Raw genomic sequence first — 144,179 nt, forward strand, 5'->3', positions numbered from 1 at the left:
CAGAGTTAGATCCAGCTGTCGCCTCAGGGAAAGTTTGTCTATCAGTGTTGTGTAAAGTTTTACAGTGTGTGGCATACGCTTACAATCAGGAGACACAGATAGAGGCACAGGGGGGGCACACTTTTTACGTGGCCGCATACCCCTATGAAATTAAGTAGTTGCATCCCTGTGTGTGGATGGTGTCAAACCTATGAGTTGAAGCAGCAGCAAGTAAAACCTCTTACGGGGCTACATTAGGTAGACAAAGAAATGTGGCACAAAAATAAAGTCCCAAAAAGTCTACAATACATGTTAAAATGTAAGAAAAGGCATGATGTGAAAGGACAGCTGAACATAGAAGAATGGAAAGGAGCCGCTGATGGCTCCATCTGACAAACAGCATAAACTTTATATCCCAAAAACCTTTTGATTAACTGTTTTGACATTTCAGCACAGTACCACTGAGATAATGCAGCTGCACGTGCCCAAGTGAAGCTCTGCTGTCGCAGTAGGCGCATAGACAGTGTGTGCGTGTGTGACCATGAAAAGAGGAAAAAGTGACAGTAATTGTATATTCAATAATTAATTTCAACTTTAACTGCACCTTAGACATTCAGGGCCCCTTGGTGGGGAGGGTGATGGGACATCACTGTGAGTAATCAGGAGATGTCTCCTCAGTGCCCTACCCGCCAATTTTAACTGCACCCCCTTTGTACACACACCCTTCCCCCCTCAAAATATACATTCCAACATAAACACACACACATGCACACACACACCCTCACTTACATACACGCACACAGTCATTTCACAAGGAAGGTGGGACCTTGGACCATCTGTCCCTTACCCCATCCCTGGTGGGGCGTGCGGGGCCCTTGGCAATGGCGGCCGTGTCCCCTGGGTGCAGGTTTCCTGGGCCCGGCGGTGCTCTCCCCACGCAGGGAGAGGGATCCCTGAGCTTTCTGGCAAGCCCAGAAGCCGGGGATCACATCACACCTGAGCCGGGGGTGTCTGTGTCCCTGTGGGGTGGGTTCTGGTCCTTGCCGCCGAGTGCTGGGCCTCGCCAATTTCCATCTGTGGCCGAGCCTGGTCGGGCCATGTCTACAACAACCCTTGTGGGCCCCCTTCTCCATGGGGTGCCCCCCTCCTGGGCGGGGGCAGCTGGCCCCTGTCTTGCACCTTTCTGGACCATGTGTGGGCCTGGTGGGTGGCTGCCTGGAGCGCGGAGCGGGTCTCCCTTGGTGGGTCCTGGCTCGTACCTGGGGTTGGGGCGGGGGGATGCCCGGATCCCCCTGGGTGATGATGGGTTGCTCGCCCCACCCGAGAGGGGTGCCCACAGCCCTGGCCTGGGTGGCGGGTGTGATCGCCCGGGGGGCGGTTGTTCTCTGCCTGCTGCCGAGTGGCGTTGGGGGCTGCTGCGGCGGGGGGCTGGGTGTGGCTGGTTGCTCCCCCTCCTTCTTTTTTGACATTCCAAGAGTTTACGTGAATGAATGAAATATCTCACACTAGTTGGCTTGAAGGCATGAGTATGCATGTGTGAACAATATCTGTATTGTGTACATGTTGACATGTGGACATTTTTGCAGCTAACAGGTGTGTTTATAACATTTGAGTGTGTGTGGACAGGCCCTTTGAGATTCGTATTCTATCTGTACCTTACCATAATGATAAACATCCAGTAACTTGTTGCTTTATGCTGCTTCATGGTTTTACCCCCCTCCCCCCTCCTATGATCACCCTCCTATCCCCCCCTTTCTAACATCCCTCTCTCTTCTTCCCTTCTTTCCTTTTCCGTCCGGTCCAACACAAAAGATTTTCAAAAACAATTAAAATGAATAAAGTTTTGCCCCAATTACAAAAGGGGTTTATTCAGATATACCTCTGGTTTGTCAGAAGATTCATAGGGACACTCTACCCACCGAGAGATGGCAAACTACCTTTCTTCGGTTAAGAACCATGGCCTCAGATTTAGCGGTGCTGACCCTCATCCCAGCCGCTTCACACTCTACCACAAACCACCCCAATGCATGCTGGAGGTCCCGGCTTAATGAAGCCAACAGGACAACATCATCTGCATAGAGCAGAGAAGAAATCCCGTGGTCCCCAAACCAGACCCCCTCCACCTGTGCCCTAGAAATTCTGTCCATAAAAACTATGAGCAGAACTATGATAAAAAGCATCCCTGCCAGAGTCCAACACATGCACCGGGAACAGGTTTGACTTACTGCCGGCTATGCAAACCAGCTCTTGCTCCGGTCATGCAGAGACCGGACAGCCCTAAGTAAGGCTCCCCGGACCCCATAATCCCACAGCACCCTCCAAAGGATACGGGGGACGTGGTCAAACACCTTCTCCAAATCCACAAAACACATATAGACTGGATGAGCGAACTCCCGCAATCCCTCCAGCACCCTAGATAGGGTATAGAGCTGGTCCACTGTTCCACAACCAGGACGGAAACCTAAATGTTGTTCTTGGATCTGAGGTTCGACTATTGGACGGAATCTCTTTTCCAGTACTCTGGTATAGACTTTCCCAGGGAGGCTGAGGAATGTGATTCCACGGTAGTTGGAACACAACTAGATCGAAAACAGTTTGTCCAAAATGTTATCAATGTACTGTGAAAAGTACAGGATTGGACACCAGTATTCACAAACTTTGGGGTCATCTTGATAGGCAGGGCGCCCTGGTAGCACAGGTGTAAACGTGTTATGATGGTTGTTTAAAAAACACAAACAAATCGAGTTAATTATAAAAACAAGTTATTTTTTCCTGAACCTCATCCTTTTCATCATCCGAAAGCTCCAAATCTGAATCTTCTCCGACTATCTGGTACAGAATCCTCTATGCTTCACTTTTTTCTCCAAAAATCATGTGCAGTCATTAAATACATTAAAATGGTCCCGGTGTGCATTTTGATTTATATTTTCATATTTCAGATGTTTTTATATTTTAATTTTTCTATTTATTACTTCTCCTCTTTAAGCGTTTTTTTTAATCATTTCTCTTGTATCTGTGTTTATTTCCGTGTACCATATTTTCACGAGCATAAGGCGCACTTAGAGGTGTTACATTTTCTCCAAACTGTAGGGGGCTCCCTATGAGGCGGTACGCCTAATGTGTTGTTGTGGTACGTAGAAGAAAAAGGAATGAGAACGGGGAGGGTGTGAACAACATTGTTTACAACATCTCTGAAGCACAGTTTAAACTACAAGCTATCAGCTACACAGAGGAAAATAGGAGCAGTTCTCAGAGAATTCAAGATGAATGAATCCATAGTTCACAAGTGGAGGAAGCTGGAAAACAAACTCGGAGAAGTCAAGATGACGCAGCTGAGTTTCTGCGGAAAAAAGGCGACTCGAATGATGGATTAACGATCAGCCATCAGGTTGGAAAAGCTTCTCTGCAGTCACCTTTCGAGTGAGGGCTGTAACGCTTACAGATGAAACTTTTGTTTTGGTTTTATGAAATGCCGTCATCTTTTCATCTGGGCAAGGGTTACGGTGGTGCAGCATCTTCCAGCGAAAAACTGGAAAAGTTGTTCATCTTCTGCTCATACTGCAGTAAAAAGATCGCCGACAAACACATCCATCCCAGCCACATCACCAACATGGACAAGGCGCAGCTGACATTCGAGGTTGGTCCTGAATGGTGTTTGTGCAGGAACTCAGTTATGGAGAAATATAAATAAAAAAAGGACGGAGAACTGGAGGCTCTGATACGGAGCCCTCCAGGGGCCAATGGTTAAAAAAAGTTCTTCTATGGTGTGACGTAATCATTAGTCTCAGGCCACAGTGGCCTAATGATGACGTCACAACATAGAAAAATAACTTGGAGGACCACTTGTAAACAAAGCCCCGATATAGAGCAAGATGATCTTCTAAACAGGCTTTGATTATTGTTATAATTATTACTATGTGCCTGTTTGCTTATCGTTTTTTAAAATCTGTGCAGCCAGTGCTTCATACTTGGCCGAACTGACCCAAAAGAAGGGTTAGGATTAGGTAATACGTGCGAACAACATTTAGCGGTGGAAGAATTTACACTGGATTAACATCAGGCTGCATTTTGTCTGGACCTCTCAGCCCTTAAATAAACATTTATTTTCTTTTGTTTATGGATCTACATAATTGATTGGAGTCTTCCACACAGAAGGAACCGGATTAATTTCAGTCAATCAACCAGTCAATATGCAGAAAAAGAGTTCTTCACTTCACTTTGCGGTCTGACCCCTTGGAGACTGTACGAATAGCTGGAGCCATCAAACCCTCTGCATCTTACCTGGTGGTTCTGACAGAACAAGGCCTCCCATTGGCAGCATCAGCAGTCACAGTTTTAATAGAACTTCTGTTTGAACAGCAGATATGGTAACACGAACTCAGGGATTTATTTGGAAACAGAAACTGACAAGATCTTAAAACAGGTTTGCAACATCTTAGAATATTTAATTTTGTTAACAGCGTAGTGACAACCCTGTGTCACTGTTGTTGATCAGCCAATTACCCAGGTCCAATGACAAGTCCAGTCAAAGGTGCTGCCCAGTTTGGGTGCCTTGTCTTTTCGGTGTCGCAACACTTATTCTGAAAGAACACAGGATGCGATTTTTCTGCATGCTGGGGTAATCCTTATATTTAGATCTAAGACCAAAATCTAATTCCCATATTTTAATTCAGAACAAATTGAGCTCTGAAGCTAAGTCACAACAAAACCATCACAAATAAAGATCTACACCCAGATTGAGACACAAGTGTAGATTTAGATCCTGTTCCAGACCTAGCATTTTTCCAAAATTTTATTGGAGATGGTGAAAGAAACTCCTTGTTAACTTGGTTAACTAAAACTAATTTAATTACAGTCTTACTACAACTACTACATGCCGGAGGCTTGAAGAAGGTTGGTGCATCTTTGGGACTTGCTCATCTACCGGTCTTTGCCCGAGCGCAGGTTGGTAGTAATCGGGTCGTGCTGGATGGTCTGGTGAAGCATCAAAGCCAACAAACCTGCTCGATTGGTCATGGCTGTCCTCAGATTTCTCTCCTGCTCAAAGAGCTCATCCAGCTTATACCACTGACAGAAAGACAGACAGACAGTTAGGCTTGTGTTCTACAGCTGCTCTGAAGGATGCAGACTCAGACTCAGTTACCACTCTGACTCTCTCAAGGTCCACTTCAGCCCGCCGCAGTTTCTCCCAGCAGTAATGCTTGTTGCACTTCCTTTTAGAAACCCGGCAGAACTCTCCAGTGGGCTCAAACACGTCTTTGACCAAAGGAAAGCCACATACTTCATCTAATTGGATCTGGTGGACAGTAAACTGTGACTCCAGAGGTTTTCACTTAAATCAGGGGTGAAATTACCTAATAGAGGACCTACCTTTGGATCTCTGGAATGTTCTGGACAAAGGACCTGCAGCCGTTTACAATACGTTTTACTTTGAGGGTTGTAGACATCACAAAACAACCTGGTGGCACTAAGACAGAGATGCAGAATTTAAAAACCAGCATAAATCACAAAGAATGGAGACTTGAAAGACTAAAGTACAGTCTTACCCCTCAATGCGGGTAGGATACATGGAACCAAAGGAAGTCTGGCTCTCGAACTGTCGGGCACAGATGCACGTGTGATCAGTGTCATTATTCTTTTTTTTAACTTTAATTTTTATTATGGTTTCCATTCATTATAATGTACTTACATAGAGCAAAACAAACAAAAAAACAAAAATACACAGTTACAGTGCTGTTTTTTGTTTCATACAAAGCTTTAGATGTACAAATATTCTTAGTAGGTTTCAATATTTGGCACAAAGTTTCCCAATTTTTTGTTGATAGTGTTTCTTTTTTATTTTAAATGAAATGTCAATTATTCCATATTTTGAGTAAATGGTCCTTAGTGATCTCCACCCATTCATCCTTTCCAAGATGGTCCACTTTGTGCTATTTCTTCGTCACAGTCTTTTTGGTTGCCAAAAGTAAAATCCTTGATTTTCAGGTGAGCATTGCAACACATGGAGAAGACAGCTCCCACAAACCAGCTCCAAAAAAAGAGTAAACCTCGCCGAAAACTCGAGGAGCACAACAGAATAAGACGTAGAAAGCAAGAATATGAGCGGGGGTCTTTCAAAAAAGAAAAAGAACCCAATCTCACAGTAGAGAGGGGAAAAGGACAACGAGAAGGAGGTCATGCTAGAACCCGAAGCTAACATGGCTAACTTAGAGTAGCCTAGATGTCATCAGCAAACAAATCCAGAGTTTGCATAACAAAATGAAGGCTGACTTGAAAACATTTAAAGATGACATCATGGCTCAAATGAGTGACAAGTTATCTGAATTCAGGGAGGATATCTATCCGAATTTTTACATGATACAAACAGAGAAGGGAGAGCCGCTGCAGTGCAGCGCGGAAGAGATGGAAGTGCGGAGCCATGAAGCGAATAGTGTGCTGTGTGATATAATGAAAGATCGGAAAAAGATGGAGAAAAAGTTGGATGACCTGAAACAGAGGTCAAGACGGAGTAACCTGCAAATCTAAGGTATCTAAGAGGAAGCAGAGGCAAGGGACGGATGCTTTTATTGACAAATGGCTTAAAGAGGAGTTTTCATCTTCAGATTCAGAGAGCCCATCGAGCCTTAGCACCAAAGTTAAAGGCAAGTCATCCTCCATGGTCTATTGTACTATGCTTTCAACAATTCACCGTAAAAGATATGATACTTCACAAAGCGTGGGACAAAAAGGTTGTCATGAATGGAGAAAAAAAGGATATTTTTTGACCATGACTACGTGGAGAGGATTTTTTATACAACGGAAAGCATACATAAACATCAAAAAGGTGTTAAAGAGAGAAGGAATCTTCTCCCAAACTCCCTTCAATAAAATGCGCGTGCACTGGCCAGCCGGAGTTGTAACATATGTGGATGCCGACCACGCAACCGAGAACCTGAGGAAGAGAGGATATGAGGTGGAAGACCCAGTGGGTCACTACAAGGAGTTTGCTCAGGCAGAGAAACTACTGTCAACTTTATTCACGATGTGGAAACCGAGCAGGAAAGACAGACCAGGGCAAGCGGCCAGACAAGCACAAAAGAGGAGTAAGAAACAAACTTAAGCGAATAATTATAGTAGTCATCCTAATTAGAATCAGACTTGTTAATGTCCTCTGCCTTGATGGGTATCAAACTCGGGAAATGTTGGATATCAGTCTATTTAGACTAAATAGGTTTAGATTAAAATAAATAAATAAATTAAAGCCGCAAGCGGCGTTGTATGGCCCGCAGACGCAACCCGCCTTCCACGCCCAACTCTACGCAACACCGCCGCCCTCTCCGCCCTCATCGCCCAAAAACTAAAAGCTAGTCAAGGCTGGATTTGCTAATTATGCTAACTATGGTAGCTATGCTAGTGTGGCTAAAAGTGCTAGCATTGCGATCAGCATCTTGAACTAACTCAGAAAAAAACATAATTTAAAATGCTAATTAAGCTAACTATGCTAATTATGCTAACATAGCTGAAAGTGCTAGCATAGCGATCAGCATCATCAACTGACTCAGAAAAACACATTACCTAAAATGGTATATATGCTAACTATGCTAGCTACGCTAATGTGGCTAAAAGTGCTAGCATAGCGATCAGCATCATCAACTGACTCAGAAAAACACATTACCTAAAATGCTAATTATGGTAACTATGCTAGTTATGCTAACATAGCTAAAAGTGCTAGCATAGCGATCAGCATCATCAACTGACTCAGAAAAACACATTCCTCCATTGGTGAGAGCTATATGTCATAAGTTGATAAAAAACCCACTTTTTCCAAAATGGCGGCTTTTCTGTTGATTTTATCTCCATAGCAACCATTTTATGTTTTGGTCCCCTCGGGAGGACGAACAGATTGACGTCAGTTTCGGACAAATCGGTAAAAGTAAACTTTTTGTTGTCCTTAGCAACAGTGGTTTTATGCTAACCACGCCCACATTCCTTATATGACCATATCCAGTGTTTTTCAATGTATTCAGTTTCAGGCATTAATGCATGCATTAAATCTTCATTGTATTGTATTGAAATGCATGGGAGTTATAACACTGCGCCACTTTGCTAGCTTGCCACGCGCACTCCATTCAAAATCTACAACTTCTAATTCCAACATTTTTTCCACAGTAGCTTGCCATTGATGCCCAAAAAGTTTCGAGACGATCGATGAAAATTCCAACGACAAGTTTACGTTTGAATCTGGTGGTAAAGGTGTTTTTTATAGAAAATTCAAGATGGCCGCCTTTTCCCGAGGTCAAAGGTCGACGAAACTCCAGAGGCTATTGTAGACTTATGCTATGGACATGCGCGTCAAATTTCGTGTTAAATCGCTCGAAAAAAAGTTTATTTTTCCATATTGTGTAAAACGCGAAAAACTCAAAATGGCAGATTTTGGCACAAAATGGCCGCCAAACCGTAGGTCGTGTCGCCATCACGTAATGATTTCAAAACTTTGTTTGGATATACCCTACAAAGTTATTTGGGTTTCGTTAGCCGATTCTTAAAAATAAAATCCGAAAAAATTTTTTTTTGCCGAGTCAGCACTTTTTTTTGCGACCGTTTTTTGTTTACCACGGCCACATTCCTTTACCGATTTTGTCGTATGTGACATCGTTTTGTTCAGTGTGGGCCAGGGTATCGCATATTTCAGTTTCAGGCTATTCCGATAAAATATGTGCGAGCTAGCTAAAATGGCGACGGTTGCGAATTCGCCACGCGCACGCGTTTCAAATTCTACAACTTCTAATTCCAACATTTTGTCCACAGTAGCTTGCCATTGATGCCCGAGAAGTTTCAAAAAGATTAATAAAAATCCCTAGGACGAGTTTTCGTTTGTATCCGTTACTAAAAGTGCTTTATTATGAAAATTCAAGATGGCCGCCCCTTGCCAAGGTCAAAGGTCAACAAAACTTCTTTGGTTATTGTAGAATCGTGTTTGTGGCATGTGTATGCAATTTCGTGAAAATTGCTCATACAAAAGTGTCGTTTTCCAATATTGTGAAAAAACACGAAAATCGCCATTTCTCTGAGTTCGCCACAGAATGGCCGCCAAGCCGTAGGTCGTGTGGCCATCCCATAATGATTTCATAACTTCTTTGGGATATCTCCAACACGCGTGTTTTGGTTTCGTAACTGTATTTCGAAATATTTTTTTTTGGCCCCATAAGCGATTTTCGGCCCATTCATTTTTTTGACGGGAACGCTCGCCGTGATGTCATCATTGTGGGGGGGGTGATGTTCTCTTTGCCGAAAATTCATTTTCAATTTATCCTAGGTGTGTGCCATTTTTGGTGAGTTTTCGGCTATGTGGCGGGGGTCAAATTTGAGCTCAAAGTGGAAGAAAGAAAGTAGAAGAAAAATAGTGAAACAAAGCAGAAACAATATAGAAGTTTTTGCAGTCAGGTGGCCTATGTATTTCAATGCGGCCTGTCTTTTACTATAGGCTGGGCATGTCTTTTTGGCTTTAAACCCATCTTTTGAGGGCTTTTTTGGGTTTTTGTCGTCATTTTTGCGACTACAATTTTAACGTTTGTGCGGTGGTGTTGTGCGTGTGTGTGTGTATTTTTGTTGCGTTACACAATTGTCGTGTCGTTTTGTGCTTTGGGCGACTTTTGACCCCATTTTTTGGCGTTCTGACGCGTTTTTTTGACGTTTTGGACCTTTTTGAGTGTTCGACCCTCGTAGCAGTTACAATATGGTCCTTGCAGTCTATGACTGCTGCGGGCCATAATAAATAAGTTTAGATGCCGAATAGGCATTCGATAGAGTCAATTGGGCAATCTCACCTTCCCTTTCTGATGCCCAATGAACAATGGTGGTCAAGGCCTTCAATTCCTGTTTAAGAGTGTTAGGTATAGGAAGTGTAAAAGATTTGGATTTGTTTGCTACAGTCGAACTTGGAGACCAGTTAGTTGTTCCTCAGAGTTGAGGCCTACAATCCTCAAACTAAGTCATTCAATTCTCTGGGCAAGGCACTTACGACAAATGAAAATGTTCTCACGTACAGTTCCATGTTTTTACTGGCCAAATCAGTATGCAGATACAGTGAAGATGTGTCAGTCTCAGTCTTGTCCTGAATGTCAGTTGACGGCACCATTTGGAAAGGAGGAAAGAGCGCCACTTATTCCTATGCTCTTCATAGATGTACCTTTTTCTCATATGGCTATGGACGTTGTAGGCCCGCTTGTAGTGGGGGTCATAAATACATCCTAGTAGTGTGTGACTATGCCACAAGGTACCCAGAAGCTTTCCCTTTGAAAAGGATTAAAGCCCGCCAAATAGTCAACTGCCTCATTCAACTGTTTTCCAGAGTTGGAATTCCACATCAGACCATAACAGATCAGGGCACCAACTTCCCCTCAAATCTGTTAAAGGATGTCTACAGGCTGCTCTGAAATCGAGGAGTTAAGACTAGTCCCCAGACTATCCCCACGGCCTTGTGGTGCGGTTCAAAAAGACACTGAAGTCTATGTTAAGATGGTTTGCCAATGACACTGGCTTGGACTGGGGTCAATGGCTTCCATTTTTGATGTTTGCCTACAGAGCGGTTCCTCAGGCATCCACAGGTTTTTCACCCTTTCAGCTGATGTATGGACATGCAGTGCGAGGGCCCTTTGTTCTAAAGGAACCTGGGAGGGTCCTGTCCCACAGCAAAAGAGTGGTGAGCTGTCCTATGTTCTGAACATGAAAGACAAACTTGACAAGTTTCAAGCATTAGCCACTGCCCACGTAACACAAGTTCTACAGAAGCAGAAACGTCACTTTGACAAAGCTTCCAGGAGGAGAGTTTTCCCAGGAAGGCTAAAAGGTTCTGTTGATGTTACATACATACGAAAGCAGCTTTCTGGTGGCAAGGTCCCTACAAGGCGACAAAGAAAACAAAAAAGAAAACGGGCCCTGTAACCTATGAACTCGTCCTTCCAGTAAATCTCAGGTTTTGTGTTAACTTTTCAAAGTTGAACGCTGTTTCTGCTTTTGACTCCTATCCTATGCCTTGGGTGGATGAACTAATTGAATGCCTGGGAAATGCAACATTTCTCACAACTTTGGACCTTTGTAACTTTGTAACTTTGGACCTTTGTAAAGGGTACTGGCAAGTACCTCTTGGGTACTTCTCACAACTTTGGACAAAGGTCCAAAGTTGTGAGAAATGTTGCATTTCCCAGAATGGGAAGACTCAAAAGATTTGACCACATTCTGAGTACCTAGTGGCCTTTTCAGGTTCAGAGTAATGCTATTTGGTCTGCACGGAGCACCAGCAACATTTCAGAGGTTGGTGGATGAAGTGTTGAGAGGAGCAGAGGACTATGCAGCTTCCTACATTGATGACATTGCTGTCTTCAGCTGTTCTTGCGATGAACACGTCCGGCACTTATCAGACATATTCCAGGGGATTCAGAATGCGGGGCTGGTAATAAATGCAAGAAAATTTCATATAGCTAAAACTCAAGTTGAATTTTTGGGCTATGTAATAGGAGGAGGTAGGATTCGCCCTCAGATGGGTAAGGTAGATGCAGTTTTAGCTGCACCTCTACCTAACACAAAGAGAAGGCTTAGATTAGGGGTGTCAAACTCATTTTGGTTTGAGGGCCACATTCAACCCGTCTGATCTCAAGTGGGCCGGACCAGTAGCGTAGAGGCAAAATAAAGCTTTACTCTTGTTTTTTTACCCAATTGGAAAACATGCCTCAACCAACATGGTAGCCTAATCATTTCTTATTACACATTCATTCACAGAGGCCAATGGATCTTAAATGAAATTAATTTCACTTTAAAAAATATTGGTTTGTTCAATTTTATACAGCCTGAATATTTTAATTCTGACACTGAAGCAATCCTGATAATAAATTCAACAGGGGCAATAGAAAAAAATGAAACATCTTCCTAAAATGTAAACGTCCAAACGATGACAAAATTACACTAAAATAAACTTGCAAACATTTGTGAACATAAGAGTTTGGAGTTTATTTATTTATTTATTTGTTTATTTAACAGGGACAGTGCACATTAAAAGCATAGCTGCAATGCGCCAGAATTAGCCCAAAGGCTATTTTTCATCTGTCGTCCCCGGACAGGTGTTAAAATCGTCAACCTAAAAAGTGCGAGGCATGAATTAAATACATTAATAGAAAATACACATGTACAATAGACAGTCATTTAAAATACATGAAACATGCTCATTGTGAGAAACATAAAAAACAAATATAAGACACAAAGGTGACAGATCAGACAAGGAGGGGCAAGCATTAAAATAGTTCAATGTAGACATTTTTGTTGTGATATGAACCAGTTTTTTAGGTGCTTTTTAAACAGAGTGAATGTGGTGAGGTCTCTAATATTGTGAGGAACTGAGTTCCACTCTTGTGCTGCTGTTACAGAGAAGGCGCTCTGGCTAAAGGCACTTCTCCGCCGAGGAACTATACAGTCTTGACGAACCGACCCTCTTGTCACTCTTTGGGAAAATGTTCTTATTTTAACAAACTGGCTGAGTGGAGGGGATGACAGTCCATTGATGATTTTAAAAAACAGGCATAATTTTGTATACTTAGTGATGTTTTCCCAACTTAACAGTTTGTGTTTTTGTTAAATGTCACAGTGATGATGTCTTAATGGTTTTTTATCCAGTATTTTAATTGTTTGTAAAGTGACTCCAGAGGTTTTAATGCAAATTTGTTTGCCTGCGACCAGGTAGTGAGGCAGTATGTCATGTGGGATAAGATCATTGCATTCATGAACATTGTAGCAGCTTGCAGTGATAGATTTAATAAATCTAAAATTAGACACGTTAAACTTAACACGGTTACATACTTTCTGGATTTGCGATTTAAAATTGAATGTTGCATCTATTAAAATGCCAAGATATTCAAATTTTTCAACAACTTCTATTTTCTTTCCTACCACAAAAACATCAGCCAGAATATTTTTCCGGTTTGTCTTGGAAAAGAACATTGCAACGTTTTGTTTACATTGAGACTTAAACTCGACTGTTCCAACCATTTTGCAACATGTCCCATCGTTCTGGTGAAATTCTCTTCCACCTCAGATGTGTTTTTGCCATGTGCATAAATGACAGTATCATCAGCATACATCTGAATGAAGACATTTGAACAAACAGAAGGGAGGTCATTAATGTAGAGAGAGAAAAGTAGAGGCCATAGAATGGAACCTTGCGGAACACCTGTAGAGATATGGAGAGGAGGGGAATGATGATGATTTATCCTGACTGACTGAGATCTATTTGATAAATATGATTCTATCCATTTTATAGTTTTCAATGAGAAATAGAATTTGGTTAGTTTAGTCAGTAGTTTTTATGATTTATTGTGTCAAAAGCTTTTTTCAGGTCGAGAAACACAGCCCCAACTACACCACCCTTATCTAATAGAGATTTTATATTTTCTATGAAAAAGCAGTTAGCTGTCTCTGTTGAGTGCTGAGCTCTGAAACCAAACTGCATTGGATGAAGAGAAAAAGGAAGAACTGTTGAGATGTGAAATAATTTGTTGGGCAATAAGTTTTTCCGCGATCTTGGACACTGTGGGCATGATACTGATTGGCCTCTAATTTGAAAGTTACATGGAGTCTCCTTTTTTGTAGATGGGAATCACCGCTGATGACTCCCATGCACTTGGAAATATTGATTCAGAGATGGATTGATTGATAATAATGGTTAAGGGAGATGTTAAAGTTGAGCTGAGTTCTTTGAGCAAAAAAGTATCCATCCCAAATACATCTTTTGTTCTGCTTGATCTAAGTGACCTGATTGTTTGTGAGACTTCAGTTTCAGTGACAGTCATTAAGTTAAATATAGGCTCTGTTGTATTTATGTGACAAGCATGCAAATCATTAGATTTGAAATGATTGGCGATTAAGGAAACCGATTCAATGAAAAATCTATTAAAGGCGTCTGCTACTGTGACTGGATCCTTAGTAATTCGCCATTTACTTTTATTTCTAAAGCTTTTTTGTGTTTTGTGTCCTTTCCTTCAAGTTTTTTCAATTGGCTCCAAGTTTTTTGGAATCCCCTTTGGCATTTTCAATTCTTGTAAAGAAAAAATCTGCCTTGGCCTTCCGTATGCTTTTTACAACTTTATTTCTTAATGTTATAAATTGATATCTTAAACTCTGAGATTTATTTTTTATTGGTATTTATTGCATTTTTCAGTGCTCGGTCCCTCTGTTTCATTAATTGTAGAATGTCAGAGTTCATCCAGGGTAGCAGGTTTTTATTTTTTTTGAATTTGATACTTGAACTGAAGCTTTTAATTGTTTCTTTAAGTGTATTTGTGGATAATTCACAATCCCTTTCACAATCAGTTCCCTTTAACATCCGATTCCAGTCAGTTTGTTCAACCGCATTCTTAAAATCTTCCTTCATGTTTTTTGGAATCCCAATAAAGTCATTCTCTCTGGCAGAAAAATTAAATCTTTTCCTTGATAGCTTTCTCACTAGAAGGAGAAGATTATGGTCAGAGAGGCCAGCTAACATGTTGTATGTCTTAGTTATTCTTTCTGGACGGTTGCTAAAAATTAAATCTATCTGAGAGCTGCTTGAGGTGGTAATTCTTGTTGGGCCCTTAATTAATTGTACAAGATCAAATTTGTCAGTCACACGCTTAAGATTTTTTCTGGCTGATGTATCCTCCCAGTTAATATTAAAATCTACCAGTATAACTATTTCTTTACTTGAATTACAGTTTTTGAGTAGCCTTTCAAATTGTTCATAAAATGCACCATCTGATGAGGGAGGACGATAGATCACAATAATTGTAAATTACATTTGTGGAGATAGTATAATATTTAAACCTAGGCATTCCAGTTCATGAGCATTAGGCCAAAGAATTTCCTTGCACTGAATACTATCTTTAATGTATAGCATGACTCCTCCACCCTTTGCACCTTCTCTGTCTTTCCTGAACAATTTGTAGCCTGGGAAGGTAAGCGCTGCACAAGGGGCATTTTTATACAGCCAACTCTCAGAAAGACAGAGGTAATCTAGGTTTGAACCAGTTAATACGTTTTTTATCTGTTCAGTTTTTGAAATTATGCTTCTGATGTTTATATGTCCACCTAAAATCCCTCTAGGTTTTGATTTAGAATCCCATACTATTTTTGAGTGACTGACAGTTTGAAAGAATGTCCATTTCCGTTTTTTTGCGATCCCGGGATTAAGTTGCTTCCTGTTTACATTGTGCGTCGCCATGGTAACTGAGTGACCGTGAGGAGAAGTTAGAGAAGAAGTCTGATGTCGCTGTTGGTCTGGATCTTGTTTCTTGGTCCTATGCAGTGTGGTATTTGTTTTGCACGGTTGAACCTTTGACTCCGGACTGCAGCAATGCTGCGACGCTCCAGCACACGCCCCGTGATCCTGCGTTCCCACATGACTCCCGCCGCCAGACCACCCTGGCACCGCGGCTTCTACACCATCGGCCCCGGTTCCCCGGACAAGCAGCTCAAGCGCAGTTGTTGTTGTTGGCAGAGGATTCAGCTGATTAGCATGACGTAACAAAGCACAAGAGGGTGCAGAAAAGCATACCTGTAAGGTAGGAGCGATGCTTGTCGTGGCCGCCGCTGCTGGGTTACCTTTTCCCGATGTCCCGGTGATAGGCCCTGGGCATGGGTGGTTGTCCCCGGATAACATCAAGCAGATTGTAATGATAAGTGCGGTGGTTGAAACAGATTTTGTAACAGCTGTTGGACGAGTCCGATTGGTGCTCTTTATCTTGTACAGTGACAGATAAACAAACGTCACAGCCAGTGCGTGGGTTCCAAAGCCAATACTTGTTTTCGCAATTACGCTATCCATTTGTTTGCAGCTGTCAACATAATGTTTGGTCGAATTATGTAGTGAATATAACAATCGAAAACGGTTGTCCACTTTCCTTTGAGGTATTCCAGATAAGGGTTTTAGGAAGTTTAAAAGTACACTGTAAACTAGAAGCGTCGTGATTGCGCCTGTCCCTCCTGCCGCCATTATGCCGCTGGTATGAGTTTTTATCCAACCAAGACAAGACCCAGCCCTTTCTCTCCTGAAACTTCACCAGACCGTTAATATCAGGATTCAAATCCTGTGCAGAAACACATTTACTGTCATTCAAGTGTGCAAAACACAATGAAATGTCCATTATTATAATTATTCATTATTATAAGAATCTTTTCGTGGTTTCTGCCTGAATTTTGTGGCAACACCTGCCTTCTTCCTGACCTTTGATGGAGCGCCATCAGTGACCAAATTTACTTAATGTGACCAGTTCACTCCAACATTGTCCAGCACAGTAACTAGAGAGCTGACTATGTCATCAGTTGTTGTTGTCTCCATCAACTCCAGAAACTCCACTGTGACGGTCTATTCAACACCTTTAATAAATATGCACAGCTGTACATATCTGTGATGTTGGTGCTTTCATCAATAGTGACAGAAAATACAATAAATGACTGGATTCCTTCATAAGTCTGCCCATGTTTCCTCAGAGATGTTGGATCTGATAGTAATTCTTGACAGACTCATGTTTAAGGTCGACTGCTTTTTGGGAACAAGACTTCTGCGGCCTTCAGCATTTTTTAATAAGTTCACCATTAGAAAATGGATTGGATGTTTGCTCCAACTTGTTTGCAATAAGGTAGCTAGCTTTCACTGCTCCATCACTGACGTCACGGCTGCAGTAAATCCAGATGGTTATTTATCGGTGCAGCTAATAGTTGCTAAATCTTTCTTTTTCTTAACTGCAAATGGTGAAACTTTTCTTAGTGGATAGTTTCATAGTGGTGCTGAATTTTATATTCTTGGAGAACCTGCTGATGACATACCAAGCTTGCAGGTTTGCATTCAGCTCCGTGAACAAATAAAACGCTTTCCATTTTCCTGGAAAGCTCAGGACTTTCTCTTCAACCTTTTTTTTTCTTTTTGACAACATTTTGGCCATTAGGGTGTCACTACTAATCATCCTTCAGTGGTGAGGCTCACAAGGAACCAAACTACTGCCCAGACACAGAGCTGTTACGATTCGTTTTTGGCACATGCAGAGTTATGTTGTCTCACCTGTTTTGCTTTTCCGTTGCTCCCCCTAGTGGCGGAATTGCGCATTTCGGTTATTTCTTTAAAAAATCATAACTTGCCACAGGAATGGACTAGAAACTTGCTTTCTTTTTTAACATCCTTGTGATTTTTACTCTTCATGTGTGGGCCGGGGGTTCAATTTTAAGTGCAGTATATCAGCAGGAATATGTTTCCAAGAGAGATGGGGTATTCGACCATTGCTCTTGTTCTATAAAATATTACCTCATCGGTAAATAGTTTTTTTTCAGATGAGCCATCATGCTTTGCAGTAGATTCATAGGATGAAAGACACTAATGCTAGTATTTATCTCTCCAGCTATTTTGTTTTCAAGTACAAGTACATACATAGTGGTAGCCTTTTGTCCTGTGACTCTGAGGAGTAACGGCTTTTTGGTGGGGTTGACAAAGTAGTTGTATTCACTTGTCACCTGTCTGTAATAGCTCATCACTTGTAGGCACATCATGATTAAAAAAACAACAAATGTTTAGACCTGTTTATTGATTTTGTTATGTTTCTCACCCTCTCTACCTGGTGCCCAATGAACAAAATGGTAGCCAAGTCCTTCACTTCCTGTTTAAGAGTTGGGCATAGGAAGTGGAAAGGATTTGTTAGTATACCTTTTGGTTGTAATTGAGTTGTTTCTTTATTGATGCTTGTCTTTGTTTACAGGACTTTAACTGCATTTTTCCAAGACATTTCTATCTTTTGTTGTATATTTTCTTTATTGTTTGGTTAAAGTGGCTTCCTTCCTGGGTGTGGACAGTCAATTAACTGGAGCCCACTAAAGGGAAGGAGCTCAGTGTGAAGGAGCATGAGTGTGTGTGAGCTATGCAGCCAAGGTGCATGAGCTGCAAATAAAAACCTGTTCCTGAACTTTAAGGTCATCTGCCTCCTATGTTAACCAGGCCACTCTAGTCACACCACGTTGTGACACATACATTAAAGAAATTTGGATTCAAGGAAAAATCAAATGTGTATCAGTTCTTTCAATTACAAACCTACACGTAGAATTCAAATCAACAACTCCTTTACTAATAAATTCAATCTAGGAAGGGGAACTAGACAGGGCTGTTGCCTTAGTCCTGTACTCTTTGCCCTTTACAGTAAACCCTTGTTTTTCGCGGGGGTTACGTTCCAATAAGAACCCGTGAAAGGCAAAATCCGTGAAGTAGAAACCTCTGTTTTTTTTACAATTATTATACAATTAAATACTCTATTATACATTGAAAAGAAAGAACAAACCATTTTACAGGCTCAAGCATTTGTTTCACAAATAAAAGTACTTTAGAAATGTTTTTTTCAACAAATAACTTCTGTACTGTCCTGTCAAATAGTAATTTTAATCATCGATGTGAACAGAAGGCTTCAAATTGCAGAGATTAGCCCTGCCCACCGCGACCCGAGTAATTGGATTAAACGGGAGAAAATTTAAAATGATTATGAAAAAAATACAAAGTACAGAGGGACAAATAGTGACTCAGGTGTATTTCACTGCTCTGCAGACTGAGCCGCTGCATCCTGACTCCGCTCTGCAGTGTTTTCTTCTGTTGAAGCCCGCGGTGCAGCTGTGTTTGTTCGGGAGAAGAACATAGTGATAGGCAGTTGTTGTCCCTCTTTTTTCTATGGGTTTTAGAGAAACTCAAAATTGCAAGAGAAATTGCACGTACGTAATGTAAATTTGGCAAGCTGTTTTACTTACGTGTACATATTAAACTGCAATGTTATAGACGCACAGGTAGAGAATGCAGAACACAATGCACGATGCAAATACGTGAAGTAGCGAAACCGTGAAAAGTAAACCGCGTTGTAGCGAGGGATCACTGTATATCGAACCACTAGCCCAAATGGTGAGACAGGACACTCGGCTAACAGGAATAGACATCAGCGGTAAGGGAAAATACGATTGGCCTGTTTGCAGATGATATTATGGTATATTTATTGGATCCAGTCAAATCATTTGGTTATTTGATGAAGATTTTTGATAGATTTGATCCATTCTTCAGATATCAAGACTTAAAGGAATGGAAAATAAAACGGGAAGCCAAAATACTTGTGTACTTGGGGGTGAATATACCTAAAGACCCAGCAAAACTGTATCAAGATAACTATGAACGTTCAAATGTCAATATCAGGAAAGACATAGAAACATGGTCCACATATACGCTAGGATTAAGTGAAAGAATAAATGTTATAAAAAAGAAATATACTGCCACGCCCTCCTTCCCTTGTTTTTAGCTCTACCAGTAGACATACCACAATCCCAATTCCAAAAATGGGATAAACTTATATCCCATAAACCAACCAAGAATACGCTACCACACTTTACAGCTGCCCAATACAAAAGGGGGAGAAGCCTTGCATAATCTAAAAGAATACTTTAGAGCTGCCCAAACACATCGCTTAGTATACTGGTCCAACACATATATGTTGCCTGGTGGAAAGATATAGAACTTTTTGCACCCAAATTCCCAATTTAAACATGTATGGGGGAAAGTGAGATCCTAGCCACTGTTAAAGAGCATTTAGATCTAAATCCAATAACATTATATACCCTCGAGAAATGGTAAGGGTTAGGGTTAAAATTGGGTAAAGAACTTGGATTGCTGAAATGGATAGAATATGATGACAAATTTAGTAATAAAAAGAAAAAGATATCTATAAAAAAAAGGAAAATCCTTAGCAAATCAAGATCATCATTCAATATGTTCGCAAGGCGGGGCCAGATCCAGTACCCTCACCTGCAGTGTTGGGGCACCGCAAGGCAAGGAACTGTACTGTCTCCTGCTCTATTCACGCTGTATATGTCTGACTTCTGCCATAACACCTCGACCTGCCATATGCAGAGGTTTTCAGATGATTCAGCCATGGTTGCCTGCATGAAAGGGCGAGAAGAGGGGGAGTACAGGCAGCTTGTGGAGGACTTTGTCCCCTGGAGCAGGAAGAATTAGCTGCAGCTAAATGTCCAGAAGCCAAAGAAATGGTCGAGGACTACAGACCGCCTTCACAAGAGGAGCCAGTCCAGGCTGGTCTTCCTTCATAGGTTGCGCTCATTTAACATCTGCTCCAAACTGCTGCACATGTTTCATCAGTCTTTGGTAGCAAGTGCCCTCCTCTATACTGCTTTGTGCTGGTGCAGCACCAGTAAGAAGATCCCCCGGCTGAACAAATTAATCCATATGGCGAGCTCCGTGGTTGGACTGAAACTGGCCCCAGTGAAGGAAGCGGGAGAGCAGAAGACTTTGTTCAGGGCCATTGTGACCAATCCCTCACACCTACTGCACCAGGCATTCACGTGTTCATCAGCAGACTACTGTCCCAATGCTGCTACACAGACAGACTGAAGTCTTCTGTCCCTTGTGCAATAAGACAGAACAACTCCCTGACAGAGCCTCAAAAGTTGAGAACCTCATTGAATTTTAATTTTTGAAATTTTTATGGTTTTAATGTATTAGATTTTAGTTTCTGTATATTTATTAAATGATGTTTTTACCATTTTTAGCAAATACATTTTAATTGTTATTGTTTTTGTGGCTTTATGCTTTTTATTGTTTATTTTAGTGTGGGTGGTGAATGCAAGCAGCTTTTTAATTTCCTTGGGAATGAATTAAGCTTCTTCTTCTTCTACAGAGTCTTTCATGTGCCCTAAATACAAAGTTGTAAACTTGTTCGGCAGGTGACATCCAAGAACGTGTGAATATGTGTGAATGTTCCCTTCATGACTCCCAAATCGTCTCCAACACAATTAGGATGTTTTTTGTTGTTTCCTTTTGATTTGGGGTGTTGTGAAAAACCGTGTAATGTTCTGCCATGCAAATCCATTCCAAATTTGAGAGCTGTTAGAAGAACACTATGTGAGACACTTTAGAAACCAATTTTCTTCTGTTATTTTTAGATGTAGCTCAGACTACCATTTCCTTTTACATGTGGACGGATGAACTTTTTCTATTTTTAGTAAAAGAGCAGTAAAATGCAGAGTTAACCCTTTTTTTTTTACTGCTTTTATAGGCATCTGATAAGTTTTTTAATATGCTGTATCTTTTTTTTTTTATTTAGCTTCATTACCCTTCTAAAATATTCCTATATTTGAAGGTGCAGACGTTTACATACACAACATAAAAACACACATATGCTTTTTTCTCTCGCTGTCTGACATGAAATAAAAGTAAACTTTTTGTGTTTTAGGTCAATCCACAATTAACAACATTTTTAGATTTGTTAAATGTCAGAAGAAGGAGAATAGTGTGTGTTTAGACAAGTTTTTATTACTTTGATCAAAGTCAAAAGTTTACATACACTAAGATTACTGTCCCTTTAAACAATTTTAAATTCATGGGACAGTTAAAAGAAATCAGTCAAGATATTAGGAAGACAATTGGGGATTTGCACAAGTCAGGTTCATCCTTGGGTGCAATTTCCAGATGCCTGAAGGTGCCACGTTCACCTGTTCAGACAATTGTACACAAGTATTGACATCATGGGAACGTCCAGCCATCGTATCACTCAGGAAGAGATGGGTTCTGTGTCCCAGAGATAAACTCAACTACTTTGGTCCGATATGTCCAGTACAACCAAAGGACGAAGGCAAAAGATGTTGTGAAGATGCTGGCTGATCATAAGAATGTATCATTATCAACAGTGAAACAAGTACTGTACTGACATGGGCTGAAAGGCAACTCTGCCAGGAAGAAGCCATTACTCCAAAAGAAACATAGAAAAGCCAGATTAAAGTTTGCTAATTGACACAAAGATTAAGACTTTAATTTTTGGAGACATGTCTTGTCGTCTGACGACACTGAAATTGAACTGTTTGGCCACAATGACCATCGTTATGTTTGGAGGAAAAAGGGGGAAGCCTGCAGGCCTTGGAACACCATCCCAACTGTAAAACATGGGGGTTAGTCGCATCACATTGTGGGGTTGTTTTGCTCCTGGAGGGACTGGTGCACTTCACAGAATAGATGGCATCACGAGGAAAGGGTAGTATGTGGAAATATTGAACAATATCTGAAGACATCGGCCAGAAAGTTAAAGCTTGGGGGCAAATGGATTTTCCAAATAGACAATGACCTGAAGCATACTGCCAAACTGGTTACCGGATCTAAATCCTATTGAACATTGATGGTCAGAGCTGAAAAGGAGTGTAACTGCAAGGCCACCTAAAAACTTGTTAGGAGGAATGGGCCAGAATTCCTACCAAATCTTCTGAGAAGCTTGTGGAAGGATATCCAAGACATTTAACCCAAGTAGTGCAGTTTCGATGCAATAGTACCAAATACTAATGAAATGTATGTAAACTTTTGACTTTGATAAAAGTAATAAAACTTGTCTAAAAAGCCCTTGTCTCATTATTCTGACATTAAGCAAATAAAAATCATTTTGTTAATTGTAATTGACCTAAAACAGGAAAGGTTTACTTTTATTTCATGTCTGACAGCGAGGAAAAGAAAGCATATGTGTGTTTTTATGTGGTGTATGTAAACTTCTGGTTTCAACTGTATGTAAACAAATCTTGGTTTCCAAATCCCAATGTTGTTTTTAATGCCTTTTCAAAAAACAGTATGAAACTGCTTTGACTTCACGATGCACTTACAAGTCTCAGAGGAGGTAAGACCACGACCATGGTCTGCTTCCAGCTTTATCTTTAGCTAAAGTCTGCCTTGGTTTTAGTTCAAGAAAAGTCCAATACTTCACCAGTGTGATTGTTTGTGGTTTCGCAGTGTTAGCAGCAGTATATAACGATACTAAGTGCCAGCAGTTACTTGTGCTATGAATAAAACACTCAGTCGACCTCATTGGGACAAGATGGCCACTTGTTTCTTTTTAGGATTTTACTCATACTAATAATTATATTTGCAGTTGCTTTATTTCTTTTCATTTTCATAAAACAGCAAAAATGAAAGACTGTACAGAAAATATTTGACATGGGAAATGAAAGAGAACATCTTTTACAACATCATGATCAACAATCCTACCCGTTTTCAAGCTCTTCTTGCATTCCTTGCAGCTGATTACCAGGATCAGGTGTGTTCAGTCAATCAGATTGTGGAAACACCTGAGTCAGCCAATCAGAAGAAAGGGGGCAGGAAGAGCTGGAAAACACTTTTTTTCCCCAGGTGGATTCCAGGCTCAGGGTTGGGCAGGCCAGGGGGGTATTCCAGAAAGCAGGTTATGCTAGCTCCCACGGTAAATTTGAGGCTAAGGAAGTTGAAAACCTCAGCTTTCGGTTCCAGAAATGGAGGTATGTTTCAGGGTAGGTCAAGTTGCCATAGCAACTCATGCTCTGAACATAACCTGGTCTGGAGCAGGTTTAGTTGAAGGTTAGTTTGTTTACAGAGAGGTGAAGCAGCATGGCGTGTCCATTTGAAGATGATTTAGTGGATGAAGAAGCTCAGATAATACTTTTTCCACTATGAGAGGGTGATTAGACCACATATGGATGTTGGAAAAAGAATTTTTTTACTGCTGTTACTGCTGTTTTTTACTGCTGTTAGATCGGCACCGCAAGGGATTGTGGGATACCCTTGGCCTGTTTGGACGGATTTGGGTTTAAGTGTGGCTTTTTGACCAAATGTGTTTAGTTGTTTAGCTGTTTTACTGTGTTTTGCCCAGTTATTTGTCCTGCTTAGCTTAAGCCTTTGCACCATGAGTTAGAGGGAGGGAGAGGATGATGAATATATATATATAGCACCCCTACAGTCTAATAATGTAATGACAAGGTTGGAAAAATCCTAAATGAATGAATGCTCTTATTGCATATTGATTCATTTTTTTAATCGTTATAAAAATAAGTATATCTGCTGGCTCAAACTTAGACACGAGAGTTCAAAAATTGTAATTCATTAAGATGGAAAAAAATTAACTGAATTGGAGTAATATGACATTTAGTTAAATAAATATGTAAATTTGGGTGTATTAACAAGTATTGAGTTTTATAGACGTAAGAAATTTTGTTGAATAAATTTAACTCAATTATTTGTTACCAATAGAAGTAATTCATTAAAGGTGGAAAAAATTGGATAAGTTATATATATATGCGTTACAAGGAAAATGGAAATAAGATCAGAAACTCATGCGTTTACTTTGTCTGTTATTCAAGAAGAAACTCTTTTCTTTTGCTGATGATGCAGCCATGTTACTTTTTTGATGGACGTATAATCTTCATACGTCGTCATTTAAATTTCAGACTCCGTCTCACTGAAGTATAGTGCTCTCTTTTCTTCACCACGCGTTTCCATGGTGACTCCAAAATTCGACGATCCATTGAGAATGTCTTTATGTACCTGCCGTGCACGTGCATTAACCCAGGGTTACCAAGTCGAGCGTAATTACGTTAACTCATATCTGGTCTTTTGGAACCGACATACCCAGAGTAAGCAAGTTCAGGTGGATTTCAGCCAGAGTTCAAAGTCAGGGTAGTTTAAACATGCTTCCTGGAATACCCCCCAGGGCCCTGTTCCAAAAAGCAGGGTATGTTCCATGCCAAAGAAGGTTGGTGGATATCCTCCACTATCGGTTTCAAAGCCGGTGCTTATCTACAGGGTATGTAAATTACCATAGCAATTTAGTCTCTGAACATAACCTGCTCTGGAGCAGATCACATATCAATGTCCTATTTTATTACGCAAATTTTTTTAAACCTTGCTTCTATGTACTAATAGAAATGTGTCTATTTATGTTTAAGAGTAACTATAATGGTATATATGGATATTTATCTGTTTTTATTTTTTTTACTTTTACTTTTATTAACTTTTTTTTACATTATCATCTTAAGTTTTATATATATCAATGTACAGATTTTTCTTTACTTTTTGTTTGTTTGTTAAAATAAATACATTTCAAATCCAATCAAATTACATTTTGCGGGTCAGCTGTCACCACAGAACATTCTGTGCATTTCTGTGTTTGTTTGCAATATGGGATGCAGAGTATCAAAATGCAGAAAAAGTTAAAGAACTATTGGTTCTGTCTCCCTGGTGCTGAAATGACTCTTACACATATTTCTACAGCTCCCTGAACACAAACGTCTTCATGGAATGAAAGAGGGTTTCCTTTGGTAACACTTTCTTTTACATGAAAATCCATGGCAGACTTATTTTAAAGATTTGATATAGTCGTGTTCATATCTAGTTAACCAGGATTTTTGGAAATGATATGCATAACCACAGTCTTCCTCTATAGGTACCATGGCTGAACTATGGGATCATTTGAATCATTACAGGACCCTCCAAAGGTTATTTGCTGGGGGATCCTTGTCTGCCCCATATGATGATTCCCTACTCTGAACCTGAACCTGAACCAGTATCAACGTGGCTCACAGCCAAACCTGAGCAAAGGTGGAGATGACGGTTGGCATCCTGAGGCTTGGGGGTCAGTCCTGAGAGGGCCTGTGACATCACACTGGCTTGTATTGACCTCCATAGCCACACTAGGAGAACCCTAGACTGATTACACAGAAGGCAGAATGATCAGACTTGATTTGCTTAAATCAGTCTCTAATAACTATGTTCATGAAAACATTTGAAATAATTTCATCTCCTGAAAGAAAAAGGGGATATAGATTTGTTTTGATTACATTAAACTGTATAAGATTTACTGTGTAACAGATTCATCTTCACAAACTGTACTTAGGTCTACATTGTGTAGATGTTAAACACTTGCCTGCTATTAAAACATTGTGAAGGTCTTTTAGTGACAGCAAATATGTTTTTTTTTATTATTTCTTTTAGCTGCAGAGAGAATGGAATAAAAATGACTTAATAGCCCTACATGAAGAGGTGGGCGGGGTTCTACGACTTTCAATATGACCTTTTTGTTGAATGTTATTGTTTTTTATCATGACTTGGTTCAGAACTCGCCTGGGTCGAGAATGATTACATCTTAATAAGAACCCAATAGATGACCTAGATTATGACCTAGTACATTACTTTACCCTTATATGAAACTGGTGGCAGGAAATAAAGTGATGCTGACTAGTTACAGAATTAATCAGAGCTTCTTTTTTTTTTACAGCTCATTTTGTCAAAAAGGGAGTATACAGGATATTTTGGAACATACACATTTACTGACTCTTTCTTTCATGGATGAAAGATTGGTGTTTTTCTAATGAAAAAAGGCCTTTTTTGTATATCTGTATTTAAATCCTCAATCTCTGCCTCTGTGAAGTTTACTGCTCGTTTCTTGTCTCCTTCAATTTGCATTACAATCATCAATTCTGTGAGTTCAGATGAGAGGGTCTTAATGTCTCCAGTGTGTGTGTGCATAACCTCTGGGTAACCAGCAAGAGCTTGGTTGAACTTTGATTTATCCAGTGCTTTGGAACCCTGAGTTTAGGGTTGATCAGATGGGACGTTAACCTGCTTTCTGGAACAGGGCCCTCCTCTGTCACTTCTGACTGACCTTAGTGTAGCATCTCTCCATGTGTCGCAGTGCCACCTTTGGGTTAACAGGATGACTGCAGGACACACAGAATATCTGGAGGTCTGTGTCGTCACCATCTCCTTCAGTTACCTGCAAACAGATGAGTCAAAGAGAGACCAGGAAACAAGAGTCAAAGATAGGAATAGGGACAGACAGATCTGGGACACAGGGGTCAAATGGAGGAAATAATTTGAAAATGAGGTTGTCTCTAACCTCCTCGTGTTCCTGGACCTGCTGCAGCTTGGCCGTAGCTATGATGCCTTCAAGATCGTGGAAGCGTTTTTCCATCTGTGTGAGGCGGAGCCTAGCTGCCTGCTGCTCCCTCCGGATACGTTCTAGCTGCCGGCGGCCCATCTCTTCAGCAACACAAGGGCTCTGCTGCCACTGCTGAATCCTCTGGGGAAGGATCTCGTAGATCCGACTGGGGTCAGAAGGTTCCAGACGCAGCTGAATCAGAATCCACTTGGGTAAGGCTAAATTCTGTCCACTTATTTCACTCACTTTGCGGCAAGCTTCATACCACAGTCTTCTGAACAGTACTTGGACATGCTCCTGGCCAGCTCCGTGCAGCCTGGACCCAGACACTGTCGTAGAACCCCCCCGACCTCTTTAGCTCCACTCTCATCTGCTCGCTCACTGTGGCGCACACGCTCCTTGTGCCGCTGCTTCACTTTGTGACGTCGGGGCTTTGACTCCTCCTTTGGGACAGAAACAGATTTCTAGGAAATTATAGGTAGTTAGTGACATCCCCTGTGAAATCATCTGTCATGTGACCTTAAAGAATTACCTTCTTTTCTGGCTTCTTGTCCCGTCTCTTCACATGTTTGACCTTTACCGCTTTCTTCCTTAGAGAATCTAATTGAACACCCTCCTCCTCCTCTTCTTCACTGTGCCACACCTACAACAGAAGAATGGCTCAGTGCAGGCATGTGACCTGTGAGCTTCACCAACACTTACTCACCAGGTCTCTGTAGCCAGCCGCCTTGTACTGTTCATACAGCTCCAGCTCACTCTCACTGAAAGCGTCCTCTTCTTCATCTTCCTCCATATGTTGCCCTGTCCCTTTCCCGGGGAGACCACGCCCCCTGCTGATGCTGCAGAAGCTCTCCTCATCTTTAACTCGAAGCATCTTCTGCTCAAACACAACAGCCAGTGTGAGAGTTTCTGGCCTTCATTTTGCACAATGCTTGAGAGCAGTGCTCCCAGGCCTCTAGGTCTAAGACCACTACCAGTTAGTGGTAAACACATGACTTTATGACATTATTACCCATTTGTGAGGAATTTTTTATCTTAAAAAACTACCAGATTCTTTCTATCATTTCTGTCTGTGATTTTCTCTTGATGGATGCCAGAATGGCCGTTCTCGGTTTTGGGTCTTACCTACATCCACTGCTCTGAGCTGTAACATGTAATTTTCTACCACTTAACAGGAACCCCAAGCTTGCAAAGTTGACAAAACAAACATCTTTGGAAAGTTTCTTTGAGCAGAGTAAATGTCAGTAAACTGGTCTGTAGTCCAAAAAGGTTGGAGACCACAGCTTAGGAGGACACTCCTGAAACAGAACCTAAATCAGGTCAAACATAAAAAAATGGCTCTAGCTTAGCATTTGTTGCTCTATTCACCTTGACTCGAGCTAGTTTAGCTTTCACCAATTAACTATTCCCTAGCTACAGAAAAATTTCATTTTTTTTTTTAACTTGTCCTGTCTAAGAGCTGGGCAGACTAACAGATGAAAGCTGAAGGCCTCTTGTCTTGGACATATTTTATTTTAACATTTTATTTTCTTACAAACCAGAGGTATGTCTGAATAAACCCCTTTTGTAATCGAGGCCAAACTTTATTCATTTTAATCAAAATCTTTTGTGTTGGACCGGACGGAAAATGAAAGGAGGGAACAAGAGGGGGGGGGGGCGTAAAAGGGTGATTATAGAAAGGGGGTAAAACCATGAAGCAGCATAAAGCAACAAGTTTCTGGATGTTTATCATTACGGTCAGGTTCAGAAGTAATAGAAATCTAGAAGGGGCGGGGGCTGTCCACACACACACTCAAATGTTTTAAACATGTTTAAAACTGTTGGCTCCAAAAATGTCCATATGTCAACATGTACACAATACAAATAATCTTCACACACGCATACTTATGCCTTCAAGCCAACTAGTGTGAAATATTTCATTCAATTACGCAAACCATTTGTGCAAAGGTGAGCTAACACCTGTGCTCAATTGAGTCTTTATGTTCCTCTAAAATGGAAGACAGAATTTAGAAAGAAAGAGGGAGAGTGCCCAGCCATCCCAACACCAAGACCCCTGCCGCAGCAGCAGTGGCAGTCAGAACACCCCAACACCACACGGCAGCAGGTAGCGAACAAACCACCCCCCGGGGCGATCACATCCGCCACCCAGGCCAGGGCCAGCAGGACAGCCGCGAGGCCCCCAGAGCAAGAGAGCAGGGAGGCATGGGGGGACAGAGAGTGCAGCTCCAGCCCAACTAGGAGAGCAGCCCCCCAGCCCAACTAGGAGGGCAGCCTCCCCGCTGCGCCGGGAGGGGCCGACGCAGGGCCCCACCCCAGAAGAGTGCCCAAAGCCCCAGACAAGCACCTCATCACCACCCAGGAGTTCTGGGCATCTGCCCGGCCCATGGTTGGTCCAGGAAGGAGCAAGGCAGGGGCCAGCCGCCCCCGCCCAGGAGGAGGGCACCCAGGGGAAGAGGGGGTCCACAAGAAGTGTTGTAAACATGGCCCAACCAGGCTCGGCCAGAGTTGGAAATTTTTTTTTTGTTTTTTTTTTTAAACTTGTCCTGTCCAACAGCTAGGCAAACAGATGAGAGCTGAGGGCCTCTTGTGTTAGACATATTTTATTTTAACAAGAGGGGTTATTAATCTTCAGACAAACCAAAGGTATGTCTGAATAAACCCCTTTTGTAATTGAGGCCAAACTTTATTAATTTCAATCATGTTTGAAAATCTTTGGTGTTGGACCGGACGGAAAAGGAAAGAGGGGAAGAAGAGAGAGGGACGTTAGAGAGAGGGGGGGGGGTAGGAGGGTGATAATAGGACGGGAAGGGGGGTAAGACCATGAAGCAGCATAGAGCAGACAGGTTTACTGGTTGTTTATCATTACGGTACGGTTCAAATGTAGTACAAAAAGGGCGGGGCCTGTTCACACACACTCAAATATTATCAACACACCTGCTAGCTGCAAAAATGTCCACATGTCAACATGTACACAAAACAGTGTTCACACGCATACTTAAGCCTTTAAACCAACTAGTGTGAAATATTTTATTCATTCAGTCATGCAAACTATTAGTGCAAAGGTGAGCTAACACCTGTGCTCAAGTGAGTGTTTATGTTCTTCCAAAATGGATGGTGGAATGTGAAAAGAAGGAGGAGGAGCGCCCAGCCACCCCCACACCCAGACCCCCGCCGCAGCAGCAGCGGCAGCCGGAATTCCCCCAACGCCATACGTTCTCCTGAAAGAAACTGCTCTCCAACTAGGAGAGCAGCCCCCCAGCCCAACTAGGAGGGCAGCCTCCCCGCTGCGCCGGGAGGGGCCGACGCAGGGCCCCACCCCAGAAGAGTGCCCACAGCCCCAGACAAGCACCTCATCACCACCCAGGAGTTCTGGGCATCTGCCCGGCCCATGGTTGGTCCAGGAAGGAGCAAGGCAGGGGCCAGCCGCCCCCGCCCAGGAGGAGGGCACCCAGGGGAAGAGGGGGTCCACAAGAAGTGTTGTAAACATGGCCCAACCAGGCTCGGCCAGAGTTGGAAATTTTTTTTTTGTTTTTTTTTTTAAACTTGTCCTGTCCAACAGCTAGGCAAACAGATGAGAGCTGAGGGCCTCTTGTGTTAGACATATTTTATTTTAACAAGAGGGGTTATTAATCTTCAGACAAACCAAAGGTATGTCTGAATAAACCCCTTTTGTAATTGAGGCCAAACTTTATTAATTTCAATCATGTTTGAAAATCTTTGGTGTTGGACCGGACGGAAAAGGAAAGAGGGGAAGAAGAGAGAGGGACGTTAGAGAGAGGGGGGGGGTAGGAGGGTGATAATAGGACGGGAAGGGGGGTAAGACCATGAAGCAGCATAGAGCAGACAGGTTTACTGGTTGTTTATCATTACGGTACGGTTCAAATGTAGTACAAAAAGGGCGGGGCCTGTTCACACACACTCAAATATTATCAACACACCTGCTAGCTGCAAAAATGTCCACATGTCAACATGTACACAAAACAGTGTTCACACGCATACTTAAGCCTTTAAACCAACTAGTGTGAAATATTTTATTCATTCAGTCATGCAAACTATTAGTGCAAAGGTGAGCTAACACCTGTGCTCAAGTGAGTGTTTATGTTCTTCCAAAATGGATGGTGGAATGTGAAAAGAAGGAGGAGGAGCGCCCAGCCACCCCCACACCCAGACCCCCGCCGCAGCAGCAGCGGCAGCCGGAATTCCCCCAACGCCATACGGGAACAGGCAGGGAACAACCGCCCCCCGGGCGACCAAGACCGCCACCCAGGCCAGGGCCAGCAGGACCGCCGCGAGGCCCCCAGAGCCAGAGAGCAGGGAGGCGCGGAGGGAAAGAGAGCGCCGCCCCAGCCCAGCCAGGAAAGCAGCCCCCCCGCCACGCCGGAAGAGCCAAACGCAGGGCCCCACCGGAGAGGGACGCCCACAGCCCCAGAAGAGCACCCCACCACCACCCAGGAGTTCCGGGCATCCCCCCGCCCCGACCCCAGGTACGAGCCAGGACCCCCCAAGGGAGACCCGCTCCGCACTCCAGGCAGCCACCCACCCGGCCCACGGTTGGTCCACCTGCCTTGGTCCACCTGGAGCAAGGCAGGGGCCCGCCGCCCCTGCCCAGGAGGGGGGAACCCCGGGGAAAAAAGGGTGGCCCACAAGGGGTGTTATAAATATGGCCCGACCAGGCTCGGCCATGTTGGAAGTTTGGCGGGGCCCAGCCCCCAGGGGCAAGGACCAGGACCCACCCCCCAGGGACACGAACACCCCCGGCTCAGGTGTAATATGAACCCCCCCACCGTGCGGAGAGAGCACCGCCGGGCCCAGGGAGCCGGCACCTAAGGGACACGGCCGCCATCGCCAAGGGGCCCGCACCCCCCACCAGGGAAGGGGTAGGGGACAGATGGACCCAGGTCCCACCTTCCTTGTAAAATGTGTGTGCGTGTATGGGTGTTTGTGTGCATGTGTGTGTGTTTATGTTTGAGTGTATATATTGAAGGGGGAGGGGTGTGTGTACTAAGGGGGGTGCAGTTAAAATTGGCGAGTAGGGCACTAAGGGGACATCTCCTGATTACTCAAAGTGATGTCCCCTCACCCTCCCCACCAAGGGGCCCTAAATGTCTAAGGTGCGGTTAAAATTGGCAGGTAGGGTGCCAGGAGGACATCTGCTGCTTGCTTGCAGTGATGTCCAAGCACCCCCCCTACCAAGGACCCTACATGTCTAAGGTGCAAATAAAACCGAAAGAGGGGGGGCCCACTCCATACGGCAACCATAGGAGGGGGGGTCACTGCCAAGTAGCCCCCCCCCAAGGCGCATCGCAGGCCAGACCCCCCACCCCCTCACCCTAATATGAGGTTATATGAGGAAGGGGGTAAGTTGGGGACAGCTGGTAGACTGTCCCATGGTGGTCAAACAGCCGTCCCCCAGCCCCCCCCCAGCAAAGGGGCCAGGGCCACCCAGCCCAGGGGCCCCACCCCCGGAGGCGCCGACACCCCAGGCTCGGCACCACCCACCCCACACAGAGAGAGAGGAGCCAGAAAGCGTCGCCCCCCCCAGAGCAAGCCCAGGCCCCCACCCCCAGACGCCGGCCCTAGAGGAGCTCTGGTCAGGCCTCGACGGGACCGAGGAGGCCAACCGGCCGAGGCAACCACCGATTGCCTCAGCGGAGACCCCGACCCGTACCAATAATGGGCCCCCCCTCCCCCCCAGAACGCCCCCCCACAGGACAGGGCCGACAAGCCCCCCACCCCACCCCAGACCCCGCAGCCGAAGCGGGTGACACCCAGAGCGACCGGGGGCCCCGAGAGGGTTGTCCCGTCCCGTCCCAGAGCCAGGGAAGGGCCGATCCCAGCCCCAGGTGCAGATGGGCAGCCCATCCGGCGCCGCTGGCCCCCCCCCCCGAGCAGGGCCCCCCGCCAACCCCCCCCAGCACAGGCAAAGGGACCACCCCCCCAAGCCAAGCCAGACCACCACCCCATCCCCCCACCACGCACCCCCACACCCAAGCCCAGAGGACCACGCAGCGCCCCAGCCCGCCCCACCCAGGCACCGGACCCGACCCCCACCCCAAACCACAGCAGAGGGGCAAGGAGCAGCGACGACCAAGCCCCCCACCCCCTAAGTCATGGAGTCAACCACAGGAGACCAGAGAGACTGAATTCTTTCAAAGTTACTTGAGCTTTGGGCTGACATTTTTTCCAAGCTGATATGATCAAACAGCAGATTTCTGTGTTGACTTATGTTTATATTTTTCTTGTTTTTCCAATTTATTAAAATAGTTTTTTTGGCAATACAAAGAGTTATGAAAATGATAGATGCTAATCCTTCTTCTATATCGATGGCACTCATGTCACCAAGCACACAAAGTGACGGTGAGGCAGTGATTGAAACCTTAAGCCAGACTGATAAATCGGCACATACCTGCTGCCAGAGAGCCTGGACAGGAGTGCAGAACCACAGTGCATGCATGTAGCTGTCGGGTAGATTATTATCACAGTGCTCGCAAATGTCTGAGTTACTGAGACCCATCTTGAACATCCTCTGTCCAGTGTAGTAAATTCTGTGAAGAGTTTTGAGATGGATTAGCTGCAGATTTGGACTTTTTGTCAGTTTAAAGGTGTTTAGACAGAGTTCTGACCAGAAGCTTTCATCTGTGCTGATGCTCAAATCTGCATCCCATTTTTTTGTTGGAAGGGCAATATTGTTATCTAAATTACATAAAAGTTTATATATTTTGGAGAGAGTTCTATTCATTGAAAAATTAATCAGAGTGGTAACTACATCTGGTAGCTTTAAATCGTCGTCTTTAAATTTATACTTTTTAGTAATAAATGATTTAAGTTGCTGATATTCCAAGAAGTTATTTATTCCATGTTTGTCTTGAAGTTCCAGGGGAGTTATGAATCTTCTATCAGTAATTACGTGCTCTAGTTGTTTTATGCCCCCTGCTTGCCAAGCTGGGAAGTGAATCATTTTTTTGTTAATAAGGATGTCCGGGTTGTTCCAGATGGGTGTCATTTTGCACGGTTGAATTGATGATTTTGATATTTTGAGAAATTCCCACCAGGCTGTTAAAGTGGCATTTATATTAATGCTTTTGAAACAATCCTGTTTTTTAACTGTTTGGCTAATAAATGGAAGATCTGATAGGTTGATCTTTCTTTCCACATACGCCTGTTCCAAGTCTGACCATGAGTTAGTTTCTGGATTATTTTTTAACCATTTTAAGATGTATTGTAATCTATTTGCAAGAAAGTATTTGTGGAAGTTAGGTAATTCTAATCCTCCACAGCTTTTTGCAGATTTTAAAGTTTTTAGACTAATTCTTGCAGGTTTGTTGTTCCATAGAAAGCTTGATATGGATGAGTCTAATGTTTTGAACCATTTTAACGGCGGTTGTGTGGGAATCATTGAGAAGAGATAATTAACCTTGGGTAAGATTTTCATTTTAACCGTGGCTACCTTGCCCATAAGGGACAGAGGCAGGTTGGTCCAGCGTGTTAGATCGTCCTGTATGCTTTTCAGTAATGGGGTGTGGTTTAGCTGCACCAGTTCTGATAGTTTGGGGGAAAAGTAGATACCCAGATATTTGATATTTCCTGTTTTAACTGGAATTGTGAGTCTTTGATCCATATTCCTGTTGAGTGGTAATAAAACAGACTTATTCCAATTAATGGAATAGTCTGATATGGAGGAGAATTCATTTATGATCATTGCTGTTTCATTTACAGAATGTAAATTCCTTAAAAACAGTAATATGTCATCCGCATAAAGACTAATTTTATGATGGCTGTGTTTGGTTTTTATTCCTATAATGCTCTCATTCTGTCTTATTGCTGCAGCTAAAGGCTCAATGAATATAGCAAAAAGAGAAGGAGAGAGTGGGCAGCCCTGTCTGGTTCCTCTTCCAAGAAAAAACCTGTTTGAAGTCTGTTTATTAGTTCTAACTGATGCATTGGGGTTGTGATATAATATTTTGATCCAATTGATGAATGCTTCTCCAAAACCAAACTTCTGGAGGGCAGCAATAAGGAACTTCCAATTTACTCTGTCAAAGGCTTTTTCAGCATCCAGCGATAGTACCGTCATTTCCTGGTTTTCAATGGTGGCAAAGTCTATTATATTAACTAGTCTACGGACATTATCATCCGAGTGTCTGCCTTTGATGAATCCAGTCTGGTCGAAGTGAATTATGTGAGGAGTGACTTTTTCTATTCTCTGTGCTAGTGCTTTGCAGATGATTTTTACATCTGCATTGATTAAAGAAATAGGGCGATAGCTTGAAGGACTAGTGGGATCTTTGTCTGGTTTTAGAAGAGGAATTATGTTGGCTGAGTTCATGTTAGGTGGCATTGATTGGCTCTCATTAATAGATGTGACCGTTTTATAAAATGTTGGTGCCAGTTGTTCCGAGAATTCTTTATAAAACTCAGCCGGAAAGCCGTCAGGCCCTGGTGCTTTACCATTGGGCATAAGTAACAGAGCTTCATGAAGTTCAGACAGCGAGAGCGGAGAATCTAAGTTTGTGATTTGATCCTCATTTAGCCTGGGTAGGTTTACATTATTAAGAAATGAGTCAATACTTTGCTCTGACGGATTGATCTGCGGTGTGTACAGGTTTTTATAAAAGTTTTCAAATGCGTTATTAATTTTGACCGGGTCATGAGTGACATTTCCTGTTTGGTCCATAATAGAGGTGATTGATGATTTTTCTCTATTAATTTTAAGCTGATTAGCCAGAAATTTGCCAGATTTATTAGAGTTTTCAAATCTTTCAAGTCGTAGCCTTTGTATTTGAAATTGTGTTCGTTTATTAATGATGTCATTTAACTGCAGCTTTAAATTTTTCAGATCTCCCAGAATGCGTTCCTGTGCTGAGGCAGCATAAGCAGTCTCCAGGGTTTTGATTTTTCTTTCTAATTCTAATAAATCTGCTTTCTCTTTGCGTTTTTTGTGCGTTGAATAAGAAATGATTTTCCCTCTCATGACTGCCTTTGCTGTTTCCCAAAGAACGCACGGTGAGATGTCTGGAGTATTGTTGAAGTCTAAGAAGGTTGCCCACTCTTTTTTAAAGAATTCAATAAATTCCTGGTCCTTTAACAGAGACATATTAAACCTCCAAGTTGTACCAGAGGGTGTGGATTTTTCCCTAGAAATGTTTACAGAGACTGGTGCATGATCACTGATAATAATTGGATGGATATTGGAGCTTTGAATATTTTTTAAAAGAGAGTTACTGATTAATAAATAGTCTAAACGGGAGTGTGAATAGTGAACTGGAGAAAAAAAGGTGAACCCCTTAGTGCTTGGATGACATGAGCGCCACGCGTCGCAGAGACCCAGATCATTCATGTACTGCTTTAGAATACTTGCAGACCGCCATGTACGCTGATTTGCTGCTGTGCTGAGTCTGTCAAGTTCAGGGTCCAAAACAAGGTTGAAGTCTCCTCCTATAATGATTGTGGAGTCAGAGTGAACTGAGAGTGAGGTGAAGAATCTGTGAAAGAAGGAAGAGTCGTCAACATTAGGGCCGTAAACACACAGAGTTGGAAATTTGACGAGGCCCAGCACTCTGAGGCAGCCAGAGACAGCCCCCCCCCCCCCCCCCGAATAGAGCCCAGGTCACCTCAGCCCAGGAAGCCCCCCCAACAGGACTGTGTCAACAAGCCCCCCCACACCCTGCAGCCCCAGTGGATGACACCCAGAGCGACCGTGGACCCCAAAAGGGTTGCCCCGCCCCGTCCCAGAGCCAGGGAAGGAGTGATCCCAGCCCCAGGTGCAGATAAGCAGCCCATCCAGTGCTGCTGGACCCCCCCCGAGCAGGGCCCCTCGCCAACCCCCCCCAGCACAGGCAAAAAGACCACCCCCCAAGCCAAGCCAGACCACCACTCATCCTCCCCCCCCTACCCCCACTTCCGAGCCCGGAAGACCACGCAGCGCCCCAGCCCGCCCAGGCACCGGACCCGACCCCCTGTATAACAGAGTCTCCACTGCCCCTCACCGAGCACCGGAAGGCCCCGACCCCCACCCCGAACCACGGCAGACAGACAAGGAGCAGCAACGACCAGGCCCCCCACCCCTTAAGTCATGGAGTTAGCTATGGGAGACCAGAGAGACTGAATTCTTTCAAAGTTACTTGAACTTTGGGCTGACATTTTTTCCAAGCTGATATGATCAAACAGCAGATTTCTGTGTTGACTTATTTTTCCAGTTTAGTAAATTATCCTGTTTATGAAGATTATAGATACTAATCCTTCTTCTATATAGATGGCACTCATGTCACCAAGCACACAAAGTGACGGTGAGGCAGTGATTGAAACCTTAAGCCAGACTGATAGATCGGCACATACCTGCTGCCAGAGAGCCTGGACAGGCGTGCAGAACCACAGTGCATGCATGTAACTGTCGGGTAGATTATTATCACAGTGCTCACAAATGTCTGAGTTACTGAGACCCATCTTGAACATCCTCTGTCCAGTGTAGTAAATTCTGTGTAGAGTTTTGAAATGGATTAGCTGCAGATTTGGACTTTTTGTCAGTTTAAAGGTGTTTAGACAGAGTTCTGACCAGAAGCTTTCATCTGTGCTGATGCTCAAATCTGCATCCCATTTTGTTGTCGGAAATGAAATATTGTTATCTAAATTACATAAAAGTTTGTATATTTTGGAGAAAGTTTTATTCATTGAAAAATTAATCAGAGTGGTAACTGCTTCTGGTAGCTTTAAATCAATGTCTTTGTATTTACATTTTTTAGTAATAAATGATTTAAGTTGCTGATATTCCAAGAATTTATTTATTCCATGTTTGTCTTGAAGTTCCTGGGGAGTTATGAATCTCCTATCAATAATTAGGTGCTCTAGTTGTTTTACGCCCCCTGCTTGCCAAGCTGGGAAGTGTATCATTTTTTTGTTTATGAGGATGTCTGGGTTGTTCCAGATGGGTGTCATTTTGCACGATTGAATTAATGATTTTGATATTTTGAGAAATTCCCAACAGGCTGCTAAAGTGGCGTTTATATTTATACTTTTGAAAACAATCCTGTTTTTTAACTGTTTGGATAATAAATGGTAGATCTGAGAGGTTGATCTTTTCACATAACGCCTGTTCCAAGTCTAACCATGAGTTGGTTTCTGGATTATTTTTTAAGATGTATTGTAATCTATTTGCAAGAAAGTATTGGTGGAAGTTAGGTAATTCTAAGCCTCCACAGCTTTTTGTAGATTTTAAAGTTTTTAGACTAATTCTTGCAGGTTTATTGTTCCATAAAAAGCTTGATATGGATGAGTCTAATGTTTTGAACCATTTTAGTGGCGGTTGTGTGGGGATCATTCAGAAGAGATAATTAACTTTAGGTCAGATTTTCATTTTAACCGTGGCTACCTTGCCCATAAGGGACAGAGGCAGGTTGGTCCAGCGGGTTAGATCGTCCTGTATGCTTTTCAGTAATGGGGTGTGGTTTAGCTGCACCAGTTCTGATAGTTTGGGGGGAAAATAGATACCTAGATATTTGATATTTCCTGATTTGACTGGTGGGGCTGCACGGTGGCGCAGTGGTTAGCGCTCTTGCCTCACAGCAAGAAGGCCCCCGGTTCAAGTCCCGGCTGGGGGACATGAAAAACACAACATCAATGGGGGACCTTTCTGTGTGGAGTTTGCATGTTCTCCACGTGCATGCGTGGGTTTTCTCCGGGATCTCCGGCTTCCTCCCACCGTCCAAAAACATGCTTCATAGGTTGATTGGCAACTCTAAATTGTCCAAAGGTGTGAGTGTGAGAGTGAATGGATGTGTGATTGAGGATATTCCACCCTGCGACAGACTGGCGACCAGTCCAGGGTATCCCTTGCCTACGCCCAAGTGGCCGGGATAGGCTCCGGCAACCCCGTGACCCCGAAAGGGAATAAACGGTTAAGAAAATGAATGAATGAATGAATGAATGATTTGACTGGTATCGTGAGTCTTTGCTCCACATTACTGTTCACTGGTAATAAAACAGATTTATTCCAATTAATGGAGTAGTCTGAAATGGAGGAGAATTCATTAATAATTGTTACCGTTTCATTTACAGAGCGTTAATTATTTAAAAACAGCTAATTTCTAGTCTGGCATTAACATTCTTTCCTCAACTTGTTTGGCTGAGTTTATCACAATTTATCAAGTAAGCTGGCTGTGAGTTTTGTAATTTCTTTCCTGCCTGTAAAGCCAGTTTTCCTTTAGCGCTTTCTCATAGTTCCGCCTCTTTTTTTAACAGCCCGTTGAAGGCAGAGAACATCAGTTTGTTTGCTCTCTTCTGATAATACCCCTCAGATGTCCCGGGTTTCGAGTTTCTGCTTTAGCTGAAGCAGACGAGGTCAGCAGCAGACTCTCGTACCCGAGCTCGGACCTCACACTGCCGGAGTCTGCACTTCTGACGAATTTTGTTGGGCCCACCAAACTTCTTCATGTCCTTGCAGAAGTCACACATAGTGCAGTCTTCGGTTCTTAGGCAGGCGTCGCACTCGCCGCACATGCGGGCTGAACGCTTGATCTGCAAACATAGGAACAAATATGATGTCTTCACTTTTTTTTGAAGTCATGTAAAAATGTTTTAGGTCATATGAATCACATGCAAATGCATTCATGTACAAATGCATCATTTTCAGGTGGATTTGTTTTAAACTCCATCCTGCAGAAGCATCTACAGTGGTCAGAGAGACAGGAGGATCAGGGGTTCAGGGGCACCTCCTCTCTCCATCCTGAACCTCCAGATCCTTAGGAGCTGCAGCCTCAATTCAACAAGTTTCTACCCACAACAAATCCATATAAAGCAAGCTCAAATATGAAAATGCTAATGCTAAGTTCAGTATTTCATAAGGAAAAATTCTGTTTCAAAGAGAGTGAATTTTTCCATGACAGAAGTGATACAAAAACAACTGATCATATGACAAACATTTGTTTGCTGAGGGGTTCATTTATGTCATCACATCAAAAGCTATTATTTGGTAAGAAATGATAGAAGACATTTTTATGATAAATTATCATATAAGCTTTGAGCTTAGAGGTTAAGAGTGATAAACCTAAAGGAAGGATAGTGTGTGACAACCAAAGAGGACCAGCTGTTAATGAAAACACACCATCACTGTTTTAATTGTTCTAACAGCAAAAATACACAACAGACATGTCATTGTGTCAAATGTAATGACATAATTCTGATCATTCCTTATTAACATAAACATTCCCCGTATAAATGAGGAGAATTCCAGACCATCTACACAGCAGGTGCTTAGAAAGGGATGCCTGCATGAAAGCACGTGCTACATGCTTTACTCCATGTTTTGCTCTAAAACTCGTGACAGGAGGCACCTGGCCACACAAAAACACACTACAACCTTCGTCACCTGTGAGCTTCGCCTTTTGTCCATCTTCTGCTGGGGGACGAAGCTCCCGTCTCTCTGAGACTTGCTACTTTTGTTTGGCTCCAACTCTCCATCATCCCACTCTTTACACTTCTTCTGCCGGTATTTGAGCTCCAGAGACGAGTCTTTCTCTGTGTTTGACACAGGACAGCTCACAAAACCAAATAACATTCCTATACGCACACATGTGCAGATACAGCAGCATTTATGTGTTTATTTCAGTGGGGGAGCAGAATGGGGCAAAAATTGGAGCAGTGAACTACACAGTGAGGAGGGTGGGGCTTCTAGCAGCAAATAGGTATGGCCTATATAATCACAGGGGTGCGGCCTATGAGAGTCTGTTTTGACCAGAGGTCTGTTCCAAAAAGAAAGCTAAAGGTATCACAAATTTTCTGTGAAACTCAGACTAATAAGCAAGGAATTCAGGTAACAGGTTTTAGAAAGGGTGGTCAAGATCAATCTCCTCTGGCTAGGAGAGAGGTTTTCATGTAATTAGACTAGAAATAATAATACTGGAGCTCTCATGTACACAGATATGGACTAAATTCTTGTTATCCTTCAGTTACTGACAGAAAAACTCACAACTATCAAACAAATAACTTGATCTTGTCAACGCAATAGTAAATAACTCCATGAAATTTAACCAATGGCATGTTGATTTAATACAATCATAAAGTGCAAATAATGACAGAAATGCTATTTTCAGGGTGTGATAAAGATAATTTGCGGTTATTATCAACGAGTGATATAAAGAAAATAGCTCTGTGACAATAATAGCTGTCAAAAAAGGCACTTATGAGGCAACACGTTTTTCTGTTACAAGCAAAAATGTTATCAATAAAATGTTTTGTAAAGTATTTTATGTACTGTATTCAACAAAATCAGACTGACCTCTGCAGGACAGGCAGAACCAGACTCTGATAGATTTTGCTGCCCTCTCTGATACGCCAATGCAGTCACCATGAAACCACTCCGAGCAACTGTCGCACCCTCTGACAGAAACAGACAGTGTTATTACTTTCCATATATTCTTATTATACTCTGTTATCATATTCAATAAATCAGGTTTTGTACATCATGAAACAGTTGATGTCTGGTCTCCTGCAGACACAGTAGACTGGAGTATTAGGGCTTTCCATGGAGACTGCTCTTTCTCCTTCCACACCCTCAGGATCATCCTGGGCTCCTGCTGTCTCCTCAGCCTGACCAACAGACAAACAGGAACATCGGAACATCAGCAGAATTTAAAAAAAAAAAGGTTTTATGGATTACCCTCGAGGTTCGGGACCTGTCGACCAGCTCAGTTTTGTTGCAACAATGAAAAAATGTGGACATTTTTAAAAAGCATTTTTAACATAAATGAAACTTTGAATAAAGGAAATAAAGATCCTTTTAAATCACAAAAACCAATAAGATAACAAATGGTGCACATGAAATGACAGCCAGCATAATCCCAGACCTCATCTGCTTCAGGTACACTCAAAATGCATATAAAGGTTCTCCACTATGCCCTGTGTTTTGGCTCGTTCCCCTACAATTCATTAAGACCCTTGATAGAAACAATAGATCTCATGTTTGGATAAACAGAAAATCACTAACAAAAATTCCAATCAACAGGCTCAAGAACTCAAAAACATGCCTTCCTGTTGAAAAAGATTAAATCCCTATGTGACAATAATGTCTTCTTACTTTTCACAAAAATCTAGTCAGACATCAAATTGTTCAGAAAAAATTTAGACAAGACCTCAAAGACACAAAGACCCTACAGTAGATCAAATAAAAATGTAAGCTTAAATAATGGGGGTAACGAAACACAGTTTTTTTTTTATTTGATTTGAAATGGTTTCTTTCAAGCAATCAAATTAGAACAATACACAAAAACAATACAATCATCATTTATACATTCATACAATGCCAAATAAAACGTAGGATAAGTAGACATATTAATAATTATTGCTTGACAGGGAGTGGAAAGAAGCAAACTTATCTGATCCCACCCCTGTTCTACCATAACCATTTTCTTACATGATTTATCATTATCTGGTTCCTAGCTTTTATCAGACAGAATCCTGAAGTATCAATAAATCACACGACAAAGATGAATTACCTAATTATTATGTAAAAATAATTATTTTAGAAATCAACATGGTAAACGCAGATCAGTTATCGAAAATATATGCAGATTTTGTTACTTATAAAAAGGTCATGTATATGATTAAAAAAATAATACTATGTCAGTAAAATATAAGACTGTTTCAAAAATCTTCATAGCAAAAATTGATCAAGTATCAAAATTAAAATATGGGCAAAATTATGTTGCATTAGGAAAAATCATTAATTAATTTTCAATTTTTGGAGCAAGTGAAGAATATCATTAGAAATCAATCAATTTAACCATCTCCAATAATTGATTAAGCATTCTTTTTTTTTTTTTTTTAAATAAGGTAATGCTGTGAAATAAAATGAAAAAGGGTCCGTAATCTGTCGAATGACCAAGGTTGGTATTCCGTCTTCTGCTGATTAACAGCCGTTCTTCTGGTTTAAACAGAGTTTATAGTTCTCTTTGCTGTTATCTCTGCAGACATTAAATAGAGGTCCATATCCTTCTGCAGCTGATATCAGCGGCACTGGAAGTTGAGGTCAAGTTGTCTGCAGGTCAGAACTTTGCTGAAAATCAGGGTCACTTCAGACTAGGGTTGGGCGATGTCCCTTAAATTGGCCGTTGACGATGTTTGCTGTCAACCATCGGGATGGACGATGATATCGTCGTGGGGGGGGCTATTTTTAATATTTCGGCCTTATATAATTGCTATTCGTTATTTTACTTTATTACTTTATTTATTTTATTTCCCAACTAATGACTCATCCGCAGTACTGAGGGAAGTGACTTTAACAAAAAAAGTAACAAACAAACTAGAAAAGAAATGGTCCGCTCCCGCACTTAACTAGTCAAGTGGACCCGCAGAGCGCGGACTTACACTACTTACAGCTTTGTGTTTGAGTGGAAGGGGGGGGGGTGCTTTGTTACATGAGCGGTATGGAGATTTAGAACTGCGATCCGTTCCGCAGCTCTAGGGGAACGGGCTACCGAACTCAGAACCGGGTCTAAAAGTGTGTGTCTGAGCAGAGGATCGTGACACACACAGCGCTTTCGGGCGGTGTGAGCGTCAAAGCAGAAAGGCCGCTCAGTCCTTAGAAATCGTTCAAACAATCACGTGGATTTGTGTTTCGAGTCCTGTCCCGACTAAATAAAGGCTGATGTTATTCCCACATGTTTAAATGCAGCCAAGATGCAGATTGCAGCACCACCCAAAGCTAATGCTGTTAGCCCGTGTGTTAGCATGCTAATTCTGGCTTCTTTCCGGCTCCGTTTTTTAAACAGAAAAAGCACTGACCACACGGATTAAAATTAAAACGATGAGCGAACAGGCGTTTCATAATAATCGTAACATTATTAAAAGCACGTTTAGAAGATCGTCTTGTATGTTACCGAGCTGACATATCAATGTATAAAGCCGCTCGGCAACATTGTTTTGTATTGAATTGTTACATTCAATAAAGTTTGAGAAAAAAATAGCCGCTCGGCGGAACTGATATCCGCTTCCGGTTTTTCAAACCCTACTGCGCATGTGCGAATGATTTATTCCGACTTAAAGTGTGAGCCATGTGAACGTTTTCTATATTCTGAAAACATTTTTCTGGAACCATGTACACGGTTGGATTCTAATCCGACCATTGATCCGGTCAAGATATTTTTCACATGTAACCGCGGCTTATGGTGTCGACTCGCAGCGTGGCGGGGGCGTGGCATCACGATGGTGTCTCTCCATCGGGATGTCAGTCACCCATCACGATGGACGATGGTATCGTCCATCGGCACAAACCTACTTCAGACTTGGAGAAAGTGATGAATCCAGGCCCCATTTCTTGAAATTATTTGGCTCTTTGATTTATTACTTCATGTTGGTTCAGACGTCCATGATCAAACACTTCTCAAAGTCCTTCATGGTGTTCGCAACCAGAACCTTGGACCGGTCCGGTGGGCTGAGTGGTTTGACGTAAATCCTGCAGCCTTTAACCCAAGTGTTCTCAATCTGTTTACGCTTCCTGAGAAGCCGTGCATGTTTGGCGATTTAGGCATTCCTTCTGCTCAGATGGTTTATCCGTCTCCTTTCTCCTGGGGAGAGGGTGGCAGGTCTCCATGGTATTTAGATCCAAGGAAATCCCTCTAGACGTGAGAAATGATTCCACTTGGTGTTCCAGAGACACTCCATTGCTCCCCGTTGCTAGCGCCATTAGCATTAGCAAAGCTAACTCCAGCTGCATTTAGCTTTGCCTGAGGTTTAATCGGTACTCCAGTGAGAATGACATTATTCATCCTTTCTTGTTGTTCCACATCGTCCAGTCTTTTCTCTAGAATGTCAATGCTCGTTTTGAGCTTGGAATCTTCGGAAGTCTTCCATTAGCTCCATGAGAGGAGTTAGCTTAGGGGCCATGATCAGCTCTCTTTTTTGCGGGGGAGAAAATCAACTTTTAAGTCACTTGAAGATAGTTGTTTAGCCGCCGTGAGCCACAGGCGTCCATGCTGTAACCCAGAACCGGAACCTGGAGTTGAAGTTCACTTCTGCACCGTTTTGGTACGTTTTTTCTTTTTTTTCCTGCTTATCCATTGTAACGATCCAGCTGCTTTGTCACTCCTAGCGGGGAAACGAGAGCCGAGCTGCTACTTAACTAGCTGCGTTGACTGTCTTTGCCATATACTCCTCACGCCCTCAAACAGTCTCAGAGAGAGAGTAGACAGAGAAATAGATGCTCCATCTCTTATCTGGCATTTAAACCCATTTAATATAAACACAAACGAACAGCGTAACAACATGAACGTCACTTCTCCTCACAGCTCTTTCAGGGATGGTGAAGGATTCAACACACAAGATTTCACACTTCCCCTGAGTCTTAGTGGCTGTAGGCGGGGCTAACCCCCAGGCCGCCACAGTATTAACTTTGCGCCGAGGCGGAAGTAATGTTAACTGTGTGTTTTGTTTTTTTCTGACTTAGTTTTTTGTACCAAAAAATAATGAAAATAGAAAGATAGATAGATAAAAACTTTATTAATCTCCCAAGGGAGAAATTCAGGTGTCCGGCAGCAAAAAACACACAATAAATAACAATAAAATAATAGTTCAGAAAATAGCAGTTCATAGCAGGCAGATTTGTTAAACAGCAGTACAGAACCGAAATACAGTGATCCCTCGCTATAACACGGTTTACTTTTCACGGTTTCGCTACTTCACGGATTTGCATCGTGCATTGCGTTCTGCATTCTGATTGGCTAAAAAGTCACTCCGCTTCTTCTCTACCTGTGCGTCAATAACGTTGCGGTTTAATATGTACACGTGGGTAAAACAGCTTGCCAAATTTACAACACGTACGTGCAAATTCTCTTGCAATTTCGAGTTTCTCTAAAACCCATAGAAAAAGAGCGACAACAACTGCCTATGTTCTTTTCCTGAACAAACACAGCTGCACCTCGGGCTTCAAAAGAAGAAAACACTGCAGAGCGGAGTCAGGATGCAGCGGCTCAGTCTGTAGAGCAGTGAAATACACCTGAGTCACTATTTGTCCCACTGTACTTTGTATTTTTTTCATAATCATTTTAAAATTTCTCCCATTTAATCCAATTACTCGGGTCGCGGTGGGCGGGGCTAATCTCCGCAATTTGAAGCCTTCTATTCACATTGATGATTAAAGTTATTATGTGACAGTTTAGTATAGAAGTTATTTGTTGAAAAAATAGTTTCTAAAGTACTTTTATTTGTGGAACAAATGCTTGAGCCTGTTTATTCTTCCTTATCAATGTATAATTGTATAATAATTATAAATATAAAAAATAGAGGTTTCTACTTCACGGATTTTGCCCATCACTGGTTCTTTTTGGAACGTAACCCCCGCGAAAAACAAGGGTTTACTGTATACCAAACCGAGCCCTATGAAATTCTGAATCGAACTGAATTGAAATTTTAGCGTATTGTTACACCCCTAGTAAATAAGACCCACGTACCCCCTTCCACGTAATAATTGGAAGCATTCACTTCCTATAGACTTCTATTAAGAAGTCTGTCTGCCCCCCAACGTGGGGGACAGACAAGTCGCTGTCTTCTTGGGATACTCTTTTCTGGGCAAAACAACCTCACAGACGAAGGCGTGGTCATTCGGAATCCCCTGACAGATTTGTCCACAAACAGCTGATAGTGACATGTCATGAACCTTTCTGAGGAAACATGCAGGACCAAGATAAAGTACATTTTCATGTTTTCACTGATTCTTGAGAGTTGGGACAAAACATGTCCCTCATAGAAAAGTCTTCTTCATAATAATAATAAAAATTATATATGATTGATATAATAAAGAAGTTAGTTGTAAAGGAGTTGTGAATACAGGTGTTGTGTTTTAGCAAAGATCATTAATTTTGGGGGGTGTTATTGCGTAGATAAATAACAAGTTGTTTGACGCTGCATGTTATTATTTTGTGTCGATTTAAATATAAGGATTAAAAATGTCTAAAGCAATAAATATCATAAAAATATAAAAATATTTTCCATAGAAATTGGCCTATCAAATATGTGTCCTCTGCTTTCATCCAGACCATCACATTTTTAATAAATATAAATTTAATCAGGCAAAACCATGTTCACTTACATCCTTGAGAATTTGGTTTTGATTTTATTATTTATTTTATTATTTATTATTAGCATTAGACAACTCTTATGCTATCTATCTATCTATATACCCACGCTGTGTCCCACCAAGATGGGGTAGCCTAGACAGGGCACACATTCTTACCCTCCCTCCTTCTCTTCCCCCAACCCTCCTCCTTCAGTGTGTGTGCGTGTGTGTGTGTGTGTGTGACTGGTCTAAGGCCTGGTCTGGGGAAACCAGACAAAGCTGGTTTCCCCTTGCCGCTTCATACCAAGACCAGGGGCCTCATTTATAAACGTTGCGTACGCACAAAAGAAGGCGTACGCCACTTTCTACGCAATAATTGATTTTTATAAAAAGCAAACTTGACGGGAAAATTTGCAGTCCTTCACGCAAGCTCTCACCCAGGCGTACGCACAAAAACGGGTGAGATGAGAAATTCAAGTCTGCAGATGGAAGAAACACGTGAAAGTGAAAATGACAAAGCAAGTCTTACAATTAACAGCCTACACGAACACCCGTTTGATCGATCAGCAGTGAAACAGACAAAAAAATCAAACGAAAATTACAACAGAAATTCAAATGAACACATTTTTGCAAAAATAAAAGTGAAATATGTTCTGCAATATTGGCATGTAGTGCAATTCATTCTCATAAATAATATAGTTAACAGAACGAAATAATGTACAAAACTGATATTCTCGTCTTAGATAGATAGATAGATAGATAGATAGATAGATAGATAGATAGATAGATAGATAGATAGATAGATAGATAGATAGATAGATAGATAGATAGATAGATAGATAGATAGATAGAACAATTTACCATTTCCACGTCGATTATTACCGACATCTGTAGCTTGTCAGATGCAATTAAATGGAGGGAAATAAAATGCCCCATCATGGAAGAATTCGGATTGAACGCATCTTTAGACAGCAAGAAAACTTGCTGGCAAACGAGGACGAGTGGCTTATGAGCCGGTTCCGAGTTCCTCGAGCCGTCCTGGTGGACCTCTGCAGGCTTTTGGGCCCGGCGTTACAGAGGAGCACTCGGAGGAACCACGCCGTGCCAGTCCCACTTCAAGTCCTAACAACACTAGGATTCCTGGCGTCTGCCACCGTTTGCCACTCAAGTGCCTTTTTGGCATTAGTAATGCCCACACTGTACCCTCCAAACAACATTTTTCTCCTCTTTTCCACCTCGCCAACAATAACTTCTACTTCACATTGAGTGAAGTTACGTTTTTTGATTTCCTCTCTGTGTTTGCCATGATTTCGCAATCAATGAATATTAACATGTCGGCGTTTCACGGACTATCTATGGGCAAATATGGGCGTGTCATGAAGCCGCAAAAGCTGCGCTACATTTAGAATTGATTGTGATTTATTAAGGGAAAAAGCCCTTAGGTTTTATAAATCCGAATATTTCTGTGCGTACGCACGTCCTATGTTTCATCCGTATGCCACTTCTGATGCAAATCCTACGAAAAGTTTTATAAATGAAGCCCCAGACCTCTATCACACCCATCCATTCATTCATACACAAACTCTCTCCACCCATCCCTGTCCTGAGCAGCCTCTCTCCCCTGCACCACAGTCATCCCTCTTGCATTTAGCGCTCTTTTCACACTCTCTGTCTATCCCATTCGTGGTCTTCCTCTCATTCTCACATCAGATTCGTATACCCTCTTCACCAAACGCTCCCTATCCATTCTTTCAACATGTCCAAACCATCCCAGTGCCTTTTGCTTTGCTCTATAAGCCAACTCTCGCGTCACACCAGTTCTCTCTCGGATAACTTCATTTCTCACACGATCCATACGCGTCACACCACACATACTCCTCAAACATCTCATCTCAGCTACATTCAGCTTCTGCTTTTCCACCACTTTCAGACTCCACGTTTCAGCTCCATATAACGCTGCAGGCACACCACATCCTCATACAATCTCCTTTTCGCATCCTTTCCCAGTGACCTACATTCAAAGACTCTCTTCATTCCCCCCCATATCTTTCGTACTTCGATCATTCTAAACTCTACCTCTCCCCCTATTCCACCATCCACACAGAGACACGACCCCAAATACCGAAAACACTCTACCTCTTCCAACAACTCCCCATTTAATGCCACATTCAATCTACGTTCACTCTTTAACCTCGCACACCTCATCACCTTACTCTTTTCCACATTCCAGGGCTCAACATAGCCATTTGTCCGCTGGCCCGGTCCAGCTCGCTCAAGCAGTACGGACCACAAGACTTTATTTTTCACTTGTCCGCTCGGGCCACTACAATATCTAACGGTTAATATATTTTTCACCTTTTTCAATAAAGTATATTTTGCGAAAACGTGTAGTCAGGGGTGCTTATTATGTCGATCGCGATCGACCGGTCAATCTTCGAGGACATGAGTGTAGATCGCGGGCCAGAAAATATTTAAAAAAAAAATGTACTTCTTAAAAATCCACAAGCCAATCAAAATCCTCACTGAGAAGTACGGGACTTGATTGACATGTAGATTGGCCAATCCTCTGATACATACGTCACTACACATACGTGTTTAAAAACAGTAAGCGCAAAATCTCTGTCATCAGAAAGTCTCTTTCTGCTTTCTGCCCCGCTGCACGTCAAGTTCCCGGCAGAAGATCACTCTGGACAACCGTAGTGTTTATTGAAGCCGCCCCGCGTGTCTCTTCCTGCTATCACCTCTGCAGTTCTCGCCCGATAAATACGAGTTCATTAAGGAAGCTGTTTTTTACGTGGCACACGCTTCGTACGGAGCTAGCAGCGCCTTTGAAATGCCATGATTCTCCCCCTATTGCACGGTTTACAACAGAGCATGACGTATGATAGTCGCTGCTTTCTGCCTTTGTAATAAAACGCCTAATCTGTTAATACAAAAGTATCGTTGTGTAATCTTACTGTGTAGTTCTTAATCATCAGTATATAAACAACAATGTTCAAATAAACATGTAACTAATAAACAAACATGTACTCATAGTATTTAATATATATTTAATATATATATATATATATATATATATATATATATATATATATATATATATATATATATATATATATATATTAAATAATATATATATATTATATAGGTAAGTCTTTAAGACATTGTCGATTCAAAAGTAGCTCACACGCCAAAAAAGTGTGAGCACCCCTGCACCAAGATTTATGCTGTAATGTCAGAGAATCAAAGGCAACTCCAAATACCTGAATATCAGACTCAAATGCAGTATAATGTCAAAGTACTTCATTTTGTTTTTCTTTACAACAATCTAAGCAGTAAGTATTTCTAGTCAAAAGCTAAATTATCTCAGTAATTTAATTTTATTTAATTTTTCAATTATTTAATTTAATTAAGTAACTAAAGTAACTAAAAAGTAAATGTAACTTTGCAACTTTAAACAAGTAACTCTGCAGATTTGAAAAACATAACAATAATTAAGGATCTAAAAAGCAAATGTAACTTTGCAACAGTAACAAAAAGCAGATCCTCAAGGCAGTCAGAGGAAAAAAGTAAATAAAACTTCTTAACTATTGATTACGAACAGATGTGATATAGCAGTGATTAGAAGCAGCATGAAAACTTCTTAACTAGTGTTACCTACTACACTGCAGCGCTCTCTTCAAAAAATCTGAAACAGACTAGAGCAGATTTAAGTTTGATATGCTCTATTTTCAGTCATTGAAAAGTGTATAAATAAGTGCTAGATGTCACCAGAATGCACCATATTAAAATTTTCCGGGGGAGCAGCGGCGTCCGTCGCTTGGGCACGCTGTGCGCGGTGTCGGGCCAGTAACTTTCAAAAACTACTGGGCTATGCAAATTTCTGGGCTATGTCAACCCCTGCATTCACTCTCAACTTGCTTCTGTTGCACACCCTTCCAAGCTCCTCACAACATATATCAGAACTTAAGATTCTTGTAGGGCAATTATAAATCTCTACTTTGAATGTGTCTGATGAAGATTACATAAACCAGGTCATTCAAAGGAACATAGAAATTTGATTTAAATATTTTTAACATCCTCCTTTTACATGATTAAACAGCACACAGCTTTATCAACATTAATGTGTAACTTTTATCAATATAGTGTAAACTTTTCTTTTTCATTTTTCTGAGTGTATTTTGTCCTGACTCTCAAGAATTAGTGATTTAAATTTAACTGGCCAAATTCACTTCACAGTAGTGGTTGGCACTCTGACCTCACAGGGAAAAAGTCCTGAATCAAATCCCAGCTGGGACCTTTTCTGTACAGAGCTTGCATGTTCTCCTCATGTCTCGTGGGTTTCTTCCATGACACTCTGGCTTCCTCCCACAGACCAAAGACATGAGTCACATGAATTGGGGACTCTAAATTGCCCCTATGTGTGAGTGTGTGGCCCTGCAGCAGAAGGCAACATGTTCGGGGTGCAACCTGCCATTTCCCCAACAGTGGCTGGGTTGGCCCCAGTGCCTCCCTGACCCCTAAAGGATTTCAGGGGCTGCTGAAGCTGGATGGATGGCCAAAGTGATCTCTTGTTTAAACTGATTAACATGTCAGCTCCTCCCCCAGAGCAGTAAACAGAAATCACCGCAGCTGGGAGGAAAAGATTTTAACTAAACGCTCCAATCTTAAAAATGTGATGTATGATGGACCAGGGGAACATCAAAATAAACCTCTATTCCATTCCTATATTTAGCTTATCTGCTTTAGTGCTGTTTATTTTAGTAAATTAGTCAGTGACGTCACATGAAATAATCTCCATGGCAACAAAATCTAGTCTAAATTTTTTGCATCTTGGACACCAAGAGATGCGCGACTCGTTCCGGGTAATCTGGAAAATCCTGATCTTGGTGCTACCCCCCACCCCCACCCACAAGCCCCGGATTCTTTGGGGTCGGAATCTGTTCCCTCCGGACTCTGACGTGACGTCACAATAGAATCAGAACAAGACCTCTCAAGTAAGTTCAATTTAAAAAACAAACAAATAAAGACCGGAGAGTCAGAGATGAACATGAAGACGGCTCGCAGCAGACAGTCCGGGATCATTATCATGTCTGTACTCGATCTATTATCTGTGAAGTAAAGCTTTTTGCGCGGGGGTTCGGTCACTTTCTCCTGATGTCACGAACCGGGCTCGGATACCGGTAGGAGCACATGGACCCACCATGAATGCGCGCGGTTTCGCTCGTTGCTCCTCACCAGAATCCGTTTGAACCTCTTTGTTGTGGCTTCATCCCCATGCTCGTCTCTTCTTCTGCAGTTTCCTGAGGGGTGGCGAGCGACCCCTGCTGCTGCAGAACCGCATCTGCCAGGATCACCCCCCTCCTTGGACACCCCCACCACCATCAAAAAAGCAGTGTTCCGTTTAACGGACTGATAAGGATTTTAAAATGATAAAAAAAAAACAAAAAATGTCTATGTAATAATGAAATTCACAATTATTTCTAAAAAATTAGTGCATTTTGTGTTTTTTTTTATAGAATAAATTAACAGACGTTTGTGTTTGTCACACTACATGATGGGTAGCCATCACCTTATTTATCTTAAATATCCAGTCCCTCAAACATTTGAAAAAACACTTTTTGGGTAAATTAGTGTTTCCATCTTGGATTTATTTTTCTACTCTTGTCACTTTACTATAACTACACCTATAGCTTTAAACGTAAAAAATAGCTTCTAAAATACCAGAATTAAATAGTGTCTTCCAATTTGACAATATAACAAGTATTTACAATAAGTTATTATTGTATTATATCGAATAACTTATAAAAAAGCGTGTGGACAAGCTGGGGTCTCATTGTGCCGGTCCTTAGCCCAGATAAATACAGAGCGTTGTGTCAGGAAGGGTATTTGACGTGAAATCTTTGCCAAGACAAATATGCAAATTAGACCAGTAAAACACTATATTACCAAATGTATTTGCTCACTTCAATTAGACCCTCCTTCTTGGTAAGGAAAAACTCCTAATAAATGAAAATCCGGGGGGGGGACAAACCTCGGAAGGAGGGTTCCTCTTCCAGGATGGACAGGCGATGTACCAGAACTCTTAGAGAAGAATTTTGCCAATGGACTATAACCAGTAATTGTATAAGAACATGAAATCAGTTGCAAAATAGAATAGGAAATGGCTAGCCTAAACTAAACAGACTAAGTGAAACTGGGTATCCCTACCCTTAGACCCTCCTTCTCAGTAAGGAAAAACGCCTTACCTCCAAAAGGACCAAGTGCCTTTCCACCCTTCATAATCTTTACTGCCCCCTTACCCTTATCCCTTATCTTTGTTACTTCCTGCTCCACAACAATCACCTCTGGGGCATACCCACTTACAACATTAAACATCACACCTTCCATTTCATCTCCAGACTCACCACTCTAACACTCTTTTTTTTCCTTTAAGATAACTCCATTTGTCTTCCCATCTGCACCATGATAGAACAAATTGAACCCTGCTTCAAAGCCAGTGGTTCTTAACCTGGGTTCGATCAAACCCTATGGGTTCGGTGAGTCGGTCTCAGGGGTTCGGTGGAGCCTCTGCCGCGGAGGTTAAGACACACCGACTCATCATGTCTGCACACAATGGTATGCCCCGTTTGGCCGTCACTGGCTGCAATTGATCATGTGACATTGCTTGGCCAATCAGTGCTGCGAGGAATTAAGCGCAATCAGGAGTGATCCAACGTGTGAATGTTGTCGAAGTACATCTTTGTAATTACTTTCTTCATATTTTAATTCATATAAACTATGTCGAGCAAAAAAAGAAAGTGGTCTGACGAATATGTACAATATGGATTCTCATGTATCACGGAACTGGATGGAAGTCAGCGTCCTATCTGCATGATTTGCAATGCCAAGTTGAGCAACTCCAACCTCGCACCGGCAAAACTAAAGGAACACATTGAGAAGCTGCATGGAGATGGAGAATATAAGAACACAACGCTTGCTGAATTCAAGGTGAAGAGAGCCAGATTTGATGATAAGGCCACTCTGCCTGCTCTTGGATTTGTTCCCATTAACAAACCGATCCTCACAGCATCATATGAAGTTGCGTACCTCATCGCAAAGCAGGGCGAGCCACACACCATTGGTGAAACACTGGTAAAACCAGCTGCGTTAAAAATGGCGAATCTGATACTCGGAACAACAGCGGCCGAAGGTAAATTATCCCAAATTCCTCTTTCAAATGACACGATCAGCGACAGAATAGGGGACATGAGTAATGACATTTTGGCTCAAGTAGTCGCCGATCTGATTTCAAGCCCGGCAAAATTCAGCCTTCAACTTGACGAGACCACAGACGTTGCTAACCTAAGCCAGCTTGCTGTTTTTGTGCGGTATGTGAAAGACGACATGATAAAAGAAGAGTTTTTATTTTGTAAGCCTCTTACAACAACAAGTAAGGCTGCTGATGTAAAGAAGCTTGTGGATGACTTCTGCAGAGACAATAAGCTTTCTTGGGATATGGTCTCTGTAGTTTGTACGGATGGAGCTCCAGTCATGCTGGGAAGAAAGTCTGGTTTTGGCGCGCTAGTAAACGCCGGTGCACCACACATAGTTGTAACACATTGTATTCTGCACAGGCATGCGTTGGCAACAAAAACCTTGCCTCCAAAAATGGCAGAAGTATTAAAAACTGTAGTGGAATGTGTGATCTATGTGCGAAATAGTACTCTGAGGCACCGCATCTTCAGTGAGCTGTGCAAAGAAATGGGCGCTGAATTTGAGGTATTAATGTACCATTCTAATGTGCGGTGGTTATCTCAATCGTGTTTTTGCCTTGCGTGTGGAATTAGCCTTGTTTTTGGAAGAGCACCAACATTGTCATGCAGATTGCTTCAAAAAATCTGAGTTCATTCTCATTTTATGCCTGATATATTCGCAGCTCTCAATCACCTTAATCAGCAGATGCAGGGGGGTGGAGTCAACATCATGGAAGCAGAAGAAAACCTGAAGGCTTTTCAGAAAAAGCTACTATTATGGAAACGACGAACAGAGAACAATAATTTCTCAAACTTTCCCCTTCTTGACAACTGTGTAAGTAAGATCGAAGATGTGTCTGGAATTGGTGAAATTTCTGTACCCATGGAACTGAAACAAGGAATTGCCACGCACTTAGATGAGCTTGCAAAGTCTTTCGACAGATACTTCCCTGCACAAGACTCATATCCAGAATGGGTGAGAACGCTGTTCACGTTTGATGTTGAGACAGCAGAGGTCAATGATGAATAGCTCGACGAAATCATTGAAATTCAGCAGAGCCAGGTTCAACAGCAACTCTTCAGAACAACAACGCTCTCAACGTTTTGGTGTCAACAAATGGAAAAGTATCCAGTTATTGCCAAGAAAGCCCTGGAGGTTTTTATACCAATTGTTACAACATATATTTGTGAGCAATCCTTTTCGAGGATGCTGGACATAAAAACAAAGAAAAGGAACAGACTTTGCCCTGAAAATGACATGAGAGTAGCACTTGCCAAGGTAAAGCCCCGCATATCTGAACTGGTCTCTCAAAGGCAACAGCAGAAGTCACACTGATTTGCAGGTATGTAATTTGTTGTTAGTTGATGCACAATGTTGGCTTTGTTCTGCACGGTTCAATTTGTGCACGAGTAGAAAAACTATATGTCTTGAATTTGGAAAAAAAATCATTTTATTTTACACTAAAGTAGGGTTCGGTGAATGCGCATGTGAAACGGGTGGGGTTCTGTAGCTCCAACAAGGTTAAGAACCACTTTTCTAAGCTTTTAGCCTTGCTACCTGTCCACCTCTTCTCCTGGACCGGTATCCCTACCTTCCCCCCTTTGCAGAACTCTCCTCATGTCAACTAACTCTTTACCTTTTCCTGTCATAGTGTCTCAGTCTAACCCTCAACACTTTCCTCTTCTTTCCCTTCATACGAACGTGCCTTCCTCTTGTCCTTCTTCGACCCACAGTAGTCCAATTTCCACCGGCACCCTGTCAGTGAACAGCACCAAGTCTTTTTTAACCCGGTACAAGTATACTATATTACCAAAAGTATTCATCCACTCCCCCAAATGATCAGAATCAGGTGTCCTATTCACTTGGCCTGGCTACAGGTGTAAAAAAATCAAACACTCAAGTTGCAAAGGTTAGTCTTTGTTGCTGATCCAAGAAGAATGCTACCATGATTGTTGCCCCAATAAGCCCCGTATTTGAATCTTTTTCAATAATAGCCTACCTGTGCCCCATTCTCTGCCTACTAACCATCTCATTATAATAAGTATCTTTTTGGATTTATCTATTACATGTGTAATATGAATAGTTCAAGTCAGTTTTTCATAAAACATTAATCCTATGTATTTAAACTGCTTAACTCTTTTTTTCTTTAACCTGTTAATTGTCTACTATGTCCTATTTTCTTCTTATATGACTTTTGTTTTCTCCACTGAAAACTTAAATCCCCACCTAAATTACCACTTTTCTGCCTTTTTTGATTCTTACTTTTGTTCATTACTAATCACATATTTCAAATGTTTTGCCCCTCTTCCAAATAGCACCATAATAGGAAAAAAAGAAAGGTACTCTTCCCACTCTCTATCTAATGAAGCATTTCATGTATCATTATTGAAAACAGGAACTGAATGCTTACACATCGTATTAGGTTTAAACTTTCAATGTTAACCTATGAGGAATAGTTTCCACCTATTTAACTTCAATTGTTCTTTAACTTTTTCCAGTTACACATGTTCCCCCATAATCCCAATTTTCAGAATTTAATCAATAAACCCTCCCTTCGCTCTTAATAAAAAAAACTGCTACAAAACTCTATATTTACTTGGAAGTCTTGTGCTCTGGATCAAAATGCTTGATCAAGACTGGGTTTCCCTTCTTTGAACCCACTTTGTCATTCTCTTCAAAGCACTTTTTTTCAGCCTTTCTTTTATTTGTCCCATGACTTTACAAATAGAAGAGGTTAGTCAGTGGCGATTCTACACTAACCTACTCAGCATCTCGGCGCTCAGATAGCTGCTCAGTGTATTTGTCCTTTTTCCTTTCGAATGCAGCCTCCATTCCTCCCTCCCAAGGGATTGTGAGCTCTGCCAGGGTTAGTGCTATGGCTGCAGAGGACCACAGGATGATGTCTGGTCACAGAGAGGCAGTAGTTATCTCTGGGGGGAACTTGGGGAGATTGGCAGTTTTCCTCTGAGCCAAACCACTGACTCAGATTGCTGGTAGGGTGTCGTAGGTGGCCCGGATGAGAAAGCTCAGCCTTGCTTGAGGCATCTTCCATATGTCGGACCACTTGATGGTCCTGTCGACCACGCCTTCCCATGTTGTTTATCGCCCTTGTTTTGGCTGGCTGAGTGCATTGATCTTGTATTGATTTTCCTCGCTCCTGGTCACCTCTTCAATCATCAGCTCCTTCCTCTCCCTTCTTGTTGCTTTGGACTAGAACTTGGGGGCTGTTCCCAAGCCTAAGTTGGCTCTACCTGACTGCATCCTTCCCATGACTTCGTTGTGCTTACTCTATCTGGCCTGTTCGATGGCCTCTTCTGCCTTCCATTTGCGTCTGGTTTGGACAGGAGCCTTGGTGTTTCTTACGAAAGGGTCGGTTGAGTCTCTCAGCTCAAGGACAAGCCTTGACTTCTCCGTCTGTAGCCTAGGCTGATGGACTTCATTAGCAGCTAGAGTGTGTTTTCCCCAAATAGGCCTGTGTTGGAAAGACTTTGAGGTAAGCCAATCTTGTCTTCTTTATCTAATAACTTGGATAAAGAAGACAAATGGGGAACAGGTCTAAAATTAAATAAAACAGGTGTCAAAGTGAGGTTTATTAAGAAGAGGCTTAATCACAGCATGTTAGATGACCCCACCCTTACATTGACGTGTTCTACCTACCATGACAAATGGCGTATACTTATATAGCGCCTTTCTTCCTACAAGGACAAAGTGCTTTACAGTCACAGACCCATTCACCCAGTCACACGCACATTCACTCACACATTCACACACTGGTGGCCGCTCCGCTGCCAAACACAGGTGCCCGCCTACCACCAGAGGCAAGGTGGGGTTCAGTGTCTTGCCCAAGGACACTTCGACTCATGGGCGTGCAAGGCGGGAATCGAACCTGCAATCTTACGATCATGGGTCGACCGCCCTACCGCTGCACCACGGCCGCCCCAAAGGTGGATAAAGGTGGAAAGATTTCATGTAATCCATGGACACCAGTGAAAATCACAAATCATTGAAGAAAAAAGGTTCAGAGCACTGTCTAGTGGGTCTAGATGACCCAACTCCCAACGTTTAAGTGCCTAGGATAGCACAAGGGTTACAGACAGATGGAACAACTCCAGAGCTTTAGGACGTGTTAATACCTACCCCAATATCAGAAGCGTTAACCTCTACAATAAACTGGTTGGAGGGATCGGGTTGGACCAGGACAGGCGCGGTGGTGAACAAATGTTTAAGTTTAACAAAAGCCGCCTCGGCATCCTCTGTCCACTGGAACACAGAGGAAGTTGAGGTCAAACTCATGAGAGGTGCAGCAACAGAACTAAAATTGCGGATGAATCGACGCAGGAAATTAGCAAACCTTAAAAACCGTTGTAATTGTTTTTGGTTAGTAGGGGTGGGCCAATCCACAACCGCCGTTACCTTGGCAGGATCGGGTGGCACCTCCCCTCCTGCGATGACAAACCCCAAAAAAGAAACACAAGAGGAGTGAAATTCACATTTTTCAGCCTTAACAAACAGTTTGTTCTCCAGCAGCCGCTGTATACAAACACAAAACGATGAATGAAGTCCCGGAGCACGTCGTTAATGAGTCCCTGGAACACTGCAGGGGCATTGGACAGACCAAAGGCCATCACCAAGTACTCATAGTTTCCGAGTGGAGTGTTGAAGGCGGTCTTCCACTCGTCACCTTCCCTGATACGCACCAAGTGATAGGCGTTACGTAAGTCCAGCTTGGTGAATACCCTGGCCTCCTGCAGTGACTCAAAAGCAGAGTTCATTAGGGGGAGAGGATAACGATTCTTGATCGTAATGGCGTTCAAACCCCAATAGTCAATGCAGGGCCGTAAGGAACCGTCCTTCTTCCCCACAAAAAAGAAACCCGCCCCCACAGGCGATGAGGACGGTCTGATCAGGCCCGACCTGAGGGAATCAGCCACGTACCACTCCACGGACTCCCTCTCCGGTTTTGACAGGCTATAGAGATGACTCTTAGGGAGCGCAGCTCCGGGCTGTAACTCAATGGCACAGTCATAGGGCCTGTGAGGCAGGTGCGAGAGAGCCTGATCCTTAGAAAAACTTCCCCCAGGTTATGATATTCGGGGGGCACCATAGACAGGTCAGGTGAGGACGGCTGCCCGACTGGGACCTCGGGGTCAACTCCCGGATGCCGAGCCGAGCGCAAACAGGTTTCATGACAAAAGTCACTCCAACAAGTGATGCGATCAGTGGACCAGTCGATGATGGGGTCATGTGTCAAGAGCCAGAGGAACCCCAAAACAATAGGACTAAGAGAAGATTTAAAGAAATAAAACCGGGTTAACTCATGATGATTACCAGAAACAATGAGGTGGACTGGCTCAGTGACACGGTTAATAGTGGAGACAATCTCTCCATTAAGAGAACTGACCTGTAACGGACGGAGAAGTAACTCAGTAGAAAAACCGGCCTGTTTGGCCAACTCGGCATCCATGAGATTCTGCTCTGCCCCAGAATCTAACAATGCTCGAACAGGGACCCCCCCAGTCTTAAACACAACATAGACCTCCAATAAAAACGAGGCAGGATTAGAAATAGTGGGCGCTTGGCCTCCACTCGTCAGTGTGCCCACTCTTAATGACGAACGGAAATCATAGGTTCCTCCGAAAGGGGTGCAGGAGGTTCTGTGGAGGTAACAAAAAGAGTATGAGGGGAGCGGGAAGAAGAGTCCTCGGTACGTTCTGCGGAACGGGGACACACAGTCCGCCGTCCCTGTCTGCGATCCTGCAGGCGGTTGTCGATTCTGATAGCGAGGGCTATCAGAGGTTCCAAGGACGATGGAATGTCCAGTGGCGCGAGATGGTCCTTCATTTCCTCGGAAAGACCCTCCAGGAAGGCGTCCGTAAGAGCAGCAGGGTTCCACTCGCTCTCAGAACTGAGAGTCCGGAATTCGATGGTGTAATCCGCCACCCGCCGAGACCCCTGTCTCAACTGCATAAGCGCTCGGGCCGCCTCTCTCCCTGGCTTCGTGTGCTGGAACACCTGGGTAAAAGCCTCCAGGAAGGCAGGCAGAGAAACGCAGGTGGGGGCTCCTCGTTGCCATTCCGCTGTGGCCCACGATGCTGCTCTGTCCGTGAGGTGCGAGATCACGAAGGCCACTTTGGATCGATCCGTCGGAAAGGCAGAGGCGTGTAGTTCAAAATGCAGCTCGCATTGCGTGATGAAAGCTCTGCAATCCCCGGAGCCAACGGAAAACCTCTCTGGTCGGGCAAGCTGCACAGCGGGAGCCGGAGTAGTTTGGACTGGCGACACCTGAGCCGATGAGGAGGAGGAAGGAAAAAGCGAGTGGGATGGTGAAGGCTGCTGAACCTGCTCAGCTAGGCGGTCGATGCGGCTGCAGAGTTCCGTCAGCTGTCGCTCCTGGCGATCGGCCATCTCCAGCATGCCTCTACGCAGGAAACAAAGCTGCTCATCCTGCTGGCGGATGACCCACTCCGGGTTGCCGAGATCCGCTCGGGGGGGATTTGCGTCCACTGCGTCCATGATGGCTGGATCGTAATGTCAGGGTGGGTGTTTGGACACAAGCGCAGGATGCCAGAAGGTAGGTTTACCAAAGATTTAATTATAATCAAACTCGAATTCGAAGTAGTAATCAAAACGATCCGGCGATAAGTGCCGGACAACACACAGAATATATACACAACAGTGAATCGGAAACAGGTGCGTAACCAGGTGCGAACAATGAATGAACGTAAAGACAACAAGTGTGATGAGGAACCAGTAACCGGAAATGTCAAAATAAAACCGTAAGTGAACTGAAACAAAACAAGCCACCCTGGCCCCGGTGCCTAACAGCCTCTGTCCCTTATGGGCAAGGTAGCCACGGTTAAAATGAAATCTTACCCATAGTTAATTATCTCTTCTGAATGATTCCCACACAACCGCCACTAAAATGGTTCAAAACATTAGACTCATCCATATCAGGCTTTTTATGGAACAATAAACCTGCAAGAATTAGTTTAAAAACTTTAAAATCAGCAAAAAGCTGTGGAGGCTTAGAATTACCTAACTTCCACCAATACTTTCTTGCAAATAGATTACAATACATCTTAAAATGGTTGAAAACAATCCACAATCAAACTCATGGTTAGACTTGGAACAGACGTTGTGTGGAAAGATCAACCTGTCAGATCTAACATTTATTAGCCAAACAGTTAAAAAACAGGATTGTTTCAAAAGTATTAATATAAACGCCACTTTAACAGCCTGGTGGGAATTTCTCAAAATATCAAAATCGTCAATTCAACCGTGCAAAATGACACCCATCTGGAACAACCCAGACATCCTTATAAACAAAAAAATGATACACTTCCCAGCTTGGCAAGCATGGGGCATAAAACAACTAAAGCACGTAATTATTGATAAAAGATTCATAACTCCCCAGGAACTTCAAGACAAACATGGAATAAATAACTTCTTGGAATATCAGCAACTTAAATCAATTATTACCAAAAAGTTTAAATACAGAGACAACGATTTAAAGCTACCAGATGTAGTTACCACTCTGATTATTTCTCAATGAATAAAATATATTTCCCTTCCGACAACAAAATGGGATGCAGATTTGAGCATCAGCACAGATGAAAGCTTCTGGTCAGAACTTTGTCTAAACACCTTTAAACTGACAAAAAGTCCAAATCTGCAGTTAATCCATTTTAAAACTCCACACAGAATTTACTACACTGGACAGAGGATGTTCAAGATGGGTCTCAGTAACTCAGACATTTGCGAGCACTGTGACAGTAATCTACCCGACAGTTACATGCACGCACTGTGGTTCTGCACATAATCACAGCTTCACCGTCACTTTGTGTGCTTGGTGACATGAGTGCCATTGATATAGAAGGAGGATTAGTATCTATCATTTTCATAACTCTTTGTATTGCTACAAAAAATATTTTAATAAATTGGAAAAACAAGAAAAATATAAATATAAGTCAACACAGAAATCTCCTGCTTGATCAAATCAGCTTGGAAAAAATGTCAGCCCAAAGTTCAAATAACTTTGAAAGAATTCAGTCTCTCTGGTCTCCCATAGCTAACTCCGTGACTTAGGGGGTGGGGGGCCTGGTCGTCGCCGCTCCTTGCCCTTCTGCCGTGGTTCGGGGTGGGGTTCGGGGCCTCCGGTGGCCGGCGGGGGTTGGTGGGGGCTCCGTTGGTTGGGGGGTCGGGTCCGGTGCCTGTGTGGGGCGGGCTGGGGCGCTGCGTTGTCCAGTCATTGACATTGTCCAGACATTGTCCAGTCTTCATCCAGATGATCAGGTAGTTAGTGGTGCATTTACAAATGAAAGGTGGCTAATTGTAGGCTGTTGAATTAGTCATTTTGAGCCACCCAGCCATTTGGCTGTGTTCTGGACGTTGCAGGGGGAGTGAAAAATCCTGGACTTTCTAGTGTTAAATCCAATATAACACTGTCTATGACCATTAAATCTACACATGAGCACCAGACTCTGGATTCAGTTATATAAATGCAGGTTTATGCTAAACTTAAAGCCAATTTTTAGTGGCAGACACACAACTTGAATGACTAAAATTTATTTAGACTTTTTATTTAGGATCTTAGAAGACAATTGTATTTATACTGTTTTCTAGGAACATCGCAGATCAAAAACTCTTATAAGCATTAGCACAAACTTTTCCGCACAGTGTGTGAATGTTTGTTGTTGTGCATAATTGATATGACATCCCTTGGCCACCCTGCATTTTGCTCTGCCCACCCAGTGGCCACCCCTAAAAAGAAAATTCTGCGGGCATCCCTGTGGAGGTGAAGTCCGAAAAATACTGGGCTTTGGCTTTTTTGACACAATTCTGATATTCAGTTGCCCCTGTCAGCCTGTCGACAACGTTCCCCCTTTGGTTACTTCTGACGCCCGGGTGGCAGTCAAAGCACTAGACAGATGGTCCCCGGGATCAAGGCAGATCCAGTTTCTGACTCAGGACCTCACAGGTGTCTCACTGGATCACCATCATGAGTCTATCCACCTCCTAGGCATCGAGTCCCGTTGTTTTCTCAATCTTTTTTTTTTTTTTTTTTTTTTTTTAACTTGTCCTGTCCAACAGCTGGGCAGACAGATGAGAGCTGAGGGCCTCTTGTGTTGGACATATTTTACTTTAACAAGAGGGGTTATTAATCTTCAGACAAACCAAAGGTATGTCTGAATAAACCCCTTTTGTAATTGAGGCCAAACTTTATTGATTTCAATCATGTCTGAAAATCTTTGGTGTTGGACCGGACGGAAAAGGAAAGAGGGGAAGAAGAGAGAGGGACGTTAGAGAGAGGGGGGGTAGGGGGTGATAATAGGAGGGGAAGGGGGGTAAAACCATGAAGCAGCATAAAGCAACAGGAGGGGGGAACCCCGGGGAAAAAAAGAGGGCCCACAAGGGGTGTTGTAAATATGGCCCGACCAGGCTCGGCCACAGTTGGAAATTTGGCGGGGCCCAGCACCCAGGAGCAAGGACCAGAACCCACCCCCCAGGGACCAGACACCCCCGGCTCAGATGTAATGTGAACCCCCCCACCGCGCGGAGAGAGCACCGCCGGGCCCAGGAAGCCGGCACCCCGGGGACACGGCCGCCGTTGCAAAGGGGCCCGTACCCCCCACCAGGGAAGAGGCAGGGGACAGATGTTGTTTTCTCAATCTGCCTTGGCTGGATAGTAGTCACCTCTACTAATTTCTGGTGACCATTCTTCAGGCTGCTGAAAGGTCTGAAAACTGTGCTCCGTCGAGGTCCATTGTGGCCCCCACCCTCACAGAGATCAGCGCGACAGGAGAGATGGAGGGCTTGCCGGCTCAATTCGAGGACCTGTGAGAGGCCTACAATAAGCAGTGTGCCAGACTGCTTATGTAACTCATGTACAAACATTTACTATTAGTAAATGTTTGTACATGAGTTACATGTTTATTTGTACATTGTTGTTTAGTAAATAGTAAATGCTACTTACTAATAGTAATATATATATATATATATATATATATATATATATATATATATATATATATAAATATACAGCAAAGAAGCCACTTCTCTCCAAAAAAAACCCCATCAGGGACAGATTGATCTCCTGCAAAGAGTATGGTGAATGGACTGCTGAGGACTGGGGCAAAGTCATATTCTCCCATGAAGCCTCTTTCTGATTGTTTGGGAATCTGGAAAAAGGCTTGTCCGGAGAAGAACATGTGAGCGCTACCATCAGTCCTGTGTGACGCCAACTGTGAGGAAACTGGATTTTCTAGAAAGGACTGTATTAATAAAAATATTAGGTTGGTTCGTTCCCTTTTCAGTTTCCAGCACACAGAAATGAATGAATAATGACTCAGAGACGGTTACTTAGCTTCGGTGTAGATTTACTCTGCACAAAACAGCACAGATTTGTAAGCAGGGTTACAGACAGAGGAACAGGATCACAAGGTCTGAACCAGGTCTGAACAAAGATACTCAGAACAGGGCTTGGTATATATACCTGACATTTACATATTCAAAAGATGGTCTGGGGATCTATGGTGTTGCAGGCTGGATACTTGAAGGTCATAAAGCTTCAAGTGTCAGATCTCTCTGATGTTCCCACAGACATTTGCCAGAGCACAAACACCAGAACACACAAAAAGTAAAAAGGGAGGATGAGGAGAAACTGTGAGGACAATAGCTTGGTTGTGCTGTCTTAGGCTGTAATACATGCTCAGTGAATTAAGTTTAAACCATTAGTGTAATAAAAGGTATAGGTAAATGTAATAATAGTAAAAAGGGAGTTTCTAACTATTCTATTTCTAATTATTCCTAACACCAACAGTAAAGCATCCTGAGACCATTCATGTGTGGGGTTGTTTCCCATCCAGGGGAGGGGGGTCACTCACAATTCAGCCCCAAAACACAACCATGAATAAAGAATAGTACCAAAACACCCTCCAACAACGACTTCTTCCAACCATCCAACAACATTTTGGTGACAAACATGCATTTTCCAGAACCATGGAGCACCGGGCCATAAGGCTAAAGTGATAACTAAGTGGCTCTGGGACCAAAACATTGAAATTTTGGGTCTATGGCCTGGAATATCCTCAGATCTTAATCCATTTGAGAACTTATGGTCAATCCTCAAGAGGCTGGTGGACAAACAAAAACCCACTAATTCTGACAAACTCCAAGAAGTGATTCTGAAAGAATGGGTTACTATGAGTCAGGACTTGGACCAGAAGTTGATAGAGAGCATGTCCAGTGGAACTGGAGAGGTTCTGAAAAAGAAGGGCCAACACTGCAAATACTGACTCTTTGCATAAATGTCATGTAATTGTCAATAAAAGCACAGAAACAACTGAAACAAAGATCTAAAAACAGTTTTACAGCAAACAAATATTTGTTTCATCCTCAAAACCTTTGGCCATGACTGTATGTTAGAGGTTTACAGATAATATTGAACTTTTTCACCACTGTCTTACAGTATCTATATCCTCACAATCTTTTGAGTTTTTACTCTTGAATTTATTTACAATTGATATCGGCTCATTTTGGTTCACATCAGAGAGAAGGATTGAGTGTGGGACCCTTTTGCATTTTGGAATTTCCACTGCCAACTCTGGACCCACGTTTACAAAATAGTTATTGAGGCGGCTTCCTGCTTCATAGATGTTAGAGCTTTGACCCTTCTCATTTGTAAAGTAATCTTTTGCATTTTTTTTACCATTTTTAATTACGTTATATAATATTTCCAAAACTTGCTTCACGTTGTTTTTATTTTCATTCAGTAGATTATTAAAGTACACTTTTTTATTGTACAGTGTTATTTCACTTTGTTTATTTTTGTATGACTGCAGGTGACCTTTGAAGAAAATGTGTTGTTATTAGAGTTCGTCTCCTCACCTCGTAAGACAAGCATCTTCACTTATCACTTGTTTAGACTGCAGTGGGTAAAAACTTCTCCAGCTCCTCCAGGCTCCCGTGGATTCTTCAGGGGAAATGCCTAGTTGGGCAATCTTGCAGTGTCTTACCCAAGTGCTTTGAATTTTTCCAGGCTTTTTAAAATAACCTGCTCTCATCGTCGCCGCCCACCTTTACGAGCCACCAGCCCAGGGGGACGGCAAGGGCGGGAAGTAAAGTAGCTTCTATTTGAAAATTCAAGATGCCGGCCTTTTCCCCAAGGTCAAAGAAACTTCTGTGGTGTTTAAAGACTTGAATTGGTGGCATGTGTTTGCAATTTCGTGAAAATCGCACAAACAAAAATGTTGTTCTCCCCTGTTGGCGAAAAACACAAAAATCGCCAATTCTCAGAGTTATTCTTAAAATGGCTGCCAAAAGTTCCTTGGGATATCCCAGACACGTATGTTTTGGTTTTGTAACTGTCTTTTGAAATAGTTTTTTTTCCGCTCACGGGGCCAAAATCGCTTATGGTATTGCACGCTGTGATGTCATCATCTGGGTGTGTGTCAAATTTGCGCTCAAAGACGCCCAAATCTTTCCAACTGTGAAAACAATTTGGTCCTGCCAGTTTGCAGTTCTTTGGAGGTCCGCAAAGCTGTCCATGTGCTAACCAGAGGTAGCCTGACTAACTTCAGGTACCGAGATGAGATTCTCAGAGCCCCTGTGAGACTATATGCTGGGTTCCTCCTAATGCAAGACAGTGTTAGAGCTCATGTGGCTGGAGTGCGTCAGCAGTTTCTGCTAGACAAAGGTCTTGATGTAATGGACTGGCCTGCCCCTACCCCAGACCTGAATCAAATTGAGCACATCTGGAACATCATGTCTTGATCCATCCACCAACGCCAGGTTGCACCACAGACTGTCAACAAGTTGGCAGATGCTTAGGTCTCGCTGTGGGAGGACGTCCATCTGATTTCAATCAAATGTGAGCTCCATTGTGTGCATTCTTGGGTTGTTTGTCCGTTCCTAATATAAGTGCAGCATGGAACTTTTGTTAAACTGTACCATACAAACAATAGTTATCACCCCACAATATTTTCAGTGCAAGCACCATGTGAGAAGCCCAAGTAGTGTGGCGAAGATGATGTTTCTGGTATGTCTTACTGAAACACAAAAACAGAATACCTTTTGCTGTAGCTGGAGCAAGTGCAGCATAGGATTGTGGAGGTATTGTTTGAAAAACACACCCAAATTGTTTTTCAATTTTAAATTGTTTTTTGTTCCTGAACAGTTGTTTGTTTAAGTTTTTGGTGTGAACTTCATTAGTTATTTCTGTATTTTGAAAAAATTTGTAATGTTTTTTTACAGTTTACATGTTTTGCAGACCGCATGTTTTATACACTTTTGCAGCTGTATTTATTTAATATTTAATATTTATTTCTTTATTTAATAAGAATCTCATTTTTGATAATAATTTTTCATAATAATTTTAGTAATATTTTTAATTATCTAATATAAATGTCATTTGTGATGTCCTTTATTGATGTTATATTATATAGATTATTTCTGAATGTTGTGTTGCTGCCACAGAAATGAAATTTCCCCATTGTGGGATTAATAAAGTCATCTATCTATCTATCTATCAAAAACAAGTTTATGGGAAGTGGTTTATTTCAATATAAAATCTGAATGTGGATGAAACTTCAGCATAACAACATGTATGTTTGTAAACATGGAGAAAAACAAACTGAAATCCCTTTACAGAAGAAGAGTGTTTTCAGATATGAATGAGAACTAAAGCAGAGGCTGAAATAAATTTTGGTTTCATCAAACATTTCTCCATCTGAGAATCTAACTGTTTACAGTAACCATGTGACGGGACGGTAAACAGCATCTTTGTCTTCACCAGACAAAAACACTGCACTTTTCCTTTGGAAGACGGACCCACTTGCAGGTTTAAGATCAATCCATATTCTCTAGATCAATGTTTTTCAACCAGTGTGCCGCGGCACACTAGTGTGCCGTGGGAGATGGTCAAGTGTGCCGTGGAAAATTGCCCTCATTAACTGATCTAAAAACATTAACCATCTCCAGGAAATCAGCTCTTTGTTCATCCAAACAGGTCCTGATAAAACACTGAGTAGTTAGGAATATAAACGATCATAAAATACTTTTTTCGTTGTGTTTATTTGATTCTATTAAAGACATTTTGATAAGAATGACGGTAACGCGAAATAGCTGCAGCTATAACTGTGTAAGGAAAAGTCCCGCAGCTTTTACTGTCTCCACGACTCCACCAATCATTCTTGAAGGCTTAATCACATGTCATCAGTCTGACCAATCAGAAGTGGTTAAAGTCTCCACTTCCTTGTTCCAATTTAGCTCATAACTCAGTCAGTTCCGACAAAAACACCAGCTAAAGCTCGTCTTTAGCGGTGTAACTTTCCACAGAATCCGGTATCAGACCGTGGAACAAGTGAACAAAACCATGAAGCTCAGAGACGCGAGTCTTTCTGCCGTTTTCTCGCAGTTTTCACACTACATCTCCCATGATGCATTGGGTTAAAGGGACAGCGTCTTGAAAACACAACGAACATACAGTTTGTATGTAACTTAACTTTTATTACATCTTTTAGAAAAACATCTGCAACTTCCTGCTTTTTCTGCCACAATTATCACAAAAATGCACGTCAGATTGCCGGGGGGGGGGGGGGGGGGGGGTGTAGATCAAAACAGACTATGAGTTTCTGCTTTTTTTTTTTTTTTTTTGGGATGCTGGTGTGCCGCGGGATTTTTGTCAAGGTTAAAGTGTGCCGTGGCTCAAAAAAGGTTGAAAAACACTGCTCTAGATTGATCTAGAGTTCTCCACTAAAACTGTGGGATGCTGAAAACAAGTTATTATCAAGTTCAACCAGTTTTACCTGAACCAGAGAAGATTCTATCCCAAGGAACAGATTGTTCTCTACCAATAGACTGTTGGTCTATTTTTAAAACGCTTGTGTTTATTTTCATTTGTGTTTTAAATAAAGAAATTAAATTGATGACTACGTGTGTCTGTGTTCGTATGAGGTTCTATTTGTACCAAAAATATGAAAATATGTTTTTGCGTCCACTATCTATGTTTTGGGTCCATTGTCTATGTCTACTACTAAGCAATATCTTCTGCATGCCCATGCTTCTTTGATTATTACTTTGTATTTACTTGCTGATGTATATGCTAGCTTTATGCTTAAAACTTTGCATTTGTCTTTATTATTGTTGTTTCCCCATGTCTTCTCATTACTGTGTCAGGAAAGTCCTTAGCAACTGTTGCTAGTGTTGTTAGCTACGTCGTTGCTCCGTGTCGTGTCCTTAGATCTTGTCGATTTTCAAATATTGCCAAAGTAGTCAGAAAAGTCCTTTGTACGGCTGGTAAATTGTTTCCTGTACTACCACGGAACAAAACACGTTTAAAAAAAAAAAAACCTTTATTGAAATTCCTGCAAATGTGCATTGCCAGAAGGGAGGGGGGGGGTGCATGCATACAACGGTTTCACGTTCCCGAAGCAACTTGCAAATATTTTTAAGGTATTTAGAGTATGGCTTCAATTAAATCTGATGATGAAAGTATTAATTAAAAGTCTTGTGAAAAATAGCTGATCTTTATCAAACAATTCTGATGGATAAACGAGGAAAAGAGGCGCACAAAAGAGCATTACACTGGTCCCGAGAGCGCAACCTCATGGTCAAATAAATACATAACAGATTAAAAAGAAAAGATCAAAATCCAGTGAAAGGTTTTGGCCTTCCTGCTCCTCGCTTATCCATCCGATTTGTGACAACATTTTTGATAAAGATCAGTTATTTTTTAAAAGACTTAAATAATAGTTTCATCTCCATATTTAATTGAAGCCAAAGTCTCAATAACTTGAAACAAATTTAAATAGTGTTTGTCATGGTTAACGCTAGCGCCGGCTTTAATAAACTTTTTTTGTTCCGCAGCAGTACAGGAAACAATTTAACGGCCGTACAAAAGAATGTCTGATGACTTTGGCAAAATTTGAAAAACGACAAGATCTAACGACACGACATGGGAAACGTCGTAGCTAAAGTCACTAGCAACAGTTGCTAAGGACTTTCCTGACGACATAGTGAGACCACAGTGGGTAACGACAATAACAAAGACAAATGCAAAGTTTTAAACATAACGCATGAACCAATGTTCAATGAACTCGTTCAGTAGACATAGACAATGGACACAAAAACATATTTCTGGCACAAATGGAACCTCATATGTTCGGTAATCCAAATTGCTTCCATACCCATCTGGCCCCTCCTCATTGCTCCATTTGGAGCTGTAGTGGTGTCCAAAAGTTTTTTTTTTTTAAAGGAGTAGCCATAGTGACTTAGGGCTGGCTATCCCTCTGCCGGTAGGGTGATCCACGTGGCGCTCTGGCATGAAGAAAAATAGCATTTCTATAGGTGGTTGTGCTCTGAATCACAGAGGTTTTCATTTAAGTATTAGTATTACGTTTTCGTTTAAGCATGACTTTTTAAAGGTATAAAATTGATGTTATCTATGTTAGCGCATGGCTGCCAGCGCTTGGAAAATACATGACTGCTGAACTATTAATGCCGTCATAGAGTGGTAGTAACGTCCGAATTTGAAGGGACACTGTTTTTTCCACATCTCTCTACTTGGAGGGATAAAGTTAGGGATAGGGAGAAGCCGTAGGGGTAGGGAAATAATTGGGTTTCTGCCATTATCTTCCCTTTTGTTTGTTTCCAGCCTGCAGTAAAAAGACAAGAATAAAAGTGATTTTCCATAGCAGATCTCCTGTTTGCAGCAGTAATCTGTTTTCCAAAAAAAATAAAGTGATAACTGATAATTCATGTATGTTTACCAAGCCTTTCGTATAGGACTAATGCACAACACTAACGACACTGCACAGGTGAGCACACAACTGCAGAAGCAGTTGTGTTTAGTATTTATGTGTTTTAACTTTCTTAAATTCATCCCATCAGAAAGCCAACCTCCATTCTCAGTTTTTGTGTGGACACTTGGTGGACTCAATAGGATGATACACTACATCTGGCAGCTGCCCTGGTAACAGAACATGAGCCAGCATACTGCAGCAGTAACTTTGCCATGGTAACAGCATCTAACCTGCTATCCCAGTCTAAAAGATAATTTAAAGCTGAACCCGCGCACCATCTGATGACATCATCAAAGGTCTTCATCCATGCTAAAGCTGCTACTCCGACTGGTAGTCTTTGAGGCTCCACAGACCACCAGGGGGTCAGATGCCACTCCTCCTTGGATGTCCTCCATTAGTAACCCTTGCAGGCCATGCATCTCTGTCAGCCCCAGGTCACACATCAAGTCTGGGGAGAAAACGTTGCAGGCCTCAAGAGTATCATCCTGCTCTACAAAGCTCAAGGCATCCTCCCCCAGAGAGAGGGAGGTCAGAGAAAAGGAGGAAGAGATGGGGGGAGGGAATGGTGACAAGAGAAAAGTCTGGGGGTCCACAGAAGAGGAAGATAAGAGACCATGTTGACGGGCCTGCTGCTCCAACTCCTGTGATGAAGATAGATTTGGCAACAGTGATCCCCAACAACTCCAAAATAACAATACTTTCTTTGAGCATCCTCCTCCTCCCCACCTGAATACGCAGTAGCAGAAAGCGGTTGGTGCTCTCCAGCTTTTTCTGTCTTTCCTCCAAGTCTCGCGCTCTCTGCTGGTCTTTCTGCAGTTTGCGGATGTAATCTACTGACGCCTTCAAGATGGTCCCCTTGTTCCACCTGGCCTCCCTAAGCCACCAACAACAAATAGAGCCTTGTTAGAGAAGCGACATCATGCCTCTGCTGGCTGACCCTGATCGTTTGGGAATTGATTTGTTTCTATGTAAAATCTGAGTGTGTATGCAATTTCACCAACAAATCTGAAATCCCTTGCCTTTTCAGAACCTTATTGAAAAGAGATTTTTAATAAAGCAAAAAGAGATTTTTATTGGTCACCATCTCAGAAAAAAATGTGGTTTCATATTCAATTCGTTCTAATTTATGTAAACCACCAATTCAGAACCAAAGATGTATCATAAAAACCATATTAAAAGTCTATTAACATTCTATTCAGTCCAGACATTTCTAATATGGACACGTTATCCAAGATGATCCTAATTGTAAAGCAGCCAATATCAGCAACCAACAGGTTTTATGGAACGTTTTTAGTGTAACTCCTGGACTGACCAAGCAAAATATGACGGAGGAAAGAAAAACTCTTTAAATTCAAGATAAGAAACCATCAGTGGACCCAGACTCAGTATGTGGGCCATGTGCTGTGACTGGTTAGAATCAGAGGAAAACACAAAAAACTCTAGTACATCTGTTGAAAGATGAACAGGATGATTAAGCAGCAATGAAACGAAGCAGATGGGGTAAAGACTATGAGAGGTCTGAGGTCATTATACTTGGTCCTAAAAACCTCAGAAATGCTCTGTCTGCTCAGATAGTCTCCCTGGATGGCATAAGTATAGCCCCCAATTCCACAGTTAGAAACTTTGGGGTTGCTAGAAGTTGAAGCTGGGGTAACTATGGTGCTTCGGGGTTCTGTCCTCTTTTCTCTTCTACTTCTACCCTTCCTCTCTTCTCTATTATTGATCATTATTCATCATTTAGTTCTCCATGCCTCTGTTTGGTGCAGTGATTCATGTATTGTCCCTCTTTTCCTCTCCCCTCCTGGGGAGTGGGAGTGCTTCCAGACTCCTGTTGGCTCATCCGTGCTCCAGTTCCTGACCGTCTACCTCCCCTTTGCTCCCGCTCCTACACCTGGCTGTGGATCCTGCCTCTGGCTCATCTCTGGCTCGTCTCTGCTCTGTACCTGACCGTGTACCTCGTCTCTGCTCCTGCTCCTACACCTGGCTGTGGTTCCTGTCTCTGGCTCGACTCGCACCCCTGACTGTCCCCCCAACCACAGCTGGATGAAGCTCGTCTGCTGGACTTTTATATATGTAGTTGTAGATTTAGATAAGTTAATTCTTCTCTAAGATTTCTGGTAAATCGCCTGTCCGTCCTGGGGGAGGATCCCTCCTTCATGTGGACACCCCTGAGATTTCTTTGTTTTTTCCGGAATCTGTTTTTTTGGGAGTTTTTCCTTACCGCGAAGGGGGGTCTAAGGGCAGGGATGCCAGTATAGCTTAGTCAGTTTGTTAGTTCATTTTAGTATTTTCCTATTGAACTCTTTGTATTCATGATCCTTTTGATTTCATGTTTTACTTCGAAGCCCATCGAGACGACTGTTGTTGTGATTTTGGGCTATACAAATAAAATTGAATTGAATTGAATTGAGAGCATTTGTTGTTGAAAAAAATAGTTCCGTTAGAAACTGCAACAACAGTCCAAAAGACAGGATCCTAACCAGCTCAGTCTGGTACCGTACCTGTTCAAGAAGCAGAAATATCTTAAAGTTCAGTCTTGAAATGTTTCAGCACTCATCCAAGTGGTTTCATCATCTGACTGACCAATAAATGACAACCTGTACATCGCTGTGTCTCCTAAAGATTTTCAACCTATTAATGTTCTTTTTAACTGAATTTTAGACATCAAGTCATGGATAACAGAGAACTTATCAAAGCTTCTGATTTAGTTCTAATTCATTCATATCTGAAAACACAGTTCCTCTATAAAGATATTTCAGTTTGTCTTTTCTCCACTAGTTTTAATTATCGGTCTTGAAGAAGAGAGCGATGATTTTACCAAAACTTCAGAGTTTTAAACTTTCTCACTCTATGAGAAACATAGGGGTTTGTAGGAGTTTATTTATTTAAAACAAGGGGATATGCACAAAAGAACATTGGTCATATGAAACATGAATAGATTTCTTGTGCCAGATTTTAACAAATTTAGCCAATTTCCACCTGCAGTCCCTAGGAAAGTGAGAGGCAAAACAATTTACTGAGCTGAATTTTATCCCACATCAGTACCTCTGTGCACAAGTACAGAGGTACTGATGTGTTTTTATTTTAAGTTATTGTAGTGCACTGCTCTTTGGTTTACCCAAAAAAATTTATGTAGGTGTACAACTATTACAGAACTCAGCCACACCAGTTCTAACAAAGACCAGGGGGCGGGAACACATTACGGTAATTTTAAAATTGCTGTATGTTTTAGGATTGATTTTAAGATTCTTTTAATGGTTTAAAAATATATTTATATGGTCTTGGGCCTTTGTGAACCCTGAGGTCCTCTGGTGCTGGCCTATTAGCTGTCCCTAAGGTGAGGACCAAAACATAAGGTGAGGATTCGTTCTCCCATTATGGTCCTCGCCTCTGGAACAGCCTGCCAGAGAACCTAAGGACCGCAGAGACTGTAGAACATGGCTTTTAAATGATTTTATCTGGTTATTTATTTTTAAAAGACATTAGTTATTTTTAAAGAGCTGCTCAAAGCACATTTTTATAAATTTTCTTTGAGATTTGGTAATGTCAACCCTCCCCTTATAGTATTACTTTTCCATTTCAAATTGTAAGTTTCTTTAATCCGTTTAGACGGGGAGTAGTTTAGTGTAATAATTTGGGTTTTATCTATAACAATTTTATATCCTAAATAGTGACAAAATTGTTTCAAAAAGTCCATCAATATAGGAAGCTTTTTGTCTGTTTTTTTTAAGAAACATTATTATGTCATCTGCAAATAAAGCCAATTATCTGCTTTTTGTTGCCTCTCTCTATTCCTTCTAAGGTAAATTGCACATTCTTAAGGATATGTAGACTTTTCCTAATATTGTCTTGTGTCTGGTGTCCTTTAATAAAACCTGTCTGGTCTTCATCTATTAGATCAGACACAAAAAGTTCAATTCTTTTGCATTGTATTGATGTATATATTTTAAAGTCTATGTTCAAAACAGAAATTGGCCTGAAGTTTTGGCATAATTCTGTATCCTTCCCTTCCTTGGGGATAAGAGAAACAACTGCTTCCTCCCATTAAGCGGGGATACTTCCTTTCTTTAATGTCCAATTAAGGCATCTGAGTAGTAAAGGTGACAGGTCACTTTTAAACAGCTTATATATTTCAGAAGGGGACCCATCACTACCTGATGCCTTTCAGGTCTTTAGTTTTCCAATAGCATATCTCATTTCTTCTGCCTTAATTTCTTATTGTTTTGCACTTCTCCTATAGATGGTAGATCAAGTCAGTCAAGAAAGCTAGTTACATTGTCTACACTTGCTAGTAGGGGCTTTGAATATAAATCTTTGTAGAAATTCTCAAAAATATCTAGTACTTACTCTGGATCATCTGTTAATCTGTCTGTGCTGGGATTTTTTATACTAGTTATTGTGTTTTTAGTTTGTTGTTATCTTAATCGTCTTGCTGACAATTCCATTGCCTTTGGGCCGGAATCAGGATACATTTGCTTAACAAACCTTGTCTCCCCCCCCCCCCATTTCTTCAATGAAAATATCATTTATTTCTGTCATTAGTGTTTTCATTTGTTGTAGGATAGCTTGGGATGCCTTTGCTTGTGCTGTTTTTCTAAGTCATTAGTGCCCGAGCACGTAGTGCAAGGACCCCATTGTTTCTGTTAGGTTTATTCTTCTTCTTCTACGTTATTATTATTCTTCTGACAAAAGAGTCGCATTTTTGAGGCCTTTAACATACCCGAAAACTCACCAAATTTTGCACACGCATCAGAAGTCGCGAAAAAATTTCGTATTTTATGGGAGACCGGCATGGGTGCAAAAAAACGGCTTGATAGCACCATCTACAAAATTGGTTTTCGCAAGCCCCACCATATGCTTCAATGTACAAACATGATTTTTTCAGGGCATGTTTATCAGATGGAAACCTACAAAAAAGTCTCTCAAGCCCCACCTGTCACTTGCACAGGAAGTATGCCATATTGATGTCAATTTGTCATTTTTGCTGTATTTTGGTCATTTGCAGGCCTCGTTCTAGAACGAACTTCCCCTAGAGATTTGTGAATAATGACTCCAAACTTTGGTTTTGTAAACTAGACACATATCCGATCTTATATTGTGAAGCTTTTGAGTTTTTCTTTATGTTTGTGACTGTGGCGGCACGTCGAACTTTGAGGTCTTTTCGAAAACACGACATGAAAAGAAAATTTGCCATTTCTTAGCCATGCATAAACTATCTCCTCCAAAATTGATATGCATGATTGTAGTCTGACTTTGAACACATCTGCAGTGGAACAATCAGGAACAGGTGTAGCGCCACCTGCTGGCAACAGGAAATGACATGTTTTACTTGGAGCATCACTTCTCCAAGTGGGATGAGCCGACACACCTCAAAACTTTGTCCACCTGTTGAAAAGCCATTGAAGCCATTTTACTCTGATAAATAAACACAACTTTCAACGCGGGGGTGTGGTCGTGACAGAACGGCAAAGTTGGACGTCTCCCATGCACACAAAAGTTGCTCTCACGTGCACATTCCTTGTCCGATCTCACTGAAATAAATAAATTTGATGAAGCTTCCATTCTGAACCCATGGATATGACAATCTTGGGCGAGCTCAATAGCGCCACCTAGTTATTGAAAAACACAGTTTTAGTCGCATTCTGCCCTGTCCTTTCTCTGTGCTTCGTCTGACGTGCATGAAATTAAAACTGGAGATACTCAGAAGGGTTTTCTATCAGAATCTGCAGTTTAATGGGTGTACACCTGCCGGTGCCTGCATAAGCCACCGCCAAACAGGAAGTGGTCGATTATGTGCACTCTACAAATTTGATACAAATTTCATAAAAAAATCTGCCGTTTGTCTCAACAAGCTGAGATTTCAGAATTAGATGCCTCTTACAAACTCCACCTTTGATATGTAACACTATAGGGTCTACAAGAAACTTCATCACTCTATTGTACAGAAAGTAATCTTTGAAATTTGGGACGCAAACAAATATTTTTATCATAACTTCTGTTTAGGTTATCAGCACTAAACTTTCCCAGCATATATGGATTTATGTGCTACTGCTTCCTAAATATTTTCAGAATTTAAACGTGCATTTTCACATTTGCACATTTTCTTTCTTTAACACTGAAATAACTTTTTTTCTTTTAATGGGATTATTTAGATCATTCACAGTAAGTGTAACTGTTTTTATATTACGACCCAGTGCTAAATTTCTTCCCAAACTTGGGATGTCCAGCCCAAAAAACCTGTAGCCCCAAAAAGAAAAGTGGAATGAGCATTTTCCATTCCTTTCCCCTATTGGTCTGAGAGGAGGGATTCATCGGGTGTAAGGAGGGCCACTAGACCAACATCCATCGTCTGTGTAAATAATTCCTAACAGCAAAAATTATTATATGATGAGGAACTCTATATATGTAGAAAAAAAAGGACTTAATTTAAGTGTCATTTGTAAAATTCATAGTGTAACTCGTCGGAATTCCTGGAGTTTCTCCTTTGCTCACCGGGCTGCTCCATTTCCGCTTTTTTCGATGGGCCGTTACCATGGAAATCCATGAAGCAGCCGCTCCTGTGTGACATCATCCCCAATGTTTTTTCCAATTTTTTCTGCATTTATTTTGTTCCAATGCCGTTTTAAAAAATGTGTAGTTTTGGGGTTATGCTAAGGAATCCTCCAGATTGAAAAGCAGGACTTTCTTTTAAAGAAATAAGTGGGTAAGCGGCCTTTGAGAGGGGCTAAGCCAATATAAGGGGTGAACTTTTCCCAGTTTAGAGAGAGAAGTCTTGCTTGCAGTGGTGGCAACAAGCTCTCCACTGACCAATCAGATGCCTTAAAGCAGTGGTCCCCAACCACCGGGCCGCGGACCGGTACCGGGCCGCAGGAAATTTTGGCACCGGGACGAACAGAAAGAAAAAATAATTTACATTTTATTGTTTTTTTTCGAAAAAACGTTTTTATTTTGAAAATTGACCGGATTCTCTCTGTTACATCCGTCACACTTAATCACACATCACGTGATACACCCCGCTAAAATTAAACCCAAACAACCAAAATGAGCAAAAACCAAACTTCTTTAGAAAGTTGCTCTGACAAGGGGAAACGGTCCAATGAAGGGACAAAAGAGGAAACTGCACCCGCTAAAAAAGGGAAATCTGCCTTTTACAGGCAGCGGTAAACGTGCCTTGCGTTGAAACCCCCCCCCCAACCCACCGGTCCACGGTAAACGTGTCTTGCGTTGTACCGGTCCGCAGTGTGACAAAAAGGTTGGGGACCACTGCCTTAAAGTATATGGTGCCTGCTGGGCCCAACGTCAAACGTTCAAAAAGTGTGACAGATTTCATGTAACCTGCCTTTAAGTTTGGATTTGGATTTAGAAATGGTTTATTTTAAGCAATCGCAACAAAAATAAACTAAAGAAAAACAACATAGATTAATTAGATAAGATAGATAAGATTAGATAGACAAGACAGACCAGACCAGACCACCAACGTGTCGTCCTAGCCAAAGTTCCCATTTTTAAACTTGAACATGATTCAACGCCCAAATTGCGCCGTGACATCAAAACGAGCTGCTGCAAGGCCGATGCGCAGCACTTGATGCCCAAATCGCACTGCAGAACCTCTGATCTGATTGAAACTGGATGCCTCTGCCACGTGAAACGCGTTCGGTGTGAATGCAGCTTAAGGGACAAGGCCAGAAACGGTTGGATTCTTTCTTTGTTTTTTGGGGAACAATAAAATTCTATTGTTTATTTTTTAAAATGTACTGGCCTGGTCATCCTGTTTTTCAGCGTTTAGTTTTTACTGGAAAAAGAACCCAGTCACACTGTCCAATCAGATGACTCAATTAAAGTATGTGGTGCCTGCTGGGCCCAACGTCAAATGTTCAAAAAGTTTGACAGATTTTATGTAACCCGCCTTTAAGTTTGGATTTGAATTTTCCATTTAGAAATGGTTTATTTCAAGCAATCACAACAAAAATAAAGTAAAGAGAAACAACAGAAAAATATACTTATACAGAGGTATTATGCACCTATTATGTACAATTATTTATGCATCTTTTTACTTATTTGTTTGTATGATCAACTATCTAGTGATCTGTAATTCTAGTTTTACTTGTCTTTTTTTCTTTGACCTGGGATGATGAGTGAATTTCTCACTGTGAGATAAATAAAGTTTAATTCAATATATCAAACTTAGTATACTTATTGGTGAAATTATTGGAAACTAAATATACATGTGAATACATCTGGATATACCTGTTACTAATTCAATTTTAACGACTTTACATCATTAATAATCAATATTAGCACTTATGCATTTGGTACATAACACATTGAAACCATTAAAATATTGGTAGTGGTAAATGGTAGGGGGTGGAGTTTCAACAGCTCACTCCTGATTGACGAGTGTGGTTTCTATAGAAACACTGACTAAGGCCGATTTGGACCGATCACTGCTTACTGACAATGTCTGGCTTCAACATTATGGTGTCCATATCGGGGAAAAATGGCGACTGAATTGCCTTCATTCGCTGGAGCCAGAATTATGGTGATATCTAACTCACTCAGTCCAGTTCTCAAGAACATTGAATGGCTGCTGCCCTGGCTAATCAGTGTAGTATTAGAGTTATGCAGTGTAAAATCAGTGTAACAGGAGTGTAGTATTTGTATGAGTTTACTGACATGTCAGAGGATTTAGGGATCAGCACTCCGAGTTCTTTAATCCGGTCGTTGATGTTGAAACGCCGTCTTCTTTCAACTGAAACAACGACAAAGAGGAGGTTGTTTATAATTTTTTATTTTTTAACTTTGATCACTTTTCTGAGAGATGTAGACGCCCTATCACAATCAGACACCAAATCAACAGCTTTTTAGATCTGAACAACCAAGCCGACTCTATGCCTTCCTGTTGAGGCACAGCAGGGGGATTATTTACAGCACTGGAGGAACCACATAGAAATACTCACTGAGGTTGTGATTGTTCTTTTTCTGTCTGTCTTTCATCAAAGCCTTGGCCTCATCCTCTGCAACAACATTGACCAAAAATTGTCAGCAGACTTCTATTTTACCTTCAGAAGACTTCCTAAAAAATAAAAAGGTCCAGCAGAAATTCCAGGAATACTCTGTTTCAAACTACATGGGAACACTTTTTGTTTGTTTTTGCTAAGGTGATGCTGAGAGGACACATAGAAACTGCCCCCTGTTGTAATCTTCATGGACAAGAGGACAAACTTTCACTAAACAAAGTTGTCCTCTTGAATTCACTTCTTATCCTGTTTTCTCAGCTTTGGTTGGACGTGTTCTGGTTCAGCAGTTCATCTTCTTTCTTTGGCTTCTATAATGCAACTGTTCCAAAGTGTATTTACAATTTTTGAGGTTAGCAAAGACAAAAAATTTTGTCCTGCTGAAACTGTCATTGCAGTTTTATAGCTCCAATCAATCAAATGACCAAAACGGTTCACCTGATGCAAGTTTCTGGGATTGGTTGCATGTTGGAGTTCAGATAGTGCCTCTTACCACTCAGCTCTTTCTTGATGACGTGCAGATTGGCTGGGCAGCTGTTGCTAATGGCAGCTGATGGGACTTCTTGTCCTCCACTCACATCCTGAACATTTTCTGGCAGCTGCAACAGACCAAACAGAAGACATGTGTCACTGACACCACCTATTGAAAAGCAAAGCTTCAAAAACATCAAGGAATCTTTACGAAAATCAATCAATATCACACCAATGACTTAACATGTCCAAAAAACATTCAGGAACATTTCTGAAGACTAGAGCCTTCTCAGAAAAAAACAGGAACATCGATGACATCTCAGAAACAACAGGAATGGTGAGAAACAGCTGAAGTGTCTGAAAAAACAGATGTGAAAACTAGAATTATTTAATGAGCTACAAAAAGCCTATGAAAAATTAGGAAGGTAGTTCAAAAGAAGAAATATCTGAGAAACACTCTGAACATCCCTGACCACTAGAAATGATTAAAAAACACATCAAGAAAACCTCAGATACACCTGAAACATCAGGAACAGCAATGAAATAAAAAATTGTCCACAAAACAACAGAAATGTTGCTGAAAACAAGGAAGGCATCTAAAACAGTAAAAACATCACACAAATATAGCGAACCATAAAATCACAGAATTATCAAAAAAAGCATTTCTCCTGCAGATTACTCTGACTTTGTTCTGCTGACCAAAACTCCATTACAGACACAACAGTTGTGGAACCTGAAGATCCAGACGCAAGCTTCTCCACTCAAACTGCTTTACCCGAGATTTAATCCTGCGCTTTTCTTGGTCTGGCAGAAGCAAAATAATTCTCATCGTTTTTTATTTCACACACAGAGAACCTCTGTTGCTTTTCTCCCGAATGCCCAGATAACTGTTGACAAATGGGGAAATATCTCTTTTAAAAAAGAAAGCAAAACTCCCAGAGGTTCATTGTCTTCCTCACTCACACAGAAAGGCTGAGGCTCCGCCCACAAAAACAGGAAGCCTGGAAATATGAAGTGATACTAAGTGAGCCTCAAAATGCCAAAATTCACAACTGTAGATGAACCAATCAACTCAAGATGCATGGAAGCAGATGTGAAACCATCTGGAACTGTCTCAAAGCCCTCACCATTGGTAAGTCTTGACAGTTCAGTCAAGGTTGGCCCAAAGGGAGGAGCTAGTATAATGAAGATGTTCCTCCTTTTGGAATGAAGCAACATCGGATCAGTTTTGCTTCTGTGCATTTGTAAACATACTGTGCTTGGCAGCTGCAGCCCAGAGTCCACATGTGTCAGGAAAGTATTATTCAGACTAGAGCCCACACTCAGGATTGTAGTTACAAAGCCATCCTCCACCTGCCAGAAGATCAGCTGATTAACTGGTGATGGCCAGATGTTTAGGTCAGCTTGTATTTTTGATTATGTAAATATCAGTTTGTTAACTCTGATTAAACGTAAAGATCAGCTGTTTAAGTCTTTGTAAAGGTTGATGCTAAGATAGTTATTTCTGAATAAAGATAAATGTCAGCTGGTTACAACGCCAGCCATAAATTAGATAAGATAGATAAGATTAGATAGACAAGTAAAAAAACAATACAAGACAGACCATTGTCTCGATTAAAATATAAAAAATATCATAAAGTTCAGGAGGAAAACTATCAGTTTCTCCCCATGTTGGATTTGGACTCCACCCACTTATTGTGTCAATAAACATTTCACATGCCCAAAGCCGAGTCCCTAATTGTTAGACACAACGTGTCGTCCTAGCCAAAGTCCCAATTTTTAAATTCTGAACATGATTCAATGCCCAAATCACGCCGTGAAAATCAAAACGAGCTGCTGCCAGGCCAATGCGCAGCACCTGATACCCAAATCTCGCCGCAGGACCTCTGATCTCATTGAAACTGGATGCCTCAGCCGTTTGAATTGCGTTTGGTGTGAATGTAGCTTAACGGTTAAGGCCAGCTGGTTAATTCTGACTGACTGGTTCTACATACAAGGATCTCTGCACAATAAACCAGAAGCAACGTGCCTATTTGATGAGGAGTTCCACTTTGATACAACCACTTGCAGACAAAGAGATCCATCTACGTCCTTGTTTTCCTTGTCAGAGCTGGAATCTGGATCTAAACTGTAACCTGGATAGATCCCATATTGCTCACCATTTTTGTTGCACCGTTAATATTAGGTTGGGGCTGTAAGGGGCAGTAGGCTAGCAGGAGAGAGTGTAAAAATGAACGTTTACTTAATTTGTGCCAACACTCAGAGGTAAATTTCTGATAAACTCAGCTTCTCTGCAGAAACTTAAAGTTTTTTCATTTTGACTAAAAATGTCACAATCATAATTAAAAAAAATACTGGGAACTCAAAAGCAAGATGCAAGATAAAACATATATAAAAATGTGTGTGGCAAACACAAAAATGCATTTTGAAAGCAAAGAAAAAGACTTTGAAAGAAAATATTTAATATTTTAATTTGATGCTTAAAAAGTTTTGTTTTTAAAATTAAACATCTCAATTGCATAACAGTGACTTTTGTTTTTATCAATGTGGTGGCACAAATATCACTTCATAGATGCTCTCCAATAACTGGACCTCTGTCAAATTTAGGAGATTGTGTTCAATAAAATGTGAACATTTCTTTTGACATGTTTGCTCCAGTTTACTTTGCTGAGCAGGAATGTTTGCATTTGTTACCTTTTGCTCTGAGGTGCTTTCCATTGGCTGTCTGGAGACGAGGCCCAGCTCAGAGACATGGCTGAGTGGCAGGGCAGGCTTCTGATTGGCCGACTTGGTGGCAGACAGATACTGACGGACCTGCTGCCTCTGAGCCTCTTGGATGTGGTACTTGGTAGGGTTCTCCAGATGAGTCTGCACCTGTTTGGATTCATAGATAGATGTGAAAATCAGACAGCATGATGGGAACTGCAGGAAAGCACAGCAATGTAAAAATATGTGGAGCTGGAAAAAAAGTTTTTCTAAAACTGCTGTTCTTTTCAGCTATTCCTTTTGTATTTGGTCATCTCAATAACCATGCAGCTCCAGGAACCTCCTCACCTTCAGCACCTCCAGAGGGACCTGGGCAGGTGTGCAGGGCAACACGGACACAGGGATGGGTGAGGAGGAAGTGTTGCAGCGCTGCTGCTGGACCTCCATCTTCTGTTCCTGCTCAAGAACCTGCTGACGCATCAGGTCCTGCCTCATCAGAACCCTACAGGAGGACAGAAAAACCAGCTCCAACCTCCCTGCCCTCACAAGGAAAGACAGCTCAGACTACTGGTTTACCTGGACAACATGACTGGCTGCAACAAGGAAGAGGATGATGAAGATGATGGTGCAGTTGAGGAGCTGAACACAAGACAAAATGAGGTCACACTACTTCAACCAGAGCTCATTCACTGTAAGTCAGGTGGAAGGAGGTTAGTCTTGAGAGTGTTACCTGATGGCGATGGGCTGACTCTTGATCTGGTAAAAGGTGTCACAATCGGCAGGAATAAAATCTTCGACCTCTATGTCAGCCACAATCCCAGACTCAACCCTAAAGCACAGACATCCGGCCAATCAGCAGTCAGACCTCTATCTAATCAAAGCTTTGCTCTACATCTGTCTGTTCTCGCCTGGGTCGGCAATGGAAGGTGGGCTCACAGGACTCTAAGTGAGGTGCCTTACCACCCAACCAGAACACTTCACTCACTAAATGCAGGACTGCTTGTGGTTCCTAGAATTAGTAAAAGTATGGCTGGAGGTAGAGCGTTTAGCCACCAAGCCCCTGTTTTATGGAATAAACTCCCAGCTCATGTAAGAGAGGCCGACTCAGTTTCTACATTCAAAGTTAGACTGAAAACATTCCTCTTTGGACAGGCTTATTGTCAGACTAGTTAGTATTCAGGGATTATTTAACTTTTTATAAACTTGTTTGAGTTAAACTTAATAACAATTAGTTGCTAGTAGGCTGCTCAGATCCTGCCTACATTTTAACCCATCTTCACCCAGACCCGACCTGACCCTTGCACCACACACACTTCAAGGGATGATCTGATCCCATTGCAACCACACAAATATTTTCGAGGGACCGCCAGATCCCGCTTGCACTACAATCTATCAATGACTGTACCCACAGACTACTGACAAGACCCCCCCCCCCCATACACACACACCTTTTTTTAAGTCTAGCCCTGACCTGAACCCTGAGCTTAACCCATCTACTTCTCCTCTCCTCCATTCTTCATACTTTATTTATCATTCAGTTCTGCATACCTCTGCTTGGTGCAGTGCGATTCATGTATTGTCCCTCTATGATTCCAGATTCCATGCTCCTGTACTTGGTTGTGGACCTTACCTCTGGCTCATCTGTGCTCCTGTACCTGACCATGTCCTTCGTGTCTGCTACTGCTTTTACACTTGGTTGTGGACCCTACCTCTGGCTCGTCTCGCGCCCCCAGCCGTCCCCCTACTCATCTGGATGAAGCCCATGAGAGCTGCAACTTTAAAGTCAATAATGAAATATAATAACAATAAATAAAAACCCAATACTTTTCAGGCTGTTTTTGTTCTGATTTAATATAAAATGTAATAACCTGAAAGCAGAATTAGGAAATCTGTTGTAAATCTCTTCTTGTTTGCTCAGCATGTTTGAAGTTGATTTTATAGTTAGATGACAATAAAGACTGTAACTCTGTGTGGAGTTATTACAGTTATTTAAAATCTGACATAAAACAGAGTAACGTACTGCAAATGGTGAAGAAGTCATCTTCCTTCTAAAACTGGAAACAGCATTAACCTGTTTTATCAGCTGAAGCAGATCCACCAATCATGTTCAATGTCACTGAAGGAAACCAGGATTCTCCAGCAAAAACAACAACGATCAGACCTGAACAGCAGCAACAGTCTGACTACCAGGAAACTACTATTATTATTAATAGTAGTGTTATGTTATTGCATTTTTTTAATATGGAGCTTTTGTTGATTTCCCTTTTATAATTTGTTTTTCCTCATGTATGTGGTTCTTTTAAATACACTATGGACTCCTCATGCTGGTCAGAGCTTCCAACTCCAACTGTGGAAGGACTTTTAAGACTCTGTTGTTGCTCACTAAATAAACTGTTCTCTCTCCCTTTGACAAGCCTGGTTGTCATTTGCCCTGCTCCCTGTTGATCTGAACAGCAGAAGTAGAGGTGGCAAGAGCAATTGCCCACCTTGTAACAAATACCTCTGCATCATTGGCTGCTATAGGCAAAAAGTAAGATAAACTGATGATGTGGCCCCCATCCTGCCCTGAGAACCTTTGGAGCATCCTCAGGCAAAATGTCTTAACAGGTCAAATGTAACTTGACCTGTTATGATATTTCAAATTGAAATAGCTTTTAATTTCAGACAATATGACCTCTTAATGCAGCAAGTTCAACAAATTACCATTTTCAGTTCTTCAGAATCTATTAAATGATGTGGAACTCTGTTGTGTGCAATAATGTGGAACAGTGCTTGGAAAGTTTTAATTAAAAAAAAATACTGTTATCCGTAGGTTTGATTTATAACATTTAATATATACTCTAAGGCAGGGGTGTCAATCTCATTTTCACTGAGGGCCAAATCTGCATAGCGGCTGTCCTCAAAGGGCCAGATATAACTTATACATTCAACTACATGTAATGAAAAATAAACTTAACTACTCCTAAATATTAAACAACTAATTTATTTATTTGTAAAGGGACAATTACAGTTGCATAGAAAACATGTTTGCTTGTTACTTTAGCATAAATCCTTTTCAATTAGATTCTGTCAGGTTAGATTATATGGACAGTGTTTAAGTCCTAATGTATAGTTGCTCAATCTGATATTTCAAGTCAGATTCCCCCTAGATATGAATAAATAAACACCAATTTTTATTTTTTATTTTAAAGAATCAAAAACTTTTATGCTCTCGGGGGCCACATAAATGACATGGAGGGCCACATTTGACCCCGGGCCTTGAGTTTGACATATGTGCTCTAAGGGTTAGTGATTTGAAAATTATCCTGACTGTCATTTGCATTGAGGATTTAGACAAATCATAGAAAAATATAATTTGCATAATAATTTGGAAACTGCTACGACTAAAACAGCTGCTTTCTAATAATGTCTGTTTGAAGGACAAATTTCTGTGTTCAAGCACTTTTAAAAATATTAAAGTGAAAGTATTCCGGGGCTAGCCTGCGGTGACGAGGCTCCGGCTGCGTGGTGAGCTGCTCCTGGGCCCTCTCGGCCCTGGCCTCATCCTTGACCTATGTCTCGGTGTCCAGCAACCGTGGCCCCAATGGCTGCCGCCTGGTACAGCGGAGCCTGCCTGTCCTGTGGCGATTTCCTCTCCTAGATCAAAGAAATGACTCACCACAGCGCCTTGGCTTCACCAACTCACTTCAGTGTGGTATGGCAGGCTGTGGGTAACGCTGCTGTCGCTGAGATGGGGGGTCAAACTGACAATGGTTAAGACCTCTGGCTGGGAGGAAATTTATGGTGCGAACAACTACCTCCATGATGTGGTCCATTTTCAAGGACTTACAACACAATGCCTCCTGGTGCAAAATACATTGAAATGTTCAGAAACCATCTCCTCTTTCTTTGTGAACTTTGTCACGACACCTGCTTTCTTTCCGATCATGGATTGTGCGCCGTCTGTAGCCAGGCTGACCATACAGGACCAGTCCACCTCAACTCTGTCCAGTGCAGCAACGACAGGTCCAAAAATGTACTCGCCTGTTGTCATGTAGGCACCAACTCTAAAAATTATTCGGCAACAGTCAAATGTGATGTCAGTGCTCTCATAAATTGCAACAGAAAATGCAATTAATGACTTGACTCTGTGTTTCAATTGGCTGTCTTGTCAGGCTAATATTGGCAAAGGTTTGTCGCTTCTTAGGACATAGGAGTTCAGCTGCCTTCATCATGCATCTTTTAACAAAGTCACCGTCGGAATACGGTTTTGATGCTAATGCTATTTCGCGAGCAATTAGTTAGCTGGTTTTTAACCATGGCTTCACCGACTTTTCGGTTTTGGGTGAAAATTGACTGGTATTTTCTCACAACCGCCAGTGATTTGTTGATCTTCTATCTCTTAGTTGTTTGCAAGCTGTCATGTTTTTCCCTCTAATGAATCTCGTAGTGGCGGCGAATATTATATTCCTTAAATAACGAAACTTGTTGCAAACACACCACGCACAAAAGTTTTCCCGTGCGTCTCCTTAAATAAATAGGACGTGGTCAATTTTTCTTTGAAAATTCTACAGTCTATTGTTCTCTGTTTGATAATGATATTTTGGGTGATGAGGGTGTAGTTGGGAGGTAGAAACAATGTTGTAACAAGCTGCAGATGGTGCATTAATACAGTCTGCTGTTTGGTATGTCTCAGTGATAGGGCTTGTCTTTTACTCTGACCAATACAGTGCACCCCCTAGTTGAGAATGCTAGAATTGCATTTAATTAAAAAAATGAAATCCATTACCCTGCGGGCCTGATCGGACCTCCTTGTGTGCCGGTTCTGGCTCGCGGGCCGTATGTTTGACACCCCTGCGCTAAACGGTTTATATTAACAATACGTACAGCCATCTTTGCAAAACATTTGGATGTTGTTTTATTAGTTGGGCAAAAAGCAGACACGCTGCTGAGGCCGGCTCTAGGATGACGTCATAAAATGGGCGAAGCCAGTGCCTTAAAGTCAAGTTGTCTCACTTCTCAGTAAGAAAAGTAACTGTTAAAATAACTAATATCTTACAAAAATAAATCGTTCTTTAGTGTGCCAAAGGTAATATATTATCATATATATATGGATATACAGTGGTGAGAGGAGCCGGTTTAGCTCGTGCTGGTTTGCGGCGCCTTCCGTCCGTGAAACCAGGGTTCGAATCCGGGCTGCTCCCTGTTCCCTTCTCTACTTCTGTGCCGGTCCCAAGCCCGGTTGCTTTGAGAAGGGAGGAAGGGCATCCGGCGTAAAACATTGCCAAGTTTACCATGCGACTTGTTCGCTGTGGCGACCCCTGACGGCACAATCCGAAAGAGAAAGATGGATATACAGTGGTGGCCAAAGTTGTTGGTACCCCTCAGTTAAAGAAAGAAAGTCCACAATGCTCACTGAAATGACTTGAAACATTCAAAAGTAACAAGAAATTAAAATTTATTGAAGATTAAATAATCAAAATCAGCCATTACTTTTGAGTTGTTGATTAACAGAATTATTTAAAAAAAAATAATAACAATAATGAAAAAAGGCTGAACAAAAATGATGGTACCTATAACTTAATATTTTGTTGCACAACCTTTTGAGGCAATCACTTTGTGCTGCTTTCACAAATATTCAGATCTGGGCTCATAGAAGGCCACTTCAGAATAGTCCAACGCTTTTCTCTTAGCCATTCTTGGGGGTTTTTGGCTGTGTGTTTTGGATCGTTGTCCTGTAAGAAGACCCATGACCTGAGACTGAGACCAAGTTTTCTGACACTAGGCAGCACATTTTTCCCAGAATGCCTTGATAATCTGGAGATTTCATTTTACCTTGTACAACTTCAAGACACCCTGTGGCAGATGCAGCAAAGCAGCCCCAAAACAGAACTGAGCCTCCTCCATGTTTCACAGTAGGGACAGTGTTCTTTTGGTTGGATGCTTCATTTTTGACTTTACCATGTTTGTCTATAATTTTGTTTCTAATGTCCTGGGACAATTCTCTCCTTTGCTGTGATGTCAATTAAAGGACATACCTAAGTTCATCATGACCCCCTGGGCAATTAGTTCATTAGTTTATTTTTTTAAATATTTCTGTTAATCAAAAACTTAAAAGTAATGGCTGATTTTGATTATTTTATTTTTCAATACATTTTAATTTATTGTTACTTTTGAACGTTTCAAGTCATTTCAGTGAGCATTGTGGACTTTCTTTCTTTAACTGAGGGGTACCAACTATTTTTTCCACCACTGTAGTTTATTCTGAAAGGCTTAAGAAAAGTATGACATAGGCCCTTTAAATAATTTATTTTTATGCAACTGCTGTAAACTGTCAGCTCGAATTCTGACCTGAAAGACCTGTTAGTCTGCCTTTTATTAGTAAAATAAACTCATTATTTAACCACTGCTATTCTAAATTAAATTAAATTAATTTAAGAGGCTTTGTGTGCTTTCCCACTCATCCATAACTAAGTAAAATAATGGCTAAAGGTTTAATGTATTGTCAGAGCTGTTTGTTATTAGAATAAGTTTAAAGCACATATTATCGTAAAATAGTATCTTCTCGCTGTTTAGAGGCAAAGTATATAATTATAAGTGAATCTGCTGCAGCAGGAGAATCTTACTTGATACAAGGTGTAATTTATTTTGAAAGTAGATGTTAAAGTTGTTATCCATAGAAAATTATAACGCAGGTATAATTAAATTCTTATAATATATTAAAGCAAAACGTTATAAACGAATCACTTTATAGTCACCGAACAACAGTAAAATGTTTTTTTTCTAAAAAATTAAAAAATATATATTTCTATAGAACATTACATGTTAAAAGAACAGCTCAAGGTACTGTACATAAAAACAAACACAAATAAAAGGGAAATAATACTAAATAGCTAAAGAAGAGAGAACCCAGAAGACGCCATCTGCCCCGTCTTCCTGTTGGCTGGAGTGTCAGCATCCAAGCAACAAGAACACAACTCATCCCCAGCACCTCCTCCCCCACAGCCCCCGAACCCTCGGGTCCAGTGCACCGGATGTGGGCACACTAGGCCAGGCCAGGCAGCTCGGAGGACCCAGGAACCGTGAAGTGGGATTTTGCAGTTCTCACATGGTTTTGGTTGGTAAGAAACTGGACCAAATGTCTATTTAAGCATTAAAAGATGCAGACCCCAAGCTATAGCAATTTTTAAGCTATTTTAGCCGTTTTCAGCATTTTGTTAGCTACTGAAGATGTCACAAGGAAGTTCCATTGCTTATTCCAGCATCTTGTTAAAAAAAGGAATTGACTTGGTTTCAGCAGAAGTGACCCATTTCCATAACCAGTCAATGGTTAGATTTATGTCAACAAACTAATCTGGAAAAATCTCCCTGTGAACCGTTTGATGAGAAATACAGGTTTTGATCATCTGATGAAGATAGAGGCAGAGGAAGATAAATGCCCTGCTACTACGCACCCAGGTCAAAGGTCAAATACAATATTAACCTCAGCTTCAGCGTGACGTCACAGGGAGCACTTTTCAAACTTTTCGTCTTAACCCGATGAGTGAGTTTCTGCTACCTGACTGTTGTGACTTTATATGATGTTGCTCCGAGTTACCTTAGCGTGGGTGCTATCAGCGGGTCTCTTAATTAGGACAGACGACAGGGACACAGCTTTCGGGGCAAGAGCATTTACGTGTACTTTACTCTGAAACTCCTCATGGCATATACAGGCCGACAACACCATCTATTGGTGGCGGTGGTTATTACTGCTGTCTATCACAATATACCACATCCCTCTTTTCCCAAGACATGTTAGTCATAACATCTTCAACAGTTGTTTAAACACAAAAGCACCCTCTAAATAATTTGAACATTAGACGGTCTTATGCTCTTAACATAATGGCTAGGCAAATTCAGATTGTAAACAACCTTACATTTAACAATGTGCATCTTAGTGCAGTAGTCTGAAACATCGACATACAAACATTTAACTTATTTCTTAAAATGTTTCAAAACGAACATACTCTTTTCTTTTACGTAACTATTAAACCAATCAAAGCAACAGTATGAACACAAAACTGTCACATTAACTAGTCTCTGTATCTGGCAGGACGTATGACTGGTCGACCACTGCGTGTGAAGTACGGTGCTGTGTTTTCCATACTCTCAGAAGATGATTTCTGTGGGGAATCACATTCTGGTGGATCAACTGATTCTGGGTTTTGAGAGAATAGTCCATCCGAATCCAAATTCAGAGTTGTGTCCTTAAACAAACTTGAGTGTGTTTTCCTCAGATGCCTTCTGTTCCTCCTGAGAGTATTACCTGATGGTGTTCGCACGGTGTAGGAGCGTGGTTCCTCTCTTTGATGAACGATGACTGCTGGCTCCCAACCGCGGCGGGTTTGCATATGCACAGTGTCACCAGGAGATAGAACTGGTAGTGGTCTTGCACGCTTGTCAAAGTGTAACTTTTGCTTTGATTGCATGTCTCGTAGTTTTTCTGGGATGTTTTGTGGAGTTAACTGTCTCAACACATTACTAGAACATGGCAGGGTGCTGCGCAGGACTCTTCCCATCAACATTTGTGCGGGTGACAAGTTCAATCCAGTAACTGGAGTGTTTCTCAGTGACAACATCACTAGATGTGGATCAGTGACGGTCTGGATTGCTTTCTTTAGTGCATGTTTGACAGTCTTAATGGCTCGCTCCGCCATTCCGTTTGAAGAGGGAAAACCAGGGCTGGAATGAGTGAGCTTAATCTCCCAAGCATCTGCGAATGATTTCATCTCATAGCTGGCAAATGGAACATGGTCGCTCACTATTTCTTTGGGAATCCCGTGTCTTGCAAACACTGACTTCATCTTTTGAATGACAGAGTAAGCTGTTTTGTCTGGCAAGTTGAGAACCTCCGGGTATTTGGTCAGGTAATCAATTAACAACAGATACGGCTGACCCCCCAGCTCGAAAATATCTGCTCCAATTTTCATCCACGGCAGCTCCGGAATCATGTGTGGAACAAGTGGCTCCGCCTGGTTCTTTGGTTGCATTTGCTGGCACTGTTCACATTTTTGAATCATAGTCTCTATATCACTGGACATACCAGGCCAGTATAGCACTTTTCTTGCTTTAGCTTTCGTGCGCTGTATACCTTGGTGAGCCATGTGCAGTTTTTCCAGGATAGTTTGTCGGAAGTTCTGTGGTATCACGATCTTGTCTCCTACCATGACTATGCCTTTGTGAATGCTGATATTATGTCGCATGGGCCAATAGCAATATAGTGCTCTGTCTAAACTTTTACGTTTAGCTGGCCACCCATGAATGTGTTTTTCACACACAGCTTGTAGCTCACTGTCTGTTGCAACTGCTGTTCTCAGTCTATTGAGTGTGTCTTCACTCAGTGCCTCTGTAGCCTCTAATGCATACACAACTCTCTCATCACAGCCATTTTCACTTGTGGCGTCATTGTCACTGGTTGCTGTAGCACGAGAGAGGGCATCGGCTATGAACATGTGTTTGCCGGGCGTGTATGTGACAGTGAGTTCATACCTTTGCAGCTGTAACAGCATTCCTTGAAATCTGGCTGGTGCTTTGGACAGCGGTTTGCGCATGATCGCTTCAAGAGGCTTGTGATCAGACTGCACAGTCACTGGTCTTCCATAGACATACTGGTGGAATCTTTTGGTAGCAAACACAATGGCAAGCAGCTCTTTTTCAATTTGGGCGTATCTCTTTTCTGTGTCCGTGAGTGCTCGTGACGCATAACATACAGGTTGTCCATCCTGTAGCAGGCACGCACCCAGTCCATCTTTTGAAGAGTCTGCTTGTAGAGTCAAAGATTTAGTTTGGTCATAGAATCTCAGAACTGGAGCTTGAGTGAGCGCCGTCTTCAGTGTGCTTAACGCAGCTGTGTGGTGTGGTTGCCACTGCCACACAGTGTCCTTCTTTAGTAACTGCCTCAAAGGTGCAGTAACCGACGCTTCATTTGGGATGTACTGTGCCAAGAATTTTACCATTCCCAGAAGACGCTGGAGACTTTGTTTATCCTCTGGAGTTGGCATGTCAATAATGGCTTTGATCTTTGTGTCGTCCGCTTTCTGGCCTGCTGCAGTTATGATGTGACCCATGTATTTCACTGTGTCTACTTTGGCATGTCACCAAAAGTCTCACAGTTCTTTTGTTGAAAAACCTCGCTGGCAGACTTAATGCCAAATGGGAGCCGGAGGAAACGAAACCGGCCCCAAGGTGTGTTAAAGGTGCAGAGCTTAGAAGATGGCTCGTCCAGTTTGATCTGCCAGTAACCATCTTTTTCATCCAGAATGGTGAAGATTGATTTTCCTGCCAGTTTACTACGAACATCCTCATGTGTGGGGATAGAATAGTGCTGGCGTTTTACTGCTTGGTTCAGGTCACAAGGGTCCAAACACACCCTTAGTGTTCCATTCTTTTTCTGTGTTGCAACCAGACTATTTACCCAATCTGTGGGCTCCTTGACTGGCTTTATTACATTTCTGTCTTGTAAGTCTTTCAGTGTCTTTTTCAGTGGCTCCATTATGGACAGCGGAACATTTCTGCATGCATGAATCACAGGTGTGACGTTTGGGTCTATGTGTATGTGGTGAACTCCAGGAAACTCACCCAAGCCTGTGAAGACCTCTGCGTACTTCTTCCTTGGTTGCTGGTGGTTTGGTTGGCTGTGGAGACTTTGCTGCTGCGATTGTCCCAATTCGTTTCACCAGGTGCAGCTGTTCACAAGCTTTTCCACCTAGGATCGACTTATCTGCATGGCTGGACACCAGAAAGTCACACACAGCTTTACACTTCCTTGTTTCACATTCAAGAGAAACTACACCATCTATGCGGGTTCCACCAAAAGCTATGAGGACAGTCTTTGTGGGCTGTAATTGAGGAGCACCAGGCAGCTTTGCATAAACTGACTTGGGCAGAACATTTGCATCCACACCTGTGTCAAGTTTAAAAGTAACTTGCATGCCTTCAATGTTCACAGTTTCATTCCAACTACCATCTATGTCACTATCATCACTCCGCACCATGCCTATGTACAATGAGTCAACTTCAGTCTCAATGTTGTTCATGTTTTTCTTGAAGTAGCCTTTTTTCTCTGCATTTGTTCTGCATACCTTGGAAAAGTGATTATTTTTTCCACACTTGTGACACGTTGCTCCATAAGCTGGACACTGTCGAGGCTCGTGCTTATTACCACATTTGGTGCAAACCACTTGCTTGTTGCTGCTCGTTCGGTGTTTGCCATGTACTGATTTATTGTGTCTTTGAGCTTTCTTCAACGTATCCACTGCTGTGTCGTGGGTGACAGGTGTTGACTGCACGACCTGGATCTGTGCATTGGCCACCTCACCTGATCTGCATATTTCTAATGCTTTACGAAGAGTGAGGTCATTTTCCCGAAGCAGTCTCTCTTTCAGTCTTGTGTCATTTATGCTGAACACCAACTTATCCCTGATCATGCCTTCCTCATCAGCTCCAAACTCACAATTTTTGCTTTTTTGACGGAGCTCTGTGACATATCTGTCCACTGATATTCCTGACATCATTGGGTGTGACCAGAACTGATGGCGCTCAAATACAACATTCTTTTGTGGGCTACAGTAGTCTTTGAATGCTTTCAGAATGTCCTCCATCGTAAGTGCGTCTCCGGCTGGGGTAATAGCAAGTGTGTTGTACACTTCTAAAGCTTCCTCGCCGATGGTGTGAAGAAGAATGGCTATTTTAACCTTTTCATCTTTTTCCAACGCACCTGTTGCAGTCATGTACAACTGGAATCTTTGTTCCCACCTGCGCCAAGTTTCTGACAGATTGAGCAGCAGCGGCGATGGCGGTTTGAACTGCTCCATGTTTTCAGCAAGGTGAACTATGCTAATTTAAGCTAGCTCACTTGCGTTGCTCGGCTGCAGTCTCCCTCTCACACGACAGCTTGCACTTCTGACACCATGTTGTGACTTTATATGATGTTGCTCCGAGTTACCTTAGCGTGGGTGCTATCAGCGGGTCTCTTAATTAGGACAGACGACAGGGACACAGCTTTCGGGGCAAGAGCATTTACGTGTACTTTACTTCGAAACTCCTCATGGCATTTACAGGCCAGATAGAGTCACAGTTTTCCAGCCCAAAAGTCATCTGAAAACCGCCAGAACCCGGGGGGGGGGGGGGGGGGGGGGGGGGGGGGGGGGGGGGGGGGGTGAATTACACATTCACAAATCACAGTCGTAGAAAGGGGATATTACTCGACTGGCTTTTCCACAGCTACCTGTCCAGTCTAAAAGCACAATCATATCTATCTATCTATCTATCTATCTATCTATCTATCTATCTATCTATCTATCTATCTATCTATCTATCTATCTATCTATGATTGGAAGAAACAACAATGTACAGCTTTTGTAGATTTTTTTAAACTGTCAGAGAGATGGAAACACGATTCACACGCAGCTTTCCCTGCGGGAGTTGAAGCAGAGACTTTCTGGGACGATCTCATGAACTCAAACATGGAAACATGATTACCAAGTAGAACTCTTCAAAATAATAAACCTGATCTCTCCTCATTCTCCGTGTCTACCATGCACTGATAAACACAGACATGCAGCGATGAGACCATAACGTTAGCTCGTAGCTCCGCCCACACGCGACCGCGGTGTCACCTTTAAACAAGGCAACTTCTAAGAGGAGGGGCGGGGCGGCAAACCCCCAACAACAGGTTAGATGACAGAACCCATTAAGCGTCTCTACATGGTGCGTTCACGGAGCTTCAGAACATAAGACTTCAACAACCACTCAGCCTAACGTAGTCCGCTATTATATATTCATGAGGGGGAAAAACCCGCCGAACAGACCCTAAAACCGCCCAAATTATGCATACCCGCCCAAAGCCATTTTTACCCGCAAATTTAGAACAAAAACCGCCCAATTGGGCGGAAAACCGCCCAATCTGGCAACACTGTATACAGGCCGACAGCACCATCTATTGGTGGCGGTGGTTATTACTGCTGTCTATCACAATATACCACACTGACAGAGTAAGCTGAGCTCAGCTAAGCGAAATCCCTGAAACTAAAATCCTTACGGAACGGGCCAGAACGTTATGACTCACCGGACCAGGTTGAGGGTCTCGGTCGAATCCAGGATCACATACACGGTGTGCGGCTGTGGGTCAAGATCGATCCCAGCTCGGGACAGGTCCGAGCAGATGCCTGACATATCTCCTGACATTTCTCCGGAGATCCCGACAATCACGGCAAGAAAAGAAATTTTGGCGAAAGTTTCCAAATAGAGGCAGCGGGACCGGAAGAGGAGGAACCGGTGGCGCTGTGCTGGAACGGACTTGTTTGGGAGTTAAGTCATAACCATAAACTCTGTAAAAACTGACAAAACTACAGGAAGCGGATCCAGTGCTTTTCTAGACGACCAATAGAAGAGCCCTTCTGGTCATGCACAGCCAATCACCGCACGCGGAAGGGTGACGTCCGTTTGGGACAATAAGTTATATCGCCAGAGGAGACATCACGTGATTCCTCATGGGAGTGGAGCACCGCCATGTTGGTGAGGTCAAGTCACTGCTGCAGTGCATGCATGTGAACACATTTTTTGCAATATGCCAGTTCATTATGTGGGTTTCAACAGCCAAAATCTGAGAAATGAGTCCATGAAGGAGGAAGGCATAACATTTGACAGGTAAGAAGTATAATTTATTTATTTTAATGCTGCAGGGGCTTCATTAATAGAACACACTTCTTGCTAATCAGCTTAAAATTAATAAAGAAAAATCAACAATCACTTCCATCATTGACGAAAAAGGAGATGTCACTCGTGATCCGGTCAAAATCAATACCGCGTTTAAAGACTTTTATAAAAACCTATACACATCACAGATTAACCCATCAGAGCAAAGCATCAAGTCATTTCTAGATAAAATAAACTTACCATGATTAAGTCAAGATCAGATGACAAACCTAGACTTACCGCTTCCGTTGTCTGAGCTTCATGAAGCTCTGTTACTTATGTCACATGGTAAAGCACCAGGGCCTGACGGCTTTCCTGCTGAGTTTTATAAAGAATTCTGGGAACAACTGGCATCAACGTTTTTTGAAATGGTAACATTTATCAAGGAAAGCCCATCAATGCCATCTAACAAAAAACTCCGCCAACATAATTCTCCTCCTTAAACCAGATAAAGACCCCACTAGTTCTTCAAGCTATCGCCCCATTTCCTTAATCAATGCAGATGTAAAAATTATCTGCAAAGCACTAGCACAGAGAATAGAAAAAATCACTCCTCACATAATTCACCTCGATCAAACTGGATTCATCAAAGGCAGACACTCGGATGACAATGTCCGCGGACTAGTTAACATAATAGACTTTGCCACCATTAAAAAACAGGAAATGACCATACTCTCATTGGATGCTGAAAAAGCTTTTGACAGAGTAAACTGGAAATTCCTGATTGCTGCCCTCCATAAGTTTGGGTTTGGAGAATCATTCGTCAATTGGATTAAAATATTATATCACAACCCCAATGCATCAGTTAGAACTAATAAACAGACTTCAAACAGGTTTTTTCTTGGAAGAGGAATCAGACAGGGTTGCCCACTCTCCCCCTCTCTTTTTGCTAAATTTATTGAGCCTCTAGCTGCAGCAATAAGACAGAATGAGAGCATTAAAGGAATTACAACCAAACACAGGCATCATAAAATTAGTCTCTATGCAGATGACATATTACTGTTTTTAAGTAATTTACATTCTGTAAATGAAACGGTAACAATTATTAATGAATTCTCCTCCATATCAGACTACTTAATTAATTGGAATAAATCTGTTTTATTACCAGTGAAGAGTAATGCGGAGCAAAGACGAAAATTGTTCAAAACATTAGACTCATCCATATCAAGCTTTTTATGGAACAATAAACCTGCAAGAATTTGTCTAAAAACTTTAAAATCTGCAAAAAGCTGTGGAGGCTTAGAATTACCTAACTTCCACAAATACTTTCTTGCAAATAGAGTACAATACATCTTAAAATGGTTAAAAAATAATCCAGAAACCAACTCATGGTTAGACTTGGAACAAGCGTTATGTGAAAAGATCAACCTGTCAGATCTACCATTTATTAGCCAAACAGTAAAAAACAGGATTGTTTCCAAAGTATTAATATAAATGCCACTTTAAGAGCCTGGTGGGAATTTGTCAAAATATCAAAATCATCAATTCAACAAAAAATAACACCCATCTGGAACAACCGGAGAAAGGTAGTTTGCCATCTCTCGGTCGGTGGAGTGTCCTTGCCCCAGGTGGAGGAGTTTAAATATCTTGGGGTCTTGTTCACGAGTGAGGGAAAATCGGAGCGTGAGATTGACAGGCGGATCGGAGCAGCGTCCGTAGTTATGCGGTCGCTCTATCGGTCCGTCGTGGTGAAGAGAGAGCTGAGCCGAAAAGCAAAGCTCTCAATTTACCGGTCGATCTACGTTCCAGTACTCACCTATGGTCATGAGCTATGGGTCATGACCGAAAGAACGAGGTCCCGAATACAAGCGGCTGAAATGAGCTTCCTCCGCAGGGTGGCTGGGCGCTCCCTTAGAGATAGGGTGAGAAGCTCGGTCACCCGCGGAGAGCTCGGAGTAGAACCGCTTCTCCTCCACATCGAAAGGAGCCAGTTGAGGTGGCTCGGGCATCTAGTTCGGATGCCTCCTGGACGCCTCCCTGGAGAGGTGTTCCGGGCATGTCCCACTGGGCGGAGGCCCCGGGGAAGACCCAGGACACGCTGGAGAGACTACGTCTCTCGGCTGGCCTGGGAACGTCTCGGGGTCCCCCCAGAGGAGCTGGAGGAAGTGGCTGGGGTGAGGGAAGTCTGGGCATCTCTGCTCAGTCTGCTGCCCCCGCGACCCGGTCCCGGATAAGCGGAGGAAGATGGATGGATGGATGGATGGATGGATGGATGGAACAACCCGGACATCCTTATAAACAAAAAAATGATCCACTTCCCAGCTTGGCAAGCAAGGGGCATAAAAGAACTAGAGCACCTAATTATTGATGGAAGATTCATAACTCCCCAGGAACTAAAAGACAAACATGGAATAAATAACTTATTGGAATATCAGCAACTTAAATCAATTATTACTAAAAAATTTAAATACAAAGACATTGATTTAAAGCCACCAGAAGCAGTTGCCTCTTTGATTAATTTTTCAATGAATAAAAACTTCTCCAAAATATACAAACTTTTATGTAATTTACATAATAATATTCTACTTCCGACAACAAAATGGGATGCATATTTAAGCATCAGCACAGATGAAAGCTTCTGGTCAGAACTTTGTCTAAACACCTTTAAACTGACAAAAAGTCCAAATCTGCAGTTAATCCATATTGAAAATGTTCAATATGTAAGAGAAACATGTAAACATTTGAACATCAATTTTCATGAAAGGAACAAATAAATAAATGAAAAAAAAATCCATTTCAAAACACTTCACAGAATTTACTACACTGGACAGAGGATATTCAAGATGGGTCTCAGTAACTCAGACATTTGCGATCACTGTGATAGTAATCTACCCGACAGTTACATGCATGCACTGTGGTTCTGCACACCTGTCCAGGCTCTCTGGCAGCAGGTATGTGCCGATCTATCAGTATGGTTTAAAGTTTCAATCACAGCTTCACTATCATTTTGTGTGCTTGGTGACATGAGTCCCATCGATATAGAAGAAGGATTAGTATCAATCATTTTCATAACTCTTTGTTTTGCTAAAAAAACTATTTTAAAAAAATTGGATGAACAAGAAAAATATAAATATAAGTCAACACAGAAATCTGCTGCTTGATGATATCAGCTTGGAAAAAATGTCAGTCCAAAGTTCAAGTAACTTTGAAAGAATTCAGTCTCTCTGGTCTCCCATAGCTAACTCCGTGACTTAGGGGGTGGGGGGCCTGGTCGTCGCTGCTCCTTGCCTTTCTGCCATGGTTCGGTGTGGGGGTCGGGGCCTCCGGTGGGGGGGACCTTGGGGGGTTGACGGGTCGGGTCTCCGCTGAGGCAATCGGCGGTTGCCCCGGCCGGTTGGCTGCCTAGGTCCCGTTGAGGCCTGACCAGGGGCCTGTTTCAGAAAGGTGAAATCCCTGAAATCAGGGAAACCCTGGGTTTTCCGTTTCAGAATGGGAGGTTTGTTAAACCAGAGAAAGCAGAGTAAGTCAAACCTGTTTCTGAAAGAGCGGTAACTTATACTCGGAGTCAGTGTCCATGGTTACTTATGGTGTGAACCTAACCTGGTCGGGAGCAGGTTTTATTCTCTAAACTCAAGGTTTCTGCCGGTCCCCTCCCCTTTTTAAAGACGAAGCGGTATTTTACGCTTTAACTTTCATTGCCCACATTTCCGTCACACAGAGACGGTCTAAGTGACAAGAATGGCTTGTCCTTTTTTGGAGGACCCAATAGACAAGGAGGTTGCATTAATTCGTAAAGAATTACATTTACGTCGTGCAAGGATTTTGAGACCTAGACTCGATTTTTTGTCATTTCCCCATACGTTTTTGTTTGAGCGTTACCGTTTTTCGTTGCAGTGAATTACATATACAATGAAAACAACATTAGATATGTATTGCTATGTAGATGTTTCATATGTCAAATATTGTCAACAAAGCCTACATCCATGACATGCTCAAATTTGACCTGATTGAATTATGTTTTTATACTTCATTTTTAGCTGCTGCCATGTTCTTTTAATTCCTGCAGGATTGCATTTACGTCAAAATGAAATCAGGGACATTGAATTAGATTAATGTAACAATTAATTTTTGGAAACACAATTTGCTAGCACTGCTTACTTTCTTAATCCCATATAAACCTTTACCACTTGATCAATACAAGGGTAGACATAAGCTCACTTTTAAAAACATAATTGCATGTATTAATATTAAAACTGACCAACGTTTGCAAGAGGGGAAGGTTAATAAAAAAGTCCTCTAAACATTACCGACGTTAAATGCATTTTTCCCCCAGATTGGTTCTGCATACTGTGCAGCATTTCATGCAATTACACCAGGAATAACACTTCAAAAGTACACCTAAATATCGCCATTTTTTATTTCACACCTTACGCTATTTAAAAAGTTATTACAGCCAATATTTTATAACAATGATTTAAATGCAAACTTACGCATTAACTTGAGCAGCTATGTTTTCCCACGCTAACTGTCTCTGTTTTGCAGATGCAGCGGTGTTGCTTGTCTTCCGGAATATGTGCTCATATTCACTGTAACTCTGCAGCAGCACGTCAAGTTCAGCTGGCGAAAAATATGCAGACCTCTTTTTTCCACGGTTGCCATGGTGACTCGTAATATCTGCGCTCCATTGATAAATGCTTCTTATAGTCGCGGTGCGCACGCTTACCTCCGAATCAGTCCAGTCAGAGTTGATTGACCTAACTCCGATCAGCTTCTCTGAAACAGAAAACTCAGAGTTGTTAATCTCTCGATTGACCAACTCAGAGTTCAAGTTTAACCTCAGAGTTGGTTGAACCTCCTTTCTGAAACAAGCCCCAGAGCTCTGCAAGGGCCCCTCACAAACAAACATACATGCACACACATTTTGCAAGGAATTTGGGACCAAGGACCATCTGTCCCCTACCCCTTCCTTGGTGGGGGGTACGGGGCCCTTGGGTGCCCCTGGGTGCCGGTTTCCTGGGCCCAGCGGTGCTCTCTCTGCGCAGGGAGCGGGTTCACATTACACCTGAGCCGGGGGTGTCCGTGTCCCTGGGGGGTGGGTTTTGGTCCTTGCCCCTGAGTGCTGTGGCCGAGCCTAGTCGGACCATGTTTACAACACCCCTTGTGGGCCCCCCCTTTTCCCAGGGGTGCTCCCCTCCTGGGCGGGGGCGGCTGGCCCCTGCCTTGCTCCTCCCTGGACCAACCGTGGACCGGGTGGGTGGCTGCCTGGAGTGCGGAGTGGGTCTCCCTTGGGGGGTCCTGGCTTGTACCTGGGGTTGGGGCGGGGGGATGCCCAGAACTCCTGGGTGGTGATGGGGTGCTCGTCTGGGGCTGTGGGCACTCGTTTGGCTCTCCCGGCGCGGCGGGGGGGGGGGCTGCTCTCCTGGTTGGGCTGGGGCGGCGCTCTCTTTCCCCCCATGCCTCCCTGCTCTCTGGCTCTGGGGGCGTCGCGGCGGTCCTGCTAGCCCTGGCGTGGGTGGCGGATTTGGTCGCCCCGGGGGGCGGTTGTTCCCTGCCGTGTGGCGTTGGGGGCTTTCGGCTGCCGCTGCTGCTGCGGCGGGGGTCTTGATGTGGGGGTGGCTGGGGACTCTCCCTCCTTCTTTTCACATTCCACCATCCATTTTAGAAGAACATAAACACTCACCTGAGCACAGGTGTTAGCTCACCTTTGCACTAATAGTTTGCATGATTCAATGTATGAAATATTTCACACTAGTTGGTTTGAAGGCATAAATATGCGTGTGTGAACACTACCTGTTTTGTGTACATGTTGACATGTGGACATTTTTTCAGCCAGCAGGGGGGTATTCCAGAAAGCAGGTTATGCTAGCTCCCACGGTAAGTTTGAGGCTAAGGAAGTTGATAACCTCAGTTTTGGTTCCAGAAATGGAGGTATGTTTCAGGGTAGGTCAAGTTGCCATGGCAACTCATGCTCTGAACATAACCTGGTCGGGAGCAGGTTTAGTTAAAGGTTAGTTTGTTTACAGAGAGGTGAAGCAGCATGACGTGCCCATTTGAAGATGATTTAGTGGATGAAAAAGCTCAGATAATACTTTTTCCACTGTGAGAGGGTGATAAGACCACATATGGATGTTGGAAAATTAAACTACTTTTATTTAACATAGTTATTTTCTTCAGTTAAGATAAATCATTTGTTTGTTAAGTCAGTTTAAAAATAACACGCAGTTTTCAGATTATTTTACTTTCATTCAAATTAATTCAATTAAATAGGTGTAACGTTGGTCCTGCTGTTAGATCGGCACCGCAAAGGATTGTGGGATACCATTTCCTTTGTCCGTCTGGACGGATTTTGGTTTAAGTGTGGCTTTGTGACCAAATGTGTTTAGTTGTTTAGCTGTTTTACTGTGTTGTGCCATGTTTTGCTGAGTTGTTTAGTCCAACTGTGCTTATGTCTCTGCACTATGAGTAATGTGAAGGAGAGGATGATGAGTTTAAATAGCACCCCTACAGGTGATTATCGTAATAATAATGACAGAAAATTCTTTTTTTTTTTTTTTTTTTTTTAACTTGTCCTGTCCAACAGCTGGGCAGACAGACGAGAGCTGAGGGCCTCTTGTGTTGGACATATTTTGCTTTAACAAGAGGGGTTATTAATCTTCAGACAAACCAAAGGTATGTCTGAATAAACCCCTTTTGTAATTGAGGCCAAACTTTATTAATTTTAATCATGTCTGAAAATCTTTGGTGTTGGACCGGACGGAAAAGGAAAGAGGGGAAGAAGAGAGAGGGACGCTAGAGAGAGGGGGGGTAGGGGGTGATAATAGGAGGGGAAGGGGGATAAGACCATGAAGCAGCATACAGCAACAAGTTTACTGGTTGTTAATCATTATGGTAAGGTTCAAATGCAGTACAAAAAGGGCGGGGCCCGTCCACACACACACTCAAATGTTATAAACACACCTGCTAGCTGCAAAAATGTCCACCTGTCGACATGTACACAAAACAGATAGTGTTCACACACGCATACTTATGCCTTAAAAGCAACTAGTGTGAAATATTTCAGTCATTCAGTCATGCAAGCTATTAGTGCAAAGGTGAGCTAACACCAGTGCTCAGGTGAGTGTTTATGTTCTTCTAAAATGGATGGTGGAACGTGAAAAGAAGGAGGGAGAGTGCCCAGCCATCCCCACCCCAATCCCCCCAACGCCACACGGGAACCGGCAGGGAACAACCGCCGCCCGGGCGACCAAGCCCGCCACCCAGGCCAGGGCCAGCAGGGCCGCCGCAAAGCCCCCAGAGCCAGAGGCCAGGGAAGCACGGAGGGAAAGAGAGCGCCGCCCCAGCCCAACCAGGAGAGCAGCCCCCCCGCCGCGCCGGGAGAACCCAACGCAGAGCCCCACCGGAGAAGGACGCCCACAGCCCCAAACGAGCACCCCACCACCACCCAGGAGTTCCGGGCATCCCCCCGCCCCAACCCCAGGTACGAGCCAGGACCCCCCAAGGGAGACCCGCTCCGCACTCCAGGCAGCCATCCGCCAGGCCCACGGTTGGTCCAGGGAGGAGCGAGGCAGGGGGCCCGCCGCCCCCGCCCAGGAGGGGGGAACCCCGGGGGAAAAAAAAGGGCCCACAAGGGGTGTTATAAATATAGCCCGACCAGGCTCGGCCACAGTTGGAAATTTGGCGGGGCCCAGCACTCAGGAGCAAGGACCAGAACCCACCCCCCAGGGACCAGACACCCCCGGCTCAGATGTAATGTGAACTCCCCCACCGCGCGGAGAGGGCACCGCCGGGCCCAGGAAGCCGGCACCCCGGGGACACGGCCGCCGTTGCAAAGGGGCCCGCACCCCCCACCAGGGAAGAGGCAGGGGACAGATGGACCCAGGTCCCCCCTTCCTTGCAAAATGTGTGTGTTTGAGAGGGTGTGTGTGTGCATGTGTGTGTGTTTATGTTGGGATGTATATATTGAGGGGGGAGGGGTGTGTGTACTAAGGGGGGTGCAGTTAAAATTGGCGGGTAGGGCACTAAGGGGACATCTCCTGATTACTCACAGTGACGTCCCCTCACCCTCCCCACCAAGGGGCCCTAAATGTCTAAGGTGCGGGTAAAATTGGCGGGTAGGGTGCTAGGAGGACATCCGCTGCTTGCTGGCAGTGATGTCCAAGCACCCCCCCTACAAAGGGCCCTACATGTCTAAGGTGCAAATAAAACCGAAAGAGGGGGGGCCCACTCCATACGGCAACCATAGGAGGGGGGCCACTGCCTAGTAAACCCCCTCCCAAGGCTCATCGCAGGCTAAGCCCCCCACCCCCTCACCCTATTATGAGGTTATATGAGGAAGGGGGTAAGTTGGGGACAGCTGATAGACTGTCCCCCGGTGGTCAAACAGCTGTCCCCCGCCCCCCCCCCCCAGCATAGGGCCCAGGTCCCCTCAGAGAGGATCCAGAAAGCGCAGAATGACAGAAAATTCTTTAATGAATATGTGCGCAATGTGCATTTTTCTCCCGTCCTTTTTATTGTTATAAAAATGAGCACATCTGCCGGCTCAAACTTAGACATATGAGAGATCAAGAAATATAATTAATTAAGATGGAAAAAATATTAATTGAATTGGAGTAATATGACATTTAGTTATATAAATACATATATTTGAGTTGTATAAACAAATATTGAGTTTTATAGACGTAAGAAATTAGGTTGATTAAATTTAACTCAATTATTTGTTACCAATAGAAGTAATTCATTTAACGTGGCAAAATTGGGTAAGTTATATTATATATATGTGTCACAAGGAAAATGGAAATAAGACCAGAAACTCTTGCGTTTACTTTGTCTGTTCTTACTACAAGCAGAAACTCTTTCTTTTGATGATGCAGCCATATTACTTTTTTGATGGACGTATAATCTTCATACGCCATCATTAAAACCTCAGACTCCGTCACACCGAAGTATAGCGCTTTCTTTTTTTCCACGCGTTTCCATGGTGACGCCAGAAATCGGCGATCCATTGAGAATGTCTTTATGTACTTGACATGCACGTGCATTAACCCAGGGTCATCTAGTCGAGCGTAATTACGCCAACTCATATCCGGTCTTTTGGAACCGACATACCCCGAGTAAGCAAGTTCAGGCGGATTTCAGCCAGAGTTCAGGGTTAAAGTCAGGCTAGTTTAAACATGCTTCCTGGAATACCCCCCAGGTGTGTTGATAACATTTGAGTGTGTGTGTGGACAGGCCCCCCCCTTTTTGTACTACATTTGAACCTTACCGTAATGATAAACAACCAGTAAACTGGCTGCACTATGCTGCTTCATGGTCTTATCCCCCCTCCTATTATCACCCTCCTACCCCACCCCCCCCCTCTCTAACATCCCTCTCTCTTCTTCCATTCTTTCCTTTTCCATCCGGTCCAACACCAAAGATTTTCAAACATGATTGAAATTAAGTTTGGCCTTGATTACAAAAGGGGTTTATTCAGACATACCTTTTTGTTTTGTCTGAAAATTAATAACCCCTGTTGTTAAAGTAAAGTATGTCCAACACAAGAGGCCCTCAGTTCTCATCTGCCTGCCCAGCTGTTGGACAGGACAAGTAAAAAAAAAAAAATAGAACACATGTTGATATGCATGATGCTGCAGGGATGTTATCAACATGCTGCATGATTTACGTATAATTTGATGTCGACATAAATGTAAAATTTATTGTGTTAAACCTGTATACAGCATAATAGGACAAGGCTAATATAGTCATCTAAATTTGTACATTTATGACTCAGTGACTGAACTTTTCTTGCAGGTTGGATTCAGACTTAAGGTCAGGCCTCGACGGCCTGACCAGGCTCTTCTAGGGCCGGCGTTTGGGGGTGGGGGCCTGGGCTTGCTCCGGGGGGGGGGCGGCGCTTTCTGGCTCCTCTCTCTCTGTGTGTGTGTGGGGGGGGGGTGGTGCTGGGCCTGGGGTGTCGGCGCCTCCGGGGGTGGGGCCCCTGGGCTGGGTGGGCCTGGCCCCCTTGCTGGGGGGGGGGGGGGGGGGGGGGGGGCGGGGGACAGCTATTTGACCACCGGGGGACAGTCTATCAGCTGTCCCCAACTTACCCCCTTCCTCATATAACCTCATAATAGGGTGAGGGGGTGGGGGGCTTAGCCTGCGATGAGCCTTGGGGGTGGGTTTACTAGGCAGTGGCCCCCCTCCTATGGTTGCCGTATGGAGTGGGCCCCCCCTCTTTCGGTTTTATTTGCACCTTAGACATGTAGGGCCCTTGGTAGGGGGGGTGCTTGGACATCACTGCCAGCAAGCAGCGGATGTCCTCCTAGCACCCTACCCGCCAATTTTAACCGCACCTTAGACATTTAGGGCCCCTTGGTGGGGAGGGTGAGGGGACGTCACTGTGAGTAATCAGGAAATGTCCCCTTAGTGCCCTACCCGCCAATTTTAACTGCACCCCCCTTAGTACACACACCCCTCCCCCCTTAATATATACATCCCAACATAAACACACACACATGCACACACACACCCTCTCAAACACACATACACGCACACACATTTTGCAAGGAAGGGGGGACCTGGGTCCATCTGTCCCCTGCCTCTTCCCTGGTGGGGGGTGCGGGCCCCTTTGCAACGGCGGCCGTGTCCCCGGGGTGCCGGCTTCCTGGGCCCGGCGGTGCCCTCTCCGCGCGGTGGGGGGGTTCACATTACATCTGAGCCGGGTGTGTCTGGTCCCTGGGGGGTGGGTTCTGGTCCTTGCTCCTGAGTGCTGGGCCCCGCCAAATTTCCAACTGTGGCCGAGCCTGGTCGGGCCATATTTACAACACCCCTTGTGGGCCCTCTTTTTTCCCCGGGTTGGGGCGGGGGGATGCCCGGAACTCCTGGGTGGTGGTGGGGTGCTCGTTTGGGGCTGTGGGCGTCCTTCTCCGGTGGGGCCCTGCGTTGGGTTCTCCCGGCGTGTCTGGGGGGCTGCTCTCCTGGTTGGGCTGGGGCGGCGCTCTCTTTCCCTCCGTGCCTCCCTGGCCTCTGGCTCTGGGGGCCTTGCGGCGGCCCTGCTGGCCCTGGCCTGGGTGGCGGGCTTGGTCGCCCGGGCGGCGGTTGTTCCCTGCCGGTTCCCGTGTGGCGTTGGGGGGATTCCGGCTGCCGCTGCTGCTGCGGTGGGGGTCTTGGGGTGGGGATGGCTGGGCACTCTCCCTCCTTCTTTTCACGTTCCACCATCCATTTTAGAAGAACATAAACACTCACCTGAGCACAGGTGTTAGCTCACCTTTCCACTAACAGTTTGCACGACTGAATGACTGAAATATTTCACACTAGTTGGTTTTAAGGCATAAGTATGCGTGTGAACACTATCTGTTTTGTGTACATGTCGACAGGTGGACATTTTTGCAGCTAGCAGGTGTGTTTATAACATTTGAGTGTGTGTGTGGACAGGCTCCGCCCTTTTTTTATTTATTTATTTTTTACTACATTTGAACCTTACCATAATGATTAACAACCAGTAAACTTGTTGCTTTATGCTGCTTCATGGTTTTATCCCCCTTACCCTCCTATTATCACCCCCTACCCCCCCTCTCTCTAACGTCCCTCTCTCTTCTCGCGTATGGGGCCCAACAAAATGTACTTCAAAATACAGTCGCGAAACCAAAACACACGTGTCGGGGATATCCCAAAGAAGTTTTCAAATCATTACGGCGCGGCCACACGACCTACGGCGCGGCGGCTATTTTGTGGCGAACCCTGAGAATTGGCGATTTTCGTGTTTTCCCACGATATGGGGAAACGACACTTTTGTTTGAGCGATTTTCACGCAATTGCACACACTTGCTGCCAGCTCCAGTCTACAAACACCACAGAAGTGTCGTTGACCTTTGACCTTGGGAAAAGGCCGCCATCTGTAATTTTCTCAAAAAAGCACCTTTAGCACCAGATACAAACGAAAACTCGTCGTTGGAATTTTCATCAATCGTCTCGTAACTTTTCGGGCATCAACGGCCAGCTACTCTGGACAAAATGTTGGAATTAGAAGTTGTAGAATTTGAATGGCGTGCGCGTGGCGAGCTCGCAACCGTTGTCATCTTAGCTAGCTCGCACATTTTTCATCGGAATGTCGTGAAGAGGAAATATGCAATTCCCTGGCTTTTTCAGCCGCGCTGAACAAAACGATGTCACGCACGACAAGATCGATAAAGGAATGTGGGCGTGGTAAGCAAAAAACCGTCGCAAAAAAATGTGCCGACTCGGCTAAAACGAAAAAATTCGGAACTTTTTTTTTGAGAATCGCCAAACGAAACCAATCTACCCTTGTTCGCGATATCCAAAGGAAGTTTTGAAATCATTACGGGATGGTGACACGACCTACGGTTTGGCGGCCATTTTGTGCCAAAATCTGTAATTTCCCCATTTTCGCGTTTTTACCCAATCTGAAAAAATGAACTTTTTTTCCAGGGATTTTCACGAAATTTCACTCACATGTTGCTAGAGCAAGTCCACAATTACCTCTGGAGTTTCGTCGACCTTTGACCTCGGGAAAAGGCGGCCATCTTGAATTTTCTATAAAAAACACCTTTGCCACTGGATTCAAACGTAAACTTGTCATTGGAATTTTTATCGATCGTCTCGAAACTTTTTGGGCATCAATGGCAAGCTAGCGTGGAAAAAATGTTGGAATTAGAAGTTGTAGATTTTGAACGGCGTCCGCGTGGCGAGCTAGCAATGTTGCACACTGTTATAACTGCTATGTTTTTCAAATGACTACTGTGAAATTTGAATGCATGCATTAATGCCTTAAACTGAATACATTGAAAAACACTGGATATGGACATATAAGGAATGTGGGCGTGGTTGGCATAAAACCTCTGTTGCTAAGGACAACAAAAAGTTTACTTTTACCGATTTGTCTGAAATTGACGTCAATCTGTTCATCCTCCCGAGGGGACCAAACTATAAAATGGTTGCTATGGAGATAAAATCAACAGAAAAGCCGCCATTTTGAAACAAAGTGGGTTTTTTTTACTAAGTTATGACATAGCTCTCAACAATGGAGGAATGTGTTTTTCTGAGTCAGTTGATGATTCTGATCGCTATGCTAGCACTTTTAGCCACATTAGCATAACTAGCATAGTTAGCATAATTAGCATCTTCAGGAATGTGTTTTTCTGAGAGAGTTGATGATGCTGATCGCTATGCTAGCAATTTTAGCCACATTAGCATAGCTAGCATAGTTAGCATAATTAATATTTTAGGTAATGTGTTTTTCTGAGTCAGCTGATGATGCTGATCGCTATGCTAGCACGTTTAGCCACAATAGCATAGCTAGTATAGTTAGTATAATTAGCATTTTAGATAATGTGTTTTTCTGAGTCAGTTGATGATGCTGATCGCTATGCTAGCACATTAAGCCACATTAGCATAGCTAGCATAGTTAGCATAATTAGCATTTTAGGTAATGTGTTTTTCTGAGTCAGTTGATGATGCTGATTGCAATGCTAGCACTTTTAGCCACATTAGCATAGATAGCATAGTTAGCGTAATTAGCATATGCAGTTTTGACTAGCCATAATCAAAAGTGGGCGGTGAGGGCGGTGGTGCGTAGAGTTGGGCGTGGAAGGCGGGTTGCGTCTGCGGGCCATACAACGCCGCTTGCGGCTTTAATTATTATTATTATTATTGACTTATTTCAGAATCTTTGATTCTGAAAGAAATCAAAGATGGGCAGGTTAACCAATATCACCCTTGGCTAATGAATCTGTCAATCAAACTCATCAGCAAAACAGGCATACTTGCTTTCAGCCAATTGAATGGCCTCTTAGACTTTGCTTTCACATGGGTGACGAAAAAAAGCCCCGCCCATCTTTGATTCTGTACCGGTCGGTCGTTAGCGTGTTAGCTTTACCATGGCTCCTGTAGGTTTATTGCCTACTGGCTTGTGCAACTTTCTAGTGGACTTTGAAGCAAGGCAACAGTGGTTGAACGCAGTTGGCATTGAATCCAGAGAATTGTCTCCTGGTGATGGGATTTGCAATGAATGTTTCACTCAGGATAGATGCTAATACTTTATCCTTATTAGCCATGATGCTAAAGTCATCCAACACCAGTCCCTATGTTGTGTTTTGTTTTTGAAAATTTGTCTGAATTAAATTATTATATTTCTTCTACAGAAATATTTGTGTATGTTTAGTCTGTTTTAATGTTATAAAGTCCTTTATACAATCTTTATGCTTTGTGATGTCTTGCAAATAACTGAAAGTTATTTGCAAGACATCTATAATGCTAATAAATATCTTACTAACAGCTTACACATTAATAAAGCCTATTAATTTGTTAAGTTAGTTATTAAAACTTATAAGCTTATGAATTCTTAGGCTTGTGTGAGACATCTATAATGCTAATAAATATCTTACTAGAACCCCAAACAATAATAATACTTATTATCAAAGGTTGTTAATAAGTCTTTTATTAAATAAATCTATTTAATCTAATCTATTAAATAAATCTTTTATCAGTTTATTAACACTGACAAATTTGTTAGGCACCTATAATGCCAATAAATGTATATAAGCATCTTAAAAACATCCTAATAATAATGCTTGTAAATGTGTAAACTAAGTAATTTAATAAACCTCATTAGACTCATTGTACTAATAAATGTCTTACTAACCCCCTATAAATTCATTTATAATGCTTATGAATGTGTTAACAAAGCTTGTTAAGGAATCTTAATATAAAGTGTTACCAATTATTTATTTATTTAATTATGAACAGTATAGGACTCCATAAAACTGGGCGTCCCTGCCCTTAGACCCTCCTTCTCTGTGAGGAAAAACTCATTAAAAAATGGACTCTGCGGAAAAAAAAAGAAGAAACTGTAGGGATGTCCAAATAAAGGAGGGTTCCTCTCCCAGCACGGACAGGCAATATACCAGAACTCTTAGAAAAGAATCAGAATGAAAATCACAATGAAATTGCAGCAGGCTTGGAGTGATAAAAATAAAAAAAATAAAAATACTGTAACTCACATCTCTAAACAAAAAAATTTACATGTACAGAAACAGTTAAATATTAAATACGTATGAACAACATAGAATGGAATGAGTTAAGTTGCCATGAGCGCAGCATAAAAATATTGTGTGTTATTGCACAGAGATCCGGTTATTGCACAGAAGTCAGATATTGCACACATACGTTGTAGTCAGTTATTTAGCATTTGTAAAAAGTCAGAGTGGGGTGTAGTTGGTGGAAGTATGTGTAATCTGTATAGTGATTGCCTGTGGAAAAAGCTGTTCCTCAGTCTGTTTGTCCTGGTTCTGATGGACCTGAACCTCCTTCCAGAGGATAGCAGATCAAACAGAGGGAAAGCAGGATGGGTGGAGTCAGTGGTGATGCTAGTCACCCTGCTGAGGCAGCGTGACTGATACATATCCTTCAGTGAGGGGAGAGGGCAGCCGATGATCCTCTACGCTGTCTTTACCACTCTCTGGAGACTCTGCCGTTCTGCTCCAGTGCAGTGGGAGAACCACACTGTGATGCCGTAGGACAGGATGCTCTCGATGGTTGAGCGGTAGAAGGTTACCAGAAACTCCTGGCTCACATTGTTCTTATTAAGCCTTCTCAGGAAGTGCAGGTGCTGCTGAGCCTTCCTGCTGACGGCCATGGTGTTGTTAGACCATGTGAGGTCAGCCAAGATGGTGGTGCCCAGGAGGGTGAAGCTGTGGACCCTCTCCACACAGTTTCCGTTGATGTAGAGTGGGGGTGGGTCTGCTCTGTTCTTCCTAAAGTCCAGGATAATCTCCTTGGTCTTGGTGGTATTCAGGATGAGGTTATTAGCCTGACACCACCTGGACAGTTTCAGGACTTCGTCTCTGTAGGCCGTATCATCGCCTCCAGAGATCAGCCCCACCCCAGTAGTGTCGTGTGCAAACGTCACTACGTTGTTGCTGGTGTGGGCTGGTCTCTGTGTACAGTGTGTATAGCAGAGGACTCAGCACACATCCCTGTGGGGAGCTTGTGCTCAGCATCTGGGTGGAGGAGAAGTAGGGACTGAGTCTGTGATCTGTTTGTGAGGAAGTCCTTGATCCAGGTACAGGTGGGTGGGTGGAGTCCAAGGTCAGACAGTTTGCTGAACAGAATGTCAGGAATGATCGTATTAAAAGCTGAGCTATAGTCCACAAAGAGCACCCTGGCGTAGGTGTCTCTGTGTTCCAGGTGGCTCAGCGCAGTGTGGAGGGTGATGGATATGGCATCCTCCGTTGATCTGTTTGCTTTGTAAGCAAACTGGTGAGGGTCGAAGGTTGGAGGAAGGGAGTCTTTGATGTGTCCTAGGAGCAGCCGTTCCAGACACTTGGTGATGACAGGGGTGAGTGCAACTGGACGGTAGTCCGTGAGGCAGGCTGTGGATGACTTTTTGCGTATTGGAATGATGATGGATGCCTTCAGACAAGCAGGGATGAAAGCTTGAGCTAGCAACAGGTTAAAAATCTTTTTGAAAACCTGGGAGAGCCGGTTGGCGCAGGCCCGCAGAACCTTCCCAGGAACTCCATCAGGCCCAGCCGCTTTCCTGGGGTTTACCCTGCTGAACATCCGTGCCACGTCCTGTGTCTGCACAGTCAGGTGTTCGCAGCTGGAAGCAGAGTGAGGAAGAGGTGATGGGACTTCAGACTGCAGTGGTGTGATCTTGAAGCGTGAGAAGAACGCGTCAGCTCTTCCGCTAGTGCAGCGCTGAAGTAAGCCTCGGTGCTGGTCTGTCCCCTGAAGTTGGTCAGCTGTTGTAGTCCCTGCCACACCTGCCGAGGGTTGTTGTTGAAACATGGCTACAGAGCTATACAGCTCCCACACCTGGGCCAGTCAGACCACATGTCTCTGCTCCTAGCCCCAGCATACACCCCCCTCAGAAAACGGGCTCCTACCAAAAGAAGGACTTGGCCCGAAGGTGCCTCCCACCAGCTGCAGGATTGCTTTGAGAGAACTAATTCTGAGATTTTTGATCACCCAGACCTGGAGGAGCACACAGCAGCAGTCCTGTGCTCAACCACTGCACAGGCACTGTCACTGTGGACAAGTGCATCCGAGTGTATCCAAACCAAAAACCCTGGATGACCAGAGAGGTCCAGCGACTGCTGCGGGAGAGGAACACAGTTTTCAGGTCCGGTGACATTAACCTGTGCAGCTCTGCCAGAGCCAACCTGAAGAAAGGCATCCGACAGGCCAAACTGGACTACAAACAGAGGATTGAGGACAACCTCAGCACAAACAACACACGGCAGGTGTGGCAAGGGATGCAACATCTAACCAACTACAGACCAAACCTCGCTGCTCTGGATGGGGACCTTTCACTGGCAGAGGAGCTTAACTTCTTCTTTGCCCACTTCCAGGTGGAGCCACCAGAGACAGCTGCATTACAGGCATCAGCCAACAACGGCCCCTCCATCAGTGTGGAGGAACATGAAGTGAGGCGCACGCTGAGGTCTGTGAATCCGAGGAAGGCTGTAAGACCTGATGGCATCACTGGTCGGGTGCCGAAGGACTGCATGGACCAGCTGGTGGGAGTCTTTACCAAGATCTTCAATCGGTCCTTACATCAGTCCATTGACCCTCGCCCAAAACATCCACAATCAGAAGCCTTAAAGGCTATAGACCCGTTGCCCTGACCCCGATTATCAAGAAATGCTTTGAGAAAACTGGTACGTAGTCACATTACCTCATGCCTTCATACAGGGCAAACAGGTCCACAGAAGATGCCATCACCACCATTCTCCCCACTGGATTGTCCCATCTGGAGCAGCCAGGCAGGGAGCTACGTGAGGCTTCTATTTGTGGATTTCAGTTACGCCTTTAACACCATCCTTCCTCACAGACTTGTTTCCTAACTAGAGGCCCTCTGACTCTCCGCCTCCACATGCCTCTGGATTTTGGACTTCTTGACAGCTCCCCCCCCAGAGGGTTATAGTAGGGTCCCACATGTCGACAGCTCTCACCGTCAGTACCGGCTTCCCACAGGGCTGTGTGCTGAGCCCCCTGCTCTACACCCTCTACACACAAGACTGCACCTCCACTCACCCCAGCAATACCATCATTAAGTTTGCTGATGACCCCACAGTGGTGGGGCTTATCTCTGGAAATGATGAGTATGCTTACCGGGAAGAGGTGGAATGGCTTGTTGTCTGGTGTGGAAAAAACAATCTAATCGTCAACACAACAAAGACCAAGGAACTGGTGGTGGACTTCATGAGGAACAAAACAGACATTCAGCCACTGTTTATTGGTGGATATTGTGTGGAGAGGGTGGCTGCTTTCAAGCTCCTGGGCATCACCATTGAGCAGGACCTGACCTGGGGCGCCAACACCACTTCCCTGGTGAAGAAGGTCCAGCAGAGACTGTCCTTTCTCACTCTTCTAAAGAAAAACACCCTGAGTGAGAAACTGTTAGTGTCCTTCTACTGTTGGTCAATATAGAGTATTTTAACATACTGTGTCTGTGCCTGGTTTGCAAGTAGCACAGCTGCATCCAGGAAAGCTCTCCAGAGAGTCACCACGAGAGCCCAGAGGATCATCGGCTGCCCTCTCCCATCCCTGGAAGAACTGTACATTTCCCACTGCCTAAAAAAGGCTCGAAACATTCCGCAGGATCCATCACACCCTCAACATTCTCAGTTCGAACTGCTGTCTTCAGGCAGAAAATACAAGGCAATAAAAACAAGGACAAACAGATTAAAAAACAGCTTTTATGCAAGAGCCATCCTGGCCTTAAATGCTGCTAAATAAGTTTAATTTAATAAAGGAAGCGTGCAATAGCTAAAGTAGTTACCCAAACCTTCTTTGTTCCGGTCGCTGCGGTGAACAACGCGGCTAGTTAGCTGGATAGCCGAGTCGGGAATCTGCGGGTGTATCCAGGATTTTGATATAACCAGCACACAGCAGTCACGGACATAGTGGTTTCCTTCCATGAGTGGTTCCAGCTCATCCATTTTGTTGTACAGGGATCGTGCATTGGCAAGGAACATACTTGGAAGAGGAGGCCTACGGGGGTTTTTCCTCAGTCTTTCCAGCAGGCCTGAGCAGCAGCCCCGCTTCTGCTTCCTGTCTCTCCTCCGTCTCCCGCCGGCACCAAAAACAAACCAGGGGGAATCCGCTGGTCTCGTTATCTCCATGGGAATGCCGTGTGCGCGGCGAAACTCTTCCGTGACGGTTAGATGCAATGTAGAACAGATGTCCAAAAGTGTACAGAGGAGCAGAAAAAGCAGCACAAAAAACACAAAAGTAATACCACATCCAAGAGCTGCGAGCAGCTGCGTCCGTACGCGCCGCCCTCTTAGTCATAAGAATTAACTTATCTAACTCTACCACTACATGTTTGAATAGTCCAGCAGATGGGCGTCATCCAGATGGAACTGGGGGACAACTGGGACTAGATGGGAATAGAGGACAGAATTCTTGTGCACCATACTTTCCCCAGCTTCTAACTTCTAGCAGCCTACTAGTAGCTAACTGTTATTGATATTGAAATTTAATTCAAACATGTACATAGTAAGTTAACATTTAACATACTATTAAAATGTTTGAATAGTAAGTTGGCTGCACAGTGGCGCAGTGGTTAGCGCTCTTGCTTCACAGCAAGAAGGTCCCCGGTTAAAGTCCCGGCTGGGGGAGCTGAATTAAAGGATTCTGATTCTGATTCTGAACCAGAACACCAACGGGGGACTTTTCTGTGTGGAGTTTGCATGTTCTCCCGGGGAATCCGGCTTCCTCCCACCGTCCAAAAACATGCTTCATAGGTGAATTGGTTAATCTAAATTGTCCCTAGGTGTGAATTTGAGAGTGCATGGGTGTGTGATTGTGGACATTCTACCCTGCGTGCCACCTGACTTCGACCACAAGAGCCGGGATAGGCTCCGGCAGCCCTGCGATCCCGAAAGGGAATAAATGGAACAAGAAGATGAATGAATGAATAATAGTAAGTTGCATTCACTGTGGTACTTATAGCAGATGGTAATGGTAATGACAATGATAGAAAATCTACATTTTTACCATATCAGTATTGATACAATAGAGTATTAATCTAAGCATGGAAAAGGGTTAGCAAGGGAGGTGGTTTAGCTGTAATATCACAGTCCAGCTTACTTCTTAGCATTAAAATCAAGAACGTTTATAACGCCTTTGAAAACATCGTATTTTGTTGGACAGGACAAGTTGGACAGTGAAAGTGTCCTTCCTCATAACTCCATGAGGACAAGTTAAAAAAAGAGGCTGCACTGAGGTCTAACAGGACCAGAATAGAAAGTAGTCCCTTTTCTGAGGCCAATAACAAGTCACTAGAGACTCTACATGGCTGTTAGATGTTCACAATATGCCAACCCATCCCTGGTACAGGAGAAAAAAGCTGAACTGAGATAAAGATAAGATAAGAGATAAGATAAGATAATATAGGACTTTATTGATCCCCGGAGGGAAATTAGGTTTCTCACAGCAGCCAAAAACAAGAAAAAAATAGCAGTTGGAAAAGTACGAAAAACAAAGTAGCAATGAGTAAGAATAAAAATAGTAATAATACGAGGTGGAAGTAAAAGTACAGGTCATAAATAACGGATTAAATAAGGCAATAAATAACAGCAGCGGTTTTAACAGCCTAGACCGTGTTGTTGAATAGTCTGACTGCTGGTGAGATGAAGGACCTCCGGTAACGTTCTTTTTTGCACTGGGGTGCAGCAGTCTCTGGCCGAATGAGCCACTCATAGTCCTCAAAGTTGCATACAGGGGGTGAGAGGGGTTGTTTCAGATGCTGGACAGCTTGGTCAGCATCCTCCTCTCACCTACAGAGTCCACTTGGTCCAGGGGACAGCCCAGGACAGAGCTTGCTCTCTTGACCAGCTTGTCCAGCTTCTTTTTGTCCCTTTCATTGATTCCTCCACACCAGCAGACCACAGCATAGAAAGTTGCTGATGCAACAAGAGTCTCATAGAAGGTCTTGAGTGGCCTACACACACCAAAGAACCTCAGTCTCCTAAGGAGATGGAGGCGACTCTGGCCCTTATTGTGCAGGACCCTTGTGTATCTGACCAGTCCAGTTTATTGTTGATGTGAATGTCCAGGTACTTATACACATCCACCCTCTCGATGTCCAGTCCCTGAATGACCACTGGAGGAAACTGAGAAGCCTTTTTCCGGAAGTCGACCACCATCTCCTTTGTTTTGGTGGCATTGATATGAAGGTGATTGAGTTAACACCAGTCCACAAAGTCCTTGATCACCTTCTTATATTCCAGATCGTTTCCCTCTGCAACGCGTCCAACGATGGCTGTGTCATCGGAGAACTTCTGGATATGTCAGCTGTTTGAGTCATGGTGAAAGTCTGATGTGTACAGTGTGAAAAGAAAAGGAGAGAGCACTGTCCCTTGTGGAGCCCCCATGCTGCAGACCACCTGGGCAGACACACAGTCCTGGAGCCTCACATACTGTGGTCTGTTGGTGAGGCAGTCAACAATCCACGAAGTCAGCTGGTTGTCAACCCAGCACCTTCCAGCTTTCTCCTGAGCAGTGATGGTTGAATGGTGTTGAAGGCGCTGGAGAAGTCGAAGAACATGATTCTAACAGTACTTGCAGATTCCTCCAGGTGTAGCAGGGTTCTGTGCATCAAGTAGATGACAGCGTCATCCGCTCCAATGCCCGGTTGGTACGCAAACTGCAGGGGGTCAAGCACTGGGCTCACTAGGAGCTGGAGGTGATTCAGGATCAGCCTCTCTAGGGTCTTTATTAGGTGAGACGTTAAAGCCACAGGTCTGAAATTGTTGGGCTCCCTTGCCTGTGCGGTCTTTGGTTTTGGGACCACGCAGGAGGATTTCCACACTACAGGGAGCCTCCTCATGTCGAGGCTCAGGTTGAACATGTACGCTACCACCAGGCAGAGTTGGTCTGCACAGTCCCTGAGCAGTCTGGGGCAGATGCCATCTGGACCTGTGGCTTTTCTGGTCTTGATCCTCCGAAGCTCTCTTCTCACCTGATGCTTTGTTATGTTGAGGCTGGGTGGGGGGGGGTCTTGGGTGCTGGCAGTTATGCAATGCGAAGGGTTTTGGGTGCTGGCAGTTATGCAATGCGAAGTAGGGGATTGTTGTCCCGGGGATGTTTGATGGCACAGAAGTTGATAAGTAGGTGGGGGGTGGCAGCTGAGACCAGCATATTGGGGATTTGGAATGGTCCGATGTTGACTGGGTGGTTGTGGGGGGGCTGAATCAAATCTATTGAAAAAGGAATTGCGCTTGTTTGCCGAGTCTTGATCACCCTGATTGCACATATTTTCTGTGTTGAGTCCAGAGATGGTTTTCAGGCTTCTCCAGACCTCTTTCACATTATTTTGTTGTAGTTGATTCTCCACATTTTCTCTGTAATTCTCATTGCCTTCCTTAATCTTCACTTTAAGTTCCTTCTGCACCCTTCTCAGTTCCTCTTTGTCCCCTGACCTACCAGGGTCTTCAGCTCAGGAGTCACCCATATTGTTGGGGAAGCACCGCACCGTCCTGGTGGGCACAGCGTTCTCCACACAGAAGTTTATGTAGTCTGTAATGCAGTGTATCAGACTGTCGATGTCCTCATGCGATTCGCACAGCTCCTCCCAGTCTGTGGTATCAAAACAGTCCCTCAGCTCCTCACTGGCCTCTTCTGTCCATCTTCTCACAGATCTTGTAGTTGCAGGTTGCTGTTTCATCACGGGTTTATAGACAGGTAAAATGTGAACCAGGTTGTGATCTGACCAACCTAGTGGGGGGAGGGGGGAACAGCTGTAGGCATCCTTCACATTTGCATATATATTTTGCATACAGTAGGTCCAGGGTCTTATTGTTCCTGGTGTGGCACGTCACATACTGGGTGAAGTTTGGGATTGCGGAGGAAAGTGAAGTATGATTAAAGTCTCCGGATATCAGAAAAAAAGAGTGGGGGTGTGATATCTGCAGCTGAAACACCACAGTGTGAAGAAGCTCACAGGCCACCTCTGCGTTTGAAGGATATACGCTTTTCTGAGTGCTGCAGCGTCAATCAAGACAAAACTGTCGAGCGTTTTCTCACTGATGGGAGGACGTACAGTGGAAAGGTCAACAGGGGGATGTTGATCCCTCCCCTGTAAGATAGATGATCTGATGCCATCTATTTTGGTAGTGAAGTGGACTGCAAACTCCTCACAGGTTTCACGTCAGAGAGGCTCACGTCAGAGGAGAGATCATTTAGCCAAGTCTTTGTGAAGCACAAGATGCTGCTCTCCCGATACTCTCTGTGTAGTCGAGTTAGCGCCGTTAGCTCCTCCAGCTTGTTAGGGAGAGATCTCATGTTGCCCATAACAACAGACGGCAGGCATGTTTAATACCGACCTCTCCTCTCTCGGTGCCTAAGTCCTGCTCTACGTCCTCTTCTTCTTTTCCTCCTGATCTCGGCGGGGATGTCTGGTCTGTCCACGTAGTGTAGCCCGGTGTTGTGGTACGCGAGCAGCTGTTTACGTGTGTAAACAACGGAGCCGCGGCTGTCTGGTCCCCCGATGTCAATAGAAGCAGTCCAACGAGAAAAAATAGCCAAAAAACTAGTCTCGCAAATTGCACATCCATGGTTGTGTACTTTTACTGACGTAGTGAAAGAGAAGAATTATATATGTACAAAAGGAGTAGCAAAAAGTAGTAATAATAGTCAGAAAACACACGACAGAGAGGGAGCTGCTGTAACAGGCTGCCACTCCGGGCGGCGCCAGAAATGACCATGACCAGGGAAAATAGTCTCAGACATCAGGAAAATCACTCCTAGTCACCTTTAAACTAATGACGGCTTCTGCTGCGGGACACGCAGAGGCTGAGAGTTCAAACTTTAACAGTCCCACAGTAGCTGACTGTAACGTTATCACACCAGAAAGCAGTGGGGTGAGTTATCATGTTATTCCACCCTTACCTCCAGGACTTGTTGGTCCTCGTTGTGTAGTGTCAGTTTTTATTGAAGGTGTTCTTTGTGAATCCATTCATTTCTAAATCCTTTCATAAAAAGTATCTGTCTGCTGTTACTTTTCAGCATATTCTGGCTCTTCTTGAATTTGAAGCGTGCATCTCTTTTCCTCAGATTGTAACAGGAAGAAAGGAAGAATTGATGGCTCTGGTGCTGGTGGTTCCGGAACATCATCTCAACAGTAAGATTCCCCTCTTGATTGGCACCAATGTCCTTGACAGACTTTATAAACCTAATATGGGGCGAGATGGTTTAAAATCTTTTTTTCGAGCTACTGAAAACGGTGGCAATGCTCAGCTTTTCCAGCATGTGGCCCGGGTTCGAGAGACCAATAAGTGCTCACACTCTGTTAAACTGCGAGGGTGGAAACCTCTCACCATCCCTGCTCAACAGAGCCTTGTACTACCTGCATTGTTAGAGAGGGAAAAGCTCTGCTGCATGCTGGCTTTGTACTTGAGCCACATGAATGTTATTCGCTGCCAGGCAGTGTGCTTCTCGAACCTGCCCTGGTAAATGTTCCATGCAAAGCTAGTTTCCATTGTTCTGTGTAACATGAGCAAACACGATGTAACACTTCATCCACAATGTGTCACACCACTTGACTCTGATAAGTATGCTCCTAGAAGAACCCTTGAGTCATTTCCTAGTCAGCTTAAGGTTAGCTTAAAGGATTCTCCTGTCTCTGAACAGTGGAAAGTATGCATCACAGAGAAACTGAACAGCAATTCTCAGCTTTTTGCAATGGACGACCTGACTCGTGGACACACCACTGCAGTCAAACATCACATTAGGTTGCAAATTGAAACCCCATTTAAAGAAAGATCAAGACCCATTTACCCATCTGACAGGGAAGCTGTAAAGCAGCATCTGAGAGAACTACTTGATTCAGGGATTATCAGAGAGTCTGAGACCCCATTTGCTTCTCCCATCGTAGTTGTACGGAAAAAGAACGGAGCAATCCAACTTTGTGTTGACTATAGAAAGTTGAACGCACGCACTGTTAACCCTTGTGCTATCTTAGATGACCCCACCCTTGCATTGACTTGTTCTCCCTACCATGACAAAGGTGGATAAAGGTGGAAATATTTCATGTAATTATGGACACCAGTGAGGTTCACAATTCATTGAAGAAAAAAGGTTCAGCGCACTGTGGTGGGTCTAGGTGACCCAATTCCCAATGTTAAAGTGCCTAGGATAGCACAATTTTTAAAGATGCATGTGCCCTCCCAAAAATTGAGGAGACTTTCACTGCTTTAAATGGAACAAAGTGGTTTTCAGTGATGGAGCTGAAGTCTGGATATTATCAGATTGAAATTGCTGAAAAGGATAAGCACAAAACAGCATTTGTGTGCCCTCTGGGTTTCTGTGAATTTAAACAAATGCCCCAGGGTGTAACTAATGCAGCAAGTACGTTCCAATGCCTCATGGAAAAGTGTGTTGGTGATTTGCATTTGAATGAGGTACTTGTCTTTCTTCTTTCTTCAATTTAATCATTCTCTCTGAGACATTGGAGGAACATGAAGTTCGACTTATGAAAGTCCTCACTCGATTAAGAGACTATGGGTTGAAGTTGTCTCCCAAGAAGTGTCATTTTTTCAGAACATCAGTCAAGTGCTTGGGTCATGTAGTGGATGCCCAGGGGGTCCATACAGATCCTGATAAGCTTTCTGCTCTGAAGACTTGGCCTTGTCCTTTAAACAGGAAAGAGCTGAAGTGTTTTTTAGACTTCGCAGGATACTATCGGCGTTTCGTTGAAGGGTTTTCGAAGATAGCCAAACTGTTGAACCAACTAACAGGCACGGAAAAGAGGCAAAATATACAAACGGCTTAGTGTGGGAGGTGATCTTAACTCAAAAGTTTTCTTTGGCGATGAGTGGACTCCTGGATGTGACAGTGCCTTTCAGGCGCTGATTGAAAGATTAACATCTGCTCCGATCCTCGCCTTTGCCAATCCGGCGATGCCCTACATCTTGATGCCTGTAGGCAAGGGTTGGGTGCTGCTCTTTTTCAGGAGCAAGAAGGGAGACTCAGAGTCATTGCTTATGCCAGCAGAGGATAGTCAAAAAATTAACAAAACTATCCGACACATAAGTGGGAGTTTTTGGCTCTTAAGTGGGCAGTCTGTGAAAAGTTTTATGACTAATTATCCGGCTGCATGTTCACTGTTTTAACAGACAACAATCCTCTCACATATGTTTGGACATCAGCTAAGTTGGATGCTGCTGGTCATAGATGGTTAGCTGCCCTCTCCACTTACAGTTTTGACATCAAGTATAGGGCAGGTCAGGTGAATGGCAATGCTGACGGGTTGTCTAGGCGACCCCAAGCCTCTCCATGTGAAGATGAGGTCTTCGTTGAAGAGAGAGAGAGAGAATAGAAAACCTAAAAAGACGACTCATGGATGTAGCTGGAGCCAGCATTTCTCGTGACATCCTCTCAGCTATATGCCAGCGTTATGTGGTAGTTGGCATGAACGATTATTTTCCTGACACCCTCATTGCAGAGTCATTTGGAAATGATGCGTCATCAGTACCTGATTCTTTTGGGCAACAAATTCTGCCATCAATGGCGCTGATAAATTGGTGTGATGCTCAAAGTGGTGACCCACTCATTGGTCCTGTTATTTGTCTTTTGGAAAAGTCAACAAAGCCGACTCCCAGGGAGATCCGGCTAGAACACCCTGAAGTGAAGCTCCTGCTGCGACAGTGGCATAAGCTGGGGCTGAGGGGTGGTGTACTGTACTGCCAGTGGGTTGATCATGGAAGAACTGTTTTTCAGCTGATGCTTCCCAAACCATTTAGTCAGAGAGCTCTACAGGTCATACATGATGAGATTGGCCACCTGGGGGCTGAGAGCGTGCATTACATCTTGCTCAAAGTCTTTTTTACTGGAATGGCTAAAGACATTGAAGAAAAGTGTCAGAAGTGTGAACGCTGCTTCCGAGGGAAGGCTGTTTTTCAGAAAGCTGCTCTAATGGCAAGTGTCACTTAAATGTACCCTCTTGAGCTCATTTGCATGGACCACTTGTCCTTAAAACCAGACAGTCATGATACACGTAACATACTGGTGACCACAGACCACTTTACTAAGTTCGCAGTGGCTGTACCGACCGGAGACCAAAAGGCAAAAAACATTGCCAAGGTTTTGTGGGAGAACTCTATAGTTCACTATGGGTTCCCTAGTCATCTGTTGAGCGATCAAGGTTGGGATTTTGAGTCCAGAACCATTAAAGAACTCTGTTCAGTCATAGGAGCAAATAAGGTCTGCACAACTCCATACCATCCTCGAGGAAACCCAGTGGAGCGTTTCAACAGAACTCTCCTGGGAATGTTAGGGACTTTAGAGGACAAAGAAAAAACCACTGGAGAGATTTTGTTAAACCATTGGTCCATGCCTATAACTGTACACAAAACGATACAACTGGCTATTCACCTTACGAACTAACGGCTTCATGTAGACTTTGTCCTTGGGATAAGTCCTGATAGTGGAGTGCAGACACACTCAGAGTATGTCAAAAGCCTCAGACAGCGTCTTTAAGAGAGCTCTTCATTGGCCAGTGAGAGTGCATGGAAGTCTAGAGACAGAAACAAGATCAGATTTGACAAACAGGTTAGGGCCACCAGACTCCTTGTAGGAGACCGACTTCTTGTTTCCATTGTTAACATCAGGGGCAAGCACAAGTTGGCAGATAGATGGGAGCATAAAATCCATGTTAGTAAGTAAGTAAGTTTTATTTGTAACCCTTGTGCTATCCTAGGCACTTTAACATTGGGAGTTGGGTCATCTAGACCCACTAGACAGTGCTCTGAACCTTTTTCCTCAATGATTTGTGAACCTCACTGGTGTTCACGGATTACATGAAATCTTTCCACCTTTATCCACCTTTGTCATGGTACCAACAACCAACAATGGGGATTACTCTCGATCTTGTGTGGATTTTACTCACCTGGATTATCCTGTCACTATACTCCAGCATCCTGATATCTTATATGATCCCCGTCGGAGATACACTCATCAAGGATCACGTCGGAGCTTCCATTACGACAACAGTCCTCTACTGTTGTGTGACAGCCTGTGACTGTTCCTGTGTTTGGATCCTTCAAATAATTAGTCTGTCAATTTCAACATGCACAGAACCAACAATTTAACCACCAAAGATTTTAAATCTCAAAGGGCAGGGCCTGTCCACACACACACCCAAATGTTATAAAAACAAGGGGGGGATAAGACCATGAAGCAGCATAGAGCAGCAAGTTTACTGGTTGTTTATCATTACGGTAAGGTTCAAATGTAGTACAAAAAGGGCGGGGCCTGTCCACACACACACTCAAATGTTATCAACACACCTGCTAGCTGCAAAAATGTCCGCATGTCAACATGTACACAATACAGATAGTGTTCACACATGCATACTATTAGTGCAAAGGTGAGCTAACACCTGTGCTTAAGTGAGTGTTTATGTTCTTCTAAAATGGATAGTGGAATGTGAAAAGAAGGAGGGAGAGTCCCCAGCCACCCCCACACCAAGACCCCCCGCCGGGCTGAAGGCAGAGAACAACCGCCCACCGGGCGACCACTTCTGCCACCCAGGCCAGGGCCAGCAGGACCGCCACGGGGCCCCCAGAGCCAGAGAGCAGGGAGGCATGGGGGGAAAGAGAGCACTGACCCAGCCCAACCAGGAGAGAAGCCCCCCCGCCGCGCCAGGAGGGCCCAACGCTGGGCCCCACCCGAAAAGGGTGCCCACAGCCCCAGACGAGCACCTCATCACCACCCAGGAGTTCTGGGCATCCCCCCGCCCCTACCCCAGGTACGAGCCAGGACCCTCCAAGGGAGACCCGCTTCGCGCTACAGGCAGCCACCCACCCGGCCCACGGTTGGTCCAGAAGGGAACAAGGCAGGGGCCAGCCGCCCCGCCCAGGAGGGGGGCACCCCGGGGAAAAGGGGGGCCCACAAGGGGTGTTGTAAACATGGGCCGACCAGGCTTGGCCACAGTTGGAAATTTGGCGAGGCCCAGCACCTGCTGGCAAGGACCAGAACCCACCCCAAAAGGGACACGGACACCCCCGGCTCAGGTGTCTGGCCTTGCCAGAAAGCTCAGGGATCCCCCTCCCTGCGTGGAGAGAGGGCCCAGGAAACCAGCACAGAGGGGACACGGCCGCCGCTGCCAAGGGTCCAGTACCCCCTACCGGGGATGGGGTAGGGGACAGATGGTCCAAGGTCCCACCTTCCTTGCAAAATGCATGTGTGTGTGTGTTTGTGAGGGTGTGTGCACACCTGCTTACTGGCATTGATGTCCAAGCACCCCCCCTACCAACGCCCCTACATGTATAAGTTGCAAATAAAACCGAGAGAGGGGGGGCCCACTCCATACGGCAACCACGGGAGGGGGACCACTGCCAAGTAGCTCCCTTCCCCAGGTGCATCGCAGGCTAAACCCCCCACCCCCTCACCCTAATATGAGATTATATGAGGAAGGGGGTAAGTTGGGGACAGCTGGTAGACTGTCCCCCGGTGGTCAAACAGCCCCCCCCCAGCCCCCCCCACCATGGGGCCCAGGTCCCCCCCAGCCCAGGGGTCCCACCCCCCGAGGCGCCGACACCCCAGGCCCAGAACCACCCACCCCACACAGAGAGAGAGGAGCCAGAAAGCCCCACCCCCCCCCGGAGCAATTCCAGGCCCCGACCCCCAGGCGCCGGCCCTGGGAGAGCTCTGGTCTGGCCTCGACAGGACCAGGGCAGCCAACCGGCCGGGGCAACCGCCGATTGCCTCAGCGGACACCCCAACCCGTCAAACTCCCAAGGTCCCGTACCGATAGTAACCCCCCCCTAGAAAGCCCCCCCCCCACATGACAGGGCCGACAAGCCCCGACACCCCCCCACCCCACCCCAGACCCCGCAGCCCCAGTGGATGACAACATGAGCGTCCGGGGGTCCCAAAGGTGTTGCCCCACCCCCCCCAGAGCCAGGAAAGGGTTGATCCCAGCCCCAGGTATAGAACGGCAGCCCATCCATCGCCGCTGGATCTCCCCCCCGAGCAGGGCCCCCCGCCAACCCACCCCAGCACAGGCAGAAAGACCAACCCCCCGGCTAGACAGACCATCATTCAACCTCCCCCCCCTGCACCCAAGCCCAGAAGACCGCCCAGCGCCCCCAGCCCACCCCACCCAGGCACCGGACCCAACCCCCCGACCAATGGAATCCCCGCCGACCCCCACCCCGAACCACAGCAGAAAGGTGAGCAGCAGTGACGACCAGGCTCCCCACCCTCTGAGTCATGGAGTTAGCAATGGGAGACCAGAGAGACTGAATTCTTTCAAATATAATTAAACTTTGGGCTGACATTTTTTCCAAGCTGATATGATCAAACAGCAGATTTCTGTGTTGACTTATATTTATATTTTTTTGTTTTTGTTGAGTTATGACAATGATAGATACTAATCCTCCTTCTATATCGATGGCACTCATGTCACCAAGCACACAATGTGACAGTGAAGCTGTGATTGAAACCTTAAGCCAGACTGATAGATCGGCACATACCTGCTGCCAGAGAGCCTGGACAGGTATGCAGAACCACAGTGCGTGCATGTAACTGTCGGGTAGATTACTGTCACAGTGCTCGCAAATGTCTGAGTAACTGAGACCCATCTTGAACATCCTCTGTCCAGTGTAGTAAATTCTGTGAAGAGTTTTGAAATGGATTAGCTGCAAGTTTGGACTTTTTGTCAGTTTAAAGGTGTTTAGACAAAGTTCTGACCAGAAGCTTTGATCTGTGCTGATGCTCAAATCTGCATCCCATTTTGTTGTCGGAATTGAAATATTATTATCTAAATTACATAAAAGTTTATATATTTTGGAGAGAGTTTTATTCATTGAAAAATTGATCAGAGAAGTAACTAACTGTGGTAGCTTTAAATCATTGTCTCTGCATTTAAAACTTTTAGTAATAATAGATTTTAAGTTGCTGATATTCCAAGAAGTTATTTATTCCATGTTTGTCTTGAAGTTCCTGGGGAGTTATGAATCTTTTATCAATAATTAGGTGCTCTAATTGTTTTACGCCCCCAGCTTGCCAAGCTGGGGGCGTAAAACAAAGAGTTATGAAAATGATTGATACTAATCCTTCTTCTATATCGATGGGACTCATGTCACCAAGCACACAAAGTGATAGTGAAGCCGTGATTGAAACCTTAAACCATACTGATAGATCGGCACATACCTGCTGCCAGAGAGCCTGGACAGGTGTGCAGAACCACAGTGCATGCATGTAACTGTCGGGTAGATTACTATCACAGTGATCGCAAATGTCTGAGTTACTGAGACCCATCTTGAATATTCTCTGTCCAGTGTAGTAAATTCTGTGAAGTGTTTTGAAATGGATTTTTTTTTCATTTATTTATTTGTTCCTTTCATGAAAATTGATGTTCAAATGTTTACATGTTTCTCTTACATATTGAACATTTTCAATATGGATTAACTGCAGATTTGGACTTTTTGTCAGTTTAAAGGTGTTTAGACAAAGTTCTGACCAGAAGCTTTCATCTGTGCTGATGCTTAAATATGCATCCCATTTTGTTGTCGGAAGTAGAATATTATTATGTAAATTACATAAAAGTTTGTATATTTTGGAGAAGTTTTTACTCATTGAAAAATTAATCAAAGAGGCAACTGCTTCTGGTGGCTTTAAATCAATGTCTTTGTATTTAAATTTTTTAGTAATAATAGATTTTAAGTTGCTGATATTCCAAGAAGTTATTTATTCCATGTTTGTCTTGAAGTTCCTGGGGAGTTATGAATCTTTTATCAATAATTATGCGCTCTAATTGTTTTACGCCCCCAGCTTGCCAAGCTGGGAAGTGTATAATTTTTTTGTTTATGAGGATGTCCGGGTTGTTCCAGATGGGTGTCATTTTGCACGGTTGAATTGATGATTTTGATATTTTGAGAAATTCCCACCATGCTGTTAAAGTGGCGTTTATATTAATACTTTGGAAACAATCCTGTTTTTTAACTGTTTGGCTAACAAATGGTAGATCTGACAGGTTGATTTTCCCAAAGAAGACATGGTGAGATGTCTGGAGTATTGTTGAATTCTAAGAAGGTTGCCCACTTTTTTTTATAAAGAATTAAATAAATTCCTGTTTTTTTTAACAGAGACGTATTAAACCTCCAGGTTGTACCTGAGGGTGTGGATATTGCCCCAGAAATGTTAACGGAAACTGGTGCATGGTCACTGATAGTAATTGGATGAATGCTGGAACTTTTAATTTCTTTTAACAGAGATTTACTAATTAATAAATAATCTAAACGAGAATGTGAGTGGTGAACTGGAGAAAAAAAGGTGAACCCTTTAGTGTTTGGGTGACATGAGTGCCAAGCGTCGTAGAGACCCAGATCATTCATGTACTGCTTTAGAATACTTGCAGACCGCCATGTGCGGTGGTTCGCTACTGTGCTGAGTTTGTCAAGTTCAGGGTCCAGAATCAGATTGACGTCTCCTCCAATAATGATTGTGGAGTCAGAGTGAACCGAGAGTGAGGTGAAGAATCTGTGAAAGAACGAAGAGTCATCAACATTCGGGCCATAGGTACTGGCTATGCAAAAGTCCTTATTCTGAATGGATATATTAATATTTATAAATCTGCTTTCTAGGTCAGTAACTGTATCCTTATGAGTAAATGTAACGTTTTTATTAATCAAAACAGCAACTCCTCTTTGGTTGGAGTTGTAACTAGCAGAATATATGAATGGGAATTGTGAACAGCACAGGGGATGATCAGCTGGTTTACACTAGGGGTGTAAGAAAAAATCGATTCGGCAATATATCGCAATACTTCATTTGCAATACTTGTATCGATTCAAAAAGCTGCCAGAACAATATTTATTTAATTTTATCTGAGCGTCCTTCAGTGTCTGACTCTTGTTGTCCACTTCACCCTCCGATCGCTAGTTGGCAGCAGAGCGCACGGAGCCTCTTTGAGCAGCTCTACTCTGCACCAGACAACAGGAAGACTGCAGCCAAAGGCAGTTTGTTCTGTTGTTGTGAGACATGAATTACTTCGTTTTTACTTGAAATGGGTACCAAACAAAAACTCTGAGCCATGTTGCTGCCAGTAAGATATAAAAAAAAACGTGGATTGCTGTGATTTTCAGCGGCTCAAATAAATAGGAGTGAAGCACGGCAGCGGCTACTGCGCTTAGCGTCTGCTAAAATGCTTTCTGCAAAGCGGGCCAAAGTTCTGCAGAACCTCCCAGCAACAGATTCTAGTTTAGCGACCTGATGGATCAGGTGGTTGTGTACAACGTTCTGAAAAAAGGCAGACATCGTGGCGAGGAGCGTTACCAGTTCCGTGTGTGAGAAGCGTGGCTGCAGGTGCAGCAGAGCAGATTGTAAACACACCAAGCCCTTTTTTTGTCACATTAAAACAACTTTCCTTAGTCCTGGAAAGCTGCCTCATCATCACAGTTTATTGTTTTTGGAAAAAATCAGTGTGTCCCCCCACCCACCCTCCCTAGCTAGTATGCGCGCGCGCCTGTCCTGTGCATAAATAAATACTCACCTTGGATGCGTTGCCTGATTCACATACGAGGAAAGGGGGGACAAGAGAAAAGAGAGAGGAAAAGAGAACAAAAAACAAAAACAACGAAACAACAACAAAAACATGAATGTGAGGGGAAGAAAAAAAACAGTTTTCCTGAGAGGTGTGGATTAATGATGATCCTATTATTTCCCATTCAATTAAATAAGTTTAGCTGGTTTCTGGGCAGCACAGATGTCAGTGCGCCTCTCTGAAAGCCTTCAGCACAGCAAGGGTGTTAACTCTGGGTCACGGAACAGCCGGCCGTCCTCGTACAGTTTCTTGAACGACACCACCGCTCGTGATCCAGCAGTGAGATGCTTCCTCCTCAGTGGGAAGAGGATTTTCCGACGGCGGAGGATCCCGACCGGAAACTGGTCGTTAACGCCTAAGTGCGTTCCCTTCAGGTCCCGGCCTCGGCCATTCACCAGCTCCTTTTGTTGATAATGTTCAAATTTAGCTACAATTGGACTCGGGTGCTGGTTGTCTAGCCTCTTTCCTCAGAGCCGGTGAACCCTGTGGAAACTGATCTTCTGGACCTCCTCCTTGGGAATCTCAGGTGGGCCTCCATGAAGGTCTTCACCGTGGCCTCCGGGTCTTCCCCTGCCTCCTCTGGAATCCCCGAGATCACCAGGTTGTCCCTCATGCTCTTCGCCTGAAGATCCAGGAGGGTTTCCTTGATGGAACGGTCTTCCTCAGAAAGATGAGCGGTGTCACTGCTCAGTGTCTTGACGTTATCTCTGAGGGCCTGGTTCTCCGCTGCAAGCTCCCGCACCTGCTGCTGGTTGAATTCCAGAGACTCTTGCAGGCCTTGAAATTCTTTACGGAGAATGTCCAGCAAGTTTAAGCGGCAATCAAGGCTAGAGAGCTTTTTATCTATGGAGTCAAGAATGTCGCTCATGTTGCTGCCTGGAGAGGAGGCAGCCCCGGGAAAATCTTCGGGACGGTTGCGTTTGGAGGAAGGAGTGGTGGTGCTGGATTTCCCCATGACGCAGGTATTGAAACACTCGTCGATGTAATTCTCCAGGTCCTCCAGGCTGGCAAATGCTTAACAAACTTTTTCAGAATTTGTTAACTTTCTGGATTATTTAAATATGGCGGTATAATGAAATAAACCAAAATGTTGTTTACAACTTACGCGCCGCCAAGTTAACTCACCACACTACTCTCGTCGGATCTCGCGATACTACAGCATCACAGCGCATCCTAGGCACCTTAATTAAAATATCTTCCTGGAACGTTAATGGCCTGGGCTCATACACCAAAAGACGTAAAGTACTACAATATTTAAAACAAAAGAACGCGGATGTAATCATGCTTCAAGAAACACACCTAATAGAAAAAGACACTTTCAGAATAAAAGACAGATGGGTGGGCCAAACATTTCAGAATACCTTCAATCAGAAAAAGAGTGGAATGTCAATTTTATTTTCTACACATCTTAGGGTCCACGTGGAGAAAATATTTAAAGATGATGAAGGGCGAGTGATTATTTTGCTGATAAATTTATCTGGACAAAATGTAATTTTTGGGAAAGTATATGCTCCCAATGTAGAGGACCCTGAATTCTTCTTACAGCTAAGGAAAACTTTTCTAAATTTTTGGGATTTCCCTATTATCATGGGAGTAGACTTAAACCAAGTATTGGATGTTTTGCTGGATAGGTCCAGGAAATCTGTCCCCAGAGTGAGCAAACCCAGGACGCAATAAAACCTGTATGTAAAGATGTTGGCCTTCTTGATATGTGGAGGCTGCTGAATCCATCAGTTTGTGACTACATCTTTTACTCCAATAGACACTCAGTATACAGCCGCATAAATTACTTTCTGCTATCACACTCTCTTGTTGAAAGTGTTTGCAACTGTAATATTGGTACAATAGCAATAAGCGATAACGCCCCCATAGATTAAATTCTCCAACTGAGGGCCCACCAAGAAAGAATTAAGGGGTGGAGGATGAACACAAGTATACTAAATGATGAGTTCTGTGCACAACTGCAAAACCAAATTACAGAATATTTCGAGATTAACGATAATACTACAGAGGTTACAAGGTTTTATATGGGATGGGTTTAAAGCCTACATCCGAGGAATTCTGATACAGCACTCTTCTTTAATCCAAAAACAAGACCAACAAAAAACAGCTTTATATGAAGAAGAGATTAAGAAATTAGAGAAGGAATATTGTGAAAAACCTAACCCGTCAATCCTCAACCATCTAATTAAAGCTAAACATGAGCTAAATAAAACATTTTCCAAAAAAGCAGAACACTCGCTTTATAGAATCAAACAGGAATGGTATGAATCCGATGAGAAAGCCAGCAGACTGTTAGCTAATCAATTAAAGACACAACAAGCATCTCGCCAAATCTGCGCTATAAAAAACAAGGAAGGGAACATAGTCACCAGCCAGAAAGGTATTAATATAGTGTTTAAACAGTTTAACGAAAAATTATACTCTCGTGAAGGTCAATGTGATTTGAACAACGCGGAAAATATTTTTGAGAAGTTAAACCTTCCTAAACTGTCGGAAGAGAATGCCAACAAATTAGAAGGACCAATAACTCTAGAGCTGAACAAAGCTGTCAAAGCTTCACCTAATGGGAAAACACCAGGCTTCGACAGCATTCCCAATAAATTTGACAAAAAATATATATCTGAAGTAGGCCCAAAAATTCTAAAAAACATTTAATCAGGCTATTGATTCTCATCATCTCGCTCCTTCAATGACTGAATCCATAATTATAGTCATTGAAAAAAGGGAAAGACCCTCTGGAGTGTGCGAGCTACAGACCAGTAAGCCTTTTGTGATGTGACGCTAAACTTTTAACAAAAAATTTTGCATTGCGAATGAACGAAGTAGTTGGATCTGTTATTAACCCTGACCAGGTCGGTTTTGTCTAGGGTAGAAATCTCTCAGATATCTTAAGACGCATCCTACATTTAATAAGGAAATCCCAATACTTAAATTGCTCAGTAGCTGCTCTGTTGCTAGATGCAGAAAAAGTGTTTTAAAAGGGTCAGCTAAGATTATTTACAATATGTACTTGAAATTTTTGGATATGGAACATCCTTCCGGAAAGTTATTAAAATGATATAGACTAACCCAAAGGCCGTCGTAACAACTAATGGATTAAGATCGACCCAAATTTAATCTGGAACGTGGGACCAAACAGGGAGATCCTTTATCACCACTTCTTTTTATTATTATACTTGAACCACTAGCACAAGCTATCAGACAGACTGACTCAAGGGGTAACAATGGGAGGACTTGATAACAAATTGCTGATTTTTGCAGATGACATAATGCTTTTACTGTCAGATCCCCAAGAGTCATTACCCCCCTTATTTAACCTCATAGAGGTTGAAGAAAAATGAGAAATCTGTCGCTTTGAGATTTCTTCCATGCGTGTTCGTATGTCGGGAGAATGACCAGAAAATGCGAACGGAATAAAATTAAGAGGTTTTATTTCCCTAAAAAAGAGCTCTAAACAAAAATAAAACAGAATAAAACAGATCGATCTGGGTTCCCAAATCCAAAACCATCAAAACGTAAGAAGTTACAAATACGAATCACATGAGGCCGTCTGGGAACAAAAGAAAGTTTCTTGAGTGCAGACTTTTAAACATGTGGTCAGAACCTCCTCCCCCGCGGCTGAATCTCCGCCTCTGGTCGCTAGAGATTGGCTGACAGAGGAGCCCGCCTACTTCCTTCAGTCCATCACAGCATCTGGTCTCTGGGGGGAACCTCACAGATGGACGGTACGGAATCCCCATGGGTGGCAGGAACTGTCACCGCAGGGAGTCGATCCTAGAGCTTTGTTCTTCACACGTGAACGAACGCCTGGAGTTGTTCCCATAGCTACAGTCCCAGAGATAGTTAATTTATGGCCCATGTCAGACCTACAACCAAATGGCCTCAGAAGATCAAAGAATCCCTTTCTTTTCCCCTGATGGGGCATGAGCGTGGAGCTGCAGCCTTCTCACATATGCAACTTAAGGACGCAACTTCAGAGTTCAAAGGATGTTAAAGCACACACTTCAGCAAATGACTTATCTTCAATGTAATAAAAATTAAGACAACCCTAATGAAATTACCAAAAATATAAATTCCTTCAAGGTATATTCAGAGATATTAAGCTTCAAGATTAACTGGTCAAAATGCGAACTAGTGCCCCAATCAAAACTTTGCTACAAGACTCAGATTCAGGATTGGAAGCTCCAATGGACCGCAAAAAATCTTAAAATCTTGGGTATACTTTTGAACACGAGATTGGAAAATATAATACAGGATAACTTTGAACTAACAATCAATAAAATAAAAGTACTTCTGAAGGGTTGGGATAAACTGCAGATTTCAGTATGGGTTAAAGATGACTAAAGTTGACTATAAAACCAAAATTAAACTATTTATTTAATATGTTACCACTTACAGTCCCACAGTCTATATTTAAATCCATTGAAAAAAATGATAAGCAGGTTTATATGGGCTGGGAAAAGGCCCATAATGATTTTGAAAAAACTTCAGATTAGAATAGAATTTGGAGGATTAGGATTACCAAATATGCAGCTCTATAAAGAGGCCTTCACCAGTGCACAAATAACCACTCTTTTATTAAACTAAGAGGACAGACCAATATGGGTGGACTTGGAATCGGAAATAATCTTTCCATTCAAACTTTATGATTATTTGTCACAGCGGCCTACTGAAATGGTTAAATCGAATCCAATCATGATTCACACCAGAAGTGTGTGGCTACACTTGCATAGAAAATAAATATTTCTTCCTTTTTAATGCGGCACGTCTTCCGTTTGGAACAACCCCTAAATTAAAAATCGGGGGCAACATGTTCTTTTGGGCAAATTGGTTTACTAAACGTGTCGTAAATATAAACTTCTTTTTTGAAAATAATGTCCTAGTTAAATATAGAGATTTACAGACTACATATAACCTTGACAACAAATACTGTTGGAAATTTCTACAAATAAGAGATTGTCTCTCCAAACGAAACCTCTTCAGACCACACAACCTACTTATCGAATCACCTGCTCTTTTTACTTTTAAAAAAATAGGAAAGTTAACACATTTGATAAGTCTCATTTATAAATATTTCACCGAAAGTATCAATGTGGTCAACTCAGGGCTCCAAAGAGTCTGAGAAATAGATTTACGAAAAACATTTGAAGAGGATGAATGGGGTACAATCATCAAAAAAATGTTAAAGCCAATGAGAGACGCACAACCTAAACTAATCCAATTTAAAATCCTCAATAAACTACACTGGACACCTTTAAAACTGAATAAAGCAGGGATGTGTGACGTCAACCACTGCTAGGGATGTAAACAACACCATGGGGACATGATTCATGTGTTTTTTTTACCTGCCCAGGTCTCACCTCTTACTGGCACGGAATCATGGGAAAGATAAACAATACATTAAATCTGAATTTGACTTTAACTCCTACACTATGCCTTCTGAATCATATTGACAACACTGCTACAATAAAAAATAAATAAAAAAAAGCACAATGGCTTAAAATTGGACTTACCACTGCCAAGAGGGTCATTTTGAGGCATTGGAAGGGACAGAGCAACCCCACATACAGTACACTGAATGATATACAGCCCTAGCAAAACAGCCTCATTTGAACATTTGATCTACAAGATTAATGGAAACCTTCAGGAAGATGAAAACGTGTTGGAGCCTTTCCTGACCCAGACCGTAAGGACTTGAACATGATCGGCCCATTATGAGTGGAACACTGTGCCCTCCCTCTTTTTTTTTTTTTTTTTTTAACTGTCTGAAGTGGGCGGAGGGACTGGGGAGGAAAAGAAAGGGATTGGGGGGGGGGGGTCTTCATGATCATCAAAATTTTGTTTGTAAGCATGATGGCCTCAAGCTTGATATAAGTTCATGTGAAGGTGTATTAACCGTAGTTATAAGATGCCTTGTAATTTTTACACTTGTAACTCTTTGAAGGCTGAATAAAGATTAAAAATGGAAAGAAAAAATAGATAAAATAAGTGATTAGGCTACTGTGTTGGTTGAGGCATTTTTTCCAACTGACAAAAAACCAAAACAAAGCTACAGACAAGCTGACCATAGGTTATTTTGCTTTTATGATACTGGTGAGCCCACCTGAGATCAGACGGGCTAAATGTGGCCCCTGAACCAAAATGAGCTTGATACCCCTGGTTTAAGGGATGCCCAGTTTAGTTTAGTCTGTTATGTTAGTTCAGTTTAGAATTTACCTGTTGAATTTGATGTCTTCATTACCATTATGATTTTATGTTTACCTTACAATTACCGGTACAAAGCATATTGAGATGACTATTATTGTGATCTTGGGCTATATAAATAAAATTGAATTCAATTCAAAAGAAAAGACAGGTTATTATTTTAACATGTTAACCAGTCCCTTCTGTGTATTAGCGTTGTTGGTGCGTAAAATCGTATAAATCTTAAAAAAAGCCATTCTTGGTTAAATGTATGCTTATGAACTGCCCCTATGCCGACTCCCCTTCCCAACACTCCGAACAAACTCCTCCTTTAAGATAACATCTCCCTTTCTCTTCCCATCTCCACCATGATAAAACAGCTTGAACCCTGCTCTTAAGCTTCTAGCCTTGCTACCTTTCCACGTGGTCTCCTAGACACACAGTATATCTACATTCCTCCTCTGCATCATGTCAACTAATTCTCTACCTTTTTCTCTTATAGTTTCAATGTTTAATGTCCCTACTCCCTGTCTAACATTCGTCTCCCTGTCTAACATACGCGAATTTCCTCTTTTTTTCTCTCCTACGAAACGCACCTTCCCCCTGTCCTTCTTTGACCCACAGTAGTCCAATTTCCTGCGACACCCTGCCGGAGAGCAGCACCGAAGCCGGACGTTGTTAACCCGGAACTCGACTGATCTAGTATATAGATCATAGGTCTGATTCGCATATTTGGTTTGGCAAAGATTTTACGTCAGATGCCCTTCCTGACACAACTAGCACAATAAGACCATGGCTAGGGCGCCCTGGTGGCTAAAATTTAATATTTAACTCTAATCTAAATATTTATTTTGACTTCAATTTTCAGCTTAAGTATTTCATTGGGAAATAAACATTTAATTTCGAACCTAAAAGTTTAATTTGATAAAATTAGATATAGAGACTAAACATTTAATTTAATTCTTTAAAAATGTTACCTTCTAATTAAATATTAAGCAAGTTAACTAACTCTTCAGTTATTATACAAATGTAAATATATCTAAATACATGAATTAATTGGTGAAAATATGCATTTGAAAAATGAAACTTGTTTTTTTTTCTCTGTAAACAGACTAAATAATCAAAATCTGAATAATCATTGTTATTAATAGCTACTCTGAAGCTTTACAAATGGCACAAACAATGTTAGTAACAATGGTTTTAATACCTTACCTCCAACAGAAAATACATGTGCCAGATGTTTATGTTGTTCTCTGGATGTGTGTGATGTATGTGAGTTCAGCAAAATAGAAAATAATTCAATAACAAATGTGTATTGGTTTCACTTTCAAACAGATCAAGCTACTTACAACATTGTACTATATCAGTGGTAAAATTGAACTGGCAGCATTCTTTCTTAGCTAGAATGTGATGCCACATGAACGAAAAAAAAAAATCATGACAGGACTTTATTTCCGCCATTGTCTTTGTTACATTCCATACCCTTTTAGCACAGCAATTTAAATTTTGTATATGGTATTGACAAATATTGGCCACCTTAAAGTCAAAATTGCCACTTTTGCCCTTTTGTACCATCCTACCTGTTCCCTACCCACACAAAATTTTCAGACCTGCCATAAACCTTTTAAACCTAGAGATGGCAACACAACATAACACGTTCTTCCCACTAATGTAACTCTTTGATAGTTTATGCAGTTACTACTGTACTGCTGTACTTGTAATTACAGTAATTGTATAACCAAATCAGCGCAGTCGCTTTCTCAGCTTTAGAATATGTTGGAATGACTGTATTTGATAAGATAAGATAAGATAAGCTTGGTAAATTAGGTTGTTGCTTCAACAGTTGTAGAGTTAAGGTAATTCAAAGAAAGTCATTGAGCTGAAGCTCCGGTGTTTAACGATTCAAAAAGCTTCTTCTGAGCTTAGGCCTTTGATGCCTCTGTTGAAAGTAAGGACAATTTCAGTCATGAGATTAGCCTTTACATTTTATTTACTTTATGACATTTGTAAGTGTACCTCATACCACAGTTACATGATTTTTTTTTTTCTTTTTTTTTTTCTTCTTTTTTTTCTTTTAACTTGTCCTGTCCAACAGCTGGGCAGTCAGATGAGAGCTGAGGGCCTCTTGGGTTGGACATATTTTACTTTAACAAGAGGGGTTATTAATCTTCAGACAAACCAAAGGTATGTCTGAATAAACCCCTTTTGTAATTGAGGCCAAACTTTATTAATTTCAAACATGTCTGAAAATCTTTGGTGTTGGACCGGACGGAAAAGGAAAGAGGGGAAGAGAGAGAGGGACGTTAAAGAGAGGGGGGGTAGGGGGTGATAATAGGAGGGGAAGGGGGATAAGACCATGAAGCAGCATAAAGCAACAAGTTTACTGGTTGTTAATCATTATGGTAAGGTTTAAATGTAAAAAAAAAAAAAAGGGCGGAGCCTGTCCACACACACACTCAAATGTTATAAACACACCTGTTAGTTGCAAAAATGTCCACCTGTCGACATGTACACAAAACAGATAGTGTTCACACGCATACTTATGCCTTAAAACCAACTAGTGTGAAATATTTCAGTCATTCAGGCTGTTGAGCTAACACCTGTGCTCAGGTGAGTGTTTATGTTCTTCTAAGTTACATGATGATAGCAACAATATGATAGGCAGCAGCTGGCCACTAACCAGTAACCTGCAATCAATGTTCAAAAACCTAATATCAATGCTGTCCTGTTGCCTTGAAATGCACGTTCCACAGGTTGCTATGACAACAAGATAAACTTGAAGTTCTCATAGCAACAAACTCAGGCACCTCACATAACTGTGGCAACAGGACCCAAATGACACAGCAGGTTACTACAAGTACGAATCAATCCTTATCATCCGTTTGTGTATTTCATCGGTGCAGACAGATGGATACATAATGACCGTTTCCACGGCGACAGCAATAGTGAACAGTAGATAGAAAGAATGTCCCACCAAGAACCTTAAGATGACGCTTGAATGAGAGAAATGTATAGTTGAAACAACTTAATGCGTAACTCGGAGGTCCAGGAGAGAACAGGATCATACTGTTCAGACAACCAACATGAACAAAACTCACTCTCCACATAAACTGTATTAACATGGTAAATGTGTGCTTAAACTGTTTAGAACTGAAAGGATGTCAGGTCCATGTTGAAACTAGGGATGTCCCAAAGAGAATGTGATCAGAAATAGGACCTTATCATGCAGATTCAAACTTGATTGGAATATGATATACAGTAGCAAAATAGTTTATAGCAGTCCTGTTATATACTGGATATATATTTTAGTCACATTATTGTGATCAGCGCTATATATTTCAAGCTCAATATTACAGATAAAAAACCTAATAGAAGTCTCTCATTAATAGATTATATCTTGCTGCCATAAAGTGATGTAAAATATGCCACCAGTTTGAGAAGGAAGCACACAAAAATATTTCTGTATGGACTACTTTACATTCTATGAGAATAAAATTCCAATAGCATACTGTATTACATGTTAAGTCTGGCATTTTGAGAGAGGGGATGGATAAAGCTGTGTTTAATAGAATTTGATATCTCAAAATCAAACTGCTGCAACAAAAAACAGTGTCACAGTGCTTCCGGCTGACCCCTCCTCCTCATCAGCTCCACCTGATGCCTCCAGCTGCGCCTCCTCATCCTCATCAGCCGGCAGCCTCTTAAGGAGACCACGGACCTGTAACCGACGCTAGTTCGTTGTATTCCTACGGTGCATCTCCTGGCCTCACCTTGATTCTCGCTCTTGCCTGTTTTCATGCTCTCGACTAATATGCTTTGTCTTTTGCATTCACTCCAGGACCTCGCCCTCCTGAGGAACTTACCCGGTTACGGTTCTTCTCTCGCTGTCTCTCTCTGACGATCTCTGGCTCCTTCTCGGATCACGCGGTTGCTGCTAGCAAAACCCTCCAACCACACCTTGGACTACCTGGAAAGATCCTAGATCTCAGCTCTACCCTCTCCTATTAAATCTCTTCTTTACTCAACTCACTGCCTGCCGAGTCTCCTTCCGGGTTCCAGCACCTGAGTCACTACGCCTGCTAGTCATGACAGAACGAACTAGCCATTCACCCGACTCAACTGACCCGGAAGGACTCCGCCTTGCCATCACCCAACAAGGTATGTTGCTCAGTCGCCAGTCCGACGCCCTCTCACAAATGACCGCTGCTCAACAGGAGTTATTCCGTCGTTTGGATAGCATCACGCATACCCTAACCGGAGTTACAGGCCAAGCTTCTAGTTCCACCGTCGCTGCTGCACCCCCTGCTTCCGATGACATCACCACCGTCACTTCCGTCTCCCCGGAGGAAAACATCCAGTCGCAGCCTGTTCCATTCTACGGTGACGTAGAAGCATGCGGCGGTTTCCTATTACAGTGCTGACTACTCTTTCAACAAGCACCCGGTATTATCATTCTGATCAGCGCAAGATCTCCTTAGTTGTCAATTCACTCCGCAGTAAAGCTCTTCAGTGGGCCCAGGCCTTTTTAGCCACAAACCACTCTCTCATCTCCCCTTTGACCGCTTCATTGGTGAATTTCAACTAGTTTTCGACCAGCCACGCAAAGTGGAAGAAGCAACTCGGCGGTTACTCAGCCTCAAGCAGCGTAACCGTCCGGTGAGCGATCATATTATAGACTTCCGTATTTTGGCGGTTGAGGCGGGCTGGCCGGACATTGCTCTCAAGGGAATCTTCTACCAATACCTGAACGATAAAATCAAAGATCATTTATGCACCCAACCCGAAGCAGATAATTTTGAAGAGCTTGTGACCGCCGCACTCTACTCTGACATACGGCTCCCTGAGCGCCAGGCAGAACGGAGCTTAACTCCACGTTGACCCCCCTCTGATGTTCCTCATCGTCCCTTTCTGGTTCACCAACCTACGACCGCTGGCGCTGACGCCCCAAGTACCTTCGCTGACGAACCCATGCAGATAGGATATTCAAAAATCTCCCCTGAAGAAAGGCTTAAACGCCACAACAAGGGTTTATGTTTTTATTGCAGAGATGCCAACCACACTGTCTCACACTGTCCCATCCGTTTAAACTCCCGAACCCCTCGCTAAGCGACAGGTCGCGAGGGGACCAGTCGGAAAAGACCACCGAGCCTTTCCTGTTCATGCCTGTCAAGTTTTCATGTCTTAACCAAGTCCATGAATGTAACGCCCTAATTGATTCTGGAGCTGAACACAGCCTTATAGATTCCAATCTCGTTCGTCGACTTGAATTACCGGTTGAAGCCCTAGTCACTCCTGTTAAGGCCGCCGGTTTGGGGGGTAAATTACTTTCTAAGATCACTCAACGTACGGAACCTATCCAGCTTATTTCGTCCGGTAATCACCGCGAGTCCTCACCAATAACTTTGAACCATGAACAGTTCATCTCTCATTTCCACAATTGCTCTAAAAATAGAAGTTTGGATGGTGAAAACTGCTACATCATCCTTTCGGTTTACCAGCAGTCACTCCCTAGGCTTAAAATCTTCATAAACAACCATTACGTGTGACATGGGCCCATGTTTTTACAAACAACAAACACTGGTGATTTTGTCGTGTCTTTTTACAAACAACCATTTCCTGCGATGACATGATCCTTTGTTTTCATCTACACAGGATCATGTCCACATGTGAATAGATTTTAATGTCTGTTTACAAACAATGTCAATTGCAATAAAGGAAAACTGTTTTTACAAACATCTTTATTATTAATTCAATAAAGTTCATTGTGTCTATAAGATTAACTGACTTCTTGGGTTATTTTTTTCTCAGAGATGGTTTGTGTTTTTTCACATACCTGACATGTTTTCTGACACTTCCACCTTCATCAGAGTCTTTATCAGGTTTACCACCTGATGGTTGTCAAAATGGTTGACCACAAATTTTATCATTGTCTGTGGTTAAAGTATCATATCCGTTAACGAACATCAAAAATCAATGACATAATCTTGTCTATTTACAAACCACGATCACTTGGATGATTCTGTGTGCTTACAAACGACCACCACCTGTAATGAGCTTATGTTTTTTTTTTGAAAACAATTATCACCTACAATATCTTCTTGCATCTTTATAAACACCTATTACACAGTTTATTTGCAAACAATCCTGACCTGAGCTGCTTACCCAATACATGACCTGTTCTGTTCTGTCTATTTAAGAATCTCCACTGAAGACTCAATCCTGAAAACAGTTCAGATGGTTTTGTGCTTTTTAAGATCTTCCACACATGACTTAACCATGTCTTTATCAAGATGTCTGATGGCGTCTACATGTGACCAGGACTTTGTTACGCCATGAAGCGTAACAAACAGGATTGGAGAGGAGTTCCTCATGTACACCATGTGTTAACATGGTGTACATGAGGAACTCTTCTCGAGTCCTGTTGATTCGAAGAAAATGTGACGCTTACAGAGATTGACTTAATTGCATCAATTAAATCTATGATTGCTCCTTTAGGCTGCGTCTGTGGATAGAGCGTTTGTAGCTGTGGTTAGACAAATAGTAAGTTTGGGCTTTTGACCTCAATACAGTCATGTGACCCCAAGATAACATAAAAAAATATATATTTACAAAAAGTAGATTTTTGTTTCTGGTATCTACTTGACTCAAGCAAACTTAAATATAATCCAGATACAAACACAACAACAGCAACAGCAGATCTGTTTCAAAAGACCCCACCATAATTTTAGAATAGACAAAGAAATTCATATCAAAAGTGAGAAACTGGTGCAGCTCTAGCTAAACTGTGGATTTACTCACTGCTGCAAGAAACCAAAAAGCCTCTTTTATGAAGCTTATGACTGAAAACAGACAGAAGAGCAGAAAAATGTGCATTCCCCTGATCTGTGCTGTTTTTCCGTTTTAATTATTATTTATGTCAGCAAAAGCCTGAAACACTTCTAATGAACAGACCCGGTGATTCTAGTGAAAGTCAAGTTTGACCCCCTCATGTCCAGTGAAAGTCAGGTCTAACATGATTGAAAATTGAGGTGAAGGTAAGGAAAGATTCTCAAACAAATAATTGTTGTAAGAACGAATGTTATTCTTAGGAATATGTGGAAAAACCCAAATTACTGTTGACATTTTCAGAGTTTATCATCTAAGTTTTAATATCCGTATTTTGTGAAGATCTTACAATAACAGAAAGTAAGCTTACGGGTTGGAGTTGATTGTAGAAGAAAAAAATCACCAAGCACGACAAATGACAATTTGACATAATGTGGCGAGAGTTGTTTTTCACTTTTTTATTCTGTTGTTCTAATTAACATGTCAGATGAGGGTGATGGACCTTGACCAAATTGCTAGATTCAACAGCTAACTGTTTGCTGCTTTTGAAATTTGGATCCAGATGGGTGGAGTTGATGTACTGAGACACCAGGATATTACAATTGGGGTTGTCTGCAGCTTCTGATTATACAGTCAGGTTCAGTAAAGGTGGGATGAAAATCTGTTCGATCCATTTTACTGTTAAACCCAGTTTGTTTTCCAGTGTTAAAGGCGACATTTTCTTTTGTATGAAACCTTTAAAGCCAAACAGATCCTGAGATGATGAGCCCACAACCTCTGAACCTTTCCATGAATATCCAGCAGTAGCCTGAAATTAGTAAGCACCTTTGTGTTGGTTGGTAAAAAGAGCTGCAGTTGGTCAGAACTTTGGTTGGATCTATATATATCTTCTGGTTCTTTAACAGTTCCAAAACTTTAATGAGTTCTGGCTCAATGACTTTGGGGTTTTTGTGGCCAGAATAGACC

General features: G+C 43.0%; 3 protein-coding genes and 2 long non-coding RNA genes across 14 annotated transcripts in view; 2 read left to right on the forward strand and 3 right to left on the reverse strand.

The window, feature by feature from the left end:
• Positions 1–4,342: 4,342 nt before the first annotated feature.
• Positions 4,343–52,167, reverse strand: LOC101175046 (CXXC-type zinc finger protein 1). Of its 7 annotated transcripts, none has more exons than XM_023957118.1 (14): positions 52,009–52,167; positions 41,182–41,309; positions 40,999–41,099; positions 40,090–40,238; positions 39,084–39,239; positions 27,436–27,606; positions 27,262–27,372; positions 26,976–27,172; positions 26,688–26,895; positions 26,454–26,564; positions 5,526–5,575; positions 5,350–5,446; positions 5,123–5,275; positions 4,343–5,046 (listed from the first exon to the last, which is right to left on the reverse strand). In XM_023957118.1, exons 1-14 carry the CDS (start codon positions 52,153–52,155, stop codon positions 4,900–4,902), a joined length of 1,926 nt encoding a protein of 641 aa, XP_023812886.1. In that variant the 5' UTR covers positions 52,156–52,167; the 3' UTR covers positions 4,343–4,899. The 7 variants fall into 7 exon arrangements, 5 of the variants coding, with proteins under 5 accessions (XP_023812886.1, XP_023812885.1, XP_023812887.1 ...); XM_023957117.1 differs by having other exon boundaries at positions 26,976–27,193; XM_023957119.1 differs by having other exon boundaries at positions 26,976–27,193; positions 51,974–52,098.
• LOC110013479 lies at positions 50,545–52,214 on the forward strand. The gene is made up of 2 exons (XR_002288616.2): positions 50,545–51,767; positions 52,070–52,214. It is a non-coding gene; the product is annotated as an uncharacterized LOC110013479 (long non-coding RNA).
• Positions 52,215–64,365: 12,151 nt separating this feature from the next.
• Positions 64,366–96,649, reverse strand: LOC101174799 (transcription factor E3). 3 transcript variants are annotated; one of them, XM_023957123.1, is made up of 10 exons: positions 96,081–96,649; positions 83,727–83,825; positions 83,573–83,635; positions 83,345–83,498; positions 82,985–83,164; positions 80,313–80,418; positions 79,763–79,819; positions 79,479–79,554; positions 71,532–71,679; positions 68,653–71,446 (listed from the first exon to the last, which is right to left on the reverse strand). In XM_023957123.1, the coding sequence occupies exons 1-10, from the start codon at positions 96,197–96,199 to the stop codon at positions 71,096–71,098; spliced, it is 1,353 nt and encodes a 450-aa protein (XP_023812891.1). In that variant the 5' UTR covers positions 96,200–96,649; the 3' UTR covers positions 68,653–71,095. The 3 variants fall into 3 exon arrangements, with proteins under 3 accessions (XP_023812890.1, XP_023812891.1, XP_011490899.2); XM_011492597.3 differs by lacking the exon at positions 96,081–96,649 and adding an exon at positions 93,593–95,064; XM_023957122.1 differs by lacking the exons at positions 68,653–71,446; positions 71,532–71,679; positions 96,081–96,649 and adding exons at positions 64,366–65,267; positions 93,593–95,074.
• Positions 96,650–138,814: 42,165 nt separating this feature from the next.
• On the forward strand, positions 138,815–140,413 carry LOC110013478. The gene is made up of 2 exons (XR_002288614.2): positions 138,815–140,139; positions 140,227–140,413. It is a non-coding gene; the product is annotated as an uncharacterized LOC110013478 (long non-coding RNA).
• Positions 140,414–143,642: 3,229 nt separating this feature from the next.
• The window catches only part of LOC101174072 (FYVE, RhoGEF and PH domain-containing protein 1), a 72,456-nt gene continuing 71,919 nt past the window's right edge, over positions 143,643–144,179 (reverse strand). For both annotated transcript variants that reach the window (XM_023957124.1, XM_023957125.1), the window contains one exon: positions 143,643–144,179. This exon is cut by the window's right edge and continues 6,902 nt beyond it. The gene's annotated coding sequence lies outside the window, so the exon portion shown is untranslated.

This window comes from Oryzias latipes, chromosome 7, assembly GCF_002234675.1.
Source record: "Oryzias latipes chromosome 7, ASM223467v1".
Taxonomy (NCBI): Eukaryota; Metazoa; Chordata; class Actinopteri; order Beloniformes; family Adrianichthyidae; genus Oryzias; species Oryzias latipes.

What these genes read in the sequence shown, in the direction of transcription:
- LOC101175046 (XM_023957117.1), bottom strand. Translation starts at nt 52,155, where the DNA reads ATGGTGGTGGGGGTGTCCAAGGAGGGGGGTGATCCTGGCAGATGCGGT. An exon ending in GGTATGAAGCTTGCCGCAAA is followed by an intron (nt 26,896 to 26,975) that starts GTGAGTGAAATA and finishes TTCTGACCCCAG; the next exon opens with TCGGATCTACGAGATCCTTC. An exon ending in AGGTCCAGGAACACGAGGAG is followed by an intron (nt 26,565 to 26,687) that starts GTTAGAGACAAC and finishes ATCTGTTTGCAG; the next exon opens with GTAACTGAAGGAGATGGTGA.
- LOC101174799 (XM_011492597.3), bottom strand. Translation starts at nt 94,827, where the DNA reads ATGGAGCAGTTCAAACCGCCATCGCCGCTGCTGCTCAATCTGTCAGAA. An exon ending in AGAGGTCTTCACAGGCTTGG is followed by an intron (nt 83,826 to 93,592) that starts GTGAGTTTCCTG and finishes TCTGTGCTTTAG; the next exon opens with GGTTGAGTCTGGGATTGTGG. An exon ending in TCCCTCTGGAGGTGCTGAAG is followed by an intron (nt 83,165 to 83,344) that starts GTGAGGAGGTTC and finishes GAATCCAAACAG; the next exon opens with GTGCAGACTCATCTGGAGAA.